Here is a 144179-nt window from a genome sequence, read left to right as displayed (position 1 = left end):
AGGCAGGTGGGGGTTAGAGTATTGGGAAGAGGAGCCAGGATAAGACAATATTGAAAGGTCAATTAGAATGGCTCTTAATAAGACATTGTATTAATATAGCTTGACAGTAGAGAAATAATGATGAAAGGGAGGGAATATGATTGCGTCAAATGAATATACACGGCGGCCAAGAAAAAAAGAGAAAGAAAGAGAACAATGTGATGGAAAGTGACAGGAAGTGAAATTATGAGAAAGGTGACACAGTGGTCAGGATCTGTTCAAACAAAGGTGAGCAAAACAGATGGAGTGAAAACATAAAAGTATGAAAAAATGAGAAACAGACTGAATGTGGTAAGTGCAGAGATAGAGAAAGAACAGCATGTGACACCTATGTGAAAAGCCGTCCGCTAGACATAATGGAGTCCATTCATGAAACACAGTTGTGCTCACACTCAAGAGTTGATAATTGCCACAGAGAAAAATATATCAATTATCAACTCAGTTCTGCATGGTGTGTATTCACTAAATAGTGTCAGTTGTGGTGACCTGAAAAATGTCATGCATCGATTATCATATTTGCTGAAATACAAGGTGGTCCAGATTATAAGGCAACCCATCCTAAACACTGCATCTTAATGACTGAAAAAATCCCCAAATATAAGACAACCATAAGGAAAAAGTGAATTTACACTAGCCTTAACTAATTCATACCTGAATCTCTGCCAAGGCTTTAACCATTCCTTGCAAAATATTCAGATATTATAAAATATATTTATGTGCATATAAATATGACATCTTACATCGTCTGTGTTTTCATTGTTCTGGAGTATATTGTTAAAATATAAAACACAAAAGGTGTGTGATTACATCATTGGGCACTCAGTGGGCGGTCCCACTAAAGGGAAAATTGGCGGGGAGCGGGTCGTGTCAAGACCCCGCTCCCGCAGCCCAGAGGATTCGGGTCTTGAAGCGGTGCTTCACCCGGCAATCTCCCGGCAAACCTGGAGAGTTCCCAGGTATGACCATTACCCTTCCAAATTATTCATATTTGAATTGCATTAATAAGCAGAAACACATTGGTGTAACCATTAAACCATATGGGTGAAATTACTGCAAAATAACCACCAGTTCATCATTGAAGCTCATTTTTAAATCCTGGCAACCAAGAACCACCAAAAGACCCCTAAAACACCATGGTACATGTCTTAGCCCCTGGGTTAAATCAATACTTTTGGCTGCCATCACCCTTGACAGCATTTATCAGTAGAAGACACTTTTATTTCCCCTCCTGTCCCTCTTACGGTAAGTATGTGGCTGTGACATTTATTTAAAGAGCGCCGGTAGAATCTATAGTGGTGTTTCAAAAGTAAATTAAAAAGCTTATTGAGATTCACAATATACAAAATTGACAGTAACACACGCAAATACATAGTTATACAAAAGGAGTAGATGGCCCTTGTGAGCTTACAATCTATCAGGAGGTTGAAAGCATATAGGACAGAAAGACTTCTTGGGTAATGATGGTTTGATTATAGTGAAGGTTGTTGGAGGGTCAGATGGTTTCGTTCAGAATGCAAGATGAGGGTATGAAGCAGACAGGTAGACTCTTTGAGATGGAAGTGGGAAGAACTGATACAGGCAGACAAGAGACACATTATGGGAAGATCGAAGTGAATGGTTATGAGAGTATTTAGTTATGTCACTGGCGTACTTTCACAGTCAACTAAAATGCAGTCCAAATAGTTGTTTTATCAACAGAATGAAACTCCGGCTTTGCGGAGCCTTGTGGCAGACTCTATCCAGTTCCTGTAGTCCTCACCCTCTAGTTGGACTGCGGTTTTTCCAGCTAGACTCTATGAGGTCTGATTAAATGCAAGGTTGCTATTTCAGATTTTTTTTAAAAACATTGTCTTATATTGCAGCAAAAATTTTATATGTTAACCACGGGATGTTTCTTCTCAGAGAAAAGCCAACCTAGGCCTGCAAGCAGAGTATAGTAAAATGAAAAAAAAAAACTGCTGTAACACATCCTTAACTTTAACATTATTCCCCCACACAAAGAAACAACAAAAACAAAGAGAGATTGAGGACAAACTCCTTTAGAGGTGGGGCGGAGACATGAACCAACCCGAATGGGGCATACACATAGCCACACGTCCTCTCTTGCCTTGAAAAGCCTAAAAAAGGACTTTTTCTTTGAGCCCCAAAGCTCACTGATCTCATCGCTATTACCAATAATGAGTAATTAATAATGAGGTCTTACGTGATATGCCTAAGAGCATGAAAGGTTTGAAGACCACTGCCATTTTTTTTAACTTTCATTTGAAAGGGAAAAGGTTAAGTTTGGTACACTAACAATGTGGCGGCACCTTAGTACTTTGCTTGCCCGTATTATTCAAGAGGAAACAATGTGACCCTGAGTAAAAGCTTCTATGGCTATAGCTGATGTGTGTGTTTTCCTCCTCCTGCCTGCACAGTTCTCATTGCAGTGTCAGGGAATATTTGGAATGCCAAGCTCACTCTCTATTATCATGATATGACCTCTGATCCTCAGGGTTATGACCTGTGTCTGCTCCCAGGAAAAACAAGGTACCCTTACACTCAAGTTTATAGAGTGCCCTGCACACCCACGTCTGACCCTTTAGGGTGACCTATCTCTATTGCTTCCACTAATTCATAGAGACAAGGGCAAGCTGGCACATGCTGGGCAACCCTATTCATGTTGTTTTCATATCAAGAGCATCTTCCTTTATTATATCTGACAATGCGCATTGCCGTTCACCATTGAATGTTCCTTTTTAGCTACGGCATTGTATTACTCTTCTACCTTTCATGTATGTATTTCACTCTCTTAATCTCAGTAGGGTTAAATCACTTCTCTTAACAGTATTCTATAAATCTGGCAGAAGTATTCCAGTTAAAAAGGCGCCCCAAGGTGACATATGGCATCATTTTAGTTTTGTCCAATGCTTCCCCCCAATTACTAAGTGCCCCAGCCCCCTTTCAGCCTATAAATTTACAGACATCCTGTTATCTTCTTATAATTAAGATCAATATATATTTCATTCATTACATTACATTCATCTGAAAAATGCAAGCTTTTCCTTGTTCACTTTGTATTTTCCTTTTTTTTCTTTTAAAAAATAAATCCCTCCTTTCATTTCCATTAATAAAATGTTTTCGTCTGTGTTTCTGGTTTTGGGGAGGTGGGTCGGAAATAAGGTCTCTGCACAAGTTGCATAACCCCTTGTGCTCTGTGTGTGGGGGATGGAGTGGCAGAGCCAGGAACTTTTTATGAATGGATGTTAGATAATAGGGGGGTTAGAAAGTTGTGCTCCCACGAGCCCCCAGCACAGAGAGTGTGTTATGATCTCATTGGCTGGTTCTAATCCCCCATGCTGGGGTATAATGGCAATGAGTGGGACTGGCTTTAAAAGCTTGAATAGAAGTTTTATACAGAGAGGTTTCCCACAAAACTTATTCCATACAGATGAGAATTCTGAAATAAACTGAGACGCAATTAAAGCAATGTTTTTTAAGCAAAGGAGTTACTTAACCTCTCTACCGCCAGGGGGACAGCAACATGTTTGTATGTCATGCGTCACATGCCCATCTGCAAAGTGGATTATTTTAGTATGCCACTATCTTTCAGCAGCAGTAGCCAACGCCTGAGTGTCTCCTGTTGAAAAAGACACACTATAACATTGTATAGTGATAATCTAACTCATGAGTGCTTTATTGCCACAACAATGGGCCTGTAACATGTTGCTGCAGTAAATCTCTGAGTGGGCTTGCCATTACCGGGACGTTAATGGCGTGAACATATGGAAGTCATTATAGCAACAGTTTGAAGAGTTACAATAGCAATCACAGTACTTAGCTAAGAACAAAAGTAAAAATAGGTGAAGATTATAAGTAAAAAATATACCCTAACAAACAGAAGAAATAGTCAAGACTTGGTAACCAATACTGGGAAAGGTTGTGTTATAGGAACATAGTTGTGTTTCTCTCTAGCCTAGGTTACTTATTTAAACTGAAAATCTCACATTATTTTGTGTCACCTGTTTTGGACCCCTGGGATTTGGACATGAGATGGCATTGTGTGTTCAAACATTGAGAAACAATACTGCTTTTGCAGCTCTTTCTGTTTAAATGCTAAAAAGCCATGAAACCTTATTCATGTTGGGAGATGCTCTAGACTTGCCCCAGGTGCCCTATCTACAGCCACCGTCCTTACGTTGAGCGTCAAGTCATGGCACTATATCCTGGAGCTCTGTCTCTTAAACACATGTGGCACCAGGTACAGCATGCTGTGGAGGACGTGCCAGCTAGGCACAGTCCTCAGTAGTGTAAATGGGACAGTTGGGGAAATTATAGATCTCTGTTCTAAATGACCTATGAGCAGTGGCGCATCAGAGAATCTTATCATTCAAGATCTCCCACCCAAGGACAGCTGTAAGGATGCTGTTAACAATATCACTGAAATCAAAAAGTTAGCTATGCATTTTAAACCCTTTTTTGATATGTTTCCGTCTTGTTTTAAAGTTAAATGTTTTTCTTGAATGTCCCTTTCTTTCCCTTAGTAAATGTATGTAAAGTATGCTGTTGTGCATATAGAAATTGCACACAAAGTCCATGTAGGTAAGATTAACATAAAGGGAAGGCCAACATAAAAATGGGTTAAATGCCATAATTATACTCAAGAAGCAACGTCGAGGGATACAGTACATATTTCCACAAATATATATGAAGCTGTTTTATCTTCAGGGTTATATGCCTGTCCCGTTACCTACATCATCATAATTTTTTTTTAGGAAATGAACTTTAAACAGAGGAAATGGAAATGAAGTTAATGTTGACGCAAGAGAAATTCACACACAGCGTGAGGCTGCAGTGTAGGTCAGGTAGATGTGTTTCAGTAGAGGAGGTAAGCGGATTCCTCTGCTGTCCACATTATCCTATTACTAGGAGCCCTGGGAGTATTAATCATGCTTCCTTTGCAACTGCTCATTTAATGAATTGAATTAGACTCAATTCAATTAAAACTGTACAGGCCCAAGAGAGCTTGCAATCTGGCGACACATTTTAGTCTTCCGAAAGTAATGCATCCACACAACGCTCCTAGCTTAAGTCTTAATGAGCCATACTTCCTATTATTGCAGTATACAGTCAAGAGCTCGAAAGTGTCAGGCTAGTAATAGGACCTGCACTTGGACAATACATTAACCTCTTCACTGTACGAGGACGTATTCTGAAACATTACATGGGGTATAAAGTTTAATGAACAAAGGATTATTAAGAGCTATGTTAATGGATCGGTCTAAGTGCTTTTTATAAGATGTGTGATGTGGGTTAGGCAGGCTGATAATGTGAAGCATTACAAGAATTCTAAAGACTTTGGTTTGTCATCCCTTAAAACAATTTAAGTTATATTTAATTTGCCATTGAAGGTGCCATTTAATTTGCCATTGAAGCAACCCTGCAGAATATTTTCCATAGTTATCTTAAGGAAGGAAAAATATACTTGCCCTAGTGTTTTGACCTAGTGCGAGGACATAAAAGCAGTGATTATGAAACATAAAATCTGTCCATAGGAGTAAAGGTGCTAGAAACAGGTCAAAAGTGGGGATTTTAGGTAGTTTATATAGAGCTCCTTCCCACATGTTCCCCCTTTCTTACTGTTAACCATCGTTTGGTGTGTATGAGTGTTTTACACTCCTGAAGTTTACAAAGATGTGTAGAACTGAAACACATTATTTTCTGTTTGACTTACCCAATTGCTTAAGTAGCCATAAGTAGTTGACAGTCACATAAAAAGTCACATACACAATTTCTGCATTCAGACAAGTTTGACCAGATTTACCCTTGTAAAGTGAAAGTGTGGATCTTTTTTTCTTATAGTGATGCTCCCATGACCCATGCAGCATCATCAAAAAAGCATACATATCAACCCGTTCATGACGGGACTGCACCCACACAGATTATATATTGATTTTTTCAGGACATGAAGGGATTACATTAGATACCATTGTTTTGATCATATCATCCAATTTAGTATATATAAAAAATAAAATATAGTGAAAAATTTAAACCTCCCACCACCTTTTCTGACTTTTTAAAAAACATCTTTTACTCATCTTCGAAAGCTAATAAAAAAAACCTTGGAATTTTGACATCTGGTCATCCTGCTCACATGTCCTATTTAGGACATCTTTGAAGCTGGTCAATTACAATTACCATACTTCAGGTATGAATTTACTTGGAATATGTCACTGTCATACACCCCAATATGTGTTCAGCAACATCTCCTAAGTACAGGTATACCACCGATGCATTGAGGCATTTTAGCAATACCGGCCGAGTGAAGGAAGTGATTCTTGAACGGTTCCTAAATGCTCTTTCCAGCTGCAGGCGACTGCCATATTTGAAACACCTGTCATCAATAGGGTAAAGGAGACCCTACATTTTTTGTGTTGCTGAATGCCTCATTATCAAGACATCTGTATGATTTTCTATCACATAACTGGTACATCAGTTGTCAAGGAGTTAACGTAGTTTTTAAGTAAAAACAAAAAATAAAATCACTTACATTTTGGAAAAGCTACAGCTCCAGAACTGTAGTACAACAACACCTCCATGGTCCCGTTTGTCTTCCAACAATCAACTGCTTGTGCATGCCAAGTAGCTGAAGGTGGGGAATGAGGCAAGGCATATGGGGGATTTTGAAGAACCCACCCATGCATTTGGAATTAGAACCACTCAGTTATTGCATATGCTGGCTGGAGTGTCTAGTTAATGAATTTGGCTATGTTTACTTTACTGTCACATTGAATGAAAACCTAGCCCCATGTGCCTCCTGATGTTTATGTGCATCTTCTCTGTCTGGTGGGTTCAGCAATGGAACAGGCTAGGGGTGCTGATGTCAAGAAATCGGAATAGTTTAACAGATTAAGACAGTTTTTAGAAAACAAAAATATGTAGGGGAAGAGGGGAAATGAAGTAGATATTAAGTATTAAAATCCTATACCGTTTTAGCAAATTTAGTGTGTAGCCAAATATTGAGGAATATCTAAAATAAAGCAGCATTACTAATAATATGAGGCAAAGCTTACTTGGTTGATTTGCTAAAATGGGAATTGTCAGGAGAGAATGCTGTATTTTCAACTAACCACCACCATTATGCTTCATAAAGGTCCAACTCCAGTGAGCTTAAATGGCTCCATTAAAATGCATTGTTAAAGGGACAGTTTAATGTCCCTGACGCTCTTACCAAAGAAGAATGCATATTAAAGATCTCTGTTTTAAACCTTATGTTTCTAGAATTGTATTTCCAAGTTTCAATATGATTTTTGCAGAAGCTGGCATTTTTTTTGCTGTCACATCTGGAATCACAAGTCCTTGCCCAGATGTTACCACTGCAGAGGTGTAAGATATACCTCTTCAATCTACATGGAATTTACTCAAAGATAGGGGGTGACATATGCTTCCAGGGCTGTTTGCAGCTGCTAAAAAAATGCAGATGAAGTCTTGCCAAATAGTCAATTATTGGGTTTCTGTTTAATGCATGTGCACATTGGTTAGATTAGCAGGCTCAACCAACGATGCCCCCAGGACACTGGTACAAATGCTGTTATGAAATAGACGGTGAGGTAAAGGTACCCTCCTGCCATTATATGCACTGTAATGCATGTGATAGATGACACCTTATATCCTACGTATCTACCATATTTACTCAATTATAAGATGATCCTGATTATAAGATGACCCCCATAAATTGAATCTTAATGAAGGAAAAAACAAAAGACCTAAATATAAGATGACCCTATTGGGAAAAACACTTTGCCACTCATGTATACTTATACTCTACCACTCATACACACACTTACACACTTACACATACTCATATACACACTTACACACACTCTCCTCTTTTTTTCCTGACACAAGATCAAAGTGTGTCAGTGAGAGAGCGGTAGGATTTTAATAAGTAAGGGTTGCAGAAGACTGAATTGTCATTCATTGCATGTTATCATTGTGATTGATTTTCACAGTGATAACATAAATAAAAAAAAAAATAATAATGGTTGATCCTGGTTTGCTTAACTCTTAAGGCAACCAGAATCAATCCACCCCCAAATTTAGGGGCAGATAGCTGTGGATTGGGACAAGCTCCTAGGCGTGTCAAATCATCTATGCAATTTCTGGGACAGCAGTTCCAGCAATTAGGCATTTTAGGCCTGTCTCAACCCAGCCCTGGAGCACCCCTTACCCAGTTTGCATCAGTTTGGTTGCATCATTGACAGACCAGAAATGAACAGGCTGCCAAACTGATTGGGCAGTTTGGAAGACATGTTTTTCTTCCCTGGGTGGCCTCACTCTAGGAAAGGCGCATTGCCACCAATCACCGCTTTTATGGCCCAATTAGTCGTCTGCATGGCAGTGCTGCAGATATTCCTTCTAGACTGTTGATTCTCTGTTTCAGGATAGTCTAGCATTTTTATAGGATAGGCCATATATCTTTTTAGATTAATATGCTGCTGGACATTGTTTAAAAATATTTACTATTAACTGTAGTGTTCAGGCAGAGGGGGCCATGAAGAAAAATTCATGTTCTCCAAGGACCAACGCTTTGTTGAAACCTGTAAGAAACTGGAATTGGGTTCAACAATACACAATGTAAGAGCATTCTATTTATTATCTATTTCTAGTTAAGGTATCCATCTCCCAGTCATGTTATATTATTACTAAATATAATGAAGTGTCATTTTTTATATATGAATTAAGTCCTTTGCTGTAAGGCAAGACCATATGATTCAATCTTTAAGCTAATAAATCAAACAAGCCAATAATAAAATAAAACTCAGGTATGTTACTCTATTTCTTAATTACACTCTTATATTTTCTGTTTTTTCTAATGATCTTTCAGTGGTATTTGAACTCTGCTATTAGATTTTTATGACAGTGGAAGAGATTAATAGAGAGTCATGTGATTTAGTGCTAGGGGCCCTAGTAGAAGTGGTTGAGGAGGAAAGGGCAGGATAATGCCTACCATTCGCTCCCCAGCTGTGATGTTACGTTGGGATGGAGGACACCTGGAACAGCCAGGCAGAAATCTGCAACAGATCAAGGGTTTAGGGAGGAAAAGCTAGGAGGATAAGGGGGAGAAAATTGCAAAATAGAGATTAGTATAAATTGGGTCTCTCCATCAAAAGAATGACAGATTCACAAAATTAGAACAGGTCTGAATGAGCAACTATACTGCTTCCAGTTGAGGTCCCTATCAGAGAAACAATGAGCTGAGCTACTGGTAGAGTTAGGGAGAACGCTCCAACACTGACCTTGTGGCTCAGCATTATGATACTCTCTACTTCATGTCTCCTCATGGGTACATGCGGATCAACATAGGTAAAAGGACCCAAAATCCCTTTTTAAAAAATGGTTAACATTTCTCCAGGCCTGTGGAATTTCATAAAGTGCATAAAGTCTGAATATTAAAAATAGAGGTTTTGCAATAACCTCAGTGAGCTCTCCAAGAACACTCTGGTGAATCCCATCGAAGCCTAATGCCTTATTACTCTTGGGTTTTTTTCCCAGCCATTCTTTGACTTCTTGAGGAAGCCACTTACCTAATGAGAATGAGGTTATATGTACATTTTTCTGTGAATGATCCACCAACAACCCTTCATTTGGGTAAACAAAGGAAAATAAATTATTCCATATGTTAGCTTTCTTTTTGTCAGCAATGATTACCTCCCCCATCTGTCCCTTTAATGGTCTAATGTTGACATTTGACATCTTGTGTGAATATACAAAACCTGTTTAGGGTTGGACTCCGTATTGGTACTCATAGTTTTGTGCTAAACAGCAAACAAAACTGTGGGGATTGCTGCAGAACATGGAGGTATATCATCTGGTTCCACAGCATAACTTATTCCGTTTCAGGGCACCAATCTGTCGATCCAGGGGTTTACTTTCAATCGGGGCCTGTTTCTTAGGCCATAGACCAATGAGTATAAGCATCCCACCATTTTTCTATATGGTATAAACACTCATGATAGACGTACACCATCACTCACTCTAGAATAACACACAATCACAACAGAAGAAAATCGTACCTAACTATATAATGACACTATATATAGGAGACGACTATCTCAGGATTTTACTTTTATCTCAGTCTAAACATGTGCTGTGTTTTCTCTCTCACTGTGGAAATAAACTCTGTAACAACTGTAGCAACCCAGTATCATTAAATGTTACTGTATGTTGTATGGTGGCCATTACAACCAGAAGTCAGCTATCTTTCATCAATAGAGTACTATAATAAAAAACACACAGCCATGATCTGCTGGTTTTCATTCTGTTTCCAAGTTTCTTAATAATTGCATTTTACAGGAATTAGTTAGCAGACATAACTCTGTCACTTACTAAGAGCAGAATCCCTAAGTCTCTTAAGCGCAGGAATCCCCCCATATTGGTAAACACAGATAATTCAGTTTGTTACCTTCCACCTCTATTTGCGTAAGTCCATTGTATATAGAAATAGGAATACTTTAGCTCTATATGAATAAAAGATGATAATTTCTCACCACAAGAGCATTCACAATGTGGAGAGCATGGCTCTCCTCCATTACGGGAAGCATTAAATTACCACCACAACCCCCTTCACTATGTTGTGGAATCTTTATAAAGGAGGGTGAATTCATTCAAGTACAAGCTCAAGTGCTCTTTCACTCTACGAGAGCTTGATTAATAGGGCAAAGAAGGGGGGGGTGCAGGACACACAAAAAAAGGAACTGGAAAAGAGACGATGTGAAGTAGACACTTGCAGGCATAGTGGATATATCTTCGGAACATTAGAATAGAAAAATACAGATGGGAAACTGTGGCTGTAATATCTGGGAGAAGGAAATGAACAGGCATCTTGATTGTCAAAAGATTAAATTCAAGGAGTAAGTTAGAAAGAGTAAGAATGATGACCTTAATGGGGAATACAGGAACGTGGAGGTGAAAGAAAGTAACTGGAACTTGTTGGAGGCAGCAGGAGGGTGGGCCAAGCAAAGGGAAAACACGATTAAAATCTGGATGTATTCCTTGCCGTTGAATATAGAGGATAGCTAAAAGCTATAAGAAAAGAAGAGGGGTGTAAAATATGGCAATAAGTGCTCGGAATGAATCATCAGCTGAAAATAAGTTACATTTCACAGTTAAGGGAATGGGAAGCTGTCATAATATTGAAGGGCAGAATAGTGGAAGATGGTGTGAAAGATCAGGATAATGGAACATGTAGACTGGAAGCAGGAAAATTAAACATGGTAGGCAAAAATGGGGGAGTAGATCATGAAGTGAAAAGTAGGAAAACTGGAGAATGCAATATGGAGAGAGAAAGTTAGAGAAGTGAATATGTAGGGAGATCTGAATAGTATAGCATTGAGGGGACAGAAGGAGAAAATGAGGTGTAAATCAGTAATCATGCGAGACAAGTGTTTGAAACATGCACGGGTAGCTGGGATGAAGATACTACACAATGGTAGAAGAAGGCAGGAATCAATGGACAGGAGAATTAAACGTTGAAGGTAGTCTGTCAGAGAAGGAGTGAGGGAAATACCTGGGCTGGACGGAAGGTAGATAAATAGCGAGAGAAAGAAACAAAGTATAAGATTAGGGAGAACAGCAGCAAAGTGGAGGCAGAATACAGAGGGGAGCAGACCACAGGCAAAAGTGTGGATCACGAAACTGGTAAAAACAGGAGGGGGATGCAGACCTCTTTCCCTCAGATTTCCTTTCATATGAATTCAGTTCATTGTTACAAAGTAACATAAAGAGGCAGCCCCCCCCCCTTTCAAACATTCTAAATGAGAGGCAAACAGGGATAGGAAGCAGAAAGGTTACAATAACACCCAGGGGACTAGAAATATGTTCATGTAACCACTTGGCTGCCACTGCCTGCAATACAAAGAACACACTAATGTACATAGTTATGTGCATTTATGAGCACACGGTTGTATTTGTGTGGGATTAATCTTGAATTTACAAATGCTCGGTTATGTCTAACTCACGCAATGTGACTAAACATTATTCAATTATTTTAAATCTAAAAAACTGATATTAACACTAATACTGCTAATACAGTAAGGGGATTTAAACATACAGGTGACAGATACAAAAGCTATCCTCAATCTAGGACACGATCAAGAACTGATTAAGTTCTGAGTCTTTGCATCAGGAAAAATGGGCAGACCAGATGGACTGAATGGTACTTATATGCTGTCAAATTTTGGGTCACCATTTATGTCATCTGTGCCCATAGAGTGAAAACTTAAATTGAGTCCAATTCCGCTAAAGATCGAATCTGTCACCTCTGCCTTATCTGAAGCCCTGAACGCAGTCTCCAGAAATCACTGCTATTTAAGAAATCTAGTCAATCCCCCCCCCATATATTAAAGAGGTAAAAGGCTCATAGAAAGAGATGCGTGTGAGGCCCAAACCTGTCCAGAGTTATTTTCATATAATGCAGATGTGATACATTTGTGTTAAATTTACAAGGGTAAAAGAACCTCTTTGAGTAAGCATTAGCCATATCAACTATGCTTTAGGGACATTGTTGTCTTTACATTATGTCTAGTAAAATAGTCCAGAGTTTCAACACAATTTGCAGAGGACAAAAAACAGGTTCACTATCTAACTGAACAGTGGCGTTATTTAACTACACTTTCCCTTTTGATATACTAGTGGAAAAGCATGGCATGATATATTAGTAGGGATAGGAAGTTCAGTTGTCTGTTCACAGCTAATCATTTTTTTTCATCAATTCAGATGTAAATCAATTCCCTTTTGCCCCAGCACCCACTAAAAGATCACAGTGTTTATATAGATTTTTTTTTAAACCTAGATTGCAATTCTTTGAAAGGGTTATGACAGAGGTTAATCCCAGGCACTGAGTTTGGGTTAGATGGCTCCTTCCTCCACTGCTCATGCACTCATTCGTCTTTTGTTCTTAATTAATAAAGACAATTTGCATGATAATGGAGAGACTCTGGAATGTGGAAATGAAAGAAAGTACAAACAAGCCTGATTACCTCAGGTAAGACCGGACTGACCTTCTCGAAACCTCAGTAGGAGGGGAAAGAAATGTGTTTGTAAGGTAAAGGACAACATTATAAAGATGATATAAGAATGATGACCCCCTTTTGAGAGCACCAAATAACTTAAAATTCAGTAACTTGGGTATACTGTATATAAGAATTTTGAGTTATCTTCATAAATTAACAATTACGGTTGGAGCAGACCAACAGCTTCCTAGGGTGCAGAATTAAGGAGTTTAGTGCTTCTTTGTAATTGAGTAGACTATGAAGAACATATTAGTTACTCCACTTAATCTAGTTGACGTGAGGATAGTTGTAGTCCATGGTTAGGCTGGAGCAAACAGCAATGGAGAATCCTCATAACACAATGTTATGGCATGCTGAAGGTTATGGTCATAAACAATTGTTGTGTCTCCCTTGACCCGTTCTCTTCTTGAAGGGAGTCAGTTAAGAGGTCAGATAACTAACTTGGAAAATTAATATCGGTATTTAAAAAAAAAAAAGCTGGTAGAAACATCTTATGTGAGAGGGATAGATTTATTGCGAGGTGAAATGTTGAAGACTGAAAAGACAGATGTTATTCTCTGGAGCCTCTTTCCCTTTCTACATAGATCATTGGCAACAAAAATATTTTACACAGCAGGGAGCTATACGCAGTAGGAAGATTTCTACAGCATAACAAAAGGCAGCAATATATCTGAATAATAGATTGTATCAATTCTGTCTAATAAGCAATGTGTTTCACATATTATAAAAGATAAAACAGGGAACACCATCTCTGACTCAACAGATGCCCTAGACAAGACTAAGGGCCACAGGCAATCTATCATATTGCTTTTAAATGTTGGAAAAATATAGACATATTTTAATCTGTAAATTGTACTGAATAATAACAGGTAATATGATTCATCAAAAACATAAACACCTAAAGCTAAGCCAATCACAAGCAAGATAATTCCATAAACATCATTTAGCATCTTACATGTCATATTATCTCTTCTAGGTAAAGTGACTGGTTTACTTCTGGTGACTTTTGACCAAAGTGAGAATGAAAATAAAAAATTGGCATTATCACCCTCTAAAATCAGCAATTTGGTACGTTTTTAAATAAAAATGCCCTTGCACACTCTAAAGTAATGCATTATTGGGGACAGTTAATGCTTCCCCTGCCCTTAAGATCACTCTGTAGTTAATGTACTCTTGAGTACTCCAATGGTCTGTTAGGTAAGTGGTCTATGCCCCAAATGCCTGGTAATCAGAAGACAAAAGGGGTATGTGACCTTGATATTTGTTTAGTATGAGAAGTTTAGAATTATATTTTCCAAACTGAGGAGTCTCATTAACCCTTAAGTGCCCCAGGCTGCAATACTCTGTTGGGTGACACAATGCATTCTAACACAGCCTCTCCAAGGATTCTGTAGTTATTTTCAGCTAACTCAATTATCTTTAGTGCCCAGGGACGGTCAGCTCTGATCTACTTAAAATTTGGGATTTAGCTGGAAAAAGAAAGGGTGGGGGTATAACATCTTTAGAAATAAAGGAGCACTCCTTATCCCCAGTGTTAGATGCCATAAACTCCGGGGGGGCCTTGTGACCCTCTAATTGAAATGGAGATGTAGATTAATAATAATTTCTTTCACATTCACAAACACACGTTTGATAATAGTTGAATAATGAGCATTTAAGGGACCAGTTGATCAAATTATGGTATACCAATCCCTCTTTATCTGCAATCTGAGTAGCAGTTATCCGAGAAACACTCCTCAGATGCTCTTGTGGTCATCTGTGGTGGCAATAGGTATTCAGATATCTAGTATATGGTTTTAGGCTTTTTAGTCATTGCAATACTCTATTCTATAATGTATGTGTAAACAAATACATGTGGTTTGTGTCTCAAAATATAATAATATTAAAAGAGGACATATTAAGAGCTTATACTAATTTAGCACTAAGAGGGGCAGGGAATAGACCTTAAACCATAATTTCCATGTCTGAGTATATATTAAAAGAACACATATTGAGTGTATTTTGTATGGACCCCCATTTACTTTACTGCACGTATATCAGCGCATGTATTCTTGACATACTAGATTTGAAACTCCCGGCTGACTCTACTGAATGCAGGTAGCATATTTAAGTATGCTTAAAAACAGGAGCCAATCATAGCATTCAGCATACATTAGACTGGCTATTATTGAATGGGAGGGCAACTTTGATTAAAAGTTAATAATGCTACTGGGCATGTGCAGAAAGCATACTCAAGTACACTTCCTGCTTTTAGGAAGGGCTTGAGAAGAGTAAAATGAGGCAGACGTTTAATTTTCTATGTACAATATCTTAAAAATTCACCTTCTTATCTGAATACGATAAAAAGAGTTGGGATCCATGAATGGACTGCAATATGCAGTTTACTTTAAAATTGGTCTGAGTGTTTTACTACCGGGTCATCATGTATCAAAACTGAAATTTGTACCCTCTATGCTGCTAAATGAATCTTTTATGGACTGCTGCGTTAGTGTGAGATATCGTGTTATTTGTAGCTGCCGGTCACTGTAAAGTGCACCATCATAAATATAAAGTAGATACAGGTACAGTATGTTGTATGACAGGAGGGTAAATTGGTGTCCTTAATACTGTTTGTGTACCTGCGAGGAAAGCCTTGCTTCTATTCACTGAAGTAGAAAGCAGAGGATTTCACATACAAAATGTCTCTGGCATGTGGAGAGTATATATTTGTAAGACACATTAAAATATACCAATCTAAGTTATATTTTAGACACACTTTAGTTTTGCCAGTAGAGGTTATTTAGTACACTCAGTTTCAGAAGACTTATTTGCTTTCCAGGATTTATTAAGTGGCAAAAGAACTGCTGTCAGAGATTTTTCTCCAGTTCCTTAGGTTTTCCCTTGAGTCTGGTTACCAACTGTCAAGAAAGCCTCTCTCCCTGATAAAACACCATAGAATAGGTAGGAACTGAGAGAGCTGTTTTTCTTGGAAGCCTTTTTTGCCGCTCACATATGTTTAGCTGGCTGCTTTCTGCATGAAGACAGATTCAGCGGATCCATGAAATGGTTGTATAAACTCCTTCGTTCCATACAACCTAACATCCTGCTCACTCATTACCTTGTTAATTAGCCAGTCTCCCTTTACATTTACACAAATGAGGAAATGCCAAGGGGAAGCCATTAACCTACTCCATCTTACTGGGTACCTGTAGCAACAGGCAGGCCAGTTATGGCAAGCTTGGTGGTCACACAAAAATCTGAGCAGAATGGTTCTGGCTCCACTATAGAGCTGCTTAAAAATAGCTTTTTCATTGGGATTTTTTTGAACCCTTTCCATTTTAGAAACAGGCAAAACATGGCACTCCACTGGCATGAAAAAGATTAAATCCACTTTGTAAATGCAAATCATTCACCGATCATTTTCATATTATAAACAAATAAATGATGACTTATTGTTGCAAATGAAATAGTGTAGATTTGTCTATTCCTATGTATTTGAGCCATCAATCATTTAGTTTACTCGTTCTGGCTCCATAACCTCCACCTCGAAACTCAGAACAGGGTTGCTTATCTGTAGCATCTTAATCACTGCATCCCTCCCGCGTTCTGTTTCTGGTCTCCACATGTTCATATAAATGCAGAGAACACTCTGGTCAGCATAATCTTATATTATTTATTATTAATTAAATGTATTCCACAAATTAGTGAGCCATATGTTTTGTTGACACAATACAATCTGTTTCATACCTTGATGCTGTTTTGAAAATCACAAGAGCACCCTAATATTCCTGGAAGCACATTGGCATTCCTTGGTAATTTGTCTGCCCTTTCACTCATCCCTTATGCTGCTGCCTCACTAGCCATTTAATCACCCCTTCCCTCTTCTTTGTGTGCCCGTCTTCGTGTCTTCACGCTGATTAACTCTCAATACACAGAGGGCGAACGCAGAAGATCCGGAGTGTGCAAACACAGCCCAGACTCAAAGAGAGAGTGGATGAAAGGCTCCCCTACCTCTGCACATTCCCTACCCCTCCCCATTACTCATGTCCTCCCTCAACAGTGCCTTATTGCCCCGCCATTGACCCTACAATATATATTTAATCATAGAGTAGTTGTATCGTTTTTGCCTTTTTATTAATTTGTTACTGCACCCTAATTCCAAAATATGCTATAGAAGCTAGTTCTAAAGTATTCATTCTAACTAACCCCTAACTAACCCCTGAAAATAGCATTATTGCAGAAGGTCTAGTCTTGATCAGATAGACTACTACCCTGGACAGGCATAGAGAGTGTAAGGGACCCCACTCGTTCATACATAAATAGTTACAGATGGTGAAGCTGACACAATATAGTCCCTGGTAGATTGGATTACAAAGCTGGCCCTTTAATAAAACTGCATCCTTTTTTGCTGTTTTAACCCCTACAATAACCAAATGGGTCAAAGAAAAAGTGGTTGAAGCCTCTCTATTGAGCAGAAACAGGTTATTGTTCGTATTTGTTTCATATTGAAAATGTTGTTACTTTCTCTGCATTCTTTTGTGCTATTACAGCCAACAGGAACATTTCCCTCAGTTATTTTTACGAAGGCTTTTCACCACCTACAAACAGAGGGGAATTGAAAGGGGAGCAGTTAATGAGGGAGGCGCTGAGAGGCGATGGGGAGCGTGTATTGTGTAGAGGAAGGGTGCTTGGTGAGGTATGTGAAGGGAATGCATTGAAAGAAATCTACAGCGTCAAAAAGTTTGGTTAACCAGATGAATGGTTATAGAGGGATTGGGTGATTTTGTATGCATGATGAAGGGCATGAGGAGTGGGTGGAATTATAGTGTTAAGAGTTGAGGAGAATAAGAGAAGCTGGAAGAATATAAAAGGTGTTATCTACATTGACGCGGAGAATGTGGGGTGTGGAGAGAGGACTGGAGAGTTAGGAGGAGCGAGGGAAGCGGGGAGTGCACTGTGTGGTGTGCAGTGGATGATGATGGGTGGACAAAAAGAAATTGAGACTTTTAAAAAGAGCGTACCTGGGGGCTTAGTGTAGGTGTAGGTGGAAAGGTTTAAAGTTATGGTAATTGAAGCTAGTGGAAAGTATGGGAAATACTATTAAGAGAGATGCACAGTGGAAGATGTTGGAATATATTATGTGTGGGGGTACGGAGAGAGATTTAGGGTTGTAAGGGAGAAATGCGTAGGAATCTAAGTTGATTGGGATGTAGAGTGAGTGGGCTACAAAAATGTGAAGGAATTTAGAAGGAATGGGTTATAGAGAGGGGTGTATGTGTGTAAAGATGAGTGGGGTAATGATAATGGTAGGAATATAGGGTGAGTGGGATACAGAACGAGAAAGGAATATAGAGGGAATTGGGTACAAAGAGAACTATAGGAGAGTAGGGTGAGTAGGGTATTGATATGGGTAAGAATTATAATTTTTGTTGTCATTGTCATGTGACACAAATTAGGTGCCAATAGGTTGTTATTAAAGAAACTGAAAAAAACATATTAAAAGTTTCTGTGTTGTTTAATTAAACCATTCGAGAAAAGCTTGAAATCTAGTGTACTATTTTTTATAAGGCTGAGGTCATTGATACAAAAATGGAAGAACATCCTAAAATGCATTTAAATTCTGATTTTGGGGTGCTGCTGAAATGGCCATCATGTACACAAAGCAAAGAGATACTAGCAGTAGATACTATTTAAATGCACCTATCTAATGCATACATATTGGGTATTCCATCACACTATATGACCATATATTGCTTAGGAGCTGAATCAGTGCAACTTGAAACAATGTGGGTACTTTGACGTTAAACAATATATCACCATATAGTGTGACGGGATACCCAATATTTATTCCTCAGAGAGATGCATTTAAATAGTAATTGGCTGGTATGCGCTGATCTCTTGCTTTGTTTTGAAGTTATTGATACATCGTTGTGGTTTTGGGTGGTCTTTGGGGTTTTTTCTTTACAAAATGCACCTGAGGGATAAAGTTTGTGTATACAAAATATTACCTCTCTGGTTTATCACGCATGAATGTGTGCCCTACCGTCCTGCCTCTTCCAGGATTACCGGACAGCTGTCCTTCTCTGTAAACAGATGGATGCCCTCGGTCTGTGACCTTAAGGCGAAGCACCGCACCATTAGGGTACAGGGATTGGCCTATATAAGTTTCTTTTTCTTTTCTTAAGCACAACTGCCCTTGATATCTAACCTGATCCAAAGTCCCTAGATGTTTGTGATCATAATATTACAATAACAGGGCATGGATAAAGCATGCATTGATTACCATCTGAGACTGAAATGCAGGGTGGTCGTATTTTACAAGTAGTGATTCCTACTGAAATGTATTATACATACTTCATGGCTTCTAATAAAAGGGGCCGACTGATAATCTCGGTTATAGATGTTAATTATGTGAGACAACAGAGAGACACACAGGAAGCTATTAACACAGATTTTGGAGTTAGCTACAAGGAGTTCATACATGGAGCTGAAATGAATTGAAACATATGAAGTAGGAGACATTTAGTGCTAAAATTACTCAAGCATTACACATATCAGCCATAGCATATAAATTTGGGTTACAATTTTGACGACCTGTGCAAATCAATGCAGTGTATTTAGATATCATCTGTACAGTAGGAATCATTAATAATTATAATAATAATAATAATCTCACACAGAGAAGGCGACATGTAACATGTTGTCCAGCCGTGGTATATACATAAGTGACAAAAAAGTTACAACAGAAAAAGGAACCGTATGAAGCAATGCAGAAGGAATTCCCTATGGAGGTTAAATGGAATCGTGGTGGGAGTTAAAACGTATGTCAGTAAAGACTTATATTGGGCTTAATCAATAAATGCATAGTTGACCAAGTTAACCTCCTCTATTCAATTCAGTGAAGTTTCACTGTAAGAGGCAGCTCAGGTATTTACTAATTCCAGCTTGGGGAGCATCCGGTGCCCCCCTATTAACAGAAGGGAAGGTGGTTGCTGATCCAAAGTCTTCCTTCATCCATGCATCCTGTCTTCTTTTGCCTGTGTGTAATAGTTCCATGTGTGCTTAATAACCTCATTCCCATTTTTCTGTCACTTTTAGGCAGGACATAAGGTAAGTGTGTGTCATAGTAGATAATGCAGCCTATAGAGATCCAGCCCTCTTGGTCTACTTCCACTGATTTAAGTAAAAAAATAATTATATATATATATATATATATATATATATATATAAAGCCCTGGGTTTACTAGTTTTGGCCAACAAATTATAAACCCTAAAATTTCTGATCCCTAGAAAAACCTAACACACAATACAGAGCCAGAGTGACAATATTGTGATAGATTGCTTATATTTAGCATATTTAAATCCTCAGTGGAGCCCCGTGCTAAAATTAAGATTTTTGATATTTTGAAGCAGAAGGGCACAATTATATAAACTATATAACATTTTGCATGGCTGTGATTTGGGTCCGGTTTTCCCAGTGTGATTCACAGGCAGTACACTTGGGGTTTACAGTTCTGTATTGCTTTTCCTACCCAGACTTCCCCCTTTAAAAGAAGGTATTATCCCGCACTTAGGGTAAAAGGTGATTTTAGGTTACAATTATTCTTACCCCAATTCCTACCCATTGAGAAGCTTAATTTTGCATGAACAGGTTGGCATTATGCCTTCCTCTCGCTCCGCAGAAGCAACAGGAAAATGTTTCACATTCCTGTACATTCTACTCTGGAAACTGTTACCGTTATAAGAAATTAATTACTGCTCTTTAGATCTCTTTTCCTCTCTCTTTTTCAGACGTCAATTAGTTAATAATTAATGCTCTTTCTCTTTCTGGAAACCTTTCATGTGTGTTCATTTTATTTAGGGAAAGGGGTTTCTAACAGTTAAGAAATTCAGCATCTGCACCTGTTACCAGAAGGTATGAGGATTAAATCACCATTTCTGAACATTGGTTGGGTACTTCTAGATGGGCCTTCAGGTACTTTAGAACTGAAGTATTGAGGCCATATGATTATTATAGTTGCCCCCCCCCCTCATTATGTGATGTTAGGCAATATATGCCCAATATTGATGACAATGTTTTTGTCAATGGAATTGGTGCTGTCCGGTATGATTATGAAGAGTGACAGAACTGTCCAGTGTCCACTATGAGGAGATGGTGTGGCAGCAAGTTGCCCAGTCCTTATATATATATATTCTATACTTATATCTTATTCTATTCTTTGCCTAGCACGTGTGCGGTCTTGGAAAGCATTTTCTCTGCATAGTTTGTGTCTGCGGAGTGGCAGAGCACACGACTTACATACAGAGGCAAGGCGCTGCCAGCTGCATGGCTCCAAGCACTTGCTCAGCATGTTTTATGTCAGGCAGACCTGTTGTAGCATGCCGTACACTAAGTGTTGAGGAGCACAGAATAATCCCTGTCATACCTCTCTTTTAAGGATAAGAGTGAGTTTCAGCCATTGGCACTCCTTCCCTGGCAGGGCCTTTTCGCCACCGCCCAGGTTCATTCTTTAGACTTAACTCTTGCTAATGCTTGGATTCTAGTAAAATCTATGTGGCTGGAGAGATCTTTTGGTTGTCTGGGGAAAGGAGTTTTGAGACATCAGATATCTGTGTGAGGGAGTGCAAGATGCTCTACATATCAAGCCAAGAGCGAAACGTTTTAGGTCTGCTGAGGACACAAGAAACAAGTTATTATGCAGATCGCTGGCACAAGATAGCAAGGGAAGCCCTCTGCAGAAGTAGAGCAGGATATGTTTCAAATGGGTACAATTCACTGTAAGGTTTAGCCCCTTCATGACAAAGCCCATACACAAGCCTAAAATAGAAGGGGTAGCTAGTTGGAAGTTGATTTGCTGTCAGGTAATAATGTAATAAAATCTTTAGCAAAAACCCCAGAACAGCCCCTTTTAAATGCAGGCATTGTCCTCCACCTCCAGACCAGGCTTAGCTTGCATGAGGTTTGTGGTTATTAAGTGCAGTACAAAAACATTTTGTTTAGTACGGGATGAGCGTCAGTTCTTGACACACTGGAAGGCCTGCTTTATATATATATTATTATATATTAAGGGTGGAAGTGCAGAGCCCTCAAGAGCTGAATTTCACCTCTTCTCCCAACTCAGAAGAACACTAAATGCACCAGCACTCAGAAAACACTGCAAACGGGGAGCTATAATGCTATAAATCAATCTCTGCTTTATACAAATTGAATTAACAAAACATGAACAGATGAAACAGCTCTGCAGACTGCAATGTATGGTAAGGGTTTGCAACCTAAAGAAGAGATGAAACCAAAGTAAACCAGTTACTACGTAGAACTCAAATGAAAAGCACACGTGACCCCGAAGCATTTCTTCATAAGTTTGTTTAGTCATAGGTATGCAAACCTAAAATGTAAACACTCAAAATATATACGTTATTCCATGTTTCATAATGAATACTTAAAAAAGAATCTTGGTATCTTTGCAATTCTGCAACGACAACGGGGGGTGGGGGGGGACTGGAACAGAGAAGCAAAGACAGATTTCACTGATTTCCTATAAGAAAACACATAACTGAATCTATCACTTTCTGTCTTAAGAAACGTTTAATTCTTAATACAAACCATCTAAAAGCTTTGCCCTGACACACTATGCTTGTAATTAACTACAGGAATAAATACTGTACTGAGTATCTACTTTTTATATGTAGTATACCGGAGGGTTATTTTACCCGACCTGGAGACATCAAGGCAGCTGGGTGTGGTGGAAGGGAATAGAAGGAGGGTAATGATGTCTTTTTTGATTGATTGTCTCCTTAGACCTTCTTCTTGACCCAAACAAGCAGTTCAGAGACAAATGTGACACTTACAAGGCTAGAGGACAGATCGAGTTGTTTTTAAAATAACAAAGAGGGAGGGGGAATGAAAGAGAAGAACAAAAAGAAAAGATATGGTAGAAAATAAGAGGGTAGTCATGGTGGTGAAGTTTAACAAAATAAAGTGCAATATTAAGTGGTACAAGGTAAAGACCAAGAAAGAGACTGCTCGGGGAAGGAGAGAGGTACAAAGTCTCTCAAACATAAGAAATGATAGCGTTTTGGACCACTAGTAGGAATGCAGCAAGTACTAACAACCGTGTGTGTGTTTTTTATCGCCGTACAAGGTGGACCATTGGCTTCACCATCCCCAACCTCAACAGTACCACAATCCACAATACAAAATTATTCTGAGCTATTGTACAAAATGCCCATTCCTTCATGTTTCATAGAACCATCAGGTTTATTACCCCTTCTCCTGCATATATCATAGTTACTTGTGTTCCCCTTATAAGCATACTTTGCAAGTACCATTAACACCTAGGTCCATTGGACCTTCCCTAATAATCAGAGAACTAGTATGGGATAGTCGCTCAAAGCTGGCCAGGTATTAGAATTCATAACCACGAGAACGTTTTGACAGGTTACCAGCCAGTCTTTTAATCGCCATGTATGGGGGAGTAGCGACTGTAAAGCTATGTCTGATCTCCGCTTCATCATCACTTTTGTTTTATTCTTTTTCATTTTGTTTCAGGTTTCCAGAGGGTGTTATTAGGAGGCATGCATTCTCATCAGTTTTCCAATATACTCCTTTCATTTAAAGCGAAACTGAAAAAGATTGATGGGGAGGGGAGATGTGTTAGCCCGGGGTACCAGTCATAACATCACTAAGTAGCTTGAGGAGCATTTGATAAGATTCCTGTTGGGATTTGGGAAATATTTAGTTATGTAAGCAAAGGGAAGCTCCAGACCCAAAGGCAGATTGAGTTAAAACATCAGAGAAACTCTGCAAGACCAATAGAGGCTTCTGAAATATCAGAGAGAGCTTTGGACAACCAGTTAACGAGGGATTGCGCAATGCAGCAGAGCACTGTCAGTAATGCAGAACACGGGTGGGCCAGGGTTAGAGCGTCAGAAAGCGCAGGGGCCCAGGCGGAAACACCTGCCTCCCCCGATACGGAGTATTGTTTTATAAGATATTCCCTGGGTTTCTTCCCATTTAATAATGCTTTGGTTTCATATTAGTGGGAAATTAATTTCTTTTTATATGTCACAAGACGCTGGGGGTGGTGTTGGGGAGTGGGTTGCACAGAGGGGTTGGAGGGGACTCTGCACACCTGCGCTGGCTTCAGACGGTGTCCAGGTGCCTGAGAGGGTCTGTCGGAGCTGAATAGGGTAACCAATCAGAGTAACCCTTGCACCGCCAGCAAAGTCTTGCATTAGGTAGTGCTCTATGTTTGGTTTTACTGTCTGTGTATACAGAGCATATTCATTATCACTATATCGTATAACATGCATACAGTCAATTTGCGAATCATTACACAGAACTCTGTCATCATCAGCTTTTAGATAATTATAATATAATATATAAGATATTATGCAGAATAGTGTTCATTAGTGGAGTATGATTAATTATTATAGACTAGTGTGTTCATTAGCAGTGTATATAGATACTGTGCACAGTATGAGTAGCAGCTCATTGATCATTAACAGATTGTTACCATCAGCCATAATGTAATGAGCTCTGTTCATTGCTGGGGTTCAGATACTCCATACCATTATACAGAATAATGTATCCAATACACGGCACTGTATGTTTCATCTCCCTATATACTCAGTGTCACGATATAATTGTTCACAAGTTCCCAGGCCGCTATTAATTTATTTCCTGTAGCATTTAGAGGCTGCAGCTGCTCTTAACCCTTGGTAATGGTTATAGGAGGTGGATGAGCTCCGTAATGAGGGGAGACCCTCCCAGCCTCCCAATTAATGAGGCAACCGCATGTCCCAAATCCTCTGCTCTAATTGTGTCTGGAGTGCAGGTGGCGCCCGCTGCTGATTTATGTGGAAAATGATATGAGCTCATGAGTGGGCTCTAGAGCGTGTTCTTTTAACCTCTTCCCCACTGCTACTCTGTATGATGCTGAAATGGTTAAAGCACTTGGATCACATATCATGGTGTGGTATGATGCATTGATTTCCCCTTTAGCTGTGTTATTGCACTGCTATTTGCTCTGCATCCCCCGCTATTATTCCTATAATCACTTAATAGAAGAGTCTGCCACAACCACTCCATCCTGTAAACTCCAGTGCTATATTTAACAACCCACACTACTGTAGTTGCTTCTCCATTAGCTCTATGTTTAGCAAACATTCACAGGTCGGCCATTACCTTTATGGCATACAGGTACACAGTCCCTACTTTTCCTCTCCTACCGCAGTTAAAAGGCCGTTCATACAGTTGGGGTATTGGATTTTCCAGATGAAACTGCAGAGGCATTGGGCAAGTGTTGGGGTGAGGTCAATACCCTTCAAGGGTCCGTGATGTCACCAAAACTATACAGCGCGTCCCATAATAGTGTCTGATTTCCTAAAATTTGGGTTTCCGTGGTTACTGTGAAGGGAGGACCGGAAAGACAAACCAGTGGGGAGAAAGAAAGAATGCATGTGCGATTTGTACAGTGAGAAAGGGATAAGAGAGGTTAATAGAGAGGGGGAGAGTTGTGCATACAAAGAGGGTAATACATGAATAAGGAAAAATATATGTGGGTGTATAGACCCGGACTGGAGAGATACAGAAAGATGGATGAATGATATTCTGTAGCAGTATTGGGGAAAATATGGGTATTGGGTAGAGGGGAATGGATACATATGGGAGAGTAGTATAGGAAAACACAGGGTGAAGTTTTTGTTTATTCAAGTTAGAATCAGCCAAAAGATACATTAATACACTTAAAAGTAAACATATTCCAGATGGATGCATTTGCTATAGGGACAGTGCCTTTAAAATACGAAGCCTGTCTCAAGAAAAAACCCACATTGCGCCAAAGAAAGTAAATATTCGTGTATCCTAAGCATGAGTCAACTCTACAATCTCTCTTTAACTCCCCGATTCACACTCTCAGTTCTTCACATATTGCAGACTAATTCTGTCACACAGATTGGAATCAATCCTTTTACAAACTCGATCGCATTCTATTTCACGTGGATTTTTTTCAGTTGCTCTCATTTAAATTCCCATTCCGCATGTAGCAGTTACATTCACTTTTTAAGAAAGTCAATACCCCCAAACCAACTGACACCATTTATGTGTATGTATATGTGTGTGTGTGTGTGTATATATATATATATATATTTACATATGTTTTATATTCTGAAAAATTATATAAAATCTTCATACAGTCCTGCTGTAGTTATGTCATGTGTAATTATGGCATGTGGAATATTTTCCATGTGGAATCCAGTTATCTTATGCATCATAGGCGTTCCTTTGCACACAAACTTTACAGATACAGTTCTACAGCAGGTCAAATATGTTTATTGAAATTATTTTATTTCCAAGAACCCTAGGTTATTCTTTAATTAATTGTTATTTTATTATCACTTAATACTATCTGCCCTAATGTACACTGTTATAATATATAATCTTCTCATGGTATAATTGTATAATGGTATATTTTGCTCTTTTAAAAGACAAATGACAAAAAACCAATATTTTTTGGCAAGTTGTAGGGCAGTAATTACAAGTTTTCAAAATTTTTCCGTATTAGCGATAGTGTGTTAAAATGTCAGCATTTGAAATGCACAGCTGAGCCTTCATCACTTCCTAAATGCTCTTTCCAGATACAGGGGGTCCCATACTCAAATATATAGTGTCTTTCAATAGGCCGAATGTGGCCTCTACGTTTTTTTTGTGTTGCTGAATGCCCCATGACATGTGAGGCACATCATTGGCCCTTAACTGAATGTTTAACTGTAATGTGCCTAGCACGTCATTGGTCGTTAAGGGGTTAAGCACCCCACCTACCACACAGGTAACCTCATTAATGGTGTCTAAATAGAGCTTTAAATTGCAAGAGAGTTTCAGTGGGTTAAAAATGTAATTCTTACGTAAATGGAGCTACGTTTGGAGCCAACCATTGGTCAACAAGGTTCTGTGAAAGGGACTATTTAATTGGGACACACATTGTTGATTGATTATTACAATATTATTAGTCCTGTGATCAGGACCAAGCAGAAGCATCTCTTAGTTTGTGCATACATATTTCCATTACTTTTGTTAGGATTCAGACTGTTCAACCATTCTGCCAAGGCCAGCTCTAGAAAAACTACAGCCATCCCTCCATCAATTCTGTGCTTGATAATGTTTTAGCTCTGCACATTCTTATACCTATACACATAGAATGCCATAGTTCCTGCACACAACTTCTTTATCATCACAAAACAAGACAAGTCCATGTCCTGATCACATTCCCTTCCTTACTTTTTCCGCCATAAAAAATGTGTGTATGTGTGTATGCATTCATTCAATAAAATGACTATTTTAATGTAATGTACGTGTTTCAAAAACAGCACTTTACAGTTCTAATATCTACAGGAACATACTCTTTACTACAACACAGGATACTGATCGTGTTTACTTTGCTTAGCCTTAAGACTCTGTTCACACACCTTGCAAACATATGCTTGTTTTATGTAGATAGGAAAAGATTGAATAATGCTCATTATTGGGATGGGTAGATATATAGAAGATAAAAACAGACTGGCAGGCAGAAACAATTGTTCCTTGGCTGAATGCCTCCAAGGGCAGAGCGTAAGTGCACAGTTCTGACTTTCATCTCGTTTTGGGAGAAACCGCAGCGCTTCCAGATCTAGATGTCTGCAAAGGATGAAGAACAAGATCAATAGAAAGGAGAAGGAGGGAGAAATAGGGTGTGAGAGGCAGAGGCAAAAAGAGTTAAGAAAGACAAATAAAGAGATTATAGACGGTTATATACAGGGAAGGAAACAAGGTGGAATGTAGGAGATATAAAAATAGACAGTGGAATGTGGAGAGAGAATGATGGGAATCAGTGGTCACATGTTTTATGGCAGAACTTAAAAGTGAAGTCTTCTTTTGTAATAAGTTTATTATGATGAGAGTTGAAAACATACACAAAGTGGTGCCCTAGTGCTTTATATAGTATTCTTTTAGAATGTTTTCTAATTTTTTGGGGTAGGTGATGGCCTTCCAGAAGAAACGATATTACATTTGGTATAAATATCCCAGCATACACAATTATAGGGACACTCCAGCCATCATATTCACTTTCCTGGGTGATTTTTTTTTTTTAACTGCATTAGGGGTACTTTGCGGATACCTTCCCATATGCATTTGCCCTTTTCAGTCTCCCATGCGCATGTACCTTAAGCTCTCCCATTGATTTCAATGGGATAACTTTCCTGGAGGAATGGGTTAGCTGCAGCTTCTAGATTAGTTAAGTCTTTTTTTTTTCTTATAACTCCATTCTCCTTAAATGGAGCTGTCAGAGAGAAATAACCTATACCTTTAAATCATGTGATAGTATATACTATGGTATGGACGGAGAGAGCCTCGTAGAAAAGTGTTTACCAATTAAACTTTAGTCACTCCAAAATTCATTTAAAATCATTTAAAAAAAATATCAGAAAAAAAATCAATGTCTAATGTTATCATACAATAAATGAAATAATTCAATTTCTTGCATAAGCACATCGACTTATAGGAAAGGAGAGGTTGTAGGAAGGAATGTGTTGCGATATACTGGTTTGGGGAACAGATAGACAGATGAGCTAGTAAGCTTCCCTTTTTAAATGGCATGTTAGGAATGATGTGCTGATGTGGTATTATATATGATAATTTTCATTTAAATTAAATGAACATTGCATTTATATGGCTGTTAGATGTAGTATTTTTCAGGATGGAAGATTGTAATATTATAATTATTATATCTTATTTATATAGCGTAGACTTGGGTTAGCCAACAGAGAGCTCTCCAACTGTTGTTAAATGGAACCTCCTTGATTCTCGGAAATCATTTGGCTAGTTAACTTGCTTAGAAGCATAGTTTTTGGAGGTAGGTTGTGGGGTACTGGAGAAAGGAAGTATATATCAAAGAACGAGTCTGAGAAATCATAGACAGGTTAGTCAATAAAATTAAAGAATTAAAACCAGGATGTACATATAGAGGGTGTTACCCAGAGTGAGGTGAAAATACAGGGCTTCTAGGTAGGGCCACTATATTCAACTATACAATATGTTAACTATAATGTAGTTCAGGGCCTGGTCTCCGCGGTGGCTTGGAATTACATCCTAGTGCTGACTGGGCTTCACTCTCTGGATGCATTACCTGGCTCTATACAGAGTAAGCTTTGTGTATGCAGCAACTGAACAGTAGTAGTGTGATTGGCTCGTGTGTAGAGGATTTGTTGAGCTCTGTTATAGATTGTAACTTGACTTTCAGTATATTTGACATAGATACAAAAATGGCTAAGCTTTCTAAAAATAATGAAAAATTGGCAGATATCCAGTTGGATTTATTCATTCAGCGCCCATACCTAGACCTGTCTGTCTTAAGCCAGACCAAAATAACAGGGCAGCCTGTACAGAGATTGGCTCAGAGGAGTGATGGGCATGCATAGTAATGTCCTGAGAAGAAACCGACAAAGAAAGGAGATGTCCAATGACATAACAAAGAAATAGTGATGGACGAGCAGGATGGGCTGGAAGGAGGGGATTGATAGATTGATTTTGCTGAATTGAGGGGATCTGATGGATAGACAGTTCGGGGCACAAGCCTGAATGATGGATGGACTGACAGAGAATGCCAGGAGATGTGACAGACAGATAGTGTGAGTTAGTTGGATTGATAGCATGAATTTTAAAGGACCAATAGGCAAAGTGTGAGGTGAGGTTTAAGTATTTTTTAGTTATTAGGAGTTAATGATTAAATGAAACTTCAGTGAGTTACAGTATAGATATTTGATGAGCGCTGACAAGCATGATAAAGAGACAGGATGAGCCAAGGGACTACAAAGAGAAGGAACTGGGAGGGGGTAAGAAAAGACAGAAGGTTTGAAGAAGTAGGAGGAGTGAGAGGATGAATTGGTGGTGAAGGATGGAGGATGAGTTGGGAGGAGGGATTGATGGAGGATTAGTTTGAGGAGTTTGATTGACTGACAAAGGGCAAGATGGTGGTTACTAGATACATCATATTGATTGTGTTGTGCTGGGAATTTATTCATCCTGAGATATTAATATTCCTTGTATCAACCACAAGATGATGCCTCACCTTTGCAGATTGTTAAAGCTAGAGCAAAGTACTGCATTTCAGCACAGTTCTTAACATAGCAAATGCCGCATCAGCCTTAGAATAGCAGAATATTGCCATTTAGTTGTCCTAAATATTGTATAATGTAGCATGAAGCCACAAACCCAAGGCTTGAACCCATTAGTACGTTACTACAGAATTGTCCTTCCGTATCACAGTACACACAATAGCACAACATTACCAGAGCCAATAAATATTATAGCTAAGTGTAGTATGGCACACTTTAAAGTATGTTGTTTCTTTATAAATATGGTTTGGTTATCACAAACAATGGTAATATTGTTTGCAGATGATAGCAACTTCCAAACAGTGCTGCAGAGCATTGTACCAACAGCCGACCCTTCAAATTATTGTTTGCTTTACACAGTGTTGCAGAGCATTGCAACCCCTAGTTTTCTGTTAACATATGTTTAGAGTTTGCTTTATGTGGAAACTTGTGGTGCACCCATACTGACCCCTAGTGGCGTGAAAGAGTATAAATAAATAAAGAGTATGAATTGCAGACCATATAGCAAAATAAGTAGGAATACTTCTTATTTGTAGACTTTCAGAAAAAAGGAGTTTTGTTAGAAGGAGCAATCAGTAAGTACTCTTTCTGGAGAATGTGAATGTGAAACAACTATCTGCAGGGAAAATGGTTTGATATGTGTTTGATGACACAAAGCTTTATGAGGAATATTGACAGCCAGATAACCAACCGTTTCACTCACACAAAGCAGAAAGCATCTCATAATCAAACAAATGCTTATTTACGCATAAATCCCACTACAAATGCAGAGATCAAATCAACACCCAAATCTCACAAACTCCCTTACTAACACACTACACAGACAAAACTAATACACTACACAGACAAAACTAATACACTGCATTCATGTTACACAGACACTTTGAAAGACTTAACTACATACAATGTGCACATATAGATGTCATTCATACACCTCTAATCACATATACACCAACAGTTACTCATATACATTTATCAGCCTCTTTACCCTCCCCATACCCCTCACTCATGCCCCTTCCTGGTTGCCTAAAAGGCAGTTTCCTTTTTGTGCCCCCTCTAGTGCAAATGTCTGTAATACAGCTGTAATAAGTTAGGTGCAGCCTGTCTCAGAATGCCAGGATATGACATGGTTCCTGGGGGTCTGCGTTCTCAGTCTGTGAGAGGTCTCAGACTGCATGCTTCCATGTATGCGCTCAGTGTTGAATAGTAAGGGACATGCTTTAATCTCCCAGAATGGTCCAGGTCTTCAGCAAATTATTTTTGGTTACCATGACAACTGGATGGCCACATTTTGCCGAGACAGGCCAGAGTTGATTCGTACAATAAATCTGCTAATTAAGCAAATAAACAATTTGGAAATAAAAACTTGCTGTAAATGAAGCGTCTAGCTTCATTTTTAGAGATGTCACTTATGAAGTATGGCGTAATGGAGAAAAATTAGAATGTTTCACATAACAAGTCATCATGGCTATGAATGATGAAGCCAGATTCTAATTCTAGGTGACGTTAAAGCTCTCTCAACAGACTATTACTTCTCTAACATCTACTCAAAACCCGTGCAAACAGCCTTTGGTGCTACATTCAGGGGTAGCTGTGCCATATCTCAGCAAATTAAATAGAGAAAGATACATTTTTATGGCATGTGCCAATTTCTAAATACAGAAACAAATTAATCGCTGTGTTTTAACTTTTTTAACTAAATGTAGCATGTAGGGCTGCAACAACTAATCGATAAAATCGATAATAATCGATAATGAAAATCGTTGCCAACGAATTTCATTATCGATTAGTTGAATCGATTTTTATCGATTATAAAATGAGGGTTTTTTCAGAGCAATGAAAAATACCCCTCATTATATAATTCGTTTAGTCTGACTCACAGCAGCAGCTCCTACTTACCAGGCCCTCCCTGTAATCACTGTGACAACTGGCCCCGCCCCCTTCCTTCTCCCAGAAGGCCAGAACCACATGGCTGTGACACTCATCTAACTGTAAGTATAAAATTAATATTTGGGCTGCTGAAAGTTAGGGGAGGTGGGGGTTAATTTAGGGGCAGTTATGGTTAATTGGGTGTTTAGGGTTAATTTAGGGGCAGTTATGGTTAATGAGGTGTTTGGGGGCAGCTATGGTTAATGGGGTGTTTAGGGTTAATTTAGGGGAAATTATGGTCAATAGGGTGTTTAGGGTTAATGTAGGGGCAGCTATGGTTAATGGGGTGTTTAGGGTTAATATAGGAGCAGCTGTGGTTAATGGGGTGTTTGGGGTTAATTTGAGGCAGTTGTGGTTAATGGGGTGTTTAGGGTTTATTTAGGGGCTGTTGTGGTTGATGGGGTCTTTAGGGTTAATTTAGGGGATGCTGTGGTTAATGGGGTCTTTAGGGTTAATTTAGGGTAGTTGTGTTTGATGGGGTATTTAGAGTTAATTTAGGGGTAGTTATGGTTAATGGGGTGTTTAGGGTTAATTTAATGATGAGGACTGAGGGTTAATTTAATTAATTTAATAAAGTTAACTTAAGGTGCAGTTAGAGATAAAGGGGGGAAAACTAAGGGGAATCTAAATCCTGGGGGCAGTGAAGATTAACCCAGTACTTATTCATAAAAGTATGGTGTCAGTGTGCTGTGACTCTATGAGGGGACTATGAGATATCTGGGGGGTATAAGGCATATCTGGGGACGACGGAGAGACATATCTGGGGGTAGAAGGCATATACGGTATAAAAGGCATATGTGGGTAGGGCAGCGTGGCATGTCTGGGGAGGATGGAGTGGTGTATCAGGGGGTATAAGGCGTATCAGGCACAGTGGCATATGTGGGGGTAGAGTGAAGTGACATATGTGGGAGGCAGCGTGGCATATGTGGGAGGCAACGTGGAGTGGTATATGTGGGAGGCAGCGTGGCAAGCCTGGCCTCAAATGTGCATAAATTGGGGGGGCTGGTTGGGAAATAAAGACAAGAAATGCATTTTATCAAAGTTTTTTTTTATTCTGCTGTTTGTATTTAACATCATTTGTTTATTAAATTATTTTAAATAAATGAAAAATGTACATTCATTTTTTTATCCGATTAATCGAAAAAATAATCGGCCAACTAATCGATTATGAAAATAATCGTTAGTTGCAGCCCTAGTAGCATTACAAACATAAAGTCCAGACCAGGAATAATAATGTGAAATGTTGCCTCAGTTATAATAGTTCATACAAAAGTAGATACTGGATAGCTTTTGGCCACAGAAACTATAAACGCTTCTGACAGCCCCACTAAAGCATATGTAATACAGTATTCCTTCTTCAAATAAGAAACGCACTTACCTGATTTAGAATCTGCAACTCTGTAGCTGTCCTCTTCTTCCATGTTCCAATGATTCTTGCCACTGATTGGCTGTTTGAAACAACCAATCAGTGGCAGGAAAGTGCACTTATTGAAATCAGTGCATATGTATGGGGGTCTAAACAGGACCCCCCTCAGTGTTCCCCATGCCAGCACTGGAGGCGACCGGTGGCAAATATATCATGTTTCTCTACACAGAAAATACAAAAATGTAAAGGGACCACGCAGCTATAATATGCATTAAAGTGCCTACGATGGCCGGGGTATCCCTTTAAAGTCTGTGTTGTTTTAAAGTGATTAAACCTTAAGAGAAAAGCACAAGATGACAGATTGGCTAAAGTTTATTTGTTTTACATGTCAGAGAGCTCAGTTGATGTTTTGGCATTTAAGATTAAACTTCTTCCTGTTTATCAGAACTGTTTTATACATTTTTCATGGCTTTACATAATTGCATTTAATTTACTGCTGAGAGCTTGATTATCATCCACCAGTAATTTACACTTACTATGATTTACTTGCATTATATAAAGAACTTTATATCGGTGTCTGCTTTTATTTCCTTTAGTATACTTGCAGGCAAAGTACTTACAGATGACTGTTCTGTGCAGCTCCAACCACCCCCATTAACTCCAAATTCACTCCCTCAGGCACCAATTTTGGGTGTTTGGATGAAATCACGCAAAATGCACGACCGTTCTCTTTTTTTATGTTTAAACATATATTGAATTTAATTAAATCACAAAGCAGCTTTATTGTAATAGCTTAATGATTGACATTTTGAAAGAATTTGTCTAGTTTCTCGTACACCGAAGTATTTCCAAGATGGCGCCCCATTTCGTCCTGTGAATTCTTTCCTAATGCTGCTCAGCATTTAATCATACATGAACACTTGACAGAAGTTTGAGGAAGAAGTATATAACATAAAGAGATTACGTTAGGGGTGCCTAACAGCTATTGTCTAGAGAAAGCAGCTTGAAATTATCTAACATAATTAAGATGTTCTCTATATGAATTTTCTAGAAATCAGGATCCAGACTTGTGTATGTCAGAGGTGGGTTGTGATGGAGTGTGTGACGGAACTGTCCATCACCGGGGCCCCTGGAGAGGACTGAAAGCAAGCCCGCTACCTGCAGATTATGGACCCTGTCTCCCTGCCCTGGCTAGTGGGACTGTTGTCCTCGTCTGGGACCCGAACTCCCCAGTCTCTAAGTGCACCCCAGGACTGGTTAGTGGGACAGGTGCCCTTTGCCAGCACCCTGCATCCACAACTCTAGGAGCGACGGAGCTGTCCTCCCCAACTGAACTGGATGCAGACCCGGTTGGGGTCTGGCCCCAGTTCAGTCTTCTTTTTAAAAGGGGAGATATGTGACAGAATGAGCTGTCATACAGGAGCCCAAGGTACTCAGAGATGGCTCCAGCCTGGCTGCCAAACAGGCAGGAACTCCATTGTGTAAACTAATCCCATTAACAGGATGGCTACCAGGGGGAGATTCAGTAGATAAAGGGGATTAAAGGTTGGGTTGTCTACCTGTTTATCAATGTTAATTTATGTTAATGAAGGTCTGTGGCTATATCAGTCTATGTTTTACAACAATAAACAGTTCATTCCTGCTGTACTCAATTCAAGGTAGTTGTGTCTACTTATTGGGTACACATAGCAGGGTTCCAAGGTGCGCATGCTGACTGGTGCTGGAAGTGATTCCGGGGACAACAGGAGGATATATGTGGGTGATCTCTGGGAGTTACTACAGCTCTCTTGGTGAACCCGTTACATGGGTATTTTTGGAGGGGGGACAACAGGGCATAACTACACCTGGACTTACCTCTTTATCACCCCAATTTCCAGGAGGAAATGTAATGCTATACGGGGTCGTATAGCATTACATTGCGTTACCCTACGGAAGCTCTCGGGCAAGCTGCATCAAAAGCGGCCTGAGGCTTCCTATGGTAAGTGAGTTTCTTGTGTGTGAATGTGTCTGTATATCTTTCTGTAGTATGTTAGGATGTATCTGGATATGACAATTGTGTGTCTTTGTCTGGGTATGTTTGTTGTGTGTGTCTGTGTTAGTTTGAGTGTCTCTGTATGTTTTTGTGTGTTAGTATGTATGTTGGTGTTGCTTGATTGTGTGTGTTAGTGTGAATGTCTGGGTGTCTGTTAAGGTTGAATGTCTAGTAGTGTTGGTGTGATGTATAATACCCACGCTGCATCTGATATCAATACTATCCCTCTTGAAACATACCACATCTCTAGACGGTTTGAGTATAAAATTAACAGAAACTGTTGCAATACATCTTTTCATAGCGTAAAGGCATCTTAAAGGTGCTGTTCCACCTACGCTGTTGTTTAATTTAGCACGTTTGTAAGTAAATACAGTGTTTGAAACATTCTGGGTATTGCTGAATGTCCAAGCCCTTCATAGAAATAATTCTTTAGTCGTACAATTTTGCCTCATCGGTATTTTGGCCAGGAACGATTAATTGTCAAGTCACGTAAAACAGGCATGAAAACTGAGAAAGCTTCTGAAAAGTTTCTGTGTTGTTTTTTTGTCTTAAACATTTGGGGGACAGAATACAATGTTAGGTCAGCTAAGGCTATAAACACCTTTAAGGTGAAGATCCTGTAGGAATATATTCTTCATGAGCATTGAATAGACTGTTGTATATGGTAACGTGGTGTAGCACTGAAGCAATTTGCATTATACTGTATTGGCTCGAATATAGGCCGCACTCCCCCCCCCCCACTTTAAGTCTTTAAAGTGGGGGTGCGGCCTATATTCGGGGTCTACTGCCCGACGCCCGGGACATGCAGTTCCGGGCGCCGGGCAGGCAGCAGGGTTAGGATACAGATCCCCCGCAGCGGTGCAGGGGACCCGTATCCTACTCTCTGATACGCTCAGACAGCCTCCCCTGCCAGCACTTTCCACGGGGGGAGTGCTGGCACGGGAGATTGTCTAAGCGCATCGTGCAGACGTTCACCGGCAGCGGTGACCGTCCACACGATGCGTTTTACCTCTGCCCCCAAGACTTACCAGAGCAGACTCCCGGGTGTCTTGCGGGGCCGGCGGGGGACACCTACGCAATACGTGTATATAACTTCCGGTGCCGGCACATCCGCTGAGTCCCGGCACTGGAAGTTGTATACGCGTATTGCGTAGATAACTTCCGGTGCTCTGGTAAGTCGGGGGGGGGGGGGCAGAGTGGCAGCATATCTCGGGGGGAGGAGGGGGAGGACAGTGGCAGCATACCTCGGGGGGGAGGACAGTGGCAGCATATCTCGGGGGGGGGACAGTGGCAGCATATCTCCGGGGGGGACAGTGGCAGCATATCTCGGGGGGGGGAGTGGCAGCATATCTCGGGGGGGACAGTGGCAGCATATCTCGGGGGGGGGACAGTGGCAGCATATCTCGGGTGGGGGAGAGTGGCAGCATATCTCGGGGGGAGGGGGCAGAGTGGCAGCATGTCTATTAAAAAAAAAATTCTTTAAAAAAGCACCAAACTTTTAGGGTGCGGCCTATACACGGGGCGGCCTATATCCGAGCCAATACGGTATTTCATGTTGTACCAATAAACTTTGTTTATCTGCAGACTGGGAGGTCGCCATTGTAACCGGTCATGTCACGTTTGAGCGCATTCCGTTATGAAACACTGCACTGCGCTGACCGTTTGTGGTAATGCGAATGAATTATTACTCAATCAAGTCTTTTCCTTCATAGGCTTTGAAGGAATACGAGGATCCCTCTGGGTGTTTAAGGCTGTGATATTGTATTGTTTAATACAAAGTAGTACAATAAGGACTGTCTAGATAACTGAACTATATCATACATACGGCTTATAGGCAGCTGTCAAAAACTATGTTTTATGAAAACTAATTATTTTGAAACAAGTTTTGTCATTGTTCGGAGAACCCCTGGTAACATCAAAGGTAGATGTAAACCTAAAAAAACATTTAAATTGTGAAAACTCACTGGCTGCCACAAAGTAGTCTGCCACATCCGTTATCATCGGTTATGCCTTTATGAGATATGTGCAAAAAGAATGTAATATGTTGTGATATGTCACTTTAAGATACTAATGGTACTTACTAGAAACTGAATGACCTCTCCAACCTGGGTGTGCAGCTTTTGATTACATTCTTTTCAGTATCACACTGAAGCTTATGAAACAGCAAACAGTAAGAAGTTTAGTCATTTTATTGGAAGCTTGTTAGCGATCTAGATGAGCAGCTCTTTATTTATTCATGTCTTGGGCTCAGTTTATCATATTCCATATTTTTTTTAGCTCTGCGCAAATCGTATTAAATAGATAATTGACTTTTACCTGTATAAATTACCCAGAGTATGCATAAAATGCTTCTACATTGTAAGCTTGTTTGAGCAGGGCCCTCCTTACCTCTTGTTATGTTATGTTATACACTACTTGTATATAATATATATTAATTGATATGCCATTATACGGCCATTATATGTCAGTGCGTGAGATATATTACACAGCAAGTGAACATTTCATCCTCAAAGGTTATGTGTTAGAAACAGGAAAGTGTAAGGATCTGAGCGACTTTGACAAGGGCCAAATTGTGTTGTCTAGAAGACTGGATCAGAGCATCTCTAAAATGGCAGCTCTTGTGGGGTGTCCCGGTCTGCAGTGGTCAGTACACATCAAAAGTGGTCCAAGGAAGGGGGAAAAAAGGGTGAACCAGCGACAGGGTCATGGTGCGGCCAAGGTTCATTGAGGCTCATGTGGTCAAATCCAACAGACGAGCTACTTTAGCTCATATTGCTAAAAAAGTTAATGCTGATTCTGATAGGTGTCAGAACACACAGTGCATCACAGTTTGTTGCATATGGGGTCGCAGACCAGTCAGGGTGCCCATGCGGACCCCTATCCAATGCTGAAAGGGCCTACAATGGGCACTTGAGCATAAGAACTGGACCACAGAGCAATGGAAGAAGGTGGTCCAATGAATCACATTTTCTTTTACATCATGTGGATGGCTGGGGGCGCCGCTTACCTGGAGAAAGATGACACCAGCATGCTTCCATGGAGGCCCCACCTCGCATCTTACAAGATTTGAAGGATCTGCTGCTAACATCTTGGTGCCGGATCCCACAGCACTCCTTCAGAGGTCTAGTGGAGCCCATGCCTCGACAGGTCAGGGCTGTTTTGGCTCCAAAAGGGGGACCTACACAACATTAGGCAGGTGGTCATAATGTCATGGCAGATCGGTGTATTAAATATGTTCGTGTAATTGTAAGAGGTTTAGAAGAAAATGGTATTTACATAATTTTAAATAAAAGCACATTTCCTGCTCTTTCCACACACACACCATTGGGACTTTTAGGGCTGTGAACACTGTGATATACTTGCGCCCAACAAACATTCTGACCTCCTAAGAAAAGAGGGATGTCTGGGGAGGAAAGAGGGACAGCAGTACCTTGTTCTAATTGCAGCTGTGTGGTGAACGCCACAATGCATATTTAATGTGTTGTATAATGGGAGCTTGATCCTCGCAGGTGTAGCTGAGTAATATCTGTTTTTTGTCAGCAGTTTTATTCAATGTTACTAAAACAATTGGAACAAGTTGTGTCAAACATTTCTTTTAATATATGACCCTTCTTATCGCTGGTTTTATATATATATATATATATATATATATATAGGTCCTAGTTTTGCAAAGATAATCCTTAGCTGTTGTAACAGAGCACAGTCATATTATGTTTCACCTTTCTTCTATCCCTGGCTTTTTACCCTTAAAGGAACGCTAATTACTCAGTAAAAATGCATTATGTCACGCACAGCCAATGAAACCGGACATGAGGAGGTGCAGTCGCTAATTAAATATAATTAACATTTCCTTGTTTAAAAAACACATGTGTGCAATGTCACTGAATTTATAGAACCATTCGCCTACACATTGTGGCATGTGAAGAAAATTAACTATGAGACCCAGGTCAACGAAAAGGGCGTATGACCCCAAAACACCCTGGGAGGGTTTGATGGCTTGCATTATCCAACTCTTCAGCCCTGCAGTATACTGACTGAGTGCATGCAGGGCCCAGCAAACACCTTCACAATTACTACGGGTTTACAATGGTGATATACCATGTGCAATGACAAGCTCCAGTCAAGAAAATGCCACACAGAGCCCCTTTGTGTACATTTGTGTAAATACCTTCATTATTTCCTCTACAACAGACATTGTATTACAAGCTAGGAAAGGATATAGCCATAGAGGTCAACGTCAAATTGCAAGTCAACTGCCAGCAGTAAACCTCTAGGAACTATGGATACTTGGCTTCTGGGATTTGTCCAGCCCTGATTAAATATGCCATAAATCTTCCAGATAAACTTGCCAGTACATCTAATTAGAGAAAGCAAATCTGGTAGCCAATAAAGGTATCATCTTTACCCACTTCACTTTCTCTCTATGGCTAACACCAATAAAGGGAGGACTCCCGAAAGCTTGCCTATTATTTTAAATACTGTTAGTCCAATAAAAAAGGTATTACAAGATTCTGCAACATTCAGTTTTTTTGCATTTTTTTTGCATTCTTATGGCTTACACCATAACACCTAAATCTAATTAACGGTACACCCAAGCCATGCACATTCATGCATATAAGCTGAGTGTAACCTTTAAATTATTACCGTATTTGCTCAATTATAAGACGACCACCCAAAATTTGAATATTAATTTAGGAAAAAAAGCCTGAGTATAAGACTACCCTATAAGAAAAAAGTTTTACTAGTAAATATTAATTCACATGTATACTATTGTTTCATATTTAATAAAAACTATGATTGAGAAAAATGTATTTTTTGTTTTTATTTCCTTTTATTTGCCAACCTGCCCCAGTTATGCACATCTGCCCCCCCAGAATTGCCTTATACCCCCTTATATGCCACTCTGTCCCCATAAATGCCTTATACCCCCCTATTTGCCACTCTGCCCCCAGATATGCCTTTTAACCCCCTATATGCCACTCTTCCTCCCTGATATTCTTTTTAACCCCTATAAGCCACTCTGCCTCCCTGATATTCTTTTTAACCCCACCTATATGCCTCAAGAAAGCCCTTATACCCCCCATATGCCACTCTTACCCTTCCTCGACTTACTAGTGCTTCCCTAAACTTTAGTTTAATTCCTTGGTGTGTAGCGGGGGCAGCCGGTGAAGGTCTGTGTGATACCTCTGCTGCGGGCACTTCCACCGGGGCTTCTATGAATTATCACTGGAAGGTCATGTGACGCCGGGGCTCTGTCATAGAAGCCCCGACAAAAGTGCCGGCAACAGCAGTGGAGGTTGTCTGCTCGCATTGCACGGACCTCCACCGGCTGCTGGAGAGGAGGATCCTGGTCCCCTGCGGGGATCTGGATCTTAGTCTTGTAGACAGAACTCTATTTGAGATCTGATTAGAAGACGACCTCGAATATAATACTCAAAATACAAAAAAGTGAAGCGCAATATTCTAATTAAATATAAGTATTACACCTTCTGGTGAAGTGGTGCTGCAAAAACACAGGAACAAACTCCCCAAAATTTTCCTAATTAAATACAATCAAAACCACACAAGTGTCTGCGCACCCAAATAATAAGTGAGTAAATTATATGTGCAACACAAAATTAATATGTACAAAGATACCCTTCCAGCGAGAGTTCCCACACACAGTATCCAAAAGGTTCATATATAAAGGGAAGAGATTTTTTTTTCTTTCTTTTTTCTTTTCCGTTTATATATGAACCTTTTGGATACTGTGTGTGGGAACTCTCGCTGGAAGGGTATCTTTGTACATATTATTTTTGTGTTGCACATATAATTTACTCACTTATTATTTGGGTGCGCAGACACTTGTGTGGTTTTGACCTCGAATATAAGATGATGGTTATTTTTCAGAGCATTTGCTCTGGAAAAAGCCTTGTCTTATAAACAAGCAAATACGGTATTTATTTTTGCATGTTAACACATAGAGGGATTCATCAGAATCATCTCTGTGTTTCCCCAGCCTGCAGCCCGCATCTCCTGCTCAGCAGTGCGCATGCACGGGATACTCACTGCCTGCTCAGCACCGACTCGACCTGCAGTTCCAGAGGGAACCCGGCACAAATGTGTAGAAACGCCTGACAGATATTGACTGCTTTTAGAATAATTGATGGTGTGTTGAAGATTGGTCCCACCAAATATTGATTTGATTGAGATTTTTCTGCTGTTTTTCTGCTGTTTGATAAAATAAAAAATAAATTATTAACATGAGTATCTTTCAAAGCATTCTTACTTTACAGCTTTTTTCATATCTGCCTAAAACCTTTGCACAATACTACATATATAAGATGTTTTTTAATGTTTCATTGGGCTTTAATGGTTGAAATACAAAGAATTTTGATGAATATCCCTTTCTAAGGGGGTAACAATAGCTAAGTAATATATTCAATACTAAAAACAAACCCAGGTCTAGTACTGCTAAACTGAGATCAAATGGCTTCACAGTCTGATACCTAATCAGGTTTTTCCTACAGTGATATGTGTAGCTGAAATGTAGCTAAAGTCTTGAGAATAGCAACTGTACATGTACTAGAACATAGAAACCTAGAATTTGTCGGCAGATCAGAACCATTCGGACCATCTAGTCTGCCCATTTTTTCCTGATGTAAGGGATTTGAACCGCTATCAGTCCTTTGTCCTCCACCACCTCTTCTGGGAGATAGTTCATTTTATCTGCTATTCCAGAAAAGTAAACTTACTTAACATTACATCTAAGTCTCTGACCCTAGCTCTAGGCTATGACCTCTTGTTCTAACATTGCTCTTCCTTTCAAAGAGGCTTTCTTCCTGTACTTCGGTAAATCCCTTTAAGTATTTAAATGATTCTATTGTATTTCCCCTCTCTCTTCTTTCCTCTTAGCTTTACATATTAACATCTCTTAGACTTTCCTGATCATTTGTATCCTGTAAACCACTTACCATTTCTGTAGCCCTCCTCTGCACTCTCTCCAACGTGTCAATGTGATTCTGGAGATGGGGTCTCCAGACCTGTACACAATACTCTAGATGAGGCCTCACCAGAGATCTGTAAAGTGGCACAACCACCTCTCTCTTCCTGCTACTAATGTCTGTCACCATACAACCCAACACCGTGCTTGCTTTTAACAAAATGTATTGCATTGTCTGCTTACCTTTAAGTCATCAGAAGTGATTACTCCTAAGTACCTCTCTTCCATTGTCACTGATAAAACAGTCTTCCCAAAGCTATATTTTGCCTTGGGATTTTTACATCTCCACCCAGGAGGTCTACCCTGTTGCAGACCTTTATGTCTCCTGCAAAAATACATACCATACCATTAAGACCCTCTGTAATATCACTAATAAAAATATGAAAATTTGCGATACTGATTCCTGAGGTACCCAGTGACAAGTTCTTCCTCTGAATATACGTCATTAACGATAACATTTTGCCCCCTGTCACTCAACCAGTTCCTTATCCATCCGACTATTGTGGCATCCAAACCCTAAGACTGCAATCTGTATGTTTTCTATGGGGGACGGTGTCTAATGCCTTTATGATCTATGATAATCAAAAAAAAATTTTAATTAGTTTTTAACAGGATCTCCCTCTAGTAAACCTGTGCTGTTTCTGATCATGCAAACCATTTACTTCCATATATTTAATATGCTTTAGCATGGTTTCCATTAATTCCCTGCTACATTTTTGTGAACTGATACCATTGCCAACTGTATTTTCGGCACACTTCAAAGCTCTTTTAATAATTTTGGGTGTTTTTACTTTGGATAGTTCAAATAGAAATTCTTTGTTTGTAAACTCTCTTGTTTTACACCTCACCCTATTTGTCTCTGTTAACAAGGGTCCCTCACCTTCATCTTCTGCTGTAAAAACAGAACAGGAGTGTTTCCTCCTCCGTGATTGTTTTGGCGCATCTAATAATGCACTTCGCCTCCCTAAACGTATCTTTATATTTGCTCCTCATTTTGAGTTTGTTTAGAGATCGTAAAAGCTGGCTTTTTTCATTCAGTGTATTCGCCACATCTGCGGAGATGTTTTCCTTTCCTTTATGGTGGTTTCCCTTTTCTTTCGTCTATTAGAAACTATTGGTTCTTTTAGCTAATGAAAACAATTTTACACCAGTTACAATTTCCACATGCTAAATATGCTAATTTAATATATTAATGTATAATACATACTTCATTGGCATTGTAGAAGAAATACTTATGTATGATTTGTGAAAAATAAACATTCCTGTAAAATCCATTTATTTGTTTAACTAAAAGATTCTGCACCTTTGCAGGAGAACTGAAAAGTGCCCCCTAAAGAACTTCTTATTCATTAACCCTGCTTTCTCCTGGTTCCCCGGCAGCTGTCCGTCTCACCCTTGGTTCATTCTCCCTTTTTCTGTGTTTTTTTTTTTCTTGGGATAGGCGCTAGGGAAAGAAAATATGTCATCGTGTTAGCAGTTTCTGTTTGCTTGCGTGAAGCAAGATGTTTCATAGCATTCCAAGCACCACTTATCCATATCATAGTCTTTTTTCTTCATACGAAACTATTTTACCTCACATTACCTTTGACTATCTGGTAGTATTTGAAATCTAAGCATCATCTGAGTTTCTTGCCATTTCTTGTATTTCTTCTGGTAGTTTTGCCTACTGGGAGAGCCCCATGATCAGGATTACTAGGGAACTGGCTAATAAAGTGAGCAATTAGATAATTATGGTCCAGTTTTTGAGTTCATGTATGACTGTATGAAAATAATCATAATCCTAGATTATACAGTATATTAAATGTATTTGGGGGGTTGTTCACTAAACTGTGACATGGTAAGTAAGGAGTGACTTTTGTGCTCTCATACTGCAAGACAGGCTGTTCTGTGCTGATATGATGAAATTGGTGAGGTCACAGTAAAGTTCACTTTATTAATAATACATCATGTAGGGCCTGAATTAGCCCTTGATAATGCTTGTTTAAGATGGTTAGTTGAAATGTTTCAGCCCACTGCAACTTGCATACCATTCATAGTTTAACAAATAAACCATTTTTTGTTTTTTCTTTGTTTTTCCTCAGTCTTATAGGAAATACTGCATTAGGATGCATATTTCATATAATGCACCCCTCCCGAGTTTCCTTGGAGCTGTAAAATAAATTGATCCCACATTGTAAATGCGTGACCATCTCTTGCGTTATCATATGCCTCGGTTGTCTCTGTCAGTTTTAGTTGTGTTAGGTGCTGCATAACTGGTTGGTGCAAGACCCATTCAAGCCTAAACACAGTGTATTGCAGAGGAGAAACTCAATATTCCATTATTGCATTCGTTTTCTAGGCATGTATGGTAGTTAATGGCTCTGCTCTCAGCCTGTCCTCTAACCATGTGCCCCTGCACCACCTCTAACCATGTGCCCCTGCGCCACCTTTAACCATGTCCCCTGCAGCTCTTCTAACCATGTGCCCCTGCGCCACCTTTAACCATGTCCCCTGCAGCTCTTCTAACCATGTGCCCCTGCGCCTCTGCTAACCATGTGACGGTATGAGTGAGAATTGATGGCAGTGCTTACACATGCTTTTGCGCATGCTGAATACTTAATATTAATACACAGGTGGAGTATTGGAAAAACTCTCCGCAGTCTGGAACGGAAAAGGATTGAACACCAAATTTTAACTCCCCCTCTTAACTAATTATTTTACTCTCTTGTTATTTTAACACCCCACCCCCATTACAGAGTGAGAAATATAAATTACAAATATTCAGAGAAAAAGAGGATAGGGAGAGTGCTTATCAGCAGCTGGAAATATGTTATTCAAATATCTTTACGCCTTAAATTCAATAAATGTAGTTAATGTGGTTAGGAAATCTGCATCTAATGATAATTTGAAGCTTGTCTTCTGCAAACTGTTTGTGCTTTACTGATCCCTCTCTGTGTGTTAAGCGAGTAGTGTGTACCTGAACACGCATGTACCTCTGCCTGTGTACACGCTCTGTGAGCCCATGTTGGTATGCTCTCAATGAGTTCTTCCCTAATACAGAGTGACCGAATACAGCCATGACCCTTGCATGCCAAACACTCTAACCTGCCAGTCCGTTAAAGGGCCGGAGCTTTCATGCCCTGCATAATGCTTTGCGCACACATGTCGGCCACACCAGTTTCTACCCAAAAGGAACCGTGATGTCATTTATTTTTATGTGAATACTCAAATTACATCAGGGAAACTTTCTTTGGGGTCCTTCAGCTGTATGCGCTTGCAGGGGGTATTAGAATTTAGGTTGGGATGGAGGATTGGAAGGTTTAGTTCTGAGATATAGACATGGAAAATGTAGATCTTTTTGATTTGCAGAATATTAATCTGTTTTGGGTTTTTGTCCATGAATGCCCGACCCCCCTAGTTACCTCCAGATGTAGGAGAGAAGCAATCTCTCAATAGCTTTTAATAATATAAATTCACACTAGGTAATGACTGGCATCTCATGATACAAAGTAGATGACCAGAATGGAACAGGCACAGGTATATACAGTTATAATGTTTTACTATATATTATTTATATTACGCCAACAGCTTACGCAGTGCTTCTTACAATACATACATTCTAAGGGTCTGACAAAACCAGAATTACTTAAATTAGACGAACATAAGGCCCATAGAAATGCACAAAAGAAACATTGTGTTACGTCTGAGCAAACTCATGGATTGATAACCATATGGAACATACACTCACATGAAAAAATAAATATAATTATCAGTGTCTTACTGCGTCTGTTTTCTTAACCTTATGTCCGCAGCAAACAAAACACAGTGTTTGTTTTCTTAACATATTCCTTTTTCATTTCTTTTTTTCATTGTATATTTAAACAGCAAGACAAGACGAACATGTTTTCTTTTTTTTCCCAGCTATTCTGAAAGAAAATGACAGATAACAAATAATCACCCAGATACAGACTGCGGAATTTAAATAAATATGCCTATGCTAGTTATATGTTCCTTGTATCTACATGTTTCGTCTTCTTTGTTCACTGAATCATTGTAAACATTGACGGCTTGCCAAGACCCAAAGATAGCACTGTAGGTTAAATATGGATTCATCATAAAGTCATATCGCTCTAATACCCCCCCCCCCATGTCTTTTGCTTAGAACCCTTAAAATTCTAGATTTGCCCTAGCCTACCTAAGAAATGTAATCCCTATACATATTCAAACAGATCTGATTCTTCCATTTTTATCATCATATCTGAACGTTATGTCTGAACGGTCATCTCAATAAACTTGGTGTTAAGGAGGGACTGCTGTGACACCTAGAATGATCTCATCCATATTCTCTTTGTAGTTCCTTGGGAGAAGTGCGTTGGAACTCACTGTCTCAATCTTGAGCATGTTATCAACTTTGGTAATGATGAGATGTTAAGGAGGATCTCTGAACATTAAACCAAGCGGTCATCCTCTGATCAGAAGTATCAGAATAGAAGAGCTATTCTCCATCCAGCACCAGTGATCTGTTTTGATCATTGCACTAGGGTTTCTAGAACCTGATTGTGTGTGAGCTTACTTAAAAACAAGAGATCCTGGTGGAGGCGCCCAGCACAGTGCTCTGTACAGCAGGACCATTGGAAAAGCCACTTTTTCGTACATTTTTGTCCCACAAAATTGCCAGGAATGGCTTCGTCAAACCAGCCGTCCTACTGAAAGCTGTATTGTCGTGGCATTGTTACTCTCCCTCAGGGGAGACGTGAATATTCCGGTGGTTTGGGGACTTGACCTTAAGAGAAGACTGGTATGTTTGGGGCCAGGGCTGTCATGTACAGAAGCATTTCCTTTCACAAACATATTTCACAGTTTGACCAACAATTTGGTGGATAACAGCTATCAGTCACAAAACATTTAATGACTGGAAAATGTGATAATTATGCTGGCTTTAATCGGTAACCGAACCCTTCATTATTTATTCAGCTGCCAATTCACTTAATATAATAGTTTGTCTGTGGTGTTTCTACTTGTAATGGGTAGAAAATTCAGCTGTTGAGACAAGTGCTAAATAGATATTTTATTTCAGCGATTTGTGAACTGATAAAAGTTTCACATAGGGCAAATGTTGAACCCTAATTGCATGGGAAAAAGGTATAGAATTTTTGATGTGTGGTTGCTTTATTTCTGTACAGCGCCCTCCTGTTTTTTTAGATAAAATTAACAAGCACTTTCCATATTGTGTTCTTTTAAACAAATTCCCAGATTTGAGATTTCATTCATATTACTTCTTTGTGATAAATGCTCTACAAATAGTCCATGTTCAGCTTGTAGTCGGTTCTTTTGTATATCGGGATACAGAGTATTGTGTAATTTAAAACATACTATTCTTACAGATTTGATCATTTTTGGAAAAAAAGAAAACCTTTTCATTTTCTCTCTTCTGTGATTATTTTATTACAAAAATGCATTTTGATGCTACACACATTTTGTATGAATATATTCCTTTTTCTTGGAATTTACTAAAGTGAGCTCCGCAGGAACTCCTGCGCTTGGAATTTGTCACTCAGCAGCTCAGACTCTGGAAGCCTAATGTTCCCCTAAATCTTATAGAAAAACAGTTTATGTTTTTGTTTTTCTTCTCATATGTTCGGGGAATTCACTGAGCTGATGTTTGGTTGGTTTCCAAAATGAGCCATTATTTTCATATTAAATTTCATTCTGTTCTGTGTTTTTTTTTAGCTTGGAATTGTTATATTTTGTATCATTAGTTTTACTTTATTTACTTACTCTCTAAAAATGTAAAAGTATGTTTCTGCAGTCTCGCAAGGAACTTTGTGCAGCTCAGCTATTGATATGCTGAGAATTTACCTTCCCATGCTGTGGACAGAATTACCTGTTGGGAAGTATCCCAACTTAATCATCTGTCAATAAGTTCCCTAATGGATTGCCCCTTTACTCCACCTTACTGTTCTGTAGGGTCAGAGACCAGCTCATGCACTGAAGAACGGGTACAAGATGTTCAGCGAAAACATGCATCTGCAGCAAACAATTCAACAAACCTTACTTTTAACACAAGTAAGACTTGTTTAATTGTTTTTTTTTTAACACTAAAAAACTTGAATACCACTGTAAGGTAGGTCCTGGTGACAATAGGCCATTCTCAACTGCTCTTGTTTCTTTATGTGTAAATGTAAATTTGTTATACATTGGTACATGTGGTATTTGTTAACCACGTCATTGTTAAATTGTGCAGCGTTATGTAATATGTTAGTGCTTAATAAATGACAGGTAAAGGGATAAAAAAGCCATTCATATTATTATTATTTATTGTTTTATATAACGCCATCAAATTCCGTAGCGCCGTACAATTTATATGAATATACCAGTGGGCTTACAATTTAAATCAGTTATGTTTTACAGAATAACCTATGGTGTGCGTTTTAATGCCTTTCCAGATTCATTAATTCACAGGTCGGAAGTAATATTCAGCTGAATTTAGATGCATGTTCATTTTATTCTGAATCTGTTTTATATTCTGGTTTAGAGTCGCCCCCTGCTGACCATCTAGTGGCGCTACAATTTTGCACAATGCTATGCTTCCAATTTTGTGGGAACAGTTTGGGGAAGACCCTTTTCTATTTCAGCATGACTGCCCCAGTGCACAAAGCAAGCTCCATAAAGACATGGTGGGATGGGTTTGGTGTGGAAAAACTTGACCATTCTCAGTCGCACCGAGCCCTGAGCTCAACCCCATTAAACCCCTTTTGGATGAACTGGAACGGAGATTGTGAGCCGGGCCTTCATGTCCAGCATCAGTGTCTGACCTCACAAATGCTCTACTGGATGAATGGGAAAAAATTCCCACAGAAACTCGCCAACCTCTTGTGGAAGGCTTTCCCAGATGAGTAGAAGTTTTTCTAGCTGCAAAGGGGGGGGGGGGTCAAACTATGTATTAATGTTAACATATTTAGAATCCGATGTCATAAATGGTGTAACTCTACACACTAACTCTGAAACTATAGTATACACATACACACAATGACTCCAGAACTTCACATTTACACACATTCACACTCTGACACTACAGTATACAATTGTATGCACTCACATACGCTACTCGCCCTCTTACCTTGCTGTGGCGCTACCTATCTTCTGCCATCGTGAATCCTGCACCCCATAATTTCCTCCGGGGGCGCTCCGCCCTTTCCATGCTACTTAACGCTGTCCTTTTTAGTTCTTTTTTTTTATATATATTGCAACATTTGTAAAGAAGGGGGGGGCTTTAAATGTAATAAGTGTATTACTATTGTGCCCTAAATGTTTGAAAATTATGTTTTATGTAGGTAGTATCAAGCACTGGGAATTTGAACGGCATACCATTTTCATTATTCAAAGTGATGTATTAACATCACAAATACCAACACATGCTTACATTCCATCCTGCAAAATACATCCCTTCCAGCCAACTAATTTTAAATGTTTATATAATTGTGTGCAAAGCCTGTGGCTGCTTGCTTACAGACTTAAAGTTCATAAACGGAACTTCCCAGGGGTGTCCTTTCAGTACGCCGTAAAATCTTTGGGAAGCCTGTTTGGTTGTGGTACAAGTAGGAGTGGTATATTCAAGAGGGTTAACATTTCACCTCACATACTTTACATTACAAGGGGTTAACACCACCCGTCTTCACCATTAAAAGGGATGGCCCTGTATAATGCATAGTTAAGAGCCATGCATAGTGTATGATTAAGCAATTTCCATTGTAAACTGTGCATTATAAACTGTGCAGGATGTTCTATACTGTCTTAAAAACTTTTAATGCTCATTTGGTGATTCTGATCCACAGGACATAAGGTGGTCTAATAGCAGCATTGCTGTCTCTGACATGAAAGAGACAATGTAATAGCACTCAGGGAAGCACCAAGCAGACACACAAGGTGTGAACAGAACATATGAGCTACAGATGCTGCTATGACATATTTAGGGGTACCTGCTAGATACAAGAGATCACACTGGGGTCTACAAAGACAGCAAGAGACTCGCTGTTCACTATGCACTGTTCTGTGAAATAAATGTAATCCTGTCTCCCCTGACTCTCTAGCTGGGTTGCAAGGAAATAAATCGACATCCTTCAGCTAGCAACCCTTTCCAAGTTGTCCCTAAAAGAAACTGACTTTGCCAACTGTGCTGAAAATAAACCACAGGCCATAACAATACTTTGAGTAAAGATACTTAAAGCATAGAGCAACACACAGCACCAATGATGGCTTTAAATCTACAGAATACGTGACCGCAGGTGGGAGAAGCAGCAAGTTTATTTAAAGTAAAGCTTACAAAACACAAGGTAAAGGTCTGTACATTAAATACCCCTCCCACCAAGAGGAAGGAAAGAGGGGGCCTGGAAAAACTACCCCAGGCAGGAAATAAATTAAAGGTGGTTGGGTAGAAGGGGAAAACAAGGGGGGTAAGACTGAGAATAGAAACTTGGCTGCCCAGGGGCAAATACAATGGGTGTAACCCAAGCTTAAATTTAGGGAAGGTAAGGGGGGAGCTTAATGGCGGTGCAGAATAACCTAGCAGCACAAAAGGTAATAATGGAAAATAATCCGTCTAACAGTGCGGCTGATCTCTAGCAACTAAAGGGTCAAGATAAAAAACAAATGCCCCGCGGTAGCAGTAAAGGGTTTAATGGAGTAACGCAAGAGTCAGCGTTGAAACTCATTGGGTCACTTAATGAGTTTTCCTGACAACTAAGCCAGCATTGCTCAGCTCTGCAATGCAATGGAAACCCCTCTGGGATGAAATGGTTAATGATATGGCTGTTTGCAGAGGGTTTATGATATTATGCTTTGCGGTAAATGGGATTATGTGGTTTGGGGAGTTTTTTCTTGTGTGTATATATATCTATATATATATATATATATATATATATATATATATCCTTCCCATATCGTCTCAGCCAGAACCGTCAGGGGATGGGATGAGCAGGGTAGGAACATCCCCAGCAGGTGTGCTGGCAGGTGAGGGTGAAGGAGCAGGGGTGGCGGGGACAGGGGTTTGCTCGCTGTCCTTGGAAGGAGAGGGGGTCCCAGGTTGCTCTGGAGCTCTCAGCCTCTTCATCATAGTGGTGACTCTCACGGCTTTCTGCAAGAAAAATAAAACAAAGCTAAGCAGGGAATACAATCATATATACACATATCTATAATATATACACATACAGCATCATATTTTCACATTTTTATTCTCATGTCTCATCATTGCCCTTTTTATAAATGGTGGGGGGGCAGTTTCACCTTTGGTTGCAGCATATTGTTTTACAATGCTTTATTCATTGCTTTGTATGGCTGCCCTGCTCCATCACTGACAGGTTTTGATGAATAGTTGATTCCGCCTGGTGTGCAGAAACCAAGACTCTGAACATCTACTCAAACACTTGGCAGACAATGGAAAGGATGTCTGGAATTGTAAAAAAAACAGCAGGGGATTGCCAAACTGGGCAAAAGAAACACGTTGGAACACCATGGGTCTCATGTAAGAGGAACAAAATCTCCCTCACGTCTTTCTCTCATTCTTTGTATAGACAGTACATGGACAAAAGTATTGGGACACACCTCTTCATTATTGAATTCTGGTGCCTCAATCAGACCCGTTGCTACAGATAATGCAGTCTGCATTTACAAACACTTGTGGGAAAAATGGGTCGTTCTGAAGAGCTCAGTGAATTCCAGCGTGGTGCTGGGATAGGATGCCACCTTAGCAGTAAGTCGGTTCATGACATTTCATCCCTGCTAGAAGATGCCACGGTCAACTGTAAGTGGTATTTTTGGAAAGTAGAAGCGTTTAGGAACAGCAGCCAGAAGCGGAAGACCACAGAAAGTTACAGAGCAGGGTCACCGAGTGCTGAGGTGCATTGTGCGTAAAAGTCGCCAACACAATGCTAATTCCATAGCTAAAGAGTTCCAAACTTCCACTGGCTTTAATATCAGCACAAAAACTGTGCGGCAGGAGCTTCATGGAATGAGTTTCTGTGGCCAAGCAGCTACATGTAAGCCTCACATCACCAAGTACAATGCCAAGCATTGGATCGAGTGGTGTAAAGCACGCAGCCAAAGGGCTCTGGAACAATGGAAACATGTTCTGTGGAGTGCACAAAGGAAAGTCTATAAAGACATGGTTGGATGAGTTTCTGGTGGAAGAACTTGACCGGCCAGCACAGAGCCCTGACCTCAACCCCATTAGGGATGAACTGGAATGGAGATTGCGAGCCAGGCCTTCTCATCTAACATCAGTGTCTGACGTCACAAAAGCCTATTTTCCCAATTAGGACTGAACAGTTCCCTCATATCAGGAGCATTACATTAGAAATATTACTTTTCCCTTCATGTTTAGGCTGAATCTGTTGAAATTGCACTTGTTGTACTTATGAAGAAATAAAAGCCCTGTGGCCAGTGTCCTGTTAATAATGATATTGCTTGTCGTTCCTGGCAATATGAATAACGAGTACAGTATCTATAGCTTAGTTACTCATTTCCATTGGGTATATCAACACTACACATGGGACACATTATGCCGGCAGGGACAGGGAGGCAAAGTGGGTTGTACATTATTACTGCTTAGATCATTTGAAGAATTTGTATCTTTGCTATTAGTTGAGATGTATTGTTAAAGTACATGTGTTGTACTTTGGTATTGTGTTGACTATTGTGTAATCATTTAATAGGGAACAGTGTTCTTCATCTATATACATATACACACACTGCCCAGTGAGTAAAGGGTCCTGTTGTCTGTATGAGCTCTTCCTAGTACCATCCATAGCTGCAGACTGTTTGATGTCAAAGTGACTCTTATGTTTTCAACTCAAATTAAGAAGCTCTCCATTTTTCAAATACTTTGCAACCAATTTTGGATGCAACTGTTTCCAGTAAACATATTTAACCTGGTAGGGTCTGATATATAGGTGAATCTGGTTAATAGTGGTTGACAATGTACTTATTGCACCGATAAGTATTATGATGTTTGTACAGTTTATTGATAGACACAGGCCAAATGTATGTGGCTTCAGTTATCTGAGTATCTTATATCAGCTAAAGAACCATATTGGTTTCATTAGAAGGCATTTCTGATTATAAACCAAACCATGCCCTTCATTGAAGATAAAAAAAATAATTTACAATAGATTTGCTAAATAATTTATTATAGGCTTCATAATATTTTATTTATTGATAGAATATGAGGAAAATGTGTTTTTTTTATTCAACCGAAGACCAAATAATCTCTCCCGCTCCACATCATTAAGATGTTAATAATTACCCTCTTTACTTGATTTCACATCATCCAATTATTTCCTCGTCGATAAAACATTATCTCTTTCAGGTGAGTAAATTTGTCAAAAACTGCAAAAGCCCTTCATTTTCCTTACTCATATTTTCTTGATTGCTCTATCTATCCATTAAAACGTCAAAGCATGTGAGCATTCAAAGCTCTCAGGGAAAAAAACCCCCAAAACATAATTGACAAAACTTTTCATTTTCAGTAGTGCCGTGTCTTTTAAACACTGGATTTATCAAGCAGTGAGGAAATCTGTAGTCAGGAAGCGTTCTCCAAATCTGCTGTTATTTTGTGGAGTCTCGTTATCAAGAGGAGGAATTTTCTGGGACAGTTCGATAACCAAGCTCAGTAGAATGTTTGTGTGATTACTGAGTCCTCTCACCGCTTGATAAATCTGCCCCTTGCTCGCACTCCTTTCAATTCCTTGCCTCTCGCTATCATGTTCTCTGCAGCTTTGCAAATTCCTGAGAGAATCTGTCATCAAAAAAATAATTTAAAAAGAAAAAAAAAAGGACAGCGCACACACAGACACTCTAAGCCTCGCCTGCAAAACTCTTCAGAATGATTTAGCCATAATGTCAAATAAAAGACAGACTATAAATAGGATTGCAGTTGCCTCTGAAATGTAAGAAATAAATATTTAACAAGAGGTTTGGACTAATAGCATGTCAGTGGGAGCTGTAATTGGGAAACATTGGCATTATTTGAATAAAATGATTGATATATTACATATATATAAAGTTGGTATTTTGTGTTAGTACCTTAAAAAATGAAGGGGAAAAAGTAATAGTTATAAGTATTTAAAATCCTAAATTCAGCTTAGGTCATAGGTACATTTTTAATAGTTGCAAGTATGTGATATACACACCCTTACACTTAAAGCTATGAAAAATACAGTATATGGATATATAAAACTAAAACATAGTTTTCCTATAAAGCATTGCAGACATTTCTTGTTATGTACAGTCACGTTAAAAAGAAAGTACACCCTCTTTGAATGCTATGGTTTTACATATCAAGACACAAAAAACAATCATCTGTTCCTGAGCAGGTCTAAAATGTAGGTAAATACAACCTCGGATGAACAACAACACATGACATAGTACACTGTCTCATTATTAATTCAACAAAAATAAAGCCAAAACCGAGGAGCCTTGTGTGAAAAACCATGTACACCGTATGATTTAATTGCTTTTAGAACCACTTTTAGCAGCAATAACTTGAAGTTATCATGTTCTGTATCTCACATCATTGTGGAGGAATTTTGTCCCACTCTTCTTTACAATGTTGCTTCAATTCATTGAGGCTTGCGGGCATGTGTTTACGCACGGCTCTTTTAAGGTCCCACCACAGAATTTCAATCCGGTTGAGGTCTGGACTTTGACTGGGCCATTGCAAGACCTTGATTCTTTTCTTTTTCAGCCATTCTGTTGTAGATTTGCTGGTGTGCTTGGGATCACTGTCCTGTTGCACGACCCAACTTTGGCCAAGCTTTAGCTGTCGGATAGATGGCCTCACATTTGACTCTGCAAGGTTCCTGGGTCCTGTGGCTGCAAAACAAAGCCCTTCAACCACCATGTTTGACAGCTGGTATGGGGTGTTTGTGGTGATATGCTGTGTTTGGTTTTTGCAAAACGTGGCGCTGTGCATTATGGCCAAACATCTCCACTTTGGTTACATCTGTCCAAAGGACATTGCTCCAGAAGTCTTGTGGTTTGCTCAGATGCAACTTTGCAAACTTAAACCGCGCTGCCGTGTTCTTATTAGAGAGAAGAGGCTTTCTCCTTGCAACAAACCATACTTGTTCAGTCTTTTTGTAATTGTACTGTCATGAACTTTGACATTTAACATGCTGAGGCTTGTTGAGTCTGAGAGGTAATCTTGCAACTTCTCTGAGCACTGCACGGTCTGACCATGCTGTAATGTCCACTCCTGGGAAGACTGGCAACCGTCTTGAATGTTTTCCACTTTTAAATAATCATTTTCACTGTAGAATGATGGACTTTGAATTGTTTGGAAATGGCCTTATAACCCTTCCCAGATTGATGGGCAGCAACAATTACTTCTCTAAGATCATTGCTGATGTCTTTCCTCCTTGGCATTGTGTTAACATACACCTGAATGCACCAGACCAGCAAACTGCCAAAACTTAAGCTTTTATAGAGGTGGAAACACTTGCTGATGATCAATTAAGCAAGGACATTTGATTAGCAGCACCTGTCTGCTACTTACCATCTACATTCATATGGAAGCAGTAAAGGTGAACTTAGTTTTTCATACATGGCTTCTCCATTTTGGCTTTATTTTAGTTGAATAAATCATGAAATAATGTATTATGTCACGTGGTGTTGTTCATCCGAAGTTGTATTTGCCTAATTTTAGACCTGCTAAGGAACAGATGATTTGTATTATGTCCTGATATGTAAAACCATAGAATTCAAAGAGGGCGTGCTTTCTTTTTTTCACACGACTGTAAATATAGCATTGGTAATAATCCCAGATGGAAGCTACTCTGCTGAGTGCAGATCACGTAGCAATCAGTAGTGGCCTCCCTGAGCGCCTTCTTTTAATTCTGATGTGCACTTTTCACTTAAATTCCAAGTTTTCATAAACCCTGTATGTATTTATATCCTCTGAGCCTGATTCATTTTATTTCCTAACATTCAACGTAAATGCATAAAAGCAATCACAATGTCACAATGGATTAAGGATTAGTTCCCATTACAATTAAATGTATGCAAGGGGTCCAAATTAGAGCAGCAGATCCTCAGCCCATCTCTGTGGCTTCATATATCTTTAAACAGATGGAAATAAATTGAACACATAACATCCATCCAGGTCATATTAGGAACAGATCTAACATTACTGAAACACAATGGGGTTTACTACTCATGTTTGTCACACAGATGGTACAACCAAAATGTCAATACGTCAATAAAAATACATCATAAAAATGGGTCGATAAAAAGCCAGCTATTTTACTTTTTTATATTCTACATTAAACCTAATTTCATATTTTTTTATCTGTATGGTTTCAGAATTTTATGATTATATAAAATATATAGAAACATAGACAGAAGATAACAACTCTACTGCCCATCTAGTCTGCTCGTTATTCCTGCTGTAAAGACCTCAAATCAGTTATTGCCCATGTCTTTTTTTCAGGATCGCCATATGGCAATCCAATGCATGTTTAAAATCCCCCACTGCATTAACTACTTTTGCTAGGAGGCTGTTCTACTTATCCCCCCCAAGCAAAGTAAACTTCCTTAGATTACATGTAAGCCTCTGACCCTCTGATTTTAGACTGACTTCTTATTCTCACATTTCTCCTCCTTTCAATTGGACTTCCCTCCTGTACCTTGTTAAATCATGGTGGTGGTAACCATGTTTTTTTTTATTCATAGCTAACCTGTGACTAGGTTTAATATGTCTGTAAGTGTGGATAGGGTAATACATGAGAGGAAGGGTATTAACCCTTAAAGGCAATGTCCTCATACCAACAAATCTGCTTGTCTTGATTTTTTCAAACATGTTTAATAATGGGATATATTCTTGATATGGCTTTTTATTATACCTAGGAACATAAGGCAAGATGATCACTATCCAAACAGACATTACACTCTGATGATATTGTGTACAAGCATGTTATTTTTGGCCTTTGACCTGGCATTTTTCAAAGTGTTTCTCACCTTCCATTTGGCTTTGGCGAAGTTCTTCTCAATCTGAGCACAGACTCCATCTTTTATATTCTTATCAGACGCAGCATTCCCAGAAATCCTGAAACATACAGATCGACAGGGGCACAATTAGAAAAGGTGGGAATGCTCCTGTTGCCAGGAACTATACGTGATTATAGAGTCCACATTAGTAAAGCAATTACAGGAGGCTCTCAGGATCTTCTGGTCTAATTGTTTGGTAGTAGTCATGAATGCTCCCGGTAAAGTACACAGCAAAGGTGTAGCAGAGCAGCCTAGGGCTGTTTTCAGCATTATATTAACATTCTTATAGCTGCTAGACTATTTATCAGTTTTCAAGCTTTAGTTTTCCCCAGAAAGAAGGTGGATCGTATGAGATTAATTCACAGGTTCTCATGCAGGAGGGGTGAAAAGCTGTGCTTCCCACAGCACATACCATTTTTATGTTAATTTGCTGCATCAGTGATTTATGTCATTGGGTATCACCCATTCTACATGCAAGACCACTAAAGTAAGTGGCACGGTTGGTACACAATTACTGTGTTCCTTAGGACCCATGCCAAGTGACCTTATATATGGAAACACAGCAATCTAAACATTTGCTTATATGTTAATAATTATTTTTATGAAATTCTTTCTAAGAAAGTTGTGTTTTGGAAATAAAAGGTTAATGATGTCATCTGCAAGGCCCCTCAAAAAGAGAAGTTATTTAGAGGCAGCCAGAGAAATGAGGGCCACATTGAACTGGTCACCATTCATGGCTGATGGCTTCTGCAGCTGTCACCCTCTGGTCCTGCTCCACCTCCATCAGGCGGGTCACCAGGTCTTTGGCTGGGGAAAAAAATGACCAAAAGTATTGGTTATTCCTCAAGACATGTGAGAAATACGGGATATATATGTATAAAACATGTTATCCTGTCTGCATGGAAGGACATGTAACACTCATCAAAGACTGTACACATTCAAGGAGCAAGGTGGTAAATATATTGGTCCTGTTCCTGTATAAATCATACTGGCTCTAGAATTCTACCTGTGCACCCATCACATTCCCAGTGCTACAAAGCCATTTTTACAGTCCTGCACATTAGTCTCACCAGCAGGGGAAATATCATCCCAGTACGGTGAATCAAACTCATAATCTCCATGCAGAATCTTTCGAAACAAGTTCTTGTCATGATTCTCGTAGTCCTCCTCCTCCATCTCATCATAAAATGGTGGGTTCCCAGAGAGACTGCGGAGGAAACATTGCATATATCATTGATATATCACGTGGATACTACTATATGTCATTGGGAGATATTTTCATGCCTAGGTATACATGACAATAAGATATCAAAGTAGAGGTACATTTGAAATGAATGTAACTGTCTACAAATTAAAGGAAAGGCCCAGCACACATAAAAATTATTGTATTTGGGGTTGTGCAAGGCTATGGTATGTAAAGCTCTGTGGTAATATAATTAGGATGATTTGTATTCTAAGGCCGTATGTAATCAGAAATTTCACACAGTAGAGTTAACCTTCTGTACATTACATCTAAGCCTCTGACCCTATAGTTTTAGATTATGTCCTTTGTACCTTACTGTGAGGGCAGCGTTCTTGTTACATATTTCTTACTTTCAGCTAAGTTTTTATAAGTTCTGCTCTCATTGAAAGAGATTTGGCAACAATCTGTGTTATTAAACATCAAGGGCAGCAAATGTACTGTGAAATCTGTGCCATCGGACACATGTATCTGTTTTCCTTTATTTGGTGTCCGAGGTGACAGAAGTATTATTGTTCTCTGGTCCAGTTTCTTTTATCTGTATGTTTTAATATAGAGCACTGATGCAGAACTATTATTGTTCGTGTTAAACAGTGTGCTGATGTCCTTGACACAGATGCAGTTGTCTCTTAGTACAACGCATCCCACCAGAGCATTATTTTCTGCCGTAGTGACACGTATGTCAGCGTGTTCTTTATCTTGTCACTCACAGTATATACATGATGACTCCAATAGCCCAGCAATCCACAGGACGCCCATATCTCTGCCGCGCAACCACCTCAGGGGCTGGGAAACAAACCACATATTAAAAAAATCAGGAGCTAGTAATTTATACACTTTATAAGAAAGAACGTTGTGTACTGGCATACATGTATGTGTAAATACTTGCATACTGAGGAGAAATTAAAGGAGAAAGGATTTGTCTTCACTCTGAAGAGATGATTAAACTTTTCATTTAAAGGGAATGCGTCATCTTGAAATCATTTACGGTATCCAAATTATGACAGCCACCCATTGCCATGTGCTGCTCGTTTTGCAATCCTTTGGATGCCAGGCATTGTGAATTTGTTAAAGTGATTCTTTAGCCGTTCTATACATGAATGGATATGACAACAACATGGCCTCTTTAAATTTCCATGTGCTCCCCATTGCATATGCATGGATCAGGAAATATTGTATGTAATTGTATAGAAGTTGTGTGTTTGCATAGATCGAGTGTCAAGTTTGTGCCTCCGTAGTCATCTCTAGTGTTGAATCAGGTCACTGTACAGTCCTCATACTCTTTATTCATTTAAATCAGAATGGTTTGCCATACATATTATCATCCATTCCCTTTGACATTTATATCAGTACTTTACCAAGAGCTTCTCTTTAAAGTCTTACCCAAATACTCTGGGGTTCCGCATGGCTCCTTGATGAGGCTAGTCTCCACTTTGGCCAGATGGAAATCGCTGATTACTATTTTGGAATTCTTCATACGGTTAAAATACAGCAAGTTCTCCAGCTGGGGGTGTGCAAAGAGATGGTATATACAGTTATACAAGTACACAGCTCACATATGATATAGTTACCCCCAATCAGTTCCAGAGCTGGTTTAACGAACACCGCGAGTGGGGGTATATTCGGACCCTGTACGCATGTGCAGACATTATTCCCATCGCTTTTAATCAGAGACCTTATAAGCAGTGAGTATTTGCTCTGATTTATTGTTAGGGGTCATTCCTCCCCTAATAATCTCTCACCTTAAGATTTCTGTGGACGATGCAGAGTGAGTGGAGATAGGCCACAGCCTCCAGTACTTGGCGGATGACATTACTTGTATCCTTCTCCGAATAATACCCCTGATCCAGGATCCAGTCAAAAACCTCACGGCCTGAAGCCCTGAAAGTAGAGTAGAGTTATGTATATTATGAACCTTTTCTTTATTTGAACTTTAAAAAAACCATAAAATAATCCTTTTTTACACCCTTTTAAGTTCAGTGCAAACTTGTATCCAAAATATTCAGGAGCGCAGCATGGTGGAAACATATGAGAAGGTATAACCCCCATCACCACCACCGTCTTTTGCAGAAGTACGTGTATCTTATTATTCTCAATTTTTGTTTTCATTCTTTTGTCATAGGAAATTTGGGTTAGCCAGTTAAGATATTTGGTTTACGTTTTCCTTTGAAAAGTTCTTAGAATGACCTTGTTCCCAAATATCTCCCTCAGCATGTCTGAGAAACACACTGAGAGGAACACGGAGAATATAATAAAGGTGCTGCCGATTTGTTTTCAACTTCTTTCAGCAGGATAAAATACCGTGTGTGCTGAGCTAGGAGAATGTGACTGGGAATAAGGCACCTAGAAATACATCACTCAATTATTTGCTGGGAAAAAAGAATAAAGCTTCAGGGGCAAGAAAAAACCCCACACATAATCTCTTCTGAAGGATTCCACCATCTGGGAGTTCAAAAGAATGTAATCAGAATGACAACAAGATGTTGACAAATCTAATCTTACAGGATTGGTTTACAGTAGAGATTTACATCTCCAGCTCTCGTGTATCCCACTTGATGTAAGTTTTAAGGCTCGTTTCTCGAAACCACAAACGGATACACAGAATAAAATTCTCATGTTGAAGTCTGTGACCTGACAATGGCAATATTCTCATACCCAACTTGTGTCTATTCACTAGGATGTTGAGTGGTCAGTTGAGTAAAGGATTAACTCGACTAACCAGATTCTTGCATGCTAATACTAATCTGTTTTTGTGAGCGCTTGTGACTTACGACTTTCATGGGAGGAAATGCAAATTGAGCATTAAATCGCATGTCCTTATGCAAATTATGACCGGCAATGAAATAAACATTTACAAATCAAAGTAGAAAAAAAAACAGATGAAAAAGTAAGCAAAAACAGATGCAATAAAATGTAAAATAATCTACCATCACCTAATTGAGAAAAAAACCCTGGTGTACGGGTATTTCATCGTTAAATGACTTGAATTCAAGTTATCGGTGGATGCAATACACCTTCCTAACACTGGAGGCCATTGGCATTTTCTGTAGCCTTTAAACCGCCTATGCATGGGATGAGGGTTATATACCCCAAGCCAGGTTTATATTACTACTCATACTCCACCACGTACCAGATTGGGAGAGGGGTGAGATTACTGACTACCTTCCCTCTGGTTAATAGGAGTCCTGGGTTTTTCATTGTAGCAGAGGGCACACAATCCTTACAATCTTATGACAACCCCCACGGCTCCTGTAAATAGTGTTTTCTGAATTTGCTAAGTAGACATTTCTCCAGCTACTATGAGCTTAATATTGCAAGCTTTCATTTTTAGCCAATTAAAAAAGCTAATTATTAGACCTGCCTTGTGGAAAACTGTGTGGCATCCCCTTGCACCTTAAACATAAAATATTATTCACCTTTATGTAAAGGAGGGGGCTACAGGTCTCCCAGCTTAAATGCTCAGAAAACAATAAACGTACTGAACACTTTTTTCCAACCAGGGAAGCAGTACCCTTAGATTACGCTTGAGAAGCCTTGCACCCTAACTGGATTTTTAAAGCTTGAGGCTTAGTGAATAAACCCCTTAAGCTCGGATAATGGAGCTGCTCTTATGTCCACTTCTATTTGTTTCACAGATTGAACAAAACACAGGCCTGGTTAATAGAATGCCATGGTTGGTAACTGCGGTATATATTTTGTATTGTATAAACAGTCATACAGCTCAGCATCGCAGCTGTATTGAAATTGAACATGTTAGTAATTTCACTTCATTGCTCTGTACCTCCCATACCCATCTCAGTTACTGCAAAACTGGAAATGATTTAGATATAGATAGTTGGGCATTTTTTATCAATTCTAAATCACGGGCGCACTAATAGCTGCAAAGAAGTATTTTGGAAGCTAGCTTGCTTGCAGAGAAAGTTAATGATTTAAGAGTGCTTTTCAGTGGGCCATTCTGATCAGACTCCTGTAACAGCCCCATTTACGTTAAAGAGGTCTCTGTAGTATCTCTTCCCCACGTATCGGAAAATGATGTAATGTCCCAGCAATAAGCATATATAACGCATGGCATGGGAGTGTATTACATTGAGAATAAACATGCACCCCAAAAACCCATCGCTGTTTTATAATCCATGCATCATGCGCAGATAGTTTTTTGTTTGTTTTGAAAATGAGGATCAAGGGTTCTGATTATCATGTCTGTATGGCCTAAAAAATTTTTACAGGGTGCATCATTTGGGTGGATAGTCATTTGGTCAAAGGGAATATGAAATATATATATAATGCTTTTGTGTTAAAGGTACCTTGAGAAAATGAAACCCTTAAAACTTCAAATCTTTTTTTCCTTGAATACTATTCTAAAAAATAATCAATTTCCCTTTTAATGCCAGACGGGACTGCATAGCTTTTCAATATGCACGGTGTTGCTCACCACTCCAGGATTTGGTACAAAACATTTAAAATCCTTCATATATTTGAAGGTTCTTACTCAGCAGCCCTTTGTAGTCGTGGTTATTTATCGAGTGCTTTCTTATTTGCACATTTTTGAGTTATACAGTCTTTTAAACACTTTGCAGCAGGGAATATAAACCTGGTTACTGTAGGAGTGTATTCTTTCATATTAGTTATTCGGATGCGCATGTTTCTGTCCTCTCTATATAAAAGCATCACATCAAGTAGCAAAAACTGCTTCAAATGTGCTTTTAGTCACCCAGCAGGGAGCTTATCAGGATTGTTACAGCTCACTATTATTTCACATGAGAAGATAAAACTATGGATTTTATTGAGAAGATTAAAGTAAGAAACTTAATGGTAGGAATTCAGCAATCAAGTGCATGAAACGGAGTGTCGTGTAAGCTGGAACTCACATGAAATGAAAATGATACCATTCTATGTGAAGGGAAGCTACAGGATGAGTATAATTTGGCCCTAGTAATAAATGTTAAATATACAGGTTACATGGGCATTGGTAATTATTTCCTTTAGATGGCTGGATCTGTGAATATGGAATATTAGCTTTGCAATGTGAACACTTTTTGAAGGGATTTAAATGAACTACAATTTGGTTTAAAAGGTGAGGTTGAAATGGGGGGCACTGGGAAAGAAATTGCCCATTTTCTGTGCTTCTGTCCCTGCATGTTACTGTTCCGTATGAGTAAAGGCACATAATAAAGCAAACATCTCAGCAACAACACAAATAAAATGTTTGTTTCAGATCTGGCGTTTCCTAAAGCCCAGATGATTGAAGATGTGCCGCAGTTTAGGCAGCTGGATCACAACATTTATCGGGCTTTAGTATCACTGGCTATCTGATTTTCAGCATGTATTGACACAGAGCCTTTCACGTAATCTCTTGTCTTTCATAACCCTCTCGCTGAGCGAATGTCTGAACAGCGCAGGGTGTTAAAGAGCTGCTTGCTATCAAAGCACATAACCGCAGCGTCCCCGAAGACACCTCACAGCTGCCTACGGAAAGCAACCCCAGGCATGTTTCCATGAATATGGACTTTACAATTCCCATTTCACCAATTTCCAAATATTTTCACATTCGCTCAAATATTTGACTGATTTGTCTGTTTGCATAGAGTCTCATGCAGTTCAATACTCGATTCCCCGCTCCCTGTAGCCTTCCGCCGGGGACCTTTACATAAGTTATGGTGGGTAAAAGGTGATGGAAACCCTTCCACTTAAATTTGGGGACCTTGTAACCCTTTGACAACCAGGAGGGTTCTTTTTTGATAAAGACATATATGTAAAGAAAAGCATGTATGCAAAGAAAGAGTCCTGTAAAAAAAAATAAGACGTGTCTGTCCCTTTAAAGATTTAGTAATTTGACTTAATTCACTTTGCTGGTATTTGTTTTGGAGCGTGATTAAATCACTAGCAATGTATAGCGCTGGTCTATTAAAACATACAGGTGTATGAAACCTATGTTTTCACGTGAAAAAAAACTACTTCCATTAAAATAAATGATGACAGCCAGCTCTGCGAAAGGCTCCCTTTCATAAGCAATTACAGGCGCTAAAAACACCAAACACTCATAATAAGCTTTCATCACCTCGAATCCAGTAATTCCGAAATTAAAGTGAAGAAAGGCTCTGGGGGGAAACTCTCCTGTGCTATCCTGTAAAGATCTATGCAGATCGGGAAGGTTTATTTTTAACATTTTACATGAGAATTTTGCGAATGCATACTTCATAATCCCAATGGGTAGAATCACGTTTGTTAGATCCCCCCATATGTTATCCTACGTCTCTGAAAATCTAGCCCCCCGCAGTCTGTTTTACTGTCATCTGTCCGGTTTATGAAGAGTGTTCCACAGAAACGTAGGAGTTGCTGGGTTATTAGACGTAACCCCGCCACAATAATATCTATCCTTGGTAATCTGGTTGTTGTTTTAGAAATCTTTTTCCATTGATTTTGGGTTTCCCATGTGACTACGAAGTACAAAAATGGATTGGTTATGGTTTCCAAGTAAATAAATTATGTCGTTTTCAAAATGTAGCACTTTTATCATAAGTGAATTTGTCACAGTTGGTTAATAAAAATATCTGTAAAACCAGATACCATATGCTAGAAAGAGCAATCGCGGGACAATGAGCTAAATGTGGAGCAGTTGGTAAGGATATTCCTCTGGGTGCCATGGTTACTGCTCATTATTTAATAACTGCGCCAGAACAGCTGTAACGTCCATATGCATTTTATGAATAATGAACATTTCTCAACAATGCAGGGCTTAGTTCTAGGTTGCTATTTATTGTCATTTATAAAGATGTCACATGTGTGTGATATGGAGAGTAATATGAAACTATAAGATAAATTGGAAATATAATTCTTGACCCATAACAATATCTTTAATCAAGTCGTTGGAAAACATTTAATGCATTGTATGTACAGCTATTTATGGAGTGATTTTGTGGCTTTGCATTCATGACTCGGCGCATCGCAGCTTTCTTTTTTAATGCTTTTGTGTCTGGAACATTTCTATAAATCACAAGAATTAAGGTAAAGCTTCTTTATGCACCACATTGTCAGGACACGTCGTCTACAAATCCAAAAGACAAGGAAACTATGGGTAGTTCCAAAAACAAGCCAAGAGTCAGAGGCACAACAAAACCAGAAAAGTCCCGGGAATGAGCCAAAGTCCAGAAAATCAACGATCCAAAGCACCCAAATTCCATATCCTAAAAGCACCAGGATGACTGAGCACCATGTCGTTTCAGCTTAAGGTCTTTAATCTGTTAGGCTGCCAGTAAGTGTATCAAACTCCAGGCCTCATGGGCCATAATTTAGGCAGGACTTTTAGGATATGCCAGCATGAACGCTGGTAGCCCAATAAAAATGGTTGAAACCGATTAAGTTGCTTGTGTTTAGAGAAAGGAGTTACCAACATCATAGGCTCTTTTAAGCCGTTAAGGTTTGCTGTTTGACATATGAAGCTTCTGTCCTTCAAGGACAACTTCTACTGCAGTCTTCTCAGATGTTCAGTGCTTATTTCACCACAAAATGTTGTCATAAAAAATAAGTAGCCATATTTCCATGATACTTCCAAGACCATCTTATAGTAAGTCATAGGCAGAGATGTGACTGGTTACTGATACAGAGGCTACAAAAGACTAGTTTTTAGTAACACTTGCAAAGTTGGTTATTGAAGTATTTTTGGGCCAGATTTTAATAGGTTTTATTAATGTAATCAAATGCTCATTTAAATAAATAAAATCTGACAAAAATCCTCTGTTTAAATCATATTATGAGTTCTGAATGTAGTTTTCGGTGGTACAAACGCAGAATTATTCCAGGTATAAAACTTTCTGGTGTATAGGCAAAGGTCGGGGCGCATAGATATGTGGGAAAAAATAAAACAAATATAGTGTAATAAGTTCGTACGAAAAAAATAAAAATAGAGATATTTGTTGCACTCACAAGTGTATTAGAAAATGAAAACTCGTCAAAAATCCATACTCTCTTTCGTCTTTGGAGCTTCTGTGTAGAAGATAGAAAACGAAATAGTGCAATAAAAATAGATATTGTTTAATGAATATAGATTAAAAACTTACAAACAAGTAGGCATAACGACTGGGTTATGCGTAAGAGCAGTGTCCTTTACAAAGGTAAGTAGATGATCATCAAGTCCATGTAAAGTCCAGGTTTCAATAGTTATAAAGTTTTCCAAAATATCTCGATATTTTGGAAAAATATATAGAGATATTTTGGAAAACTTTATAACTATTGAAACCTGGACTTTACATGGACTTGATGATCATCTACTTACCTTTGTAAAGGACACTGCTCTTACGCATAACCCAGTCGTTATGCCTACTTGTTTGTAAGTTTTTAACCCCTTAACGACAATTGCCGGTCCTGGCACGACACGGAAAAGCATGTGCTTTACGACAATTGACGTGCCAGGACCGGCACGTCTTTAAACGGGTGCAGAAAGCGATCTGTTTTCGCTTTCTGCACCCAAAAAACGTTGCTGAATGCCTCGACCTCGAGGCATTCAGCAACGCCGCTATCGGAACGAAGGGGCCATCTCTGGCCCCTCCACGGGGCGTCAACATCCGCCATACTTTGTATGGCGGCGGACGCCCGTATTAAAAGCGTTTAGGAGGCGATCGACGATCGCCTCCTAAACTTAAATGGTGTCGCTGGAATGCCTCGATCAGGAGGCATCCAGCGACACCAAACACTTACCTTTCGATGGGCTGTGACCGCTCCGGAGAGCGGTCACAGCCGCAGCTGCCGATGATCTTCGCCATCAAGCAAGATGGCCGCTGCCCTGTAACAGGAACAAACAAATTTTAAAAGTTCGCTAGACAGTCCAGACCATCTAGAGAACTTTGGCTCCACTTGCAGGTTGAATACAGGTACTGCATTCACCATGCAAGTCAATGGAAGCCAGCTTTCTAATCACAGTGTGATTAGTAAAAATAAATTAAAAAATAAAATAAAATTTATAATAATTAGAAAAAAAATAGTAAAAAACTAGTAAAATGTAAAAATCATTTCCCACTGATGTCACTATCAGGGGAACCTCCAAGTTGAAAAAAAATGTTAAAATTTTTTTTTTAAAAAGAAAAAAAAAAATATATATATATAAAAAATATATTTTTGTGAGCAAGTCCTAAAATTAGCATATTAGCTTAAAACAATTCTCGCATGGAAAGAGTTAAAATACTGGCATATTAAATGCCCGTGGGGTGTCTACTTTTAAAAAAGGTATGATTTGATGGGGTAAATTGAATTGGCCGGGTTCAACAACGTCCCAATTAACACCGGGGGAAGGATGGCCACACACCTAATTTCCAATTAGAAAAATGCACACGTACCAAATGTGGCCTTTTAGTTCCCACAAAAATGACACACCCATGCATGTGGGATATCACTGCACTCAGGAGATGTTGCTGAACACATTATGGGGTGTCGTGTGACAGCGGCATATACCAGGAGCTGTAAATTCATACATAAAGTAGGTGTGTGTGGGAAAAATACACACACAAAAATACTACTGCAAACTTTGAAAACATGCTGGTGGTAAAATGTGTGCATGCAAAGAGTTAAAATACCAGCATTTAAAATACCCTGTGGTGTCTAGTTTTGAAAAATATATGGTTTTGTTGGGCACACTGAAATGGCCCGGCTCAAAGATGTACCAAATAGGGCATGGGCAGTGGATCCCCAAATGCCAAAGTTCAACATTGAAAAATGCGCATGCCCCAAATGTGGCCCTTTTGCCCCCAAACGGCCAGGCAAAATCCTTCATGTGAGGTATCGCTGTACTCAGGAGATGTTGCTGAACACATATTGGGGTGTTTTGTGATAGTGACATATACCAGAACCTGTTTATTCATACCTGAAGTAAAATGTGTGTGGAAAACCAAATGCAAAAAAATGACTACCACAAAGTTTGACAAAGACTGGTGGTAGATATGGTGCATGGAAAGAGTTAAAATACTAGCATTTGAAATACCCTCTCCGGAGCGGTCACAGCCCATCGAAAGGTAAGTGTTTGGTGTCGCTGGATGCCTCCTGATCGAGGCATTCCAGCGACACCATTTAAGTTTAGGAGGCGATCGTCGATCGCCTCCTAAACGCTTTTAATACGGGCGTCCGCCGCCATACAAAGTATGGCGGATGTTGACGCCCCGTGGAGGGGCCAGAGATGGCGAAAACAGATCGCTTTCTGCACCCGTTTAAAGACGTGCCGGTCCTGGCACGTCAATTGTCGTAAAGCACATGCTTTTCCGTGTCGTGCCAGGACCGGCAATTGTCGTTAAGGGGTTAAACAATATCTATTTTTATTGCACTATTTCGTTTTCTATCTTCTACACAGAAGCTCCAAAGACGAAAGAGAGTATGGATTTTTGACGAGTTTTCATTTTCTAATACACTTGTGAGTGCAACAAATATCTCTATTTTTATTTTTTTTCGTACGAACTTATTACACTATATTTGTTTTATTTTTTCCCACATATCTATGCGCCCCGACCTTTGCCTATACACCATTTGTTATAACACTTATGAGGAGTGTTGATCTGCGGGAGCAGCAAGATTTGTAGGGTACTGTAATTCAATTTATTTTATATTCATTTTTTAAGACCTACCCACTCGTGAAGGTGTTTCTTTTTCCGTTCTATATAAAACTTTCTGGCTATGTCCTTTTTATACTTGCTTTGAAAATGCAGGTCCTTTTTCAATCTCTGTTCTTAAATATTAAATAAAAGATGGTTATACAAAGCATGTTTGAAATTACTTGCTCTCTTAACTTCAATAAAACCAGAAAGCTTTCTTTAAAGAGAAGCAGGAAATTCAGTTCTTGCACAGCATTAAATTAGAAGTACCCCACAGAGCGTTCCTGCTCAGTATCTTTGCACAACTTTTATATTCTGCATTGTTGTACCCCGACTTCACCACCGGGTGGCGCCACTACATAAGAACTATCATACGAAATATAAGGGTCCTCTGATCACTATTCAGTCTCATAGTACCCAACAACTAGGGGTTTATCCAAATTAATCCAGAGTCCAGTGACCTACATTATAGTGCTATGGAATATGTTGGCGCTCTGTAATTCAAAGGAATGATAATAACAAACCTCTGGATTGAGTCAGTACTGCTTAAAACTGTTTCAGAGTAGAAGTGGCAAATGAATGGAAATTGAGTTGTGAAAAAGAAAATGTGCCTGTAATGGAAATTAAAGTGCTTTAAAATTCATATATTAACTTAATGTGCACTGGCCTTGTGAATACACACATTGATCAGTTTTCAGTGGAAAAGACCATGGGGAATAAAAATCCCCCTTTTCTTAGTTGTTTTATTTCCTCTTGGGTCCTCACATCTTTACTATGCGCTAATCTGATTCCTGACCATCCAGAACCTTAGTGACAGGGGCACTTTGCCACTTCCGTCGCTCGCCCTCTGCTCCCAAGTTAAAAGCCTTGTTCCAGCACACACTCTCCTCAATATTGCATTTCACATTAAATCATTTTTACTCATACCAGCTGACAGGTCAAACACGCTTTACTTAGAAATGACTCTTTTTATCTCGGACCTTATATGCCGTAACTGGATTTCCCATTATCTCAGTGCTGACTTTGTGGCAGACAGCCATTGCAAAAGAGCTTCACTGTCTAGATAAAGAAATCCTATATAAATCCTCCACCAAAAGCTGCTCTTAATATATTGACAGCAGATTTCATGGTGGCCGGAAATTCCAAAACATTCAAAGTATTTTACAGAATCGGCCCCGATCAAAGGCAAGCCTTGCTTTAACCGGAGGAGATGTCTTAGACCAGGTGTGTCCAACATGCGGCCCGCGGAACCTCAAGGTGCGGCCTGCGTGAGATCGGCAGCCAGGATCACAAGAGCCCTGCTGCTTACTTGTGGGAGGGTCTATTCTCTGCTCCAGTCCTGCCTCCTCTGTGGGGAGAACGAGGGAGGCCACGCCCCCTGCTGAAGTCTGTGAGCGGCATCGAGAGCTGTAGTGCAGGTAAGGGGGTGGGGGAGGGTGTTTGAATGAGTATGTCTGATTGAGGGAATTAATCTGTGAATGAATGAATTTGCGTGATAGCATGGATGTGTAAGTGCTGGAACCTAGGCATGATGGTACTGTGATTGCTGTTAGCAATCACACTCCTATCATGCCAAGTCAGCCAGTACATGCTGAAACCTGGCTAGCTGCCCCCCTTGTGTATTGGGGTCTGCACTTACAGCCACCCTGTACCAGCATGTATTGGCTGACTTGGAATGATAGGAGTGTGATTGCTAACAGCAATCTGCTAACAGCAATCACAGTCCCATCATGCCTAGGTTCCGGCATTTACTGATTGCCTGGGTATAAAAAGAGTGTGTTTGCTGTTAGCATTCACACTCCTATCATGCCAAATCAGCCAGTACATGCTGAAACCTGTTATTACGACTAAAGAGCCTTTCAGATTACTATAAATCTAAACAAATCCCCAGAGGATTTCGAATAAGTAATATACCCACTATTGGGAGAATGAAAGCCCAAGTATGTAAAGATTGGACTGCAGTACTTAACAAGTGTTCCCTGGAAACATCCGTTATCTTCTCTTCGCTTCATAGCGATTGACCACGTCCCCGAGTCCCGAAGAGGGGGTGACCGAGGTAAAACCTTATTACAGCGAGAGACATTTTGGATTGTACAATCGAAAACTATGGCCCCAGCAGGGCTGAATGAAAAATTGACATTTTCCTCATTTATTTGATATGTGATTGTTAAATACATGTAAAGTGAAACTACAGTTCAGTCACGTGTGTGAAGTGAATAACTACTTGAATACTTTGAGAAGTGGTATTGATAGCGAGAATGCTAAAATATCAGATTGGCTTAAGGCTATGGTAAATAGGAGGGTCCCAGATAAGACTACTGCCCCTTTAAAGGGGTGAGTGATTTACTGTTTACATCCCTTTCTGATCCACAAAGAGTATATGCTTGGTGGATATAATCACTGCAACTATACACTATGCCAGTGAGTGCATAATTTTAATTGGGGATGGTTATTGGGTATATTATAATTAAAACGTGAATGTCTATAGACATAAGTTAGTAGACTTTATCAGGTATAAATTTATGTTTGCACATTTTTTTTCACAGCATTATAAATTATAGATTTAGAATTCATAGAGCCACTTTTTATGTTATCATTATTATTTGTTCTTACACCATTTATACCTACCTGTTACTACCATGATTTGATATTATACAGGTTATATCTACCCCTATGTGGAGTAGCTACGTATTTTATTATATTCAATATTGTCAATTAATTTTATGTTTTGCCCAGAGGTTAAAACATCACAGTACCTAATATATATATATATATATATATATGAGCCTAGTTTTTTGATAAGGCATCATATCACTAGACACTAATAATACACGGGCATCTCACTTAGATCTCCCTATTGGCACAGATTTATATTAGACTAATTATCTAGTTAATCCTAGTAAAGGTTGCCATGACGTCACGCGCATTGTGAACACTTCAGGTGCGGTAAGTTCTGTTCCTAATTATTGTAATTACACATAGTATACATGTTAGACACGCTATGTCTCTGTTATGTCCTGATGAAAGTCTGAAAATAAAAGACTGAAACGTTGACTTGTAACACAAAGCTTTGAGAGATTTATTGAAACCAAGTCCCAGGAGTGCCGGTAACTATTTTTGGAATCTATATGGATTAGTGCTTCAGTTACCAGGCACCGGGCAGAGTAATTAAGGTTGGTGTGCAATTGTGTACTTTGGATTATATATATATATATATATATATATATATATATATTATATATATAATAGATATATATTATAATTAGAATTCCACCGCGCATAATTTAAACGATGATAAAGCTTCCAGCCTACATGTCAATAGAAGCAAATTTGGCTCTCATGCAGCACCGAACTAAATCGCACCGATGACACCATGGATTCTTCAGGTTCCAGCTCTTTAGTCCCAATAAGAGAGGATTCTTTAAAATACTTCAGTTATGGTCGCAAACCCAAGCCAAAAAAAGTATTTTTTTGTGGACGATTTTGTCTTACATTAAATGTATAAATGTTTGTAGGGGAGGATGTGATGTTGTGGTTTTTGTTATTTGACATCCATAATATTATGTGTTCATATGTATTGTGGCTAACAGTTTCTGGGTCCTACCACCCTGGGAGTTATGGGAGTTATATTCCATAATTATCTAGAAAGACATAGGTTGCCCCATTTCTTCTTTATACACTTTATATCAAAACATTACACACAGAATAGATTTAAAGGTATTTATTAACTTAACTAAACTTAACTAAACCTAACTTAACAATAACGCTTCTCACCACCCAGAACAAAGAAGAAGTTCAGATATTGCATGGGATGGGGAAGTCAAGGTCCTTATTTTGCCCTGCGATGAGTGGCACGGGCCTTTCCAACTTGGCGTCCAATGCGAGGAGCCCTCACAAATCCTGGAGGACGGAGGGTATCCTTGGACGCTGTGGGGTAACTGAAAGGGTTTTTCAAGACTTCGCCGGGGGGGCGAAGATTTGGACGTTGGAGTCCGCAGGGAGCCGGGATGTTGAGGTTGGTCATTTCCCGGAGTCCATTCTGGTTCTGCAGCTGGCTGGCTCTGAGCTCGTTTTGAATGGTGTGGAACTCCATCAAGGTGGCATTGAGCTCCTCTTGTAGCCTCTGAAATTCAGCCTCTACGTTCTGAGCTCTGTTATTAGAAGCCTCCAGTTCCCTTTTCAGGTAGTCATTCAAAACTGCAGATTCTGTGTGCGCCTCCTTCAAACGGTGATATTCTTTTGTAGCAGACACACAGTATTCAGCCAATTGCGCCAAAGCTTCCGGTGATGACCCTATCTGTCTCATTACTGCCTCCACGTCGTGTCTCTGAGACTGCAGGACCTTTTCCACCTTCTCCTTATCTTTTAACTTCCTTTTCAGTGTCTCAGTTTCCTCCACGGCAGCCTTTGTTTGGACCTGATGTTGATCTAAAACCCTCAGCTGTTGTTCTTGTCTTGAATACAATGTTTCCATCTCCCTAATACGTCTCTCCAAGTCCTCGATCTCAGCATTTGCCATAGCGAGCAGTTGCTGCTCTGAACACGCCATGTCCTCCCATTGCTTCTCCTGCTGTTCTTTAAAGGGAAGAAGGCCATTTAATCTTTCTTCTTCCCTCTTAAGCCATTCGGCATCAAGAGTGTGTCCATCATGTTCTCCAAAATCAAAGAACAGTTTAATCACTCTGTCGCCCACGTCCGCTCGACACTGCGGGCATGTTAGTCTCGGAGCCGAGACCAACCAGTCCAGTATGCAGTTCAGATGGAAAATATGACCGCATGCGATCGCTGCAACACTGGAAACATTCTCAATTGGGTCAATACAGATACTACAGTATGCCCGGATGGGCATGGCTGCACTCCACTGAATGAGTCTACAAACACACTGTCACCTCTAAACCCTCCAGTAAAATGTGTACACGCTCTTCTCTGATACCTGCAGTGTGTGTTCTAAGGTTTGTGATGTCATACAGCACCCAAGCTATCTCACATGACTTGGATGTAAACATGCTGAACTGCCTACTGGTGGATGTTCTAAGGTTTGTGATGTCATAGAGCAACCGATGCATGTTCCATGACTGAGGATGTAAAAACTGCTTATACGACTATATATATATATATATATATATTCCAAAAATAGTTACTGGCACTCCTGGGACTTGGTTTCAATAAATCTCTCAAAGCTTTGTGTTACAAGTCAACGTTTCAGTCTTTTATTTTCAGACTTTCATCAGGACATAACAGAGACATAGCGTGTCTAACATTTATACTATGTGTAATTACAATAATTAGGAACAGAACTTACCGCACCTGAAGTGTTCACAATGCGCGTGACGTCATGGCAACCTTTACTAGGATTAACTAGATAATTAGTCTAATATAAATCTGTGCCAATAGGGAGATCTAAGTGAGATGCCCGTGTATTATTAGTGTCTAGTGATATGATGCCTTATCAAAAAACTAGGCTCATATATATATATATATATATTAGGTACTGTGATGTTTTAACCTCGGGGCAAAACATAAAATTAATTGACAATATTGAATATAATAAAATACGTAGCTACTCCACATAGGGGTAGATATAACCTGTATAATATCAAATCATGGTAGTAACAGGTAGGTATAAATGGTGTAAGAACAAATAATAATGATAACATAAAAAGTGGCTCTATGAATTCTAAATCTATAATTTATAATGCTGTGAAAAAAAATGTGCAAACATAAATTTATACCTGATAAAGTCTACTAACTTATGTCTATAGACATTCACGTTTTAATTATAATATACCCAATAACCATCCCCAATTAAAATTATGCACTCACTGGCATAGTGTATAGTTGCAGTGATTATATCCACCAAGCATATACTCTTTGTGGATCAGAAAGGGATGTAAACAGTAAATCACTCACCCCTTTAAAGGGGCAGTAGTCTTATCTGGGACCCTCCTATTTACCATAGCCTTAAGCCAATCTGATATTTTAGCATTCTCGCTATCAATACCACTTCTCAAAGTATTCAAGTAGTTATTCACTTCACACACGTGACTGAACTGTAGTTTCACTTTACATGTATTTAACAATCACATATCAAATAAATGAGGAAAATGTCAATTTTTCATTCAGCCCTGCTGGGGCCATAGTTTTCGATTGTACAATCCAAAATGTCTCTCGCTGTAATAAGGTTTTACCTCTGTCACCCCCTCTTCGGGACTCGGGGACGTGGTCAATCGCTATGAAGCGAAGAGAAGATAACGGATGTTTCCAGGGAACACTTGTTAAGTACTGCAGTCCAATCTTTACATACTCGGGCTTTCATTCTCCCAATAGTGGGTATATTACTTATTCGAAATCCTCTGGGGATTTGTTTAGATTTATAGTAATCTGAAAGGAACAGTCCATGTAAATCCAAGTCTATTTCTTTGTTCTTTAGTCGTAGCAATCTGCTAACAGCAGTCACAGTCCCATCATGATCCCATCACAGATCTCCCTATTGGCACAGATTTATATTAGACTAATTATCTAGTTAATCCTAGTAAAGGTTGCCATGACGTCACGCGCATTGTGAACACTTCAGGTGCGGTAAGTTCTGTTCCTAATTATTGTAATTACACATAGTATACATGTTAGACACGCTATGTCTCTGTTATGTCCTGATGAAAGTCTGAAAATAAAAGACTGAAACGTTGACTTGTAACACAAAGCTTTGAGAGATTTATTGAAACCAAGTCCCAGGAGTGCCGGTAACTATTTTTGGAATCTATATGGATTAGTGCTTCAGTTACCAGGCACCGGGCAGAGTAATTAAGGTTGGTGTGCAATTGTGTACTTTGGATTATATATATATATATATATATATATATATATATATTATATATATAATAGATATATATTATAATTAGAATTCCACCGCGCATAATTTAAACGATGATAAAGCTTCCAGCCTACATGTCAATAGAAGCAAATTTGGCTCTCATGCAGCACCGAACTAAATCGCACCGATGACACCATGGATTCTTCAGGTTCCAGCTCTTTAGTCCCAATAAGAGAGGATTCTTTAAAATACTTCAGTTATGGTCGCAAACCCAAGCCAAAAAAAGTATTTTTTTGTGGACGATTTTGTCTTACATTAAATGTATAAATGTTTGTAGGGGAGGATGTGATGTTGTGGTTTTTGTTATTTGACATCCATAATATTATGTGTTCATATGTATTGTGGCTAACAGTTTCTGGGTCCTACCACCCTGGGAGTTATGGGAGTTATATTCCATAATTATCTAGAAAGACATAGGTTGCCCCATTTCTTCTTTATACACTTTATATCAAAACATTACACACAGAATAGATTTAAAGGTATTTATTAACTTAACTAAACTTAACTAAACCTAACTTAACAATAACGCTTCTCACCACCCAGAACAAAGAAGAAGTTCAGATATTGCATGGGATGGGGAAGTCAAGGTCCTTATTTTGCCCTGCGATGAGTGGCACGGGCCTTTCCAACTTGGCGTCCAATGCGAGGAGCCCTCACAAATCCTGGAGGACGGAGGGTATCCTTGGACGCTGTGGGGTAACTGAAAGGGTTTTTCAAGACTTCGCCGGGGGGGCGAAGATTTGGACGTTGGAGTCCGCAGGGAGCCGGGATGTTGAGGTTGGTCATTTCCCGGAGTCCATTCTGGTTCTGCAGCTGGCTGGCTCTGAGCTCGTTTTGAATGGTGTGGAACTCCATCAAGGTGGCATTGAGCTCCTCTTGTAGCCTCTGAAATTCAGCCTCTACGTTCTGAGCTCTGTTATTAGAAGCCTCCAGTTCCCTTTTCAGGTAGTCATTCAAAACTGCAGATTCTGTGTGCGCCTCCTTCAAACGGTGATATTCTTTTGTAGCAGACACACAGTATTCAGCCAATTGCGCCAAAGCTTCCGGTGATGACCCTATCTGTCTCATTATTGCCTCCACGTCGTGTCTCTGAGACTGCAGGACCTTTTCCACCTTCTCCTTATCTTTTAACTTCCTTTTCAGTGTCTCAGTTTCCTCCACGGCAGCGTTTGTTTGGACCTGATGTTGATCTAAAACCCTCAGCTGTTGTTCTTGTCTTGAATACAATGTTTCCATCTCCCTAATACGTCTCTCCAAGTCCTCGATCTCAGCATTTGCCATAGCGAGCAGTTGCTGCTCTGAACACGCCATGTCCTCCCATTGCTTCTCCTGCTGTTCTTTAAAGGGAAGAAGGCCATTTAATCTTTCTTCTTCCCTCTTAAGCCATTCGGCATCAAGAGTGTGTCCATCATGTTCTCCAAAATCAAAGAACAGTTTAATCACTCTGTCGCCCACGTCCGCTCGACACTGCGGGCATGTTAGTCTCGGAGCCGAGACCAACCAGTCCAGTATGCAGTTCAGATGGAAAATATGACCGCATGCGATCGCTGCAACACTGGAAACATTCTCAATTGGGTCAATACAGATACTACAGTATGCCCGGATGGGCATGGCTGCACTCCACTGAATGAGTCTACAAACACACTGTCACCTCTAAACCCTCCAGTAAAATGTGTACACGCTCTTCTCTGATACCTGCAGTGTGTGTTCTAAGGTTTGTGATGTCATACAGCACCCAAGCTATCTCACATGACTTGGATGTAAACATGCTGAACTGCCTACTGGTGGATGTTCTAAGGTTTGTGATGTCATAGAGCAACCGATGCATGTTCCATGACTGAGGATGTAAAAACTGCTTATACGACTATATATATATATATATATATATATATATTCCAAAAATAGTTACCGGCACTCCTGGGACTTGGTTTCAATAAATCTCTCAAAGCTTTGTGTTACAAGTCAACGTTTCAGTCTTTTATTTTCAGACTTTCATCAGGACATAACAGAGACATAGCGTGTCTAACATTTATACTATGTGTAATTACAATAATTAGGAACAGAACTTACCGCACCTGAAGTGTTCACAATGCGCGTGACGTCATGGCAACCTTTACTAGGATTAACTAGATAATTAGTCTAATATAAATCTGTGCCAATAGGGAGATCTAAGTGAGATGCCCGTGTATTATTAGTGTCTAGTGATATGATGCCTTATCAAAAAACTAGGCTCATATATATATATATATATATATTAGGTACTGTGATGTTTTAACCTCGGGGCAAAACATAAAATTAATTGACAATATTGAATATAATAAAATACGTAGCTACTCCACATAGGGGTAGATATAACCTGTATAATATCAAATCATGGTAGTAACAGGTAGGTATAAATGGTGTAAGAACAAATAATAATGATAACATAAAAAGTGGCTCTATGAATTCTAAATCTATAATTTATAATGCTGTGAAAAAAAATGTGCAAACATAAATTTATACCTGATAAAGTCTACTAACTTATGTCTATAGACATTCACGTTTTAATTATAATATACCCAATAACCATCCCCAATTAAAATTATGCACTCACTGGCATAGTGTATAGTTGCAGTGATTATATCCACCAAGCATATACTCTTTGTGGATCAGAAAGGGATGTAAACAGTAAATCACTCACCCCTTTAAAGGGGCAGTAGTCTTATCTGGGACCCTCCTATTTACCATAGCCTTAAGCCAATCTGATATTTTAGCATTCTCGCTATCAATACCACTTCTCAAAGTATTCAAGTAGTTATTCACTTCACACACGTGACTGAACTGTAGTTTCACTTTACATGTATTTAACAATCACATATCAAATAAATGAGGAAAATGTCAATTTTTCATTCAGCCCTGCTGGGGCCATAGTTTTCGATTGTACAATCCAAAATGTCTCTCGCTGTAATAAGGTTTTACCTCGGTCACCCCCTCTTCGGGACTCGGGGACGTGGTCAATCGCTATGAAGCGAAGAGAAGATAACGGATGTTTCCAGGGAACACTTGTTAAGTACTGCAGTCCAATCTTTACATACTCGGGCTTTCATTCTCCCAATAGTGGGTATATTACTTATTCGAAATCCTCTGGGGATTTGTTTAGATTTATAGTAATCTGAAAGGAACAGTCCATGTAAATCCAAGTCTATTTCTTTGTTCTTTAGTCGTAGCAATCTGCTAACAGCAGTCACAGTCCCATCATGATCCCATCACAGATCTCCCTATTGGCACAGATTTATATTAGACTAATTATCTAGTTAATCCTAGTAAACGTTGCCATGACGTCACGCGCATTGTGAACACTTCAGGTGCGGTAAGTTCTGTTCCTAATTATTGTAATTACACATAGTATACATGTTAGACACGCTATGTCTCTGTTATGTCCTGATGAAAGTCTGAAAATAAAAGACTGAAACGTTGACTTGTAACACAAAGCTTTGAGAGATTTATTGAAACCAAGTCCCAGGAGTGCCGGTAACTATTTTTGGAATCTATATGGATTAGTGCTTCAGTTACCAGGCACCGGGCAGAGTAATTAAGGTTGGTGTGCAATTGTGTACTTTGGATTATATATATATATATATATATATTATATATATAATAGATATATATTATAATTAGAATTCCACCGCGCATAATTTAAACGATGATAAAGCTTCCAGCCTATATGTCAATAGAAGCAAATTTGGCTCTCATGCAGCACCGAACTAAATCGCACCGATGACACCATGGATTCTTCAGGTTCCAGCTCTTTAGTCCCAATAAGAGAGGATTCTTTAAAATACTTCAGTTATGGTCGCAAACCCAAGCCAAAAAAAGTATTTTTTTGTGGACGATTTTGTCTTACATTAAATGTATAAATGTTTGTAGGGGAGGATGTGATGTTGTGGTTTTTGTTATTTGACATCCATAATATTATGTGTTCATATGTATTGTGGCTAACAGTTTCTGGGTCCTACCACCCTGGGAGTTATGGGAGTTATATTCCATAATTATCTAGAAAGACATAGGTTGCCCCATTTCTTCTTTATACACTTTATATCAAAACATTACACACAGAATAGATTTAAAGGTATTTATTAACTTAACTAAACTTAACTAAACCTAACTTAACAATAACGCTTCTCACCACCCAGAACAAAGAAGAAGTTCAGATATTGCATGGGATGGGGAAGTCAAGGTCCTTATTTTGCCCAGCGATGAGTGGCACGGGCCTTTCCAACTTGGCGTCCAATGCGAGGAGCCCTCACAAATCCTGGAGGACGGAGGGTATCCTTGGACGCTGTGGGGTAACTGAAAGGGTTTTTCAAGACTTCGCCGGGGGGGCGAAGATTTGGACGTTGGAGTCCGCAGGGAGCCGGGATGTTGAGGTTGGTCATTTCCCGGAGTCCATTCTGGTTCTGCAGCTGGCTGGCTCTGAGCTCGTTTTGAATGGTGTGGAACTCCATCAAGGTGGCATTGAGCTCCTCTTGTAGCCTCTGAAATTCAGCCTCTACGTTCTGAGCTCTGTTATTAGAAGCCTCCAGTTCCCTTTTCAGGTAGTCATTCAAAACTGCAGATTCTGTGTGCGCCTCCTTCAAACGGTGATATTCTTTTGTAGCAGACACACAGTATTCAGCCAATTGCGCCAAAGCTTCCGGTGATGACCCTATCTGTCTCATTACTGCCTCCACGTCGTGTCTCTGAGACTGCAGGACCTTTTCCACCTTCTCCTTATCTTTTAACTTCCTTTTCAGTGTCTCAGTTTCCTCCACGGCAGCCTTTGTTTGGACCTGATGTTGATCTAAAACCCTCAGCTGTTGTTCTTGTCTTGAATACAATGTTTCCATCTCCCTAATACGTCTCTCCAAGTCCTCGATCTCAGCATTTGCCATAGCGAGCAGTTGCTGCTCTGAACACGCCATGTCCTCCCATTGCTTCTCCTGCTGTTCTTTAAAGGGAAGAAGGCCATTTAATCTTTCTTCTTCCCTCTTAAGCCATTCGGCATCAAGAGTGTGTCCATCATGTTCTCCAAAATCAAAGAACAGTTTAATCACTCTGTCGCCCACGTCCGCTCGACACTGCGGGCATGTTAGTCTCGGAGCCGAGACCAACCAGTCCAGTATGCAGTTCAGATGGAAAATATGACCGCATGCGATCGCTGCAACACTGGAAACATTCTCAATTGGGTCAATACAGATACTACAGTATGCCCGGATGGGCATGGCTGCACTCCACTGAATGAGTCTACAAACACACTGTCACCTCTAAACCCTCCAGTAAAATGTGTACACGCTCTTCTCTGATACCTGCAGTGTGTGTTCTAAGGTTTGTGATGTCATACAGCACCCAAGCTATCTCACATGACTTGGATGTAAACATGCTGAACTGCCTACTGGTGGATGTTCTAAGGTTTGTGATGTCATAGAGCAACCGATGCATGTTCCATGACTGAGGATGTAAAAACTGCTTATACGACTATATATATTCCAAAAAGAGTTACCGGCACTCCTGGGACTTGGTTTCAATAAATCTCTCAAAGCTTTGTGTTACAAGTCAACGTTTCAGTCTTTTATTTTCAGACTTTCATCAGGACATAACAGAGACATAGCGTGTCTAACATTTATACTATGTGTAATTACAATAATTAGGAACAGAACTTACCGCACCTGAAGTGTTCACAATGCGCGTGACGTCATGGCAACCTTTACTAGGATTAACTAGATAATTAGTCTAATATAAATCTGTGCCAATAGGGAGATCTAAGTGAGATGCCCGTGTATTATTAGTGTCTAGTGATATGATGCCTTATCAAAAAACTAGGCTCATATTGTCACTGTTTCGCTGGACTATTAAGGAAGGTCGTCCCCGCAGAAGTTCTTCCGCCCAAACTACCGCTACTGAGAGGGGAATTCCCGGCAGCAGCAGTCCAGGACTTAGATGATCCCAACAGTGGACAACCTCCCACCAGCTGGAGATAGACTCTGAGCGGCAGCAGCCGCGGCAAGGCACAGCACGAGACAGGAGCACAAAGCAGGATAGTCGGACGAGCCAGGGGTCTGATACACGGAGCGGGTAGTCGGACGAGCCAGGGGTCTGATACACGGAGCAGGTAGTCAGACGAGCCAGGGGTCTGATACACGGAGCAGGTAGTCGGACGAGCCAGGGGTCAAAACCAGAGATAACAAGCAAAGGTACCGAATCGTGGAGCAAGGGAGAGTCAGGCAAGCCGAAGGTCAAAAAACAGGAACAAGATGCACGAGCTAGATACACGAACTGAAGACCACAACAGGGTGCTTGTGAAAGGCACAGCCGGCTTTTAAAACTGGCGCCATTCCACAAGCCCCTCCCAGACCAGGACCAAACCACGCCCCCCAGCCGTCCATCAATCCTCCTGCAACGTGCAGCGTGCCCGGGAGGCGGACCGACGACCGGAGGACGGGTAATTATACTGGCTCCGGGAACTACTGTTCCCGGGGCTGAAGCCTCCCCGTGTCCTACTACCTCGGGCGGAGGGTCGTCCGCTGTCCGGGAGGATGTTTTCCCGGGACCCGCGGACAACCCTTCGCCCGCTACTAGTGCCGCGGGCGGAGGACCGACCGCCGTCCCGAACGGCCGGCGTACGGGACCCGCGGCCAGACCTCCTCCCGGCGGCGTCCGGAGCCGGGACAGAGACACTCCCGGCTGCGTCCGGAGCCGGGACGGAGACACTCCCGGCTGCGTCCGGAGCCGGGACAGTGACATTACCCCCCCTTTGAGGGCCGGCCATAGGCCGACACATACTAGGTTTATGCGGAAATTTCCTATGAAAGGACCGGAGCAAAGCAGGAGCGTGTAGGTCCCGAGCAGGAACCCAAGATCTCTCTTCAGGACCATACCCCTTCCAGTGGACCAGGTAGGAGACGGAGTTCCTAATTTTTCTTGAATCTAAAATAGACTGCACCTCATATTCCACCTGGGAATCAATGACAACAGGACGAGGACGGCGAGGCAATCGGGTAAAGCGGTTACAGGTGAGGGGTTTGAGCAGAGAAACATGAAAAACCCTGGGTATCCTAAGGGAGGGGGGAAGAATTAATTCATAAGCGACCGGGTTGACCTTACGACGAATTCGAAACGGGCCGATATAACGGGGGGCAAATTTCATAGACGGAACTTTAAGTCTAAGGTTCTTAGTGGAGAGCCATACCCTATCCCCATTCATGAAGGAGGGACCCAAACGGCGACGCCGATCCGCATAACGTTTATACTTGTGAGCAGCAGTAACCAGAGAACGGCGCACTTCGTCCCAAACTAACGGTAACTGTTTTACATATAGGTCTACTGCCGGAACTTGAGAAGGAGCGAAAGAAGAAGGCAAAGAAGAAGGGTGAAAACCATAGTTACAAAAGAAAGGACTAATCTTGGAGGACTCGTGAACAGTATTATTCCTAGCGAATTCAGCCCAAGGTAGAAGTAAAGCCCAATCATCCTGGTGTTCATTAATAAAAAGGCGTAAAAATTGCTCAAGCGACTGGTTGGTTCTTTCCGTGATACCGTTAGTTTGGGGGTGGTAGGCAGAAGAAAAGGCTAGGGAAACACCCAGAGAGGCACAGAAGGTCCTCCAAAACAGAGCTGTGAATTGCACCCCCCGATCAGACACAACCTGGAGCGGGAGACCGTGCAAACGAACAACGTGGTTGATAAACACAGGAACTAACTCCGGGGCCGAGGGTAATTTGGGGAGGGGAACAAAATGAGCCATTTTAGAAAATCGGTCGACTACTACCCAAACGACGGTGAAGCCCTGGGAAGGGGGAAGATCCACAACAAAATCCATGGCTAAATGTGACCACGGGCGGGAGGGTACGGGCAAGGGTTGAAGTAACCCCGAGGGTTTGACATGAGAGTTTTTAGCAGTAGCACACCTAGTACATGCGGCGACAAAATCAAAGCAGTCAATATGCATAGTAGGCCACCAGAACTGTCTACGAATGAACCGAAAGGTTCGCTGGGCATTAGGGTGACCCGAGGTTAAGGACGCATGACCCCAGGACATAACGCGTTCCCTCTCCCGCTCCGGCACAAACAGGGTGTCCATGGGCCATTTACTGTGGACAGGAGCTTTAGATTGAGCTGAGAGAATACGAGAGACCAAAGTAGAAAATAGATGAGTGGAGACGGAGGCAATAATCTGAGAAGGAGGGATAATAGGTTCAGGTTCAGACTTGGAGTCTTGGTCGGAGACAAACTGCCTGGATAACGCATCCGCTTTGACATTCCTTGATCCAGGCCGGTATGAAATGATAAACAAAAATCTGGAAAGGAATAATGACCACCTGGCCTGTCTAGGGTTCAGTCTTTTAGCGTGACTAAGGTATTCTAGGTTCTTGTGGTCGGTCAAAATTGTGATAGGGTTCCTTGCCCCTTCCAGAAGGTGTCTCCACTCCTGAAGAGCCATAACAATACCTAAAAGTTCACGGTTACCTACATCATAATTCATCTCAGCAGGAGAAAATTTTTTTGAGAAAAAGGCGCACGGATGAAGCCTGTCATTGAAGTCCTTCCTCTGAGAAAGGACTGCTCCAACTCCAACTTCGGAGGCATCAACCTCCACGATAAACGGTTTGGAGGCATCCGGATGACGCAAAATCGGGGCCGAAGCAAAGGCCTTTTTAAGGTGGATAAAGGCCAGGACAGCTTCCCTAGACCAATTCTTGCAGTCAGCACCTTTCTTGGTCATGTTGGTTAGAGGGACTACGATCTTGGAAAAGTTCTGAATGAATTTTCTGTAATAGTTTGCGAAACCTAAAAATCGTTGGAGGGGCCGTAAAGCCTGAGGTTGAGGCCAATCTGAAATCGCTGCGAGTTTAGTAGGATCCATTTCAAAGCCCGATGCGGAAATAATGAAACCCAGGAAGGAGACTCGGGGAACTTCGAACAGGCACTTCTCGAGTTTGGCGTAGAGACGATGCTGGCGCAGGCGCTGCAGGACGATACGTACGTGAAGGCGATGAGACCGTATATCAGAGGAATGAATAAGGATATCATCTAAATAGACGATAACAAACTGAAGGGAGATATCGCGGAATATGTCATTAACAAACTCCTGGAACACAGCGGGAGCATTGCATAGTCCAAAGGGCATGACCGTATATTCATAGTGGCCCATACGTGTGTTAAAGGCCGTCTTCCATTCATCGCCTTTACGTATCCGAACTAAATTGTACGCTCCCCTGAGATCCAGTTTCGTGAAAACAGTGGAACCCCGCAATCGGTCAAACAATTCCGGAATAAGGGGCAACGGGTACTTGTTCTTGACCGTGATACGATTCAAGCCCCGGTAGTCGATACAAGGTCTTAAGCCCCCATCCTTTTCCTCCACAAAGAAAAATCCGGCACCGGCAGGAGAGGTAGATTTTCTGATGAATCCTCTGTCTAAATTATCTTTAATATACTCTTCAAGCGCTTGAGACTCGGGTAATGACAAAGGATAAATACGACCTCGCGGTGGGAGTGTCCCGGGCAAAAGTTCGATAGGACAATCGTAAGGTCTGTGGGGAGGTAAAACCTCCGCTTGCTTTTTATCGAACACGTCCTTGAATTCAGAATACACCAAGGGTATAGGCAAGGCAGAAACAGAACGAATGGGGGTGGTGGTGGAAAGACATCGCTGGGAACAGTCCGAACCCCAACCTAGGATATCCCCAGTGGACCACTTGATGGTCGGGTTATGGACGCGGAGCCAAGGAAGTCCTAGAACCATAGGGCAGGAGGGGGACGAAATGATATGGAAGGATATGGTTTCACGATGGAACAGGCCCACGGAGAAAAGCAACGGCGACGTCTGGTGTGTGATGAAGGAGGGTTGAAGGGGTCGTCCGTCAATGGCCGAGACGGCGATAGGAGGGTGTACTTCGACGAGAGGAATCTTCTGGAGGAGGGCAAAGGATTTATCAATGAATGAACCAGCAGCCCCAGAGTCAATCATGGCGGAGACTGAAACCTTTCTTCCATCCCATTCCAGCGAAGCAGGAACAAGTAAATTGTTACAAAACGTAGGAGCGGTACTAAGCTCACCCGGGCAAGGCTCCTTTACTTGGTCCGGCTGCGAGCGTTTCCCGGTTTACTGGGACAAGTGCGAACAAAATGGCCCTTGAGGCCACAGTAGAAACAAAGTCCCTCAGATCTACGGCGAGATCTTTCCATGGTGGATAGTCTGGTGGCTCCCAACTGCATGGGTTCTTCGGAGGATTCAGAAGACATAGAAGGATTCGTGGGAGAGATGGAGCGTGCTTGATGAGAAAAACTGAGTTCACGTTTCATGGCTTTTTGCGACAAACGTTCTCGGATCCGATTGTCCAGCTTGAGTGTCAAGGCGATGAAATCATCCAATTCAGCAGGATGATCCCGGGTGGAAAGTTCGTCTTTAAGCCGTTCCGATAAGCCATCGTAGAAGGCCGCGATGAGAGCTTCGTCGGACCAATTAACCTCAGCTGCAAGAGTCTTAAATTCAATAGCATATTCAGCGACCGAACAGGAGCCCTGGGTGGTATGAAGCAGAGACAAGGACGCAGAAGCAGCTTTGCCTGGGGTGTCGAAAGTCTTCCGGAAGGCCGAAATGAAGGCAGAGCAGTTATACACAAGAGGAGAGTCCCTCTCCCACACGGGAGAAGCCCAGGCTAGTGCCTTGCCAGACAACAAGGAAATCAGGTATCCCACCTTGGCTCTTTCCGAAGGAAACAAGTGAGGAGTTAGTTCGAATTGAATGGAGCACTGGTTAAGGAAGCCCCGGCAGGCCTCCGGTTCCCCATGGTAGCGAGCGGGAGCAGGGAGTTTCACAGACGAGGGAACGGAGGAAGTCCCGGTGTTCGCAGCAGGAGGAGAAGTCGCGACTGGAGAGGAAGTGGAGGAAGCAGATGGAGAACCCCCAGAGCCAGGATCAGATCTGGCCACCAAAACTTGAATAGCCCGGGCCATTTGGTCTAAAGTGTCCTGTATGCTGGAGAAACGGACTTCATGGGAATCCAGCCGTTGTCCGTGGGTGGAGAGTACCTTGCCAAGCTCAGATGGATCCATGACCCTGTTGTAATGTCACTGTTTCGCTGGACTATTAAGGAAGGTCGTCCCCGCAGAAGTTCTTCCGCCCAAACTACCGCTACTGAGAGGGGAATTCCCGGCAGCAGCAGTCCAGGACTTAGATGATCCCAACAGTGGACAACCTCCCACCAGCTGGAGATAGACTCTGAGCGGCAGCAGCCGCGGCAAGGCACAGCACGAGACAGGAGCACAAAGCAGGATAGTCGGACGAGCCAGGGGTCTGATACACGGAGCGGGTAGTCGGACGAGCCAGGGGTCTGATACACGGAGCAGGTAGTCAGACGAGCCAGGGGTCTGATACACGGAGCAGCTAGTCGGACGAGCCAGGGGTCAAAACCAGAGATAACAAGCAAAGGTACCGAATCGTGGAGCAAGGGAGAGTCAGGCAAGCCGAAGGTCAAAAAACAGGAACAAGATGCACGAGCTAGATACACGAACTGAAGACCACAACAGGGTGCTTGTGAAAGGCACAGCCGGCTTTTAAAACTGGCGCCATTCCACAAGCCCCTCCCAGACCAGGACCAAACCACGCCCCCCAGCCGTCCATCAATCCTCCTGCAACGTGCAGCGTGCCCGGGAGGCGGACCGACGACCGGAGGACGGGTAAGTATACTGGCTCCGGGAACTACTGTTCCCGGGGCTGAAGCCTCCCCGTGTCCTACTACCTCGGGCGGAGGGTCGTCCGCTGTCCGGGAGGATGTTTTCCCGGGACCCGCGGACAACCCTTCGCCCGCTACTAGTGCCGCGGGCGGAGGACCGACCGCCGTCCCGAACGGCCGGCGTACGGGACCCGCGGCCAGACCTCCTCCCGGCGGCGTCCGGAGCCGGGACAGAGACACTCCCGGCTGCGTCCGGAGCCGGGACGGAGACACTCCCGGCTGCGTCCGGAGCCGGGACGGAGACACTCCCGGCTGCGTCCGGAGCCGGGACAGTGACACATATATATATATATATTAGGTACTGTGATGTTTTAACCTCGGGGCAAAACATAAAATTAATTGACAATATTGAATATAATAAAATACGTAGCTACTCCACATAGGGGTAGATATAACCTGTATAATATCAAATCATGGTAGTAACAGGTAGGTATAAATGGTGTAAGAACAAATAATAATGATAACATAAAAAGTGGCTCTATGAATTCTAAATCTATAATTTATAATGCTGTGAAAAAAAATGTGCAAACATAAATTTATACCTGATAAAGTCTACTAACTTATGTCTATAGACATTCACGTTTTAATTATAATATACCCAATAACCATCCCCAATTAAAATTATGCACTCACTGGCATAGTGTATAGTTGCAGTGATTATATCCACCAAGCATATACTCTTTGTGGATCAGAAAGGGATGTAAACAGTAAATCACTCACCCCTTTAAAGGGGCAGTAGTCTTATCTGGGACCCTCCTATTTACCATAGCCTTAAGCCAATCTGATATTTTAGCATTCTCGCTATCAATACCACTTCTCAAAGTATTCAAGTAGTTATTCACTTCACACACGTGACTGAACTGTAGTTTCACTTTACATGTATTTAACAATCACATATCAAATAAATGAGGAAAATGTCAATTTTTCATTCAGCCCTGCTGGGGCCATAGTTTTCGATTGTACAATCCAAAATGTCTCTCGCTGTAATAAGGTTTTACCTCGGTCACCCCCTCTTCGGGACTCGGGGACGTGGTCAATCGCTATGAAGCGAAGAGAAGATAACGGATGTTTCCAGGGAACACTTGTTAAGTACTGCAGTCCAATCTTTACATACTCGGGCTTTCATTCTCCCAATAGTGGGTATATTACTTATTCGAAATCCTCTGGGGATTTGTTTAGATTTATAGTAATCTGAAAGGAACAGTCCATGTAAATCCAAGTCTATTTCTTTGTTCTTTAGTCGTAGCAATCTGCTAACAGCAGTCACAGTCCCATCATGATCCCATCACAGATCTCCCTATTGGCACAGATTTATATTAGACTAATTATCTAGTTAATCCTAGTAAAGGTTGCCATGACGTCACGCGCATTGTGAACACTTCAGGTGCGGTAAGTTCTGTTCCTAATTATTGTAATTACACATAGTATACATGTTAGACACGCTATGTCTCTGTTATGTCCTGATGAAAGTCTGAAAATAAAAGACTGAAACGTTGACTTGTAACACAAAGCTTTGAGAGATTTATTGAAACCAAGTCCCAGGAGTGCCGGTAACTATTTTTGGAATCTATATGGATTAGTGCTTCAGTTACCAGGCACCGGGCAGAGTAATTAAGGTTGGTGTGCAATTGTGTACTTTGGATTATATATATATATATATATATATATATATATATATTATATATATAATAGATATATATTATAATTAGAATTCCTGTAAATAACATTTTTATTCGGATTCTTAGACAAAAGAATGAAAATACATACATCTAGTGTCCGCAGTCGAAAAAGGAAAATGATCCCATGAAATGCTGCGGAATATGTACAGAGGAATCCATAATAAGATACAATGAAATAGAAAGAAACAAGCAAAGATACAATGGATCCATATCAACAAATAAAGGCGAGTGAGCCAGCAGGCTGGTGCGTTATGTTGTCATGAAATCAGTACAGAGTGAAAAATGATGAATCCGAATTAAATCTTTTTTTAGTTTTTCTAAACAGAAAAAACAAACAAACAAACAAACCGCAAACTAGATGCCCAAAGGGGCTAACAAAATAATTAAAAAAAACAAACAAAAAAAAAAAAAAAAAACTAAAATAACATTGGAAATACAGAATGACTCATGTGAAGGCCTCTCATGTGTTAGAACTCATGGCAAAATAAAGAAACCAAGTGAGGTGTAGAATCGTCATATTACAATGCAGTGCGAGGAACCACTCAAATAACCCGGCGAGATTTGGTCAAGAAACAATGCATGGCATAGTGGGAGACGGCGTGGGAGGAAAGTATGTCAAATACGAGAGCGCGGTCAACCCCTACAGCAGGACCACTCACGATGAGTGTAGGAGCCATTGAACATGCTGATGTAAGGAAAAAGAGTAAATACAAAGGTATTACAAAACATAAAAAGGTATTACAAAACATAAAAAAGTTGGGCGGGACTGTAAGCAATAAACACAGTAATGGACATAATGTAAATAAATGCGTGAATCAATCATCAAGGGAAACGGTATCACGATTATTGAGCCAGGGAGACCAAATTTTTTGATATAGTTCACAGGAAAGAGAGGATTGATGTGACATCTTTTCTAAGGAGCAGTGCCTATCCAAGACAGTCAAAACCTCAGATAGAAGTGGAGGGGTGGCAGATTTCCACGAGCGTGCAATACATAACTTTACAGCTATAAAAAAGTGGACGACCAATTTACGGACAGGACTAGGGGGGGTCTCAGGGAACATATGTAGTAGTGCAGTTTCCGGGAGAGGGTCTAATCTAATATGAAGTAGGGAACTGATAATGGAAAATATCTTCCTCCACAATGGAATTATTACAGGACAAGACCACCACATGTGTAACATTGTGCCATCTTGGCCACAACCTCTCCAACATGATCTGGAGTAACCAGTGACCATAAAGGAAAGGCGGACCGGCGTCAGGTACCAACGACAGCTAAGTTTTTTGTGGAGTTCCAGATGGTTTAAACAATGGGAAACACCCTGCATCATTGATTCAGCTTCTAACCAGGATTCTAGAGGAAACGTGGTCTGCAACTCCCTCTCCCAGGCCTGCATGTGAGATAATTTAGTGCTAGTAAACCTGGAAAGCAAAAGGGAGTACCAACATGAAATTGCTCCCTTAATATTCGGAGCCGACTTAAATAGTTTTAAGATCGGGTGTAGAATAAGGGGAGATGGAGTCACTGGGGTGACCGTGGTGTGAAGTGCATGACGGATTTGTAAGTACTTGAAAAAATCATGATGTGAAATGTTGTGTGTGCAAGTAAGATGGCTGAAAGGAGCTAAAGTACTACCTTGATATAGGTCACCCAAGGTCTTTAGTGTTGGGCGAAGCCAGTTGCGTAAAGTGAAATTAGGAATGAGAAGTTCCAATGCTACTAAAGGCGTAATAGAAAAAAAACGAGCGAGGGAAGGAAAACGTCGGAGGGTTTTCGTCCAAATGGTCAACATATAGGCAGTCGTGGGAGGTAAGTCCGGTAGAGGAGGGTGATATGTGCGTTTTGTCCATAGGAGTTGAGAGACTGTATAGGGCGAGAGGATAGCATCCTCATGTGTAACCCAAACCGGAGAGTTGGAAGTGGAATGAAACATTAAGGCCTGAGATAATATACAGGCCTCATGATAAGATAGTACATGCGGGATACCGAGGCCACCTTGAAGCCTAGGGACAAAACGGGTTCGGTTAGCGATCCGTGATTTACCCTTGATTTTAGTGAAAGTAACAAAATAAGTTTGTATGGAATGTAACAGCATCGGGGGAGGAGCAACAGGCACCGTACGTAGAACATATAATAGATGATAAAGCTTCCAGCCTACATGTCAATAGAAGCAAATTTGGCTCTCATGCAGCACCGAACTAAATCGCACCGATGACACCATGGATTCTTCAGGTTCCAGCTCTTTAGTCCCAATAAGAGAGGATTCTTTAAAATACTTCAGTTATGGTCGCAAACCCAAGCCAAAAAAAGTATTTTTTTGTGGACGATTTTGTCTTACATTAAATGTATAAATGTTTGTAGGGGAGGATGTGATGTTGTGGTTTTTGTTATTTGACATCCATAATATTATGTGTTCATATGTATTGTGGCTAACAGTTTCTGGGTCCTACCACCCTGGGAGTTATGGGAGTTATATTCCATAATTATCTAGAAAGACATAGGTTGCCCCATTTCTTCTTTATACACTTTATATCAAAACATTACACACAGAATAGATTTAAAGGTATTTATTAACTTAACTAAACTTAACTAAACCTAACTTAACAATAACGCTTCTCACCACCCAGAACAAAGAAGAAGTTCAGATATTGCATGGGATGGGGAAGTCAAGGTCCTTATTTTGCCCTGCGATGAGTGGCACGGGCCTTTCCAACTTGGCGTCCAATGCGAGGAGCCCTCACAAATCCTGGAGGACGGAGGGTATCCTTGGACGCTGTGGGGTAACTGAAAGGGTTTTTCAAGACTTCGCCGGGGGGGCGAAGATTTGGACGTTGGAGTCCGCAGGGAGCCGGGATGTTGAGGTTGGTCATTTCCCGGAGTCCATTCTGGTTCTGCAGCTGGCTGGCTCTGAGCTCGTTTTGAATGGTGTGGAACTCCATCAAGGTGGCATTGAGCTCCTCTTGTAGCCTCTGAAATTCAGCCTCTACGTTCTGAGCTCTGTTATTAGAAGCCTCCAGTTCCCTTTTCAGGTAGTCATTCAAAACTGCAGATTCTGTGTGCGCCTCCTTCAAACGGTGATATTCTTTTGTAGCAGACACACAGTATTCAGCCAATTGCGCCAAAGCTTCCGGTGATGACCCTATCTGTCTCATTACTGCCTCCACGTCGTGTCTCTGAGACTGCAGGACCTTTTCCACCTTCTCCTTATCTTTTAACTTCCTTTTCAGTGTCTCAGTTTCCTCCACGGCAGCCTTTGTTTGGACCTGATGTTGATCTAAAACCCTCAGCTGTTGTTCTTGTCTTGAATACAATGTTTCCATCTCCCTAATACGTCTCTCCAAGTCCTCGATCTCAGCATTTGCCATAGCGAGCAGTTGCTGCTCTGAACACGCCATGTCCTCCCATTGCTTCTCCTGCTGTTCTTTAAAGGGAAGAAGGCCATTTAATCTTTCTTCTTCCCTCTTAAGCCATTCGGCATCAAGAGTGTGTCCATCATGTTCTCCAAAATCAAAGAACAGTTTAATCACTCTGTCGCCCACGTCCGCTCGACACTGCGGGCATGTTAGTCTCGGAGCCGAGACCAACCAGTCCAGTATGCAGTTCAGATGGAAAATATGACCGCATGCGATCGCTGCAACACTGGAAACATTCTCAATTGGGTCAATACAGATACTACAGTATGCCCGGATGGGCATGGCTGCACTCCGCTGAATGAGTCTACAAACACACTGTCACCTCTAAACCCTCCAGTAAAATGTGTACACGCTCTTCTCTGATACCTGCAGTGTGTGTTCTAAGGTTTGTGATGTCATACAGCACCCAAGCTATCTCACATGACTTGGATGTAAACATGCTGAACTGCCTACTGGTGGATGTTCTAAGGTTTGTGATGTCATAGAGCAACCGATGCATGTTCCATGACTGAGGATGTAAAAACTGCTTATACGACTATATATATATATATATATATATATATATATATTCCAAAAATAGTTACCGGCACTCCTGGGACTTGGTTTCAATAAATCTCTCAAAGCTTTGTGTTACAAGTCAACGTTTCAGTCTTTTATTTTCAGACTTTCATCAGGACATAACAGAGACATAGCGTGTCTAACATTTATACTATGTGTAATTACAATAATTAGGAACAGAACTTACCGCACCTGAAGTGTTCACAATGCGCGTGACGTCATGGCAACCTTTACTAGGATTAACTAGATAATTAGTCTAATATAAATCTGTGCCAATAGGGAGATCTAAGTGAGATGCCCGTGTATTATTAGTGTCTAGTGATATGATGCCTTATCAAAAAACTAGGCTCATATATATATAAATATTAGGTACTGTGATGTTTTAACCTCAGGGCAAAACATAAAATTAATTGACAATATTGAATATAATAAAATACGTAGCTACTCCACATAGGGGTAGATATAACCTGTATAATATCAAATCATGGTAGTAACAGGTAGGTATAAATGGTGTAAGAACAAATAATAATGATAACATAAAAAGTGGCTCTATGAATTCTAAATCTATAATTTATAATGCTGTGAAAAAAAATGTGCAAACATAAATTTATACCTGATAAAGTCTACTAACTTATGTCTATAGACATTCACGTTTTAATTATAATATACCCAATAACCATCCCCAATTAAAATTATGCACTCACTGGCATAGTGTATAGTTGCAGTGATTATATCCACCAAGCATATACTCTTTGTGGATCAGAAAGGGATGTAAACAGTAAATCACTCACCCCTTTAAAGGGGCAGTAGTCTTATCTGGGACCCTCCTATTTACCATAGCCTTAAGCCAATCTGATATTTTAGCATTCTCGCTATCAATACCACTTCTCAAAGTATTCAAGTAGTTATTCACTTCACACACGTGACTGAACTGTAGTTTCACTTTACATGTATTTAACAATCACATATCAAATAAATGAGGAAAATGTCAATTTTTCATTCAGCCCTGCTGGGGCCATAGTTTTCGATTGTACAATCCAAAATGTCTCTCGCTGTAATAAGGTTTTACCTCGGTCACCCCCTCTTCGGGACTCGGGGACGTGGTCAATCGCTATGAAGCGAAGAGAAGATAACGGATGTTTCCAGGGAACACTTGTTAAGTACTGCAGTCCAATCTTTACATACTCGGGCTTTCATTCTCCCAATAGCGGGTATATTACTTATTCGAAATCCTCTGGGGATTTGTTTAGATTTATAGTAATCTGAAAGGAACAGTCCATGTAAATCCAAGTCTATTTCTTTGTTCTTTAGTCGTAGCAATCTGCTAACAGCAGTCACAGTCCCATCATGATCCCATCACAGATCTCCCTATTGGCACAGATTTATATTAGACTAATTATCTAGTTAATCCTAGTAAAGGTTGCCATGATGTCACGCGCATTGTGAACACTTCAGGTGCGGTAAGTTCTGTTCCTAATTATTGTAATTACACATAGTATACATGTTAGACACGCTATGTCTCTGTTATGTCCTGATGAAAGTCTGAAAATAAAAGACTGAAACGTTGACTTGTAACACAAAGCTTTGAGAGATTTATTGAAACCAAGTCCAAGGAGTGCCGGTAACTATTTTTGGAATCTATATGGATTAGTGCTTCAGTTACCAGGCACCGGGCAGAGTAATTAAGGTTGGTGTGCAATTGTGTACTTTGGATTATATATATATATATATATATATATATTATATATATAATAGATATATATTATAATTAGAATTCCACCGCGCATAATTTAAACGATGATAAAGCTTCCAGCCTATATGTCAATAGAAGCAAATTTGGCTCTCATGCAGCACCGAACTAAATCGCACCGATGACACCATGGATTCTTCAGGTTCCAGCTCTTTAGTCCCAATAAGAGAGGATTCTTTAAAATACTTCAGTTATGGTCGCAAACCCAAGCCAAAAAAAGTATTTTTTTGTGGACGATTTTGTCTTACATTAAATGTATAAATGTTTGTAGGGGAGGATGTGATGTTGTGGTTTTTGTTATTTGACATCCATAATATTATGTGTTCATATGTATTGTGGCTAACAGTTTCTGGGTCCTACCACCCTGGGAGTTATGGGAGTTATATTCCATAATTATCTAGAAAGACATAGGTTGCCCCATTTCTTCTTTATACACTTTATATCAAAACATTACACACAGAATAGATTTAAAGGTATTTATTAACTTAACTAAACTTAACTAAACCTAACTTAACAATAACGCTTCTCACCACCCAGAACAAAGAAGAAGTTCAGATATTGCATGGGATGGGGAAGTCAAGGTCCTTATTTTGCCCTGCGATGAGTGGCACGGGCCTTTCCAACTTGGCGTCCAATGCGAGGAGCCCTCACAAATCCTGGAGGACGGAGGGTATCCTTGGACGCTGTGGGGTAACTGAAAGGGTTTTTCAAGACTTCGCCGGGGGGGCGAAGATTTGGACGTTGGAGTCCGCAGGGAGCCGGGATGTTGAGGTTGGTCATTTCCCGGAGTCCATTCTGGTTCTGCAGCTGGCTGGCTCTGAGCTCGTTTTGAATGGTGTGGAACTCCATCAAGGTGGCATTGAGCTCCTCTTGTAGCCTCTGAAATTCAGCCTCTACGTTCTGAGCTCTGTTATTAGAAGCCTCCAGTTCCCTTTTCAGGTAGTCATTCAAAACTGCAGATTCTGTGTGCGCCTCCTTCAAACGGTGATATTCTTTTGTAGCAGACACACAGTATTCAGCCAATTGCGCCAAAGCTTCCGGTGATGACCCTATCTGTCTCATTACTGCCTCCACGTCGTGTCTCTGAGACTGCAGGACCTTTTCCACCTTCTCCTTATCTTTTAACTTCCTTTTCAGTGTCTCAGTTTCCTCCACGGCAGCCTTTGTTTGGACCTGATGTTGATCTAAAACCCTCAGCTGTTGTTCTTGTCTTGAATACAATGTTTCCATCTCCCTAATACGTCTCTCCAAGTCCTCGATCTCAGCATTTGCCATAGCGAGCAGTTGCTGCTCTGAACACGCCATGTCCTCCCATTGCTTCTCCTGCTGTTCTTTAAAGGGAAGAAGGCCATTTAATCTTTCTTCTTCCCTCTTAAGCCATTCGGCATCAAGAGTGTGTCCATCATGTTCTCCAAAATCAAAGAACAGTTTAATCACTCTGTCGCCCACGTCCGCTCGACACTGCGGGCATGTTAGTCTCGGAGCCGAGACCAACCAGTCCAGTATGCAGTTCAGATGGAAAATATGACCGCATGCGATCGCTGCAACACTGGAAACATTCTCAATTGGGTCAATACAGATACTACAGTATGCCCGGATGGGCATGGCTGCACTCCACTGAATGAGTCTACAAACACACTGTCACCTCTAAACCCTCCAGTAAAATGTGTACACGCTCTTCTCTGATACCTGCAGTGTGTGTTCTAAGGTTTGTGATGTCATACAGCACCCAAGCTATCTCACATGACTTGGATGTAAACATGCTGAACTGCCTACTGGTGGATGTTCTAAGGTTTGTGATGTCATAGAGCAACCGATGCATGTTCCATGACTGAGGATGTAAAAACTGCTTATACGACTATATATATATATATATATATATATATATATATATATATATATATATATATATTCCAAAAATAGTTACCGGCACTCCTGGGACTTGGTTTCGATAAATCTCTCAAAGCTTTGTGTTACAAGTCAACGTTTCAGTCTTTTATTTTCAGACTTTCATCAGGACATAACAGAGACATAGCGTGTCTAACATTTATACTATGTGTAATTACAATAATTAGGAACAGAACTTACCGCACCTGAAGTGTTCACAATGCGCGTGACGTCATGGCAACCTTTACTAGGATTAACTAGATAATTAGTCTAATATAAATCTGTGCCAATAGGGAGATCTAAGTGAGATGCCCGTGTATTATTAGTGTCTAGTGATATGATGCCTTATCAAAAAACTAGGCTCATATATATATATATATTAGGTACTGTGATGTTTTAACCTCGGGGCAAAACATAAAATTAATTGACAATATTGAATATAATAAAATACGTAGCTACTCCACATAGGGGTAGATATAACCTGTATAATATCAAATCATGGTAGTAACAGGTAGGTATAAATGGTGTAAGAACAAATAATAATGATAACATAAAAAGTGGCTCTATGAATTCTAAATCTATAATTTATAATGCTGTGAAAAAAAATGTGCAAACATAAATTTATACCTGATAAAGTCTACTAACTTATGTCTATAGACATTCACGTTTTAATTATAATATACCCAATAACCATCCCCAATTAAAATTATGCACTCACTGGCATAGTGTATAGTTGCAGTGATTATATCCACCAAGCATATACTCTTTGTGGATCAGAAAGGGATGTAAACAGTAAATCACTCACCCCTTTAAAGGGGCAGTAGTCTTATCTGGGACCCTCCTATTTACCATAGCCTTAAGCCAATCTGATATTTTAGCATTCTCGCTATCAATACCACTTCTCAAAGTATTCAAGTAGTTATTCACTTCACACACGTGACTGAACTGTAGTTTCACTTTACATGTATTTAACAATCACATATCAAATAAATGAGGAAAATGTAAATTTTTCATTCAGCCCTGCTGGGGCCATAGTTTTCGATTGTACAATCCAAAATGTCTCTCGCTGTAATAAGGTTTTACCTCTGTCACCCCCTCTTCGGGACTCGGGGACGTGGTCAATCGCTATGAAGCGAAGAGAAGATAACGGATGTTTCCAGGGAACACTTGTTAAGTACTGCAGTCCAATCTTTACATACTCGGGCTTTCATTCTCCCAATAGTGGGTATATTACTTATTCGAAATCCTCTGGGGATTTGTTTAGATTTATAGTAATCTGAAAGGCTCTTTAGTCGTAATAACAGGTTTCAGCATGTACTGGCTGACTTGGCATGATAGGAGTGTGAATGCTAACCGCAAACACTCTTTTTATTCCCAGGCAATCAGTAAATGCCGGAACCTAGGCATGATGGGACTGTGATTTCTGTCAGCAGATTGCTGTTAGCATTCACACTCCTATTATGCCAAGTCAGCCAGTACATGCTGAAACCTGGCTAGCTACCCCCCTTGTGTATTGATGCTGCCAGCAGTATGAGGTCTGCACTTACAGCCACCCTGTACCAGCATGTATTGGTTGACTTGGGATGATAGGAGTGTGATTGCTTATGAGGTCTGCACTTACAGCCACCCTGTACCAGCATGTATTGGCTGACTTGGGATGATAGGAGTGTGATTGCTAACAGCAATCACAGTCCCATCATGCCTAGGTTCCGGCATTTACTGATTGCCTGGGTATAAAAAGAGTGTGTTTGCTGTTAGCATTCACACTCCTATCATGCCAAGTCAGCCAGTACATGCTGAAACCTGGCTAGCTGGCCCCTTGTGTATTGATGCTGCCAGCAGTATGGGGTCTGCACTTACAGCCACCCTGTACCAGCATGTACTGGCTGACTTGGGATGATAGGAGTGTGATTGCTAACAGCTAACAGCAATCACAGTCCCATCATGCCTAGGTTCCAGCATTTACTGGTTGCCTGGGTAGAAAAAGAGTGTGTTTGCTGTTAGCAATCACACCCCTATCATGCCAAGTCATATTGTTGATTTTTCGTGTCCAATTGTGGTGTGTTACTTTTAATAAAAGTGTGGTTACACACTAAAATTGGACACAAAATACCGGTACAATGCCCAGCCAACCAGTACATGCTGGAATCTGGGTATGCCTGAGATTGCTGTTAACAATCATAATATATAATTTTTTTGTACAATTTTGGTGTGTAACTTATTTTTATTAAAAGTGTGTGGGGGGGTCATTTTCAGTTTCGGCTAAGTGAACCCTGAATTTTCTGTTTTGGTCCAGAATTTTCATTTTAGTGCATCGCTAAAACTATTTTATTTTTACTTTTCCAGAATCCTGAATTTGTAGTCACAAAACTTTCTAGGCCCAGAAATCAGTGAGAGGAAAAGTAAAGGTTTTGTGTCATTTACTTTATTTTAATTTGCATATTTTATTAAAGGCCATATTTTCTCACAGTGAAAAATGAGTGCGGCCCGCGCACGGATACAATTCTGATGAAGTGGCCCACTGCAGAAAAAACTTGGACACCCCTGTCTTAGACCCACAAACAGGGGTAGCCTATTCCCAGTGGCGGATCTACCGGGGTCGCAGGGGTCGCGACTGCGACCGGGCCCCGGCGGCAGGGGGGCCCAAGCCAAGGGGCCGCCCGAAATCTTTTTTACGTTTTTTTGGGTTTTTTTTAAATAAGGCAGGGGCGTCCAACATGCGGCCCGCGGGCCAAATGCGGCCCGCGAGACCTCGAGGTGCGGCCCGCGTAAGATCGGCAGCCAGGGCAACCGATCTTACACGAGCCGCACCTCAAGCCCTGCTACTTACTTGTGGGAGGGTCTTCTGGACAGCACAGAGGAAGCGGAGTTCACGTGACTTCCTACTTCCTCTGTGCTTTAGCAGAGAAGGCAGAGGGAGGCCGCGCCCCCTGCTGAAGTCTGTGAGCGGCATCGAAGGGAGATGCAGTGCAGGTAAGGGGGTGGGGAGGGTGTTTGAATGAGTGTGTGATTGAGGGAATGAATCTGTGAATTAATGATTATATGAATAAATGAGTGTGTGTGTGTGTGTGATAGCATGGATGTGTAAGTGCTGGAACCTAGGCATGATGGGACTGTGATTGCTGTTAGCAATCACACTCCTATCATGCCAAGTCAGCCAGTACATGCTGAAACCTGGCCAGCTGCCCCCCTTGTGTATTGATGCTGCCAGCAGTATGGGGTCTGCACATCACTTACAGCCATCCTGTACCAGCGTGTATTGGCTGACTTGGCATGATAGGAGTGTGATTGCTGTTAATATGCCAAGTCATATTGCTAATTTTGTCCAATTGTGTGTTACCTACTTTTATTAAACATGTGAGTTTTTATTATTATTTTTAAAGGTGGGGGTCATTTTCAGTTTTGGCTAAGTGAACCCTGAATGTTTTGGTCCAGAATTTTCATTTTAGTTCATCCCTAGAATAAATCTAGGGAATCCTGAATTTGTAGTCGCAAAACTTTCAAGGCCCAGAAATCAGTGAGAGGAAGAGTAAAGGTTTTGTGTCATTTTACTTTATTTTAATCTGCATATTTTATTAAAGGCCATATTTTTTGTCACAGTGAAAAATGAGTGCGGCCCGCGCACGTATACAATTCTGATGAAGTGGCCCACTGCAGAAAAAACTTGGACACCCCTGGATTATGCCCTTTGTACATGCGCCCCTTTTTCTTTGATTTTTTACAGATATGATTCAATATGTAAATTGAATTTGTTGAATTAGTTGAAAAAAAATTGTTGGGTAAAAATCATGTTTTTTTGGGGGGTGGGGGGGTGAGGGGGTGGGGGGGCCCTTAACAGATTCTCGTACCCGGGCCCTGAGGCGTCTAGTTACGCCCCTGCCTATTCCTGCTGATGTGGAACTACAACTCCCATAGTTCACTGCCACTATCCTAAAAAGGAGCAATCTTACGACTCCTTAAGCAAAAATAATCAAAAGATAAATTAACAGAGTTAAGTAACGCAGGCATTTCCAGGAAATGATGTATAATAAACCTAAACCTAATTTTTTAAATGTCATTAAATAAAATAAAGGAATTATTTCCCTGAACTGAGATTATTTTTCATCTAAATTGCAATGGATACAAAAATATTTAGATGAAAGGAAACATTTCATTTAAATATGGGGCAGCGTTACTTTAATGATCAAAAATCATATAGGAAAGCAGCATGGTGTAATCAGGGTGTAATGGAGGCATAATCTACACATCAATGTAAGATAATTAGATAGGTACATCTTAAAACCATTTACAAGAAAATATATGTCCCTCCAGCCTCCGCATGCCCCACAAAATGTCTCTGCGTGAACATATAAGCTCACACTCCATATAACAGTGAACAGTCTATGTGGGACTCGTCATAGAATGGAATTGGTTGCTATATATATATATATATATATAATGTGTGTGTGTGTGTGTGTGTCCTGGAAGAAATAACCGATAAGGCAACCCTATGTCACTGAATAGAAATTGATGTATTTAAATGCTGTTCTGTGCATGACAAAATAATTCCCAACTCAATTAACATTGGGAAATTCAAATAAACTCTATTGTCATAAGTGGAATTAAATGAGTTTATCCAACGTATGTATACATACAGGGGCGGGCTGGGCCGGGGGGCAGGGGGGCAATTGCCCCCCAGGCCGCCCTAAATCCGGGCCGGTGGGCAGGACGGACGACCGGCAGACGAGCATTCAATGCGGCTGCGGCCGCAAAGTTAAAAACTAAGCGACCGCGAGCAGGATTGAATGCGGCAGTCATGCGTACCTGGCGGGCGGGGGAGGGGGGCGGTCCGCCCCGGCTGCCGCTCATCTGAGGGCTGCCACCATGCCGGCACGCCTCCAGAAACGATGCGCGCGGCAACTGTGGCTGTGCGCCGGGACTTGATGTGAAATCCCGGCGCACAACACTGAAGCCACGCCCACCGTCTTCCGCGCTCAGTACACCGGAAGGACAGGAAGAAGAAGAAGTAGAAGAAGAAGAAGAGGAGGAGGAGGAAAAGTGAGAGTGAAAGAAGAAAAGGTAGGAGAGAGTGGATTAGTAAGTGTGTAAGAGTGATGGGTGTTATGCTGAATGTAAGTGTGTGAGAGTGATGGGTGTTATGCTGAATGTAAGTGTGTGAGAGTGATGGGTGTTATGCTGAATGTTTGTGAATGAGGGTTCCAGATAGCATGGATGTGTACGTGTTGGGGGATAGCTTGGCATAGGGAGTCCGTAATCACATTCCTTTCATGCCCAGATTCCAGCATGTAGTGGCTGCCTAGGCATGATAGGAGTGTGATTGCTGTTATAAATTATTTTTTGGTCCAACTTCGGTGTGTTAACACTTTTATTGGACAGAATAATTCAATGACAGTATTAATATATATATATATATAATTGCAAACAGCAATCACACTCCTATCATGCTAAATCAGCCAGCACATGCTAGAACCTGGGCATGATAGGATTGTGATTGTTGTTATATATGTGTGTATGTGTATGTATATATATATATATATGTTAATATTGTTGTTGATTTTTTTGTCTAATTTTGGTGTTACTTTTAATAAAGTATTTTAAAGTGAATGCTGAATTTTTAGTTTCAGTCCAGAATTTTCATTTCGGTGCATCCCTACTATATACTATGCCAGTCACTAAAGTGGTAAGCCTACACCACATCAATGTTTGGCTTAGTATATAGTGATAGGGGTTGTCAGTGTCTGGCTCAATCTATAGGCACACATTGACGGTGGTACCGCGTAATCCCTAAGCATATAATGATAACAAATATGCTGTACCCCTGTCAATGTTTGCCTAACCATAGAAACTATGCAGTTTTAAAGTGTGGGGGGGGGGTTCCACATACAGGGTCTGCCACAGGTGCCAAATACTCTAGGTACCCCCCTGCATCATGCGGCAGTCAGACCCAACGGCCATTCCTCAGCTCCTCTTCCCACGTCTTAAAAGTGGTGGGATGAAGAGCTGAGGCATGCGGTGCGTGCACGCCGGCCACTTTAATTTCATTAGGCGCTGGTGGAGTGACTGCCCCACGACGGCCGCTTTCAATGTCGCTCGCAGCCGCTTTGATGGTGCAATGGGCCAGTTGACTAGACTTGCCCCCCAGGCCTTAGGCTGCCAGCCCTCCCCTGTATACATACATATATAGTCTTGAATGCTACAAACAGAGAAGTCTCATTCAAGGATTGGGTGTGTAGTGTGGAGGAGACCTAGGCTTGGTGTGGTTAGAGTTAATCTCCTCTGTTGCATTCAAGATCCTCTTGAGCTCCGATACCCCCTAGAGCAGTCCATGCTTCCTCCTGCCCCCCTCCTTTTTTCTCTTGGCAATATGTAAGGGTTGGGAAATTGGGGGGTTTAGGCATGTTGAGGTTCACAGCTCGAGTCGCTTTCTGCGTGGACTCTCATCTAGATGCTACTTATGATTGGTATGATACTCTTTACATACATATTTATTTTGCTTCTGTTTTTGTATGCCTAACCTTTCTTCTCCCCTTATCCCTGTTCTGTTCCACAGTGTAATTATTCACAGTAAAATTCTACGTAAACTTTTTTCTTAAAAAACCCACAAAAAACATGCCCTTTCATCAGAGGAATTTGTCACTATGACAATGTTATAGTTGGCTCTGACGATGTAAAACAGATTAATTTAGTTTTGTTCCTTTTCTTTCAGTCAAGTAAGATTAACTAAGTTTGGGAGAATAACATTTTTATGTGAAATATATACTGATAGTTGGAATTTTAACATTAATTCAACTGAAAAATATGTGATGAGAATTAAAGGTTACTTTTTCACCCTAACTGTATAACTAATTTGCATTTTCTCCTTACGTGACTCGTCACAGTAATTCACTTACTATGAAATTTGAAGAAAATACTTAAAGGGAAATTATCTTTAAATTTTTAGTCTGCTCTTGAAAGATGTGCAAGAGCCGCATAAACGAACCATCTTGGGTATATAAATATTTATTAAAGCACTGATGTTCTCTGCTTACGCAAAGGCCATGTTGGCAACAGAGCCTCTGTAGTGGATTCAGAATCTTTTTGTCTGCACATACACAATGAAATGTTCTTGTTGGTGAATTGTGTTATAAAGATTAATGCTAGAACAGGGGTCCACAACTCTCGTCTTTGAGGGCTACAAAGAGGCCACAAGTTTTACTTAGCCCAGCTTTGAGCACAGGCATCTCAATGAAATATTCATGCAACTGCTTGTTTTGAAGCAAGGCAAAAAGTAGGACTGTGCTGTGATGGTTGGTGGTATTATTAGCTTATTCCAAATGGTGTTCGGTACCGAAACCAATAAATTAATACAACCAGTATAACAAAAAGGCATTATATGGTGGGTGCTTTGATAACCTTTTGTTCTTTTGCAACATGGTGGATGCTCATGTGGTTTCATCACGTAGGAGCATTTGGCCTAATTGCATCTGATGTGTTAGATTTTCTGTGCTATCTAAAACCCAATGTGGAAGAAATTGTAATGTGAAGAGCCCCCTACATGTATATAAGTGGCTCCAAATTGGTTGTAGTGATCCACTGGCACCCACCCCAAGGGTGTAGGGAATAGCCTGATTGCATTTAGATAATACCATTTTAGAATAGTCCACATAAATGCATGGATTAGTACTGGGAACTAAAACTCACTTTATTGAGAAGATTCTCACCCTGAGACTTCTTTTTTTAGATTTTTCTGAGATCTGACTACTCATACTAAAGGCATACACAATAATCTATTCATCTCCATCAATGAAGTTGCCTGAGTGAAACCGATGCATGCTGGGACATCAACATTTGTACTTGTGAATATTGAATCATTATATGTGTATAGTAGACTTATGCAAATGGACCATTCATTTTCAGACAACAAATTTCATTTCCTGCCCTACCAGATGAAAATCGGAAAGTTTTTTTGCATTCGGAAACGAAATTCGTTATCAGTCAAGCTCAATCACTCTTTTATGCTCTCACACTCTTGTTCATGTGTCAGGCTCCAAGGCCTGCTCCACGAGGCTCCTTACCTGCTGTTCCCTCTGCAATCTCCAGTTGAACACGTGCTGCGATCCGCGTGCGTCTCGAGGTTGGTGACGGCAAGGGGGCGTGTCCTGGCATCCGTGGACCCTACCTCATTGGCAGAGGCTGGGAAGGCGGTGAAAGAGGCTGGCAATCCCTTCGGGGGATTGCATAGTATGGTGGGAGAAGGCAGGAGCACTCTGGAGTTAGAGGGAGGGGCTTTACCTGACAGCCCATATAAAAACCCTACACACCCTTTATTAGGTGCCTAGTTATTGAGCTTATTAGCTGGCTTTGCGCTGCTCAGACCCTATTCCTTTTGTGATTATCCAGGCACCCGACTTTGGCAGTGTTTACTGGACTTTGTGTATCTCACCTATCCTGACCCGGCTCGTTACCCGTTTTTGCACCTTGCCGCCTGTCCTGATCCTGGTTCGCCTCCCGGACTTCGCTTTAGCCTTTGTTCTCATACTTCTCCACCTTGCTCTACGCTCCCAGCACACCCTGGCATCATGTTCTCTCATGCTCTCTCTGAGCTCCCCCTACCTTCTTCAACGACCACTTCGGTGTCCGCATCTTCACTTCTTCTTTTCCATCTTCTTTCTTCTGTCTTCTTTCTTCGTCCACTGCTCCAAAAAGTCTTCATTCTTCATTCACTTCTCCATGGACAACTGGATATGGGCTCATGGTGAACTTCTGCAAAAGGGCGGATCCTCCAGGCACACCCTCTCCCCGATTGGAGGAACGAGGGAGAGCCTTTCCTCATGCCATTTCACGGAAGTGCACAGAGAGGCCAAAATAATGACCCGGTTTGTTAAAGGCATTGTGCAGCACTTCAGTCTTCCACACTCCAAAATGCACAGCTTAACAGACCAACCAGTTTGGTGCCAAACAAAGCACAGGGTCAAACAAGCACTGCTTAAAAAGACGGCATTGTGATTTTATATATTAATAACGCACAGGCTATAACTTACAGCTCCAAGAAGATAAAATACTCCTTCCGTGTTTCAAACACATCAACCAGTTGCAGGATGTTTGGATGTTTTACCCTGCAGAAAATTGAAGAGTTTTATTGAGTGCATGAGATACATGTATCTTCTAAACATTGATGATTGCACTTGCCCCACGGAGCTTCGCACAAACTCAATTCCAATTTCTACTATTGAAAGAAAACTAGAACATCAATGTATATACAGTATAACATGTAAATATATATAGAAACATCATGGTCTTACATATAATGTGTGTAACTAGAATTATCATTAAATAGTTTTTTAAAAATGTCTTTTAAGTTTCTAGAAAGAGCTCAAATAGAGGCTCTCTGTAAGCAGCAGATCCACACTCTGGGGACAGATAGTAAGCACCTGAGGGGTAATGTGAATACATAACAGAGGTGGCAGAAAGCCGTTTAAGAAAAAAACAAGGATATTTCACATAATTTTTCAGAATAGAATATAACACATTAAGTGGCAGACTGGGGGCTCCTTATCTCACTTTTATTCTACCGGCTACAGCCTTGTTGGCTGAGTGTGTGGTAAGTGCATGGTGGATATTGTTTTTATCTGGGTGACAGCCCTGACCTGCCGGCAGGAGATCGGCTATGGGCTATATTATTACATACAGCTTGTGTGATTTGTATTGGGAACTCACATTTTCAGGATGTTTATTTCATTCTTAGCCGCTTTCCTCACTTTGCGCCCATCTCTCTTCAGAAATCGTTTGCATGTATAAAGTTTCCCAGACGATTTCTCTTTGGCACGAAATACTTCACAGAATTCCTCCCTGGAGATAAGCAGCGATATGAGTGGGAAAGGAAGCTGATTGAGCTGCTGCTCATTGATCTAACCATTGTAGCGTAGCCTGGAATGTCTTAGTAAAAGGAGAAAAGTGGGTACCCCACATCAGTCAGTTACCTATGGAGGCTAGAGAAAGTACTGGGAGGGACAGAACAGGAATCACAGCTTTTAATTGTAACATAGAGTCAGCATTTAATCCTAAATGGGTTGTATGCTGGTACCATCCCTGTGTTTGTGTGCTCCATGTGTGAGGATGCTGGTTGTATGTGTAAGAGGAAACACTTATGTGTTTAGAATACTCACGTCTTGATAAGCTGGCCCAGGTCATATCTGTCGCTCACTTCTGTGGGGTGATTGTAATCCTTTTTGTCACCTAAAGTCACACATCCAAACGGCATCGCCCGCCTGGAAACAAAAAGGACATTAGTAATAGACTGCTCTTACATTTCCGTTTAATGAATGCCATTTTACCGGATAACAAAGCCTGCACTTATGCCCAGTGATTCTTCTGCAAAGGACAGAGTTGGTTCTGCTTAATGCACCAGTAACTAATAGTACTAATAAACCCAGGAGGTTAGATAATGAGGGCTTTGGAATATAACAGGCTCTTTAGGCATCCTGTAGCAACTGGCAAACCTTTGTATAACCCTACATAACCTCAATCGCTAAAATTAGACTAGTTCTTTTTAAAATCAAGCATTATCTAATCAGTTTCATGTATTATTTGACATTATAGAGTTCAGTTTCAAACTGCAGCTCTTCTTTCAACTTTACATAGAATTTGGCAGGATCCACAGTCACAGGAGACTTCGTTGGGCACAATGCTGAAACTGCTAAAGAGTTTTGCAGCAATTACCAACTCGGGACCAATTTGGTTGCTTAGTACAGAGAGACCTATGACTTCAGCACATTTTAAAGGGACGGTCATATCCAATTTTGTTTCTGTTTAAGCACATGTGAAACAACCTGATTTTGTGTTACTCATGTCCAACTGTCAGTGAAATAAGAAGCTTTTCAATTTCCTGCTGGCTAAGTTTCTTGATACCTGATCCTGGTCTACTGGTTTGACTACACATGCATTCTTCCCTAGCACCAGGGATCAGGATAGATGTGGGATGTGGGACTTTTGTATGGCAGCGGAGAGCTAGACAGCTGAACAAGATAATATGTCATCAACCAAAGGCTGTGGGCAAGGGAAGTTGGTTTCTTAAATAGAGGCAGTCAACAAAATACGGCATGACTTTAACTTTAATGTGCAGCTATCAGTTTTGTATAAAGTTTTCCATACTGATGCACCGAAATTAAAATTGTGGACCGAAAATTCAGCATTCACTTGGCTGAAACCGTAAATGACCCCCCACCTTTAAAAAAAATAATAAAAATAACCACACTTTTATTAAAAGTAACACACCAGAATTGGACAAAAAAAAACAATATTAATATGTATATATGTGAATGTTAACAGCAATCACACTCCTATCATGCCCAGGCATACCCAGATTCCAGAATGTTGCCTGGGCATGATAGGAGTGTGATTGTTGTTAACAATTATATAAATATATATATATATAGTTGAATTTTTCTGTGTCAGGTGTGTAGGGGTTGAAGCACAGCGCGGAGAGACACCAGGTTAAGTAGCAGATGCAAAACCAGGGTATCGTGCAACAGCAAAAGTTTTATTCCACTGTGTAATAACAAAAGGCAAAAGAAAAGTAGAGAGAATCAGCAAAGTCCATTAAGCAAGCCAAGGTCAAAGTCCAGAGAATCCAAAAAACAAGTATCCAGTAAGGAGGTATGAGAATACAGGAAGGGACTTGAACACCGGCGGGCACTCCTTGACACGGGGTAAGCGGCCAAAGATGCCAGCGCCCAGTGGAGTCCGTTCCCGGGTGAAGATACCCGCGGACCATGGGGAACCAAGGTAGCTTCCTGACATTCTATCCAAATTTGCCGTGTTACTTGTGGTTAACACACCAAAATTGGACAAAAAAAAACCAATCACAATATTAATATATATATATATATATATATATATATATGCCTGTTAACAGAAACCTCACTCCTATCATGCCCAAGCAACCAGTACATGCTGGAACCTGGGCATGATAGGAGTGTGATTGCTAACAGCAATCACACTCCTATCATGCCAAGTCAGCCAGTACATCCTGGAATCTGGGTATGCCTGGGCATGATAGGAGTGTGATTGCTGTTAACAATCATATATATTTAATATAGCAATCATACTCCTATCATGCACAAGCAGCCAATACATGCTGAAACCTGGCTAGCTGCCCCCCTTGTGTATTGATGCTGCCAGCAGTATTGGGTCTGCACATCACTTACAGCCTCACTATGCCATTCTTCCCCACCCCACTTACACATCCATGCTATCATACACACACTCATTCATTCACGCATTCACAAACATGAATTCATATACTCATTCATTCAGATACTAATCATTTACAGATACTCATTTACAGATACTTATTTATTCCCTCAATCACGCATACTCGTTCATACAACCTCCCCCGCCCCCTTACCTGAACAACTTCTCTTGTTACGCCCAGGGGAAGCAGGAACGGAGCAGAGTCATGTGATGTGCATTCATGTGACTCAGCTGGGTTCTTGCTTCCCTTGGTTGGTACAAGAGAAGCTGCTCGCATAGGGCATTTTGACGATAATGCCGTTTTCGGACGATATATTTTGGGCACTGATATATCGGTGCATCCCTATCTCATAATTAAAACAAAAAAGCTTGAAATATGTCAAGTGGGAAGAATTAAATGTAAAGGCATGTGCTAGAGCAGTATAGAGAAGTTTGGAAGGATGTTGTAGGGCTTTCTTTAACAACATGGTAGATCGTGCTGGCAGGTGAGTAACGATGCAGTGAAACCAGTTTATAAAATGATATAACACTAAACATACAAAACTTTAAGTGTTTGTTTAAGACAAAGAAACACATAGAGCTGTGGATTAGGTTTTTACCTGAGTTTCCAGTTTTTAAGTTAAAAGTGAATATGTGAAACTGCATGTCTGAATTATTAGCAGATATCCAGCAGTTTTACCAGAGCAGTTCTTCTGCAGCGGGGTTCATTCACCATGGTAACCGACGGGCATGCTAATTGCTCCACATTTACAGCTATGCACCAGAATTGTTTTTTGTACATAATCTTATTACAGTTACAACAGTGTAGTGTTTTTCATGTGCCAACCAGGTTACTGGAGCAGTAATAACACATGATACCATCACATCATACCCTCATTTCTTCCACAATAGCCAATATTTTGGAGCAATGGTTGAACTACGGACAACCGGGACATTTGTTTTGACCAAAATGAATGGTTTCATCAATTATTGCAAGTCACCCCGGTCTTGAAGCAGCAAAGCAGCCCCAGACCATAACACTATCACCAATGTGTTTGACTTTTGGTATTAAGTTCTTATTGTGGAATGCTGTGTTAATGCCAGATGTTCCGGGACCCATGTCTTCTAAGAAGTTCCACTTTTGATGTAACTTTCAGTCCCCAGAATATTACCCCCAAATCATGGGGTCGTCGAGATATATTTTGGCAAATATGAAACAAGCCTGTTTTTGTTTTGGTCAGCAGTGGTTTTTGCCTTGCAACTCTACTATGGATGCCATTTTTGCAGTCTCTTTCTTACTGTGGAATCACTCCTAGGAAGGTTCACCACTCTTCCATTATCTCCATTTAAAGATAATGAATGTCATTGTGGTTCACTTGAGTACCAGAGCCTTAACATTTCTTTGTAACCCTTTCCAGACTGATAGATGTCAACGTCTTTGTTTCTCATCCGTTCTTGAATTTTTTTAGATGTAGGCATGACGTGCTGTTTTTTAAGACCTTTTAGCTTCAATTTGCAAGCCAGGTTCCGTTTAATTGATGTTTAGATTCAACAGGGCTGTAATCATGCCTGGGTGAGTCTAGAAATTGAACCTAATTATCAATTATATTTGGTTAATTGGTTGATTTAGTAACTGAAGGGGCAATTACTTTTTCACACAGGGTCAGGTAGGGTTGGATAGCTTTTTTTAACTTCTATACATGAAATCATTATTCAGAAACTGCATTTTGTGTTTACTCGGGTTATCTTTCTCTAAGTTTAAAATTAGTTTGAGGATCTGAAAGATTTAGGTATCACAAATATGCAAAAATTGAAGAAATCGGGATGGGGTAAATACTTTTCACAGCACTGTTACCATCTACTTCTACTGGGCTATACAGGCGCTCTGAATTGTTTTTCCTACACCTGCTCATAGCTGATTCCATTGTATCATACAATCCATCCGCAGTTTCTCCCTCTACCACTCACACACAGTTTTGGGTCCAGTAAGTGTCTTTTATCGTTAAAAGGAAACTATGGAACAGATGCTGTCATAAAGAGGATAGAGATTTAGGTAAATATTTGAGGACTAGAAGAGATTAGTAAAGCGAGATAGTTGAAATGTAGAATCAAACAGAAAAAAAATGCAGAAGTGGGCTGGGGAGCGATGGTGAAAAACTTGTAGAAAGAATGCATAGAGAAGAATGAGAATATGATGTAAGGCTTGTATACATTTCTACCATGGAACAGAGAGCAGTTTCTTGTGCATGCGTTCTCCCGGGAGCAAGTCAGTGTGCACCCACCGAGCGATGTATAGTGACAGGACGCAGGGGCTCAGGACTCACTGACCTGGAAAGCAAGCACTTAGGGGGAATAGAGTCAAGCTACCTCTAGGACTAGCTCAGCATTAACCAATTCACGGATAAAGCAACTAGCAATGCATGGCCGTGCAATACATTGAAATAATAAAAAGTCTTGGTGATAAAATGATGGGTGAGATACCCAGTACTGCAGCTAGATGGTTAGGGATTGCATTACTAAACCTTCATGGTGCAGGTTTGATTTCTTTTGGAATTTGGGCTTGAGGGATTAAAAAGGTCTAAAATTTAGATTTGTTAGGCAGTGATGGCTATATTATGTATCAAAAACCAATGTATTACAGAACATAGTTCAATGGAGAGACAAAGTATAAAACATTCATACTTCCCAATAAAAACTTCACATAAACTTCACATAATGAAAATAATTATATTCTTCATCATCAACAGTCACAAAAGCATCAATAATAATACTAATACTAATAATGTACTTTGTGTGAATTCTGAGTGGGCAGAAGCAGAATTAACACCTTTCCCACTGGAAGTAAGTCCTTTCTCTTCAGATGAGGAAGCAGTGAAACATTTATTCAAAAGATTTGATACTAAGGTTTTAGGATGCCGAAAATCAGCCGGTTCTTCCAATGTCCTTATTTTGCGTGAAAGTGAGAAATAAAAAGATTGAGCCTTCATTTCCAGTGTAGGAAAATAAAACATATAGAACAACTACATTGCACAACAACACGTTGTCTCCTAAACAATAAAATTAATTTTAAAATATCGAGCATACATAGCTCGGCAAATTCACAATTCAAAGAGTTGTGCAAACACCCTGCCAGGAGCTGGATCGTCATTGACTTCAGTAGGTACCCAGGTTTCCAGCTGGGTTCAATTGAAACTCAAATGAAGCACAATTGAAGTTTAAAATTTGATGGATGTTCCTACCAAGTGAATCTGGTCTTTCCGAACTTTAAATTTAACTTAATTACTAACAAGTTTTAGAATTAATTTTAATAAAAACACAATGAGGTGGGAATGCAGGGCAAATAACACAACGTCTAAACGCTTTCTATCATTCTCACTTAAATCTTTTTCTGAATCTAACTTTACTAAGACCATTTCTTTGTGTTTCTCATCGGTTGTTTGCTTTTAATTAATCAGTCATGTGAATTTCATTTTTAGTGTATTGTTAAACATATACTCCATTGCGAAAGCAAAGGTAGAAAACACACTCTCATTGTATATGCTATGTCAGGAGGCTGTTGGGACTGAATACCCCAGTGTTTTTCTAACGGATATAATGATTGGAACAAGAGCAGAGTGGGGGAGAGTGGGACAAAAATTATAATAGGTGCCCAATAAATCTCCACTTCTTCTACTTTACTAATATAGTCAACATGCAGAGGTGAACTACTAACTCAGAAAATAATAACTTATGGAAATATAATAAAAAGGATTTAATTACACACACGTTGTTCTTTATTTAGGAAAATAATAGCATGTGGAGTCATATACTGATTAGAATTCCAGGATAGCATGATACAGTTATAAACATAAGGAGCATAATAATCCCCACCGAATAATATAACTTTAATCTTATAAAACATAGAAGAGTGCCAATCATCCTAGCAACGACCTTCTTCTATGTACAAAATAACGGACAAGATCATTTTGCTCAAGTTGAAGGAATGGTTCGTAGACTAATAATTTTACCTGAGGAACAAATAGTTCTTATCTGCTGTCAAATTCTATATTTCTAGTACATTTGTGCCAAGGCCCAAAAAAAAGATTCCTCTGCATTCCAATTTGTGGTATGAAACAGGGAGTGACATTACCCCCCCCCCCAAAAAAAAAAATAGGCCAACTGATAAAGAGGAACACATCCATTACACAACTTTAAAAAATACACTTTATTTATTTAACTTAGGTTGGCTTCTGTTCATGCTTTGTGCGTGCACCTGTGAGGAAATGAACTAGGGTGTTACATTTTGGGACTGCTTTTGACAGTGTCATCTCCCAAGACATGGCTAATCCTGCTAATAATGCAGCCTTTGTCCCCATTTAAAAATACATCATTACGAGAGGATGCCGTTTTCTGCCTTAAGTAGATCCATTAAAATAAATACATTTTAGTTTCCCTTTAAAATTAGTGTAATGAAATATGTTGACACAACAAAAATGTCCAGAGCACAGATAAATGACATTTATGGCATTTGCCATTTCTCCTAAAATATGCTCTCATGCCAATATATAATAGAAGGGACTTTGGCTCTCATACCATAGAAGGTAGGACAATATGTATAAAATTGGGGCAGCAGGGGTGATTTTGTAATACAAAAGGCACCAAGTCACCTATTGTGAGTTGTTGCTCGACATGACTCAAGTTTGTTAGATCTGATGTATTTTGATCACCACATACAATAGCAAAAGAAAATACTATCCTTCAACTCGGGAGCTGGTTAGTCTGCCCCCGATGCAATTCAGGTTGGCAACCCAATGTGACCTTGCTGAAGATCATCAGTGAAAAGGTTAATCATCGGGATGCTGAACATTGCAGGTGCAGCTAATTAGGCACTGCTGTTTGAACGCCATTGGACAGACTGTTCGAAGGATGAGACTCATGTTATTTGGAAGCAAAAACTGGATATCTGTGCATGTCCGCCAATTAACATGAGTAATCTCTTGGAGAGAGAATACGTGGGAGGTTCATTCAGTTTGAAGACGCGTACAGAGTCATTTTCTTGCATTAATTTTTTATTTTTTCTATGGTGGAACTCGTATAGATGCCTAAACTTATATTCACATATTTGGTGAATTACTATATTTTTTTATTGCTTCTGGCAAATCTAGTAATGCGATGTAATATAAATAAAATGTTAGTCTTTTTACACAGTAATATTTATTCCTAATTTACAGTACATGTTGCACTGGAATAAAGTCATGATATCAAGGCACTTGTATTTGAACCCATGGTGACATATAGATGATAGTACTTTAGTTCACCTGATGTAGATCAAGAAAAGTTTGAACCTTGTTCATAATTAATCATAGATATACCACACCTGTTTCTTATGGCCGTTAATTAAAGCAGTAATAGTATTCCCTGAGTATCAAGTTGTGCAACGTTCCCTTTGTCAGCATTGTCATCCTGGTTAATTTTAGTTGATTCCAGCTTTCTGGCCCTTAAGACGTTCACAAAGCACATAGAAGGTGCCCTAAACAGCTGGCCGTAGGAAAATCTTACTGCAAACTCAGCAAATTAATGGACACTCAACTCCCCAAGGCTGTGAGCTACTGAGCTCATAATGAATGCAGTAAGTCCTCGGAACCTCACCTTTTTAGCGGATCATCTATGTGGCATGTATAAACTTGCGTGTTAGAAGACACAACCTTTAGAAATCTCTTTCCTCCAAATATCTGATGTAAGTAATGCACTTTACTTAATGTGCAGATCACTAAAGCAGATTCATTTGTCATTATTTTGTATAGATTAAGACCGACTGAGGCATAATATTATAATCAGGCATGTTCTTACAGTTCCACAACAAGTCCAGAGTGTTAGATTTATTCCCCTCCGACGTCCCTGATGCTTTAGACTTTGTTTAAATTCCATTTCTCGGCTACTCCCCTGTGCAGATTGTAATCGTTCCATGTAAAGTATCTTAGAATTTTCTTCATACATATTCTCAAAATCCCATATTCTGTTGACAAGGTATGGGGATGTAACCCTAATCCATTGAAATTGTTGGATAACTTCACTGTGCTTACTTATCAACGACGCGGACATAACCTTGTCTTGTAAGGTTCACTCCAATAATGCGTTTGTGCTTTATGACAAATGTAAAAAAAAGTCTCGAAATAAACAGATATAAAAAAAAAAGAATTTATCCTTTATTCTCTATTCCACTTTTAGAATTTTGTACAAATTCTGTACAAAATCCATTGATCACATCTGCTGGTTGTTAAACCAAGAATTGTACATCGAAACCTATGTGGCCCCTATCAATGATTTTAGCAACCCCATTTTTTGGTGTGTATTGTATACCCAATTAGATCGTTCTCTTTTGTCAAACCTTTATGGGAAGAAGTAAATTAATTATAGCTTTTTATATAAGATGGTTCCTTTCCGTTTGGGAGCAGGCGTTGGTGTATGTAGGACAGGAAGAATACTATAATAACCTCCAAATCACTGCAACAAACAGAAAGTATATAGCCATCACACTGCAAGTGTAAAGACTAATTATGTTTCTAATTCTGTAGGGCTATTGTATTCAGAAGCGCACAATATTTATATGGTAGCCAATAATACGTCAAAGGATATGAATGTGGAGATAGAGAAATGGTGGACAAAGGAGCTATGATTCACTGTTTGTCCTTGAATGTTGAAATGCATATATTGTCTTGCTGTGAGTGAAAGACACCAGTTTATTACCGACAACCTGCACTCGTGGAGCCATTATTGTTTAAATCTCTTTTTTGTTGGGTTGAAATATTTAGCAGTTCTGGAATCAGTATTACACCACGTTCCTGTTATATTGTTTGCATTTCTATTGAGAACCTGATATTTAGACAAATAGAACAAGGGTTATTTGAACATAACCTTATTGTTTTTGTTTTGTGAAAATCTCTGTGGGTTTCACACCATAAAAAGTATGTTTATAACAGAAATCATCCAAGCATTCCCAAGAATAGACATTGGATGGCGTGTATCTGGAGCTTTCTGTGTCTGTGGTTCCCAGACTTTTCCATAACAAACTATGAATCGCATAGAACTTAGGGCCATTTTCCCATAGAGTAGGCTAGCTATTTACACATTTTAAGGGCATTCTACAAAGCGGATGATGTAAGCCTACATTCTGATCATTTTTGACAATGTTCAACTCAGTTCCCACCATGCCCAATTCTGTCCCAATATATCTTTCATACCCTCCCACCCAATACTCTACACAGTTGTGGCCATCATACTTAGATTCATGGAATTACAGAAATTAAACATCCCAACACATTAAAGAGATTGAAGTACCCCTGGGTATATGTATATAAGGTCATCCTGAAGAACTAATATGGATGCCACCATAAATTGATCAGATTAGAGACAAAGTAGCTGGACAAACTAACATGTTCCTGCCTACATCACTAGCAACTCATTGTTCCTGGATTTCCTTTAAAATCTAAGAAAGCATTTATACATATTCTATAAATGTCAGGTGTGGTGTCTCTTGCAGAAGATGTATTTTTGGAGATTTTAAGTAGTCCTCAGATCTATTAGCAGGCTAGTTATATATTACAGGTTCACTTTTAGTATATGGTCCATTGTACTTATGGTGCAGTTAGAGATCCCATAAGCATAAGAGGCGAGAACTTGAGCCACACAAAACAAAACCAAAGTGCATAGGAAATTGAATATTATTAGGAGGGCAAGGCCTTTCGTAAACCTCGGGATTTTGGGGAGGCAGTGGAGTTGCACATTTGTCAACCTTCATTAAGCATTTACTCATTTACTGTAATGTTAATGCTCTAGTCAACAGGAAAATGTTTACCCACTGCCTGAAGGCTCATTGTTCAGTTTATGCTCAAAGCCTCCACCCAAGACTCCTGCTAATATTTCTGCGTAATCGCTGGACTTGGAGGCTGTACTTTAACTATCCCTGATTAGTCGTTTACTGTGAATGAGTTTGTTCCTTAACACCCATGATGTAAGTATTTAATCCAGCAGGTCTTTGTCCTTTGGCTGCCACAGGTGCATGACTTCTTCTGGTAACTGAGCCAGTGATAAAACGCTTGCAGCAGCACACACAGCAAGCCTGGGGAGGGATTAGAACACAGATTTTCTTTTCTTCTTTTTGCATGTCAACTGTAGACATCCCTTTGCCTAGTGTTAGGGCTTATGAACAATGATGTATCTAATAAATTGCAATCACTTTTCTGCCCTTATTATTATCATGAAAATAAACATAGTCTAAAACATGCCTTAATGATTTGGACAATTTACCATTAATATTCATAAAATCACTTTAATAATGTAAACATTGGTATACTACATGCAGCCATGCATCTCAGAACATTAAAATAATAACCGACTAAGCTATAATATTTTTCTTAAGAAGACTGATATAGTTGATCTAGCTGTAGATTGCTTACTGCAGGGATGGTATATTCTGTAACATTAATGACGGTGTAATACCAGAGAGCTAGTAGAGTATATACAAATATTTAATACACTTTTACCATAATTTAAGTGTCTATCAAGTTTATTGACTGAATCAGGAAAATGACTTAGGTTGGGACTCTTATAAAGGGAACACCCATAGACAAACCCATAGACCTATAGGTAGTGTGACAGCCCCTTTTGTAGGGCACCAGTGGACTTTTGGTAAAGCCTCTAATATCATCCATTGCTTCTTAGACTTCACAGTTTTCCTGGTCATTGTCCTCGCCTTACACTAGTACCACAATTTCTTGTTCCACATATTTCAACATCCTCTAACTGAAGAGATACTCTGTAGAGTTACATTAGAACCCCTCAGCCTCTAAGGTTTGAGCATCTCGCCAGTTTTAAATGACCTAGAGCCAGCACCTTGTTAAATGCCTTTATGTCATGAGTTCAATTCACAATGGTTCTATACGTTAAAAACTTAAAGTTGTGCTATGTTGGTTACCCGGTACCATCTACATCATCAGTTTGAGCAAAATTGTAATACCCAATTGTACAATATCTAGTTTTCAAAGGTGTACTCTAGCTGGTTGTCACAGCCCTAATGGAGTGGTAGTCCAAGTCAGTCATTTTTTTTTGCATTTTCTCATAATGGCAGCAAAACAAGCATTTGATTGATGTTGATGGTGGCACAAGACTGCCCTGTAACATGGGTAGTCTTGTTGGTGAGGGTAATCTAATAATATTTAAGAAGTTAGTTATATAAAATGTACACAAAACTGTTTCTAGCCAGCATCAGATAATATATATATAAAGACATACAGTTCTGTGGAATATGATGGCACTATATAAATCAATAAATAGTAATATATCACAGACTGCCATTGTGTTCTGTTTATAAAGCACCCAAGAAGCAATGGCTGTTTGTGTTTCTCCTCCAGCATCAGATTAATAAGGAGAGGAATAAGCAAACAGCATCATTTATTTCCGCCTGCATAATGCTTCTCTCCGCCAGTTCCCATTTAGAATTAAAGAGAGGTGACAGAGTGCCCTTTAAAAAAGAGGGGGCAGAACCGTCTACCTTGGGGCAAAGTAGATGCAGTGTATTTAACACTTTAAGCCCCTGCATTACATGACACAGGCAGATACAACTTGCGTGTATTATATGGGAAGTCAGTTATTATCCCCTGGCACCCTAGCAGCCGTGAACTAAAACTCGCAGGAAGCTCGTCCAGAATCTTAAAATTCATAGAATACATTAGCTTGAATTACAGAGGTTGCCTGCTTTAGCAGTCTATGAATCCCATAGTTTTAATAGGCCACTTGTAGAGCTCAGCCTCATGGGAGTTAGACCACAGCAGCTGGCGTGTCACTGGCTGCCTATTGCTGTCAGTATGTGTGTGTCCTGCTTGCAATGTGGGATATTCTGCATCTTCATACAGAACATTAGTGCAAATGGCATTTGCTGTCTGCATGCAGATTAGAACCCCTGTATGCATTTTACTTTGCAGCCTGTATGTCAAACTCAGCAGTGCAAGGGGTGCTGACATTAGCAGAGTTTGTCATACATTAAATATGGCGACCCTCGGTACAGGTACAAGCGGAGGATGGAATGCATTTAACTTTATAGTGGGGTTAAATCTGGGCGTTACCATGGCAACTCATTCACAGCCGCAGCATCCAGCAACTGTTATTAAACCATCAATCCCAGAGCTTCCTTATGTCACGTGCGCAGCCCAAGCTGGGGCATACAGAGATAATTAGGAAATGGGGGGGTTCGTTGGGTTATGAGGCAAAGGTGAAAAAAAAGTTTGGCTAATAAACATAGGAGAATGATTTAGGTCTAGGGCAGCCTACAACATGTATGTTGCCAAGACAGGGCAACTACAATAAGACAGATGTCACTGATTTCCTGTGTCATGGTGAAGCAGGAGGCTGGTACTTCTCTCCCAAAAACAGACTACGGGACCCCCTGGGAGGCATGATATAGTGCTGTGTTTATCTAGGCAAATCTAGAACAAATCTGGAGCTGGGGAAAAGGATGCTAAAAGGTGGACATTCCATTAGTTTATATAATGAATACTCTAAATTTAGCACTTAGTCCCATAGGTGATGCTTGCTCTGGTTCCACCGTGATAAACATGACTCATGGGGTAATGTCAGAAGTTCTAATAGGAAGGCAGAAACAATGTTATTTTTGTATAGCTAATTATACTTTTGTCACAGTGGGAATCCACATGCTTACTGGATAACAAGTAGCATGTCCTGTCCATGCTCCATTTGGCTAATCTTCACAATCCATCTATGAGTGCTCCTCATCAGGGGGTTGACACTCATAAGGGGGGTGCCATCAGGCCGGCATCGGGTATGCACCCCTCCAGAGACGGACGACAATGCTAGAGGAGCAGGCTCGGTTGGGGAGATCATTGATCTCCCTCTAACCGGCTTAAAATCAGTCAAGGGAGCGGGAGGGTTGTTAATACAGACCTCCGATCCTTCTTCCTTGCGATGCACGTGGCAATCGCTGCTGTGTGGTGGGATTTGATGTCATATCCCGGCGCACAACACTGAAGCCGCTTTCCACGCTCACTGCACCGGAAGGACACAGATGAAGACGAGGCAAGGGGAAGAACGAGGAGGAAGAGGAAAAGTGACAGAGAAAGACACAGAGAGAGAGAGAGGGAGGGAGACAAAGGGAAAGAGAGAGAGGGGAAGAGAGAGGGAAGCAAAGAGAGGGAGGGTGAGAAAGCATTAGTGTGTGAGAGTGATGGGAGTTATACTGCACTATTCCCAGTGTCTTGTTCAGTGTATAGTGGTGGGAGTTATCCTCTAAAGTAGATCATAACTCCCATCACTGTATACTGAGCCAGACATTACAGTATATGAATGTGTATAGCGCCAGCAGATTCTGTAGCGCTGTTAGATTCAGTCAGTAAAATTTAAAATCACATAAACCCACACAAAAGGAAAAGAGGGCCCAAGCTTACAGTCTAGTTGACGGTGGTACAGCATAACTCCCATCACTATATGCCACCATCAATGTCTGTCTCAGGATGGCGACATCGGCCATGTTTTCCAGGACATGTATACATTTTTCATATTGATGACCAGCCCAGATAAAATGCTGCCCTGCAGTATGTGGGTTGTATAGACTCATGGACGGGAACCAATTAGTCGGTTATGCGTTATCCATACTGCAGGGCAGCACTTCATCTGGTCAGCAATATGTAAAAATAATACCGTATTTGCTCGATTATAAGACGATGTTATTTTCAGAGCAAATACACTGAAAAATACCCCTCGTCTTATAATCGAGGTCGTCTTCTAATCAGACCTCCAAAAAATGTCCGCTGGGGCCAGGCTGCTTACCGGTGCTTTGGTCGCGAGCAGCAGGAGAACGAGAAGGTAGAAGAGTGTCGCATAACTCTGCCTCCCCCTTCCTTCCTCTGAGGGTGGGGCCAGAGAAGTTGCTCGCACAGCCCGGCCCCTGCAGAAGTCCTCGAGTGAGAGAGAGTGTGTGTGATAGCATGGATGTGTAAGGGTAGTGGTGGTGGTAGTAGCATGGCATAGGGAGGCTGTACTCACACTCCTATCATCCCCAGGTTCCAGCATGTACTGGCTGCCTTGGCTTGATAGGAGTGTGATTTCTGTTAGCAGTTATATATATATATACCTCCAGAAATGCCTTTAAACCCCCCATATGCCACGCTGCCCCATGATATGCCTTTTAACCCCCTATATGCCACTCTGGCATATAGGGGGTTAAAAGGCATATCATGGGGCAGAGTGGCATATAGAGGGTTAAAAGGCACATCATGGGGCAGAGTGGCAAATAGGGGGTATAAGGCATTTCTGGGAGCAGAGTGGCAACTCTGGGGGCAGATGTGCATAACTGGGGGGGCAGGTTGGCAAATAAAAGGAAATAAAAAAATATATTTTTTTCTCAATCATAGCTTTTATTAAATATCAAAAAATTGTTTACATGAATTAATATTTACTAGTAAAACTTTTTTTCCTATAGGGTAGTCTTATATTCAGGCTTTTTGGTTTTTTCCTAAATTAATATTTAGATTTTGGGGGGTCGTCTTATAATCAGGGTCGTCTTACAATCGAGCAAATACGGAATATGTCCTGGAAAACATGGCTCATGTGGTCACCCTACTCTCAGTATATAATGATAGCAGTTATGCTGTACCACCGTCAATGTCTGGCTCAGTGTATAGTGATAGTAGTTACACTGTTCCACTGTGATGTCTGCGTCAGTATATAATGATAGTAGTTATGCTGTTTTTAAGTGTGTTTTGTGTGGGGGGGTGCCACATACAGGATCCGCCCCAGGTGCCAAATACTCTAGGTACACCCCTGCTCCACATAGTCGAGACACGCCAACTGCGCTTTTAAATGTATGATTACTTTGCAATTAAGACAGGCAGATTTCAATATAGATTTTATTGAAGAAACTTGAGTTTGGACCTCACAGATCAGGTAAATTAATTTCACTCTTTGAGTTGTCCAGGTTACAAAGGTAACTCAACAGTAGCTGACAAATTCAACATGAGAAGCCACTCGTCTTTTCACAAAAAGTTGAGTTGCTGTCCAGTTTAGATGAGCCCATTGGGTTGATATACATCAATACACTGGTTGCTCCTTTAAGCCGATGAAAACGTATTCACGGAATGTATAATTGATTAGTTGTGCAGCTTAATATTTGATTATGTGGTTTATCTATGTGATTTATTCAATGCATGCCACATAGCCATATTAAACATAGAATTTGATGGCAGTCTGTTGTAAATACTTAATCTAGTCTTTTGTCTCATGTTAGATTTAGGATAACCAAATGCCCATCCTGTGCATGTTTAATTGCCCTTACTGTATTTGCCTGTACCACTTCTGTTTTGAGGCTGTTCTATTTATCTACTACCCACTCAAAGAAGTGGTGATCGTCTGCCTGAAATATTGCGATTTTTAGTGTTTGTTTAGAGAGTAAGCCTAGGTCACATAGTTGTAAGTATTAATACGACTTGAATGTGCTATATTAAGCTTAACTATCCCTTTAACAACAATTTCTCTATGCTGCCTATTCATTACAAAGAGTGACACATTCATCAGCTGCTAGGATAACAGTAAGAGGAGTTTCAATAGAACCATCCTAGTTATCATTCACTAGTGCACTCCACCCCCACGAAACCCTGAAAGTATATAGTAACAAAAGGTATTGTGTGTATATGTTGAGTAACAGCATTAGTCATAGAACATGGCACTAATGTTAAGAAGCAGAGGCAGAGGGTTTGAGCTCGAGAAATTCTGACAAATTTGGAGAACAGTGGGATTAGGGGGTGGTTATAAGAAGGCAAATAAGGAATTCTGGGTTATGGGTTATACATATATGTGGTTAGGAGGGATGGACATTAGGCGGGGTTATGTGGCGTAATAAGTGTGGTTAATAGAGATTGTTATATAGAGTAATAAAGCAAAGGTCTTCGGTAAGTGATAAAATGAGCAGATTACATAGGACAATAATGGTGGCATTTGGGGCAATGAGAGGGATGTTAGGATGTGGATAAGTAATAAAAATTGAAGGGAAAAAGGGGGCAAGAGGATGGAATGGATGCCCTTTTCACAGATGAAGACATTGATTACTTGGAAAATAAGTATAAATATATACTCAGGTTACAGCATAATGCTCCATCCTCCAAGAGTCTTTAAGACCTCTACATGCTTGAGTCACCACCATGTGCTGTACCGCCGACCGGCCCAGTTACAGGCACTGATGCTTTGGCCATGTATTTAGTTTTATAGTAGATCAGCTCTTTAGTGCCTTTTTTCATGGCTATTCAAGAGCATTTTGCAAATGAAGCCAAAAGGCCCTCAAAGCCCTAACCACCGCAATCACCGAGATGATATTTTTGCACATATTGGTGAAGAGGGCAGCTTCTATGCATTCTCCCTGCACCTTGTCACCTTAAGCTCAAGGAGATGGTGTGACTGGCTGATCTCTGGTCTGTTGTATCTAACGTCCTTCTCCAGCAGTGATCTGTTTAACCAGGAATATCTAACCCCATTACTGCAGATACTGAGTGTTATTGCCATGGTAACATATCCTGCTATTCCTGAGTGTCAGTGTAACACCTGAGTGAAATACTCATCTCCTTAAGACTATCCAAGTACCAAATGTGTTAAAGGCCAAAGATGATTTGTATGTCAGGCTAATAAAATGTGCAGCCTACTTCCCAGTCCTTGTGTTACACCGCACCGCATGTATTTAAGCACTGTATGCTAGATTGATTATATCAAAATATCCTATCAATACACGTCTCATGCAATAAGCCCTATGCAGTTGGACCTCCCCTCGGACTACTTGTAGATGGTGGTAGAAGTGCGTGTCACGGACAGGGCATAGAGTACTCAAAGGGCACTTAAATGCTTTTAACATCTGTTTATGATAGCAAGTGAGACAATGTGTAAATGAGGATACTCGAGACAATACAAGAGGTTATGGGGCTGATTGTACTGTCATAGTGTATTGTTATAAATTATAGGTTAATTCATATTAATCTTGCTTGAATTAAACTACATCACAAAATGAGGTGTGTCAGTTTCCCAATCACAGACACGTGATAGAAGCGGACACATCTGTGCATCATTATTTTATCACTTTTATATAGATTCTCTTATTGAAGCTCATACCTTGATCCTTTGACTTTATGGCTATGGAAACGTGGTAGGTACAGGCTGTGTTTTGTAAGCGGAGGCGTTAGGGTATTATTGTTGTAGCATATTTAGGAAAGCCTTGTGGTTATTTGGCAGAATCTTGTATACAAGCCAGATAAGCCCCTGCTTTCAGGGCTTTGAGTAAAGGATTGTGTGCTAACAAGACCTCTGACAGAAGGAATCATTTAACATATGAACCAGGTATATAAAGTAATAGGAGGGATATAGCAGTAACAGGTGTGATGGTAAAATAAACAGGTATTGCAGAGTACCACGCTTACTGTAATCCTGAATATTATTTTAATGAAATACTGACCCGTTCACTGACCCATCATGTGCCCTGATGAGTATTTCTATCTGATGAGATGGATTATTACAGGGATCTTCCCTGAAATCTGCTGCATTGAACGCATGTGAGCGCCATTCCCTCTACACCTGCGCTCATACGCAACCTAGTTGGCAGCGCTACCTAGCTAAAACCAGGGAAACGTTTTCTGGGGGATTAAGCAGTGTTTCAGAGTGCAATTATTCCTTGGAAGTCTCTTCCCCTAGATGGCTCTCTGAAAGCTCACATATTTGCAGGAGCTAAATTACTTACCCCCTAAAATTCCCCAATAGACATTACTTAACTGTTTCTACTACTTCTCCCCTGAATCCTCTCGGATCCCTTTCCTCCAAGCACCCCCCCCACACACACACACCATCTTATATGGATATCAGTGCCTGTGTTGAGTATATTATATGTAAATTCCCCTCCTTGTAATAAAGCTGTACCATATGCTATGACTTTAAGTGTTAAAATATTTTAAAATATAAAATCTGTATTTATAATATAATAGGGGAAATACATAGCAGTACAAAAGGTAATATCTACAGAGGTTGCTTATTGTAACAAGTATGATTTTATGGAAATTTGGATGGGTGATTTCATAGAATTTGAGTATTACCCCATTTAATAAGAAAAAGAATGCATTAATTTAATTTGGCTCTCAGTTTTGTACAAAACACAGAACCCTCACTGTGAATTGAAGAAGTTTGTTTTGTAAAAAAAAATTAAATCAATTATAAAAGTTACTTTCCTCACTGGCATTTAGTACACAGGAGTATGGTCTATGGTATTTAATTGTAGTTTCCCAGCATTGCAGTAACTCTTTGATAGAAACGTTCGATGTTTCGCCTTGATCAGTGCATTAATATTGGTCCCAAAGGCGCTCGTGACTTCTGTAGCATCCAGTAGCTCTAACTGTTTGGGAGCCTGTGCTTCATTCAATTCTAGTACCCGGACTCTTGGGTTCTCTATAAGCCCCGTAATATTTTTAATCTGTTGTGTGTTCATCTGGTCTTTAAAGTGTAGTTTTGCTCTCTTAGTTTGACCTTGAATATCAGAGTTTTCATTAAAAACCCAAGGCGAAGCTGCATGGGCAGATCCAGATTTTTACAGTCCAGAATTTCACCGATTGCCATTTGAGACCCCATGTGGTGTGTTGCTTTTGTTAAGCAAGTCAATTAAAATCACTTCACCTGTGAGCGACCCATCTGTTTTTAGCTATGGATACCATATGTCATGGCCTTTGAAAGCCATAAGTGATGACTTTATGAATGTAAAACCTGTGTTGGAGTAAGTCATGCGTCCAGAGTTTAGCTGATATTTCCAAATGTTTCTGGGTCAGCTTGTTTCACAGCATCTCATTCAGTTTAGCTCAGCTTCAGCGTATCTAGCTGCGGATGGCAATGTCCTATGAGTATCAAAACTCGCAAGTAGTTTATTACCAGCAAAAAATATACCAAAAGGAGAGCGTACAACCTAAAAAGCATAAAAGACACAAAACAAAGCAAGAATTCAGCCCATATCCAGCGAATACCATTCAAAAACACAACATCTGAGGCATAAATATTGGGGTTTCCATCACACTGTTTTATTAACATTACCATCCTTTTTGTGGCTGTTTCTAAAGGGTTTTGTGAAGGTTTGGGAAATACCATTGTATTCCTTTAGCGCTTCACTCTAAATGCAAAGACTGCTATGGGCCTTGTCATCTAAACAATATCCATGTGATAAAGTTATTTGAACCTGAATACTTTGATCTGATGTTGTAGTGAATTAATTACATTATTAAATACACCAATGTACAAGCAGCCCCAACTTCCTTAAATGAATACCTGCATTTTTTTTGCTGTATATTATATGTTTGTTTTACAGGTTTCTAGATGTTAAATACATTCAGAAACCACACAAAGTGCCACATTACTTAAGATACTTTTATATCATCTTAAAACCAGACCAAATAAAACAGTCGACATCCAGTAGTCTAATGCATTGTGCCTGCGCTGACGCTGAATCCTACACTTTTAAAGGTCTGTTCCAATTATCCAGCCTGTTGTTTTCTAAGGATGTCTGAATGATCCGGCTATCACCACATACCAACTCTAATCATTGCCTGCGTGTCTCACTGTTTGTGCATCAGATTGTAGTGTCTGTAACAATGGAGTCTCTGGAAGTTTAATTAGTTATACTTGACTGTGTATTGTGTAGTTCCATAGGGTTAATCTTCATGTTCCATAGGGTTAATCATATACATGTCGTACCGAATCATTCATAACCAGCTGGGGTTCTTAGTAATTACATGCAAAGGGTTCATACACAAGAACAGCAATTTTCATTCATTTAGATAGATTTGTTAAATAGAAAACTGGAGCTCTTATTGATATATACATGTTTATATGTGAGACAAGTGGAGTTTGAATGATACCTTTATTGCCAAACTGAGTAAATATAGATTGCAAGCTTTCAAGACCTCTCAGGTCCCTTCATCAGGCATGTTTATATGTGAGCATACTAAAAAGCATAGAGACCAATGTTATCAGTGCTATTTGTGTAATATTGCTGTGCTTAAGCCCAGGTTATAATAACTGATGGCATAAAATGAGTATAAAGTAAATGTCCTTTTATAGCATCCTAATAGCCATAAATTAGGATTGTGGGGGATCTTATTCTCCAAGGGTTGAAACACTTCTTAAAGTAACCTACAACTAATCAGTTTTAGGTCCATGAGCCGTTCCGTCTTCACCTGTTTTCATGATGTGTTGATTGGGGGCAATGGTGGAAGGTGATGGAGATCAGTGGCTGTATCAGCGCCTCATGTACATTAAGCATGCATTGGCAGAACATTAGGATGGAAAAAAACACCTTTTTTCCTAAACAAGATGGCTGTGGCATTCCTTGCTAAATCCCAGCATAGCTCGAAGAACAGTGTTATTCTTGCACCCTACTTCCTCGATGCTTGTTTGTTCCCCCCATATTGGAATACCTTGTTGTTTTTGTACTCCCATCGCAGTAGCTTAGTCACTTATGTAACATATGAATACATTATTTGTTTGCTACCGTACCCCAGCTCCTAAGTGTTGTATCTAATCACCATAAGTGATCTTATGAGTGCCTTACTTCTGAGATAACATTATTGCAGCAATCACATTCATAAGTGCAAAAGTGATGTCATTTTGAGACCCTAATTCCCTATTGCCTCATCATACCGCTAACATTTCAGTGCAGTGAACCAACCAACCAGTCCTTATTACTGTTGCAATATTTCATTGCCATCCACCAACTGCAGAGTGATTTCTTTTATACAATATACCACTGTAGGACCCACCTCCTGAAGCCTTACAGATTTATCGCCATTGCAATTCCCAATGCCTTACTTCCTCGCTAAAATGTAATAATAGTGCTCCAGTTTCATGGTAGCATATTACCCCTGGAACATCAGGAACGTAGCTCCTTTGTGCCCTATCGTGCCTTTAACTTTTTATTGCAGTAAATCAGCAGCACTGCGGGTTATTTGTCAGTTCGTTACACTGTAAAATGTTCCGTGTAAAAGTTTCACAAAATGATTCTGAAGCAGGGAGGATTTTTCTTGCATCTCCCCCCTTAGCCACCCAACGTGTGACATTCCCTTCGCACATCTTCAATGCCTCTGTATCCACACACACACAACACAACATGTCATTACAGCCTAAATATAATCCGGACCCTCCCCGCAGCTGGAAATCTTTCTGTACACCCGACCTCTCCGGGGGATCCCCAGTGTATCTGCCGAACGCAGCCAAACCGGCATAGTCCATCTATCAAAGTGTCCAGAGCGCAGCACAGTATTTTTTATAAATATATGTTTGGTGCGTAGTTATAATGAATATTATATAGCTTCACATTGTCGTAGCCAATTAGCCCAGAATACTCTGGCGTTTTAGTTGGCGCTGGAAATAGAATGAAGTTATATAGGAATGTTCCCCGGAGCAGAAGGAATATTTTGCTACATCTGGCAATAAATATACCTCGCTGCTCATAGTCCTGTGGATCCCTGCACTCTACATATTGTACTGTGGATGTTTTCTGCACATCTAGCACTGTGGATCTCTTTGCAAAGCCTGGATCTTGTAACAGTTGAAGTAGTATATATCTCTTCCTTCTGTATAGCAGTACAGCCATGTATCTTTATAGATACTGTAGCTTCTGTATATGTTGTAAATACCGTACATCTCTTTCCTCTATAGAACTATGTGGAGGACTTCACTGTATATTACTACCCCACCGCCATGCACGAACAGTCCTTATACCCCTTAGAAAATAGCAGTACAGGACTCTATTCGCTCTATATAGCACTGCAGATGTGCTCACTATACTAACTTATATTGTTCAGTTAGTAAAAATGTGATCTTTTCCACAAAGCTAATAATTGAATTGCATCAGATATAAGCCTCAAGACTGCTTAGCGAGAAAGATCTAAGTAGTTGGAAACTCCCGCATACTAATGTAATATAGTAAGTAATCTTTTTTTTTTAAAAAAGGCAGCACCAGTTTTTATACCCAGAATGAAAGCAGTTGGGTTTTTTGGGGGGCCGTTTATATATTATATATTTTTTATTAGTCTAACACACAGAAATCAGGCAGCCTGTACACTTCCAGTCATTAATGCTCTATGATTGTTCGAAACAGAGTCAGCAGGTGGACAGGCGTATGTTGTCCATCCATGGTTTGATATGGAAATAGTGTCACGTGCCACGCCGTCCTTTCACAAGATCTGCGCTATTCCCCTTATGGTGCTTGATGTACACATTTGTTCTTGCTGTCCTTATGTCTGGCGCTAAACATGGGTAGAAATGCTGTCTAATGACACCTGTGTAATATGTAATTCTCCCGCTGGGAAGGAAAAATCTTCTTACTGACCCAGTCTCCGTGTAAATTCTGTCTGATCAGTAAGGGAAAAGTGACAGACACACATCTGGCCCGTAATAAATGCAATGTAAGCCAGCAGAGCACCCCAAACATCCAACTCTGCCCGGCATATTTACAAGCATCCCAAAACACACAAGAACTTCTCCGAAACCCTGCAAAACTAGCATATACAAAAAGCACACGGTCAACACATATATAAAATTAGTTAAAAATTTAACAGGACAAGTGCCAGTGGGGTATTAATAATAATATATAATCAATTATATAGATGGCAGCACCCATCGATGAGATAGAGATCCATATTGGACGATGGAGAGACCTTTGTAATGTAACACAGATTTCTCATATGTCATGTTGCTTGTTGTGTATGGATATTAATTAAATTCATGGCATTTTTGAGATGGGCACCCCAAATATATTCTTTTATGATGCCTTGAACTCCTACAGTCACTATTACTAGTTACATCTTCATAAAGGTTCAGAGTCATGAGACTGGAATGTCAATAAACCTTATTACTTCCATAAATTAGGAAGACCGGTGAACGTAATATACATATTGCTTTGTTTGTTGCGAGCATTACGGTGCATGTTTTGTTGCACCCTCTACATACATCCGAAACACTCAGATCTACCAAGGGAAACTGCTAAATAAGAGACAGATGGGAGCTCATCCCAAACACTCTTCAGCCTAAGAAATCAGAATTGTGATGAGAAATCAAACTCGCCAACAAATCTGTGGATCAAGGATCTTGCCTAGTGCTGAAAACAAGTGAATAATACAAATAGTACAATAATATAGTGTACACAGTGGGGTAAAACTTCCATTTCACCAAGCAGATTTGTTTATGGGGGGGTTAGGATGGTAATATGGGACACCCCTAATTCACATATGTACACTAAAACAAATCACTGAGGAGGAAATGCTCTCAATGCCCCAGTGTTAACTATTAATATGGGGCTCAATACAGTGGCCTGTGTAAACCTCAACTGCCGTCAATGATGTTTGAAATTGCATGCTTTGTGATTAACTGCCTGCTTAAACAAAAATAATGATAATAAATGTTAGACTGTGACCACTAAAGACAAGCTACACTATTTCTACGAAGTGATTCACTCAGAATATTAACGTAATTTAAATGGATACATGTTATACACATCCAACCAAAAGAAGTCCAAAAACTATACATATCATATAAACTTGGAATAAACACCCTGGTTGTACACAGCCAAAGTTTGCTGGAGGCACTTTAACCCTTTCAATACCAACACATGCAACGTAGCATATAAAAAACAAGCCACAAAGCTACTTCTATGCTAAATCATATGCTATTGAATTAGAAGGTATGTAGACGCTTATTACTACGTTCATCCCTATATTTGACACAAATGTAATTGGTATTTGTTAGAATCTAACTATGCTGATTTATACCAATTTTTGACCATTTTTTAATATTATATATATATATATATATATATATATATATATACACATCTACAGGGATAAAGAGGCATCAAAGGAAACATTACCAATCATAAGAGTACTCAAACTAGCTGTAATATATTGACTGTAATGAGCTTCTGCGGTGGCAACAACATGCACTAACATAATTTTAGATAGATATGAAGTCAGCCCACACTGAGCTCTGAATATGAGGTACATTTGCTAAATGTGGACAAACTGTTAATAATTATTTTTTCCCCCATTTGTGCCCCAGGAGTTGAATTGCTTACTTTATTTTCATTACTTCATTGTGATAAGCATTTTAAGCAAAATCTGGATTTGAAATGGGTTATTGTGTCAAGCCCAGGATTCCTCTTAACATAACAACATTTATTGCCAGGTTAAGTTGAAGGTTCCGCATGTCTCCAGCTCTGCCAGGCAATATGGGGAGTGGGTGCAGAAACATTAGAATATGTATTTTCCTTTTACTGAGAAAGCATATTCTGCAGCGCACAGTCATCTATGAAATACATAAATATATGCGGAATAGAGGCTGGACCACATTATCAGAACACAGTATGATGTTCTAGCATGAACATACTATTTCTCCGGTAAAATGCTCAGAGGAGCTGCCGTTGTCTAAATTATAGAGCCGTTCCTTGTACAGACTAGCCTGCCCCAGAGAACCCTTCATGTCAAGCTGAGCAGAGTAACAAATGCCAGTTACTGATGTAAAATGTGCAAATCCAGTTTCACATAATAGATATTCAAATAATATAGAACAGTTCTAAGTGTACTTATTGCACAGTAGCTCCACGATGCTCCAAATTGTATGCATATATTAAATAAGGAAAATAGAAAATAGTTGAATTGGTCCAAGAGAAAGAAGAAGAGTCTTAAGTCAAAGTTGATACCTTTTATTGGGCCAACACAGAAAGAAATGGGACATCTCAGAGGTCTCTTGTTCAGATAGAATTAACTGTATGTTCAGCGGATATATCACCAATGCCAAGGAAGCAAAGGAAAGAAAATTACAAAAAAAAATGAAAAACCTTTTCTAGCTAGGTGCAGGGTTTCTTTTTTTACTAAAACAACGCACACTGAAACTATCTTTGCAAAAAGTAAAACATGACTACAAGGGACAATGACTGCAGTTTGTAAAATTTATAATCCGGTTATTCAATGAATAAATTGTAAGAATAGTGAACAACACAGTAACCGGCAATTTGGTTTTATTGTTTTCTAAATACATCAACCTAATAATATACATATTTGATTGAAGAGAAGTAATACAAAATGTATATATATATATGCATATTTAATTAGTTATATATTAAAGATACAAAATACCATAGATATTATACATACTCTAAATCCATCAGTGAATATCCATTTCGCTACAATCCTGAGAAAGGTATTTGCCCCTGAAATATGTAACAGCTATAGAAGTTATGTGCTTGGAGAATGGTGTAGTTGCTGGAACATCCAACATATCAGTAATGTTTTATAGGGTGGTGTAAATTTATATATATATATATATATATATATATATATATATAATTCCCAGATATTCAAGTCTCACGTAAGGCATTTAATTGAGAATATATATATATTTAGGAGAGATATAAAAACATACATATACATAGGACTGTTTCAGTGAGAGAATACATTTAAGGAATGCTTATGTAGAACTGCCATATCTTACCGTGGGGAGTGTGTATACTTGAGCTAGACGATTGTTCACAAAAATGATGATTTATCCCATGAATTTTTGCTGGCACCCCAAATTAACCCTTCATTTGCTTCCAAAGTCATATATAACCCAGAACAAGTTTTGCTGCCAAGCAGCTTAATCCCATATCACTAACGTTATTTTTCAGATCAGATCAATTCCATAACAAACAGATTTATCATAGCAGGCGCCCAGAAATATGTAACTCAGCCCAGTTTTACAGCACACGGGATACTTTCTCAATATGGGCAACAGCTTTATACATTGAAGTCGCAATACAAGAGCACACAGCGACTAATTGTGAAGTACATTGCTTTTTGGTGTTGAACAGCGCATATTGACAACACAGAGAACTCCAGGCACATGGGTATCTGGTAAGAAGAAGACATTTGCCATCACTAAGCTCCTAATCACATTGAGCATTATGGTTTGCAACGGAAACATCACTATGTGTGGAGCAATCTCATGGTTCATAGTATTATCTTATACCATGAAAAGCATTTTCATAATATCAGTTTAATGGAATGCAAATCAATTGTGAGACACACAGCGCGGCCATACAGTACTGAACGGAGACTCATATCACACCGAGCAACTTCTGACATGCAGAGAAAGATATTGTGCAAAGCTATTTTTACATCTCCCAGTAGAGTTTAATACGGCACAGAGCAATTGTGTGACACACAGAGCCATTTCGCTGCATTCACAACGTTTCGATGGAATATCGTGCAATTTTACAGAATCCGGAACACTTTCATGTGATAAAAAGTAATGTTCTAGAGCACAGAGAAATTTAAGATCTTGCAGAGCAATCTCATAGCTTGCTGAACGGTCTGATGTTGGCACTAAAGAGGTTTAAATCATTTTAAAACAGAACAGGGCAAACGCTAGGCATTTCTGTTACGGCTAATTAACATTATATATACATGAAAACATCACAAATCAGCTTCTTGCTAGTTTTCTGACACAACAAGCAGTTACTGAAGGTTTTTGGAGTCATCGCTTTATGTCAATGTCTCATTCCCCCAGAAATACACTGAGCCATGCAGTGAAGAGATCATCCTCAAGTAGGACCAAGGGGCAATTTCAGGGGGTAGATGGGGAGGGTTCTCAAAGCCCCCAGGGTCAATTAAGCATCTAGCTGCAACGGAGGCTGGCTACTCAGCAAGCTAAACTAGAGAAGGTCTCCCCCCAGAAGAGCAGACCTCATTCCTTCACAAATCAGTGTGGAACACTCCGCTGGTAGGTGACAAATTTTATGTGCCAAAATAGCATTTTCTGTTGGGTGGGGGAAGACAGAAATACACTGCTGCACCGGAGATATTAACCCATTAAAAACACACAGAGAACTACAACCTACTGTAAAAAAAAGTGCATGTGTATGTATGGACTGTGGATGATGCCTTTTATATATCGCATCTTAACATGTTTGTGGTTTATACAAGATCTGAAAAAATTGGATTATATAATAATAAAGAAAACGGTTTGTTGTCATAAAGGGAGAACGTTGCACATGTGAACATAGAGGGCGATTCTTTCTGTTTTGGGCCATTGAGGGGTTAATTGTGCCAGGTAATGTAAGCAGCCATGCAGGTCTAAAGCTTCCAGGGTGGGATCTGAGTAGAGAATTCTTAATGTGCATCATTGGACCCTTGGTAGTTTGAGGGTTAATGCAGACGGTTATATATGAATATAATAGGAATGCTAGTGTAAGCTTGATTCCATGTTACCAATCGCTTTTTTTACTTCTTGTTTGGTTTAATTGGGTTTTCTACACATTAGATTGGTAGCTCAGCTGGTCAGCAGTCCAGTTACTTATTCCTTTGAGACACTCAGTTTGCTGCAGAATGATTCCCTCATTATTTGCATTTAAAGGGCACAGCCTGTATCTATATGATCCCAATTCAGAGGTTAAAAATCTCCATACATCCTCTTACCTTTAGATTGTATGACTCCCTTGGAAGAATGCCTGGTGTCCTTTATTCTCTGATGCTGCTTTCCCCACCGGCTCCGCTGTCTGCCCCCCTTGTGCTGGCAGATGTCTCAGCTCACAGGGAAATCAGGACGATGCTGTGTTCTCCATGTGTTCTTCACTTAAAGCCCCCTTGTGAAAGTTACAGCTTGGAACTGACACGTGGACCCTCCCACACAGGAGGGAGGGCTGGGTACCTGATGACATCAGCAGCAAACTTTAAGCACCGCCCCTTCTGACTGTTGTGCGCAGGATGTGCTGGTGCTATGGGGCACAGATTGCATAACGATCTATATACGTCTTATTACTGCCTCATTTAATGCCTTCCTCTAAAACCTCCTGTTGTGTCGTGTAACACCGTACATTAACACACATACTCCTCCTCCCAGTCCCCGTACACTCCGATTCCTCGCTGCGGCTCCTTGCTAATCTCCTCCTACTACGCCAAGTAACCGCTTCCACGGACGCTCTCTATCGCAAGCGATTTCTGTCAGTATCCTTTAATGACAATGCAAGAGCAAGGCACAGGAAGAGCGAGGGATGGATAACATGGGATTCTGTGCTCCACCTTTAGTGGAAGCTAGAAAATCAAACAACTAATTAATTGCAGCCCTGAGCTACGTCTACCAAGAACCTCATTCATCCTTGATGACCCCCCCCCCTTGGCACCTTGGGTGCAAGTACAGCCACGACCCTCTGCAAAATTACCCGTCACACAGACTCTTTATTAGAGACACTCTCATTCTCACATACAAAAGGCTCGCATGTGGTGCCAGCTAACTCCATAGTACTGCGGGGTTGCTTAATATGGTGTAACCTAATGTTTCTTATTGTGTCTAATGCTTCATATTATTATTATTATCCTTTATTTATATAACACCAACAATTTACGCAGCGCTTAATACAATACATATATTCAAGGGGTATGACAAGACGAGAATTGACAGACTAAGACAAACCGATACATTAGGTGGAGAGAGCTCGGCTCGTAAACTTACAATCTTGAGGAAATGGGGTGAGAAGAAACATAAGACAGGTGAGAGTTTGTGTCAGGGAAGTTGGTATACTTCTTCATTTAGACGCTCCTGATAATTCCTCCATATATTCTATATAGCCGCTCATGAGAACTCCTCCAGATACCCCATATAGTTGTGCCTGATAATTTCTCCAGATACCCCATATAGCCACTCCTGGTTACTCAGTAATTTGCCAGGTTGATTTAACAATTTCTACCACACCATATTTCCCAGCGCTATATCTTCCACTGTTCTGTACGTGTGCTACCCATTACTCTGCTCAGAAACTTTGTGTAACTTTTCCATTTGGTCCCTTTAAAGTTCCCCTGGAGCTCCTTAGACTCGTATCCTTTGCATCGCTGCTCCAGCCCACAGTGAGTCCTGCGCTATCCTGACAGTAATTGCATAGCTATGTAATCCTGGAAAATCTTAACAATATAGCAGGACCATTCTATTGTTAACCAGCCTAGCCTTCCTAACCTGAGCCATGCACTCTGTATATCTTATTATGCACTGATACAGACTTGTATTATTCATACTTACTGGGCTATTTTCTTAGAACTCTTGCTCTATGACATTGACTAATAACTGCTTTATATAATTAAAGAAGATTCCATTCATCATCATGCAGCCCTTACATTAACGCTTAATTCCTGGACTGCTCTGGCTTGTGCAGATAAGGATGTCAGGTTTGGGGGGGTAGTGACTTATTCAGGTGTCTCATATCACTAAAAGAAAAGGTGAAGATTAAAGTGGTGCGATTAGATTGTGAAAATGAGAGCAAATTGCAAAAAAAAATATGGGACATTGGAATGCAAGACACTGAATAAAAAGGAACAAAGAAAACATTTCTCCCACTATCCTGTACAAGAGACCTGCTGTGAAAATCACCGAGACTGTCAATGCCCCCAACTAAGCTGCAATTACTTTGCAGTACCCTGGCAAAGTTAATGGGGACAAGAACCTATAACTTTCATGTGCAGGTTACAGAAATCGTTGGAGATGTTACGATGTACATTCATATATGAGGGTGTTTCAGGGACGAGGAGAGAAGTTAAAATGGGGGGTGGTGAAATATGATGGCAGTGCTATGGCTGGATGTAATGCTGCATCGCTGACTTGTAAGGAATGAGATATATTTATCTGGATTCTTCCTCTGTTATACAGGGAATTGTGTAGTTTCTGCTTCTCAGCAGCTCAGAGAAGATCTGTAAGGAGAGAACAAATTCTCCCCACTAGACCGGACAAAAGACAAGCAATACCGCAACATGACATGTCCCTGAGGGAGCATATAATGAACGAGATGAACGCTACACTGATGCCGAGTATGTATACATCGATAATGAACCTGGTCTACGCTTTCATTCTGTTATCTTTCAACTAATACGAAATCATGTGTTTAACATGATGCTAGGCATCTAGGCACCAACATAGAACATACTGCATTGTACAGCGGTAAAGAATATCTATGTACATAATAAAAATGTGGCTGCAGAAGGAAGTGGGAAAAGGTGTATTTATATACAGTGACCTTGGCGGGGCTGCCATCAATACCCAGTAGAACACTATATAAAAGTATATAAAGTGCTTTGATGAAAGAGAGCACAGTGTTGTGTGGCTGAGAAGCTATGCACAGGTTAATGAAACTGTATGATGATGTAGGGGATAGATATAGAAGGGAGTGGACATATATCACACAAGAGGAGAAGTGGACCAACCACTCAGCTGTCCCAGTGTAAACATTGTCTACATACATAATATAATAGATTTTAAGGTCATAAGAATAGAGTCCTCATATGCTTCTGTACTAGTATGTCTTAAAATGTGTTAATGTATATGTTTTAATATTATTGCTATTTTCCGCTACACAATTTGCTGGCGCTTTATAAATATAATGTAATGTAATTAATAAATCAGGCTAATGTATGGACTGATTGAAGAGTTAGAGCATATGATGGGAGACACACAGCAGCAGGAGTGAGGTTAGGAAAGGTGAGACAGTGGTGGATAGGAGAAGAGTAGTTAATTGCTTCCCGGAGGTTACAAGGGACCCAGAGTTGCTACATAGTGACTGCTGTATTACTTATACATTTACCCACACAGCACAGCAAGAGAACAACACTAATGCTGGGTGTTGAGAGGGTCCAGATAAGTCTCACCACAACAGGGCTATTTGCAGAGAAACACACAGGCTCCGTTGCTGGAAAATGATCAATGATGGCAGATCGGGGCATCTCACTTTCTGCCATGTGCAGGATCAACCAATAAGATGTTATTTTTCTAGTCACATGTTGCAGTCAGAGTGAAGTCTGCATTGATCTTTTTAATGTTTCAGTATCGACAACCTAGCACCCAGCAGTCACAGGAGAAGAGATACTCTTTGCATGTTGGTGCTTGGATCCATATGTGGAGATCATAGTGTATTTATGTGGTTGTGGTTGAGGGGCACTCACACTAACACACGCAGTAACACACTTACAGACACACTGGCACACACAGACACTCAACACTAACACACATGCAGGCACTAACATAACTATTTACTATAACAAAGTCGCTCAGATCCTTACACTAGCCCATTTTTCTTTCTTCTAATGCATCAACTTTGAGGATGAAATGTTGACTTGCTGCCTAATATATCTCCCCACTGTTATTCACTACACCTGTCAGTGGTCATAATGTTATGGCTGATCGGTATATATATATATATATATATATATATATATATATATATATATATATATATTTGGGGACCACTTTAAACAGTGTTGCTCTATGTAAGTTTTTTAGGCTGGAAAACAAGTATTTTATATTTCAGTATTTTACATGAACACAAAATGGAGTCAGAGCCATTTTTTTCCCTCAATCATATAAAGAATTTTCTTTCCTTGTTCTCTCTATAATTGAGAACAAAGAAGCTTTTATGACTATAGCTGCTTCACCAAATACCGTATTTGCTCGATTATAAGACGACCCTGATTATAAGACGACCCCCCAAAATCTGAATATTAACTTAGGAAAAAAGAAAAAGCCTGAATATAAGACGACCCTAAAGGAAAAAAGTTTTACCAGTAAATGTTAATTCATGTAAACTATTTTTTTTAATAAAAGCTATGATTGAGAAAAATATTTTTTTTGTTTTTATTTCTTGTATTTTCCAGCCTGTCCCCCAGTTACGCACATCTGCCCCCAGGCTTGCCACACCAATATGGCACTGTGGCCCATGATATGCCTTTTAACCCTCTATATGCCACTGTGCCCCATGGTATGCCTTTTGACCCCCTATATGCCACTCTGCCTCCAGAAATGCCTTATACCCCTATATCCCATTCTGGCATTTAGGGGGTTAAAATGCATATTATGGGGCAGAGTGGCATATAGGGAGGTATAAGGCATTTCAGGAGGCAGAGTGGCATTAAGGGAGTTAAAAGGCATTGTATAGAGCACTCTGCCTCCAGAAATGCCTTATACCCCTATATGCCACTCTGGCATTTAGGGGGTTAAAAGGCATATTATGGGGCAGAGTGGCATATAGGGAGGTATAAGGCATTTCAGGAGGCAGAGTGCTCTATTAAATGCCCCCTTAACGCCACTCCAGAAATGCCCTATGCCCCCATTTAACTAACACACACACACACACTCTCTCCCCCCCCTCCCCTCCCCTCTCCTCTCTCCTCTCTCCTCTCTCCCCTCTCAGCCCTCTCTTACCGGTGCTTCCAGCCGGGGCAGCGGGTTGACGTCGCCTTCTGCTGCAGCCGGAAGGAGGTGGAGTTGGCAGCGGGGGTTTGTATGCGTCCGTCGCGTATACTTTCCCCGGCTGTCAGAGATCAGAGATCTCTGACAGTCGGGGAAGGTCTACGCGACGGACGCAGACAACCCCCGCTGCTAGCCACACCTCCTTCCGGCTGCAGCGGACGTTGTCTACGCGGATCGCGTAGACGTCAACCCGCTGCCCCGGCAATACAGCAGGAAGCACCGGTAAGTGTGTATGATGGGGGGGGGGGGGGGTGAGACAGGAGGATCCAGGTCCCCTGCAGCGGTGCGGGGGATCTGGATCTTAGTCTCCTAATCAGACTCTATTTGAGGTCTGATTAGAAGACGACCCCGATTAGAAGACGAGGGGTATTTTTCAGAGCATTTGCTCTGAAAAAACCCTCGTCTTATAATCGAGCAAATACGGTATTTCCTAATTAGTATATCTTCTATGGGAAAACTTAAGGAGTAGAAGCCACTTATCTATAGGAATGTAAATTGGAATGGGGGATACATTGCAACACCACCGAAACTGACTTACTACCTAGGAGGTAACTTCCAGAGATGTGTGATCAAAGACAAATTCCAGATGTATATGTAGATGTGGGTAAGTAACTGGCTCAGTGATAGGAAACAGAGGGTGGTTATTAATGGTACATACTCTGAGTGGGTGACTGTTGCTAGTGGGGTACCACAGGGGTCATTTTTGGGTCCTATTCTTTTTAATATATTTATTAATGACCTTGTAGAGGGATTGTATAGTAAAGTATCAATCTTTGCAGACGATACTAAGCTCTGTAACGTGGTTAACACAATAGAGGACAGTGCACGGTTACAAATGGATCTGCATAGGTTGGAGGCTTGGGCTGGGATGTGGCAGATGAGGTTCAACACAGATAAATGTAAGGTTATGCACATGGGGAAGAAGAATCCAGGCTGGGAATATGTATTAAATGGGAAAACACTGGGGACGACTGACATGGAAAAGGACTTAGGAGTTTTAGTTAACAGTAAATTTACCTGTAGCGACCAGTGTCAGGCAGCTGCTGCTAAGGCAAATAAAATCATGGGGTGCATCAAAAGGGGCATAGATGCCCACGACAAGGAAATAATTCTACCATTGTACAAGTCACTAGTCAGACCACACATGGAATACTGTGTACAGTACTGGGCACCAGTGTACAAGAAAGATATAGTGGAGCTGGAGAGGGTTCAAAGACGGGCAACCAGAGTAATAAGGGGAATGGGAGGACTACAGTACCCAGAAAGATTATCAGAATTAGGGTTATTTAGTTTGGAAAAAAGACGGCTTAGGGGGGACTTAATAACTATGTATAAATATATAAGGGGGCAGTACAGAGATCACTCCCAGGACCTATTTATACCCAGGACTGTATCTATAACAAGGGGACATCCTCTACGGCTGGAGGAAAGAAGGTTTCTGCACCAGCACAGACGGGGGTTCTTTACAGTAAGAGCGGTGAGATTATAGAACTCTCTGCCAGAGGAAGTGGTAATAGTAAACTCAATAAAAGAGTTCAAAAGGAGCCTGGACGTGTTTCTTGAAAGCAATAATATTACCAGTTATAGATATTAGATTAATAGGGACAGAACGTTGATCCAGGGATTTATTCTGATTGCCATATTTGGAGTCGGGAAGGAATATTCCCCCTGGTATGGGGCAATTGGCATCTGCTTCATAAGGGTTTTTTGCCTTCCTCTGGATCAACACAGTAAGGACACAATATGTATATAGGTTGAACTTGATGGACTTTGGACTTTTTTCAACCTTATTAACTATGTTACTATGTTACTATGTCTTAAAGTTATTTCTTAGACCAGAGCGTCTCTTAGAGGTAAATGATGGAAATACAATGGTGCAAATATGCTAAGAAGTCCTATAATGAGTAAAATCCACAATTATGATTGGAGAATTTCAATCAATAGGTGGAGAATATGGTAATAAGCCCTGTCTTTAAAAGCTTATATTTTAAACAAAATTGGACCCCCAGACAATTGGACCCCAGACAATTTGAAACCCAAACAACTGGAATTTTGAACATCAAAGATCTTGGCATCATATTTTACTGTTATAATTACTTTGAGTATTTAACATATATATATATATATAACTTTAAAAGTAATTTTTCTTTCCACTTAAATTTTCCACATAACCTGGATTGATATCTACACGGACCAGTTGGACCAAAGCAACCAGTGCTGGTAGATATAATGGTTTTATTATCCTGAATAGAGGACATTTTTTTATATTTGTAGATTGTGTTTTTACAATAAATAATATTTTGATGACCTATAATTTTTGGCGCAAAGAATTTAGGATCAGAGATAAAATATAGGGTATCTCTTTATATTAATATTGTGCATGTGGTCCTACAATAATTAATGGCGTCAGCATTTTGTGTATGTGATAGAATATTGGTTTTGCCTATTTTATCTCATTAATATCCCTAACAAACTCCATGTGATCCTGATCCACACCCGAAACATCTCTGAAAAAGTGGCCCTTAAAAGACATTTTTTGGAAGGTGTAGCACTAGATTGTCTTCTCTGTACATGTGGGTTATGACGCTGGATTCCTTTCTTATTATATAGTTTTGATATAGGTTCTTCTGTTTTCTTTATCTTTTTACAGGTTCTTCTGTTTTCTTATCCAGATTACTTCCTCGGTCCTCGGTGTCTACAGGTATAGTTCTAAGACTATTTCTGCAGATGCAGTGTAACTGTGCTCCACGTACCTCGATGCAGTGAGGCCAGGCTTTGCTCTGTGTAAGAAGTGGAGCCACCATAAAAGCCGTGTCCCCTCAGTGTAAGGAGGAGGATTTGGGAGAGGTGAGACAAGAGTCCTCATAAATCTTCATCCTCAAAATAAAGAATAATTTGTAAAGCATTATCATTCTTTTGTACAATTCTTCTTTTCATTTGCATAACAGAAGTACGCCCTAAAGAATTTGCTTAAGGCCTCTGAAAACCTAGTCGCTCCCAGGTTGTACTGGTGCAGTGCCAGGCTATTTTCTCTTTATGTACTGATGTCTATACGGACCCTTTCATTTAGTGTGTGGAGCAGTAGTGTCAGTGTTTATATAGATGCCGTACCATGCTTTGCTCAGCAGTTTTGCCAGGTTGTACAGATTTCAGTGAATCCACACAAGAGGTGTATCTGCAGATATAGTGTACACTTTCATTAGTGTATATGTAGATGCAGAACCACTCTGTACAAATAGCAATGTCTCTGTATGTATTAATACAGAATATTCCTCCGATCAGTGGCGTCTCCAGCTTTCATATTTAGAGGGGGCACATGGGGGGCCAGGGACCAAAGTAGGGGGGCCAATTATAAAACGGTACATATACACTATATATATATATATATATATATATATATATATATATATATATATATATATATATACACACACACGTTAGACGTGCATTTTTAACTACATAATATGCACTTATCTCTTTGAAGTTAGCCCCTGCTGCCGATATATAGAAATATTACACCCTGCTTCTGATATATATTAATATTAACCCCTGCTGGGGATATATGTTGATATTAGCCCCTGCTGGGGATATATGTTGATATTAGCCCCTACTGCCAATATATATTATTAGTCACTGCAGCCAATATATATAATTAGCCCCTGCAGCCAATATATATTAATATTAACCCCTGCTGCCGATATGAATATAAATACTAGACCCTGCTGCCAATATATGTTAATATTAGCTCCTGCTGCCAATATATGTTAATATTAGCTCCTGCTGCCAATATATATTAGCCCCTGCTGCCAATATATATATTAATATTAGCCCCTGCTGCTGGTATATATTAATATTGGACCCTGCTGCCGATATATATTAATATTAGACCCTGCTGCCGATATATATAGTATTGGTCCCTGCTTCCTATATATATTAATATTAGCCCCTGCAGCCAATATATATATATTAATATTAGACCCTGTTGCCAATATATAAATATTAGCCCCTGCTGCCAAAACATATATAAATATTTGCCCCTGCTGCCAATATATTTTATAGTGAAAAAATATCCAAGCATTTCCTTGGGCCCCGCTCAACGCTTCCTTGCATGCAATCACTCCCTCCGCTACCACAACAAAAAAAAGAAATATTTCCCACACTGACTGCAGATCAGGGAAAGACCGTGAGAGTCAGTCCTGCACCGTGACATTGAGAGGTCCTCTCCCCTGTAATCATCCCCAGAGTCCCTTTATCCCCTCATTCACTAAACCATACCGCTCTTTTACTTACACCCTGTAGTTCAGGTATAGATCAAATAAACAACACATGGAAACAGCACATGCAACTAAATGAGATATAAAAAAAACAACTTGTATTTGCAGGTATACA

At 40.3% G+C, this 144179-nt stretch overlaps 1 protein-coding gene across 1 annotated transcript; it reads right to left on the bottom strand.

The window, feature by feature from the left end:
* Positions 1–51453: 51453 nt before the first annotated feature.
* On the bottom strand, positions 51454–107511 carry LOC149285381 (caM kinase-like vesicle-associated protein). Its single transcript, XM_089495421.1, has 10 exons — positions 107417–107511; positions 106968–107099; positions 106292–106366; positions 60531–60669; positions 60172–60292; positions 59499–59574; positions 58619–58755; positions 58277–58355; positions 57519–57606; positions 51454–51642 (listed from the first exon to the last, which is right to left on the bottom strand). Exons 1-10 carry the CDS (start codon positions 107509–107511, stop codon positions 51454–51456), a joined length of 1131 nt encoding a protein of 376 aa, XP_089351547.1.
* Positions 107512–144179: the final 36668 nt, after the last annotated feature.

This window comes from Sceloporus occidentalis, unplaced genomic scaffold (genome assembly GCF_023333645.1).
Source record: "Sceloporus occidentalis isolate IW3139 unplaced genomic scaffold, rSceOcc1.0.p SCAF_79, whole genome shotgun sequence".
Taxonomy (NCBI): Eukaryota; Metazoa; Chordata; class Lepidosauria; order Squamata; family Phrynosomatidae; genus Sceloporus; species Sceloporus occidentalis.
This window is presented reverse-complemented; position numbering and strand designations above follow the sequence as displayed.

What these genes read in the sequence shown, in the direction of transcription:
- LOC149285381 (XM_089495421.1), bottom strand. Translation starts at nt 107,511, where the DNA reads ATGCCGTTTGGATGTGTGACTTTAGGTGACAAAAAGGATTACAATCAC. An exon ending in GAAATAAACATCCTGAAAAT is followed by an intron (nt 106,367 to 106,967) that starts GTGAGTTCCCAA and finishes AATTTTCTGCAG; the next exon opens with GGTAAAACATCCAAACATCC. An exon ending in GGAGTCATCATGTATATACT is followed by an intron (nt 58,756 to 59,498) that starts GTGAGTGACAAG and finishes TTTCCTCCGCAG; the next exon opens with TCTCTCTGGGAACCCACCAT.